General features: G+C 40.9%; 4 protein-coding genes across 7 annotated transcripts; 2 read left to right on the plus strand and 2 right to left on the minus strand.

The window, feature by feature from the left end:
• Window positions 1–18,538: 18,538 nt before the first annotated feature.
• Window positions 18,539–28,016, minus strand: UTP6 (UTP6 small subunit processome component). Of its 2 annotated transcripts, XM_080629276.1 has the most exons (19): window positions 27,885–28,016; window positions 27,701–27,785; window positions 27,079–27,120; window positions 26,901–26,993; window positions 26,228–26,275; window positions 25,330–25,393; window positions 24,664–24,782; window positions 23,989–24,066; window positions 23,532–23,613; window positions 22,966–23,047; window positions 22,165–22,346; window positions 21,469–21,548; window positions 20,708–20,785; window positions 20,360–20,539; window positions 20,194–20,274; window positions 19,860–19,969; window positions 19,707–19,773; window positions 19,348–19,420; window positions 18,539–18,804 (listed from the first exon to the last, which is right to left on the minus strand). In XM_080629276.1, the coding sequence occupies exons 1-19, from the start codon at window positions 27,974–27,976 to the stop codon at window positions 18,647–18,649; spliced, it is 1,794 nt and encodes a 597-aa protein (XP_080485402.1). In that variant the 5' UTR covers window positions 27,977–28,016; the 3' UTR covers window positions 18,539–18,646. The 2 variants fall into 2 exon arrangements, with proteins under 2 accessions (XP_080485402.1, XP_080485403.1); XM_080629277.1 differs by lacking the exon at window positions 27,079–27,120.
• An 11,352-nt stretch (window positions 28,017–39,368) lies between these two features.
• SUZ12 (SUZ12 polycomb repressive complex 2 subunit) lies at window positions 39,369–65,355 on the plus strand. The gene is made up of 16 exons (XM_080629516.1): window positions 39,369–39,860; window positions 42,733–42,779; window positions 42,870–42,934; window positions 47,344–47,412; window positions 49,305–49,354; window positions 51,852–51,937; window positions 53,360–53,591; window positions 54,373–54,475; window positions 55,342–55,447; window positions 56,927–57,104; window positions 59,452–59,543; window positions 59,997–60,140; window positions 60,770–60,927; window positions 61,390–61,588; window positions 62,008–62,087; window positions 62,400–65,355. Exons 1-16 carry the CDS (start codon window positions 39,527–39,529, stop codon window positions 62,743–62,745), a joined length of 2,289 nt encoding a protein of 762 aa, XP_080485642.1. The 5' UTR covers window positions 39,369–39,526; the 3' UTR covers window positions 62,746–65,355.
• A 1,236-nt stretch (window positions 65,356–66,591) lies between these two features.
• Window positions 66,592–80,951, minus strand: CRLF3 (cytokine receptor like factor 3). 3 transcript variants are annotated; one of them, XM_080629525.1, is made up of 9 exons: window positions 80,800–80,951; window positions 78,124–78,331; window positions 76,600–76,687; window positions 75,963–76,140; window positions 74,255–74,477; window positions 73,455–73,587; window positions 69,985–70,097; window positions 69,408–69,663; window positions 66,592–68,624 (listed from the first exon to the last, which is right to left on the minus strand). In XM_080629525.1, exons 1-8 carry the CDS (start codon window positions 80,926–80,928, stop codon window positions 69,410–69,412), a joined length of 1,326 nt encoding a protein of 441 aa, XP_080485651.1. In that variant the 5' UTR covers window positions 80,929–80,951; the 3' UTR covers window positions 66,592–68,624; window positions 69,408–69,409. The 3 variants fall into 3 exon arrangements, with proteins under 3 accessions (XP_080485651.1, XP_080485650.1, XP_080485652.1); XM_080629524.1 differs by having other exon boundaries at window positions 66,592–69,663; XM_080629526.1 differs by lacking the exon at window positions 80,800–80,951 and adding an exon at window positions 79,077–79,189 and having other exon boundaries at window positions 66,592–69,663.
• Window positions 80,952–81,538: 587 nt separating this feature from the next.
• On the plus strand, window positions 81,539–98,470 carry ATAD5 (ATPase family AAA domain containing 5). The gene is made up of 23 exons (XM_080629677.1): window positions 81,539–81,654; window positions 82,646–84,411; window positions 84,727–84,814; window positions 85,367–85,531; window positions 86,050–86,188; window positions 86,600–86,684; window positions 87,139–87,320; window positions 88,204–88,361; window positions 88,679–88,836; window positions 89,080–89,369; window positions 89,545–89,641; window positions 90,439–90,518; window positions 90,608–90,753; window positions 90,850–91,000; window positions 91,400–91,570; window positions 92,525–92,643; window positions 93,095–93,188; window positions 93,421–93,485; window positions 94,366–94,546; window positions 95,294–95,481; window positions 95,752–96,581; window positions 97,661–97,825; window positions 98,007–98,470. Exons 1-23 carry the CDS (start codon window positions 81,589–81,591, stop codon window positions 98,083–98,085), a joined length of 5,463 nt encoding a protein of 1,820 aa, XP_080485803.1. The 5' UTR covers window positions 81,539–81,588; the 3' UTR covers window positions 98,086–98,470.
• The last annotated feature ends 2,477 nt before the right edge of the window (window positions 98,471–100,947 follow it).

Genomic DNA, 100,947 nt, shown 5'->3' on the forward strand with positions numbered 1-100,947 from the left:
CACCAGCCTGTGAACACACATAGGATTTATATAAAACTCCGTACACAGACATTCACTCTATAAACAGCGGCAGAACACACCTCAATCCTCCTGCCTGCACAGAGATCCAACTCCTACACCACTGGGAATTTCTGGATACGTTCAAACTTGAAGTCGATGCTGGGCGTGCTTTGACCTCTGGATTTTTTGGGCCTAAGACAGATCTGAACTTGCACAAGGAAGGTTTCACAGGTATCTCCTCCATCTCCAAATCAGACCTTGTTTGGAAGAACCAATTTATCAATAATAGCCAGGAAAAGAATTGTGACACTTGATGTAAACATAATCAACAGCCTTTGGAACAGAATTGTTTGATAGTTGCTATTTTAATAAAGGAATTTAGTAATACCAAAAGCCAGGAGAGACCAAGCATACCTAATAAAATCAGTCTGAGACATCATAAAATTCATCAGGTCTTTGTCTCCACCTACTGCATGGAGGAATAATACTCATAACTCCTTGAAGGATACATAGAAAGGTACTGACTACCTTTCTCATTACCAAAACCCAATATCTGTACCATTTAAATCACAGTGCTTCAACCTTTACCAACTGTTCCAACAGCTGCTGTTAAAAAACTAACATTGAGAGACACTCGCAACAGCTTCTTTTACTTCAAACAGGTGAGACCACTAGCCCATGATCACTGCAAAGTGACAACTGTTACAGTTTCATCATATATTCTAGAAGAAGGGTTTGAAACCCAAGAAATTGCTGAAAACCACTTCTGTAAGAGGGGATCTAGAAACTTCCCAAAGAGGAATGAAAATTAAAAGCCTTCATAATATTTACTTCATTTTTTTAATGACCAACAATTGTATTTCAAAACAACCCCCTACAGGATTGCTGTCGAAACCTGCATAGGCCTGTGCACACTCGCAGGTGCAAAGGCAAAAGGAATTAAACAAAACACTCTCAATTAAAATTGTCACCATGTCAAAATCTGGAACAGATTACAGAGAAGTCTGAGCCACGGATGCTATACTTTGCACCTCCTAATTGGACAGAACAAAAGGCAGGTTACAGACTTTTTCTAAAGACAGCCCCTTCCTGCTATTTTAGCACTCACCTGTCCAGTTTGTTTCTTTCCGGTCACTACATTTCTGCACAATCAGAAGCTAAAAATAGAGCTTCTCATTGCTATGGACTTGGGAAGACTGGTGCCAGACTCTGCTTGAACAGAAACCGGGGAAGCCCCAGGAGCCCATTAAAAACTTGACTGAAATTGTCAGGCTGAAGGCCAGGAAAGAGCCAACCTGCACAGCACAGGCACAGCTGCTCCCCTGGCAATGCAGTGCATTTGTTCCAACCACACCATGCTGCCAAGCCTCAGAATGTGTGCAGGCAGCACATTCAAAAGCACCAGAAACTGAACTGTGAAACATGCTAGTATTGGTGAACAAGCTCACCTAGAAACATGCCCTGATGTACCCAAGTACATTCTTGTAAAGTATGATTGTAAAGGTGCACACGGAATCTTTTTGTTTTCACACAGAGCTATCCTGACTGCATGGGCAGGTCTGTGAGGGCTTTCAGCTGTTTCAGAACTGTTTGCAGGATCTAAATAACTAGTTCCCTGTTTTTTTAATATGAAAAATGGGATATGGATACTGTGGCAATTTTAATCCCTTTCTTCTGTGTACAAAATTACATGGATTTTTCTCACTCCAACTCAAGAGCATGCAAAGTGCATAAAGGCTCTTACAGAGCAGATGGACCTACAGGTATCAAAAGCTTACAAGAAAAGTCTTCCATTAACTCCTCATAAACCTCAGGAAGGTTGGTATAGTCACCACCTACGTATTTCATCTGAAATAAACAAGTAGTTTCATATGCAGTAGGAGATTTTATAAACATAGCCAAGCTGCAACACAAGTTTGCAGTCAATCTTACCCCAACACCTGCTTTTCATCTTCCCTCAGGCATTCCCAGAGTACATGCAAATTGATGAATCTGGCCATCAGAGGTACATCAGAGACCCTCCTCCCCATGGATGCAGCATGGCAGAACGCATCACTGCACATCCCTCTACCTGTATCAGCCTAACCTACATCAGCCAGTACAGCAAGGAAGAGAACAGAGAATCATGTCACCGGCAATCACGTATCTTGTCAGACTGTCTTCCAGAAGGACAAATCTCTGCAGCTCTAAAGCAAACAGACTTAATTCAGCAAATACTTTCCCTCCATTAGTTATTTATACAGTCACAAATGTGCATGTTAAAAACAGGTTTAAACCATAAGCAGAAGCTCTGCATTGGATAAAGAAGTTTTGATTGTATGCAGAAAATGTATGGTCAATTTGCACAATAACCCTAGAAGACACACTGGGAAATGCATACACATACACTCTTTTGTGCTTGATATAAAGGGAACAATTCCTAACAACAGTAAGCAGTGTCAGGAGCACTTGATCTTGGACCTTTGCTAGGCAGATGTGCTGTTAGCGCAGGCCAGATGCCAGGTTGACAGAGCAAAATCCCTTAGTTTATTTCCTCAGCTTCATTCTGTGTTGTTTTTATAACCTTGCTAACATCAGCACTGATTGAGCTCAGTGAGGAAACCTGCACAGGAATTGTCTAATAAGATCTCACCATGGGGCTTAGGTCCGTCCCTTCACGTTACAAGTAGCAGGTTATATTTTCCATCCTGCAACAATCAGCCCCTGATCAGCTGGTGGCAGCCCCTGCAGCTTTAGCTGAAACAATACTGACGTACCATGACCATAAGAGTCATTCCTTCTTAACCTTTCCATTTACTAGTCAAGGCTGTATTTCACAGCAGAAGTATTCAGAAGTGCAAGACCAGTTTCAAGAACAAGTGGGCACAAGCCACTCATGTAAACACAACTGTGTGACTACACATTGTCTTAGTAACACACTGTAGTATCTATTCGAGCTTTACCCACATTCGGTAGGTCACCGGGAGTTGTACTTGTCCTCTCAGCCAAGGGACGGCCACCTCCGCCCTACAGTACAGAGCTGAAGAATGTGATTTAATGAGATTTCATTCAAAGATGTTATGAAACAAAAGCATCTGGAACAGCCATATTTGCCAGCTCTAACGAATCCTCGTGGCAACAAGTTCCACCAACTAATGCATGCAAATTAAAAGCACTTTCGAAAGTTCTATTTGATTATACTGAAAGGATGGGGAAAAAATTGATTCTTCTTTGAAGCGAAACGTACTGCAGCCCTGGCACTAAGGAAGCTTTGGTAACCATAGGAACCTTGTAATGTTCATTATCAATTTTAATAGATTTTAATAGATATTTAATTTGGAAAAATCACAGACTGGCATTCAAGCCATTTTTTTCCAGCAGACCTGTATCTTCAATACATGAACCTAGTCATGCTTATTAGCAGTGGCCTCTGAAGCACCCACAACATAGCTACCTTCCAAATATAATTTTCAGATCTGCCTTGACAAAGAAAATTTGCTAAATGGGTTCTACTTCTGCTGTTACTGCCCTTGACAACTACTTTTTTCTTTTTTTAAACCAAGTGAAGTGTTTGCAAATGTTCAGTTTTCAGAAGACAGAAGAGGCAATGTTCTGGGGGGACTAACTCCTAAGTTAAGAGTAGCTGAAACTGTGTCTCCCAAATGCTGTTCAATAGCCAAGTTATTTTAAAAGTATGTAGCTGCATGGATAGGTTAATGACTAAAGCTGGCTCTGAGCCATTTAGATGAACATTAGATCAGAATGAAATTAGATCATTAGAACATTAGATCAGAATGAAATCCATTTGCAAAAGGCTTTCTGGAGTTCACTCTGAAGAGAAGATTGCTAAGCAAGAAAAGACATGCTACTAGTGAATTTGATGAGGCACTTCAGTAGCAGAATAAGTTTCCATGTCTAAGAATAACCTGCATTCCTCTCTTGTATACTGCAGACTGAAAGCAAGCTTGAAAACAAGCAACTATTTCAGAAATCCAGACCTTTCTCAAGATAATTAGGACAACTCTTACACAGAAGAGACTTTCCACTGAAAACACACATCTCTGGCAGACCTTAAGTGTGCTATGACTTAAAAAACCCACAGTCAAAAATATCAGCAGTGAAAATATGAGGTCAGAAGGAATTTGGGATATGTCACATTCTTCATTCTGGTCTATCAACCTATGCCAACACTGTCACAATCTGTAGGATTTTGCCCTGGAGTACTCGTTGTCTAGTAGAGCACTACTTCATGCTACCCTGCTTGTCGGTGGGACCATGGAGCTGAGAGGTCAAGTATGTCAGGTTCTCTCACTCAACATGGCATCACTAGACCACCTGAAGGACAAGTTAAATCACATGCATCTTACTCAACAGAAAAAGAAATAAAAGACACCATTTAACAGTGGTGCAGATGCCATATTTTGACAGCTATCATTCAGAGACCTCCTATTAAATTAGACAGTTGCTACAGTTTCAGTTCTGTGCCAGTAAATCAGCAACAAAAAGGATGAGAGAAAATACATAGGAAAAAGATCACAAAATAAGAATCTGTAAACAACAGCATTAATACACAGTCAATGGTAGTGTTAACGAAAACACAAATCAGCCTAATGAAATCATTCCTACAGCAGCTGACAGCAAAGCACATTGATGTACTTGTCATTTTACCAAAGCAACAAGAAGATAGTTAAAACCACTGGGCTGTTAAAAAAAAAAAAAAAAAAAAAATCAGCCCTAAATGTCATCCTAGGTGTAATAATAGACTCAAGGTAAAATAAATGCTAAATCCTCAATTAGACTGAATTTTTACAGCAAAGAATCTTATCTAGCCAGCCACAAGTGCCCATTCCTAGATTGCAGCCCCATGAAGAGATGCAATGAGATCCCTCTGTTGGGAATTTGGAATAGCCAGGAATAAAGAAACCTCCTTGTTATTATTAGAACATGGAGGATATTTGATAAGACATGGAGAAAACAGCTGTTCCTACATTATTAAAATAGCATTGTACGGTCAAACAGAACCTGTATGGATTAATCATGGGAAGAAGTGCTAAAAATAAATATCCCCCTCACATCAGTGTCATGTCTGTGGTAACATAGCAAGCACAGCAAAAAAGGATACAAGGCACTATAAACTAGAGAGAGGAAAGCTCTCAGCTCTATTAGGTGAGGCTCCAACTAAAGACAAAGTAATCAAGTCAACCTTGAAGCATGCTCCAATTGTAAAACTGAGCACAGCTCCTGCACGCTCTGTGTTCTCTCATATTGACCTATTTCAGCCTCTTCCTACATTCACTGTTGAAACAATCTTCAAGTCATTACACAAGGTGGAAGCTGCCATAAAAGAGAACAGATTTCTTCTTTAGCTAGCACCCATTGTTGGTGCTACAGGTGGAACTACTGCAACAGGTAGAAACAAAACCTAAAAATTTAATGCCAGGCAGAAGCAGCCACTAGGTTCAAAAAAAGGCAGAAAAGGAAAAGAATACTTTGAAAATGGGAAATTCAAGCAGAAAATTAAACACACACCATAGAGGTAAGCCCTGAAACCAGAAAAATCCTATTGTCAAGCCTTGAGGACTGAATTGTGGCAGAAGCAAGCATTAAAGCCTCAGCAAGATCCAACACCAAGGTAAGCTAAGAATAACTAAGCCAAATTTGAAAGGATATGTAACAAAAGAGGTTGCTTCCCAAGTACCTGGAGTCTCAATTATGGAGCAGCTAAGCCCATTAACAGCACAGCGAACTTAGCCCTTTTGTTTACAGGCAGTCAGGATCACAAAGGGTGGGTGTTACCTGTTTCCCCAGTCCTATCATACCAAACAGCCACACTGTTACACACTGGCAAGATGTCCACATCAATCTCCTTTTCAGAAGTAACTTCACTGGAAGTAGATGACAAAGACATGGCTGATTTAAGAAGTTGATACATCCTTTTAACCAGTTACAGGGTGCAGAGGGATGGAAGGTGCCTTGCACAGCCTGTGGATCTGAGAAGGGCTTCCCCTCACTGTCAGTGTTAGCTCTGGTTTTAGACAGTCACTCCTTTGCACAGCAGAAACCCTGCTGCACTTAATGGGACAGATGATAAAACTCCCTATTCTTTCATCTGCGAATTTACCTCAGTACATAATTAGAAGCACAATCATTAGTATTCAAAATTGCAGGCAGGAACCAGACACGCAAAGTATTCCTATAGGGCTACAATGCACTTTACAGACCACATAAGAAAGCCTGTCCTTAAACCAAATCCCACGTCTGTCTGAAGAAGTTTGCCTGCTTCTCTCCATAAGACCAAATTAAATCCAATACGCCTATTAACACAAGTGCAGACACAAGAACTAAACACAGTTCTTATCTAGTAGACAGGCAGTCTCTGCCCCAGAAACATTTATCCAAGTGGTTTTATCTATAACATCTGACAAATACCACTGAACAGACCAGACTTCTGGCAAAGTACAAGCAGCAGAGTTAGAGGCCAAATCAATCAAGTATGAACAATGCAGAAAAGCTAAAACTGAACAAAACAGAAGGTAAAAGCTGTTACAGACCGGGAAAATAATGGCCTGTTTGAAGAATACAGAACTGAAGGTACTGATAGGCAGTGACATGGGAACAAGAAGGGGTCTAAGTTTCTGGCAAATACAGTAGTGACAGCAGACAAAACAATGGTGGCTTCTGAACTAGCACTGTGGCTATTTACAGGCTCCACCTTTGTGCATTCATTTCAGATTACCACTTGCCCTGCTGCAGTTTGTGATATCATGAACTAACCACAGCTGAAACAAAATTTGCAGTCTTCCTTTACATGTTCTTCTCCTATCGTAAGGAGAAAGCAGCAACTGAGATTCCTGAACCAGACCTGTTCCCCCACACGGACAAGGGCTTGTTCCAGCAGATCAGCACTCCACATACAACTTTGTACATCACCTCATGTGCTTATACTTAATTATGAAACCTGTATTTTGAGCTCTATTTTTTTCTGTGAAGCAAGAGCTTACAAGATGTGTTAAACCAATATGGAAGAAGCATTTCTTCTGCCACAAGAATTCCTTGGCTGTATCCTGGAGGACAGAGAGTTAGGCTACATGACCAATGTGATCTATGACACATACCCATTAAAAGTTTAAAATAGCAGCTATATTAATTTCCCCTCTACACTCTTCCCCTTCTCCCCAGGGGAATTTTAAGAGGGGTTCTGAATTGCAATGCAATATCAGATGGTTTTTTATATGAAACCCAGTGTAAATGCAGTAATTACAGTAACTTACAGAAATCTTGCTGGCTTCAGCAGATGAATCTAATAGCTCCGCACAGCATAAAATCTAAACATTCCTAGTTTTTGTCCTCTACAGATACTTTACTTCCACTAAATATGCTATTATGGAGCAGATGCGGTTCCTCAGTTTTCCAACATTGCGCACTTGGAGGTATACCAAAACCAGATGTCCTGCGTTCAGCAGTAGCAGTCATTTTTTCTCCTTCTTAGTAGCTGGTGCAGTACTGTGTTTTTGACTTTTGGCCTGGGAACAGCACTGATAACACCAATGTTTTTAGTTACTGCTCAAATGTTCAGTCTGACCAAGGACTTTGTGAGTCTCATGCTCTGCCAGGGAGGAGGGGAAGCAAGGAGGAAGCAGAGACAGGACACCTGACCCAAACTAGCCAAAGAGGTATTCCATACCACAGCAAGTCATGCCCAGCATGTAAACTGGGAGTTACCTGGAAGGGCTGGTTCACTGCTCGGTGGGGGTGAGGTATTGGTCGGCGGGTCGTGAGGTGTTGTATTCTCTTCCCTTGTTATTTCCTTTATCATTATTATTATTGGTGGTAGCAGTAGTGATTTGTGTTATACCTTCGTTACTAAACTGTTCTTATCTCAGCCCGTGGGAGTTACATTCTTTCGATTCTCCTTCCCACCCCTCCGGGAGCAGGGGGAAGAAAAAGGGAGGGAGTGAGAGAGAGACTGCATGGCTGATTTATGGCTGACTGGGTTTAAACCACGACACCAGACCAAACACATAACCTGCTTCTCTCCTGACAAAAAGGGTGCTTTTGGAGCAACTTGGTTCAGTCCCCAATTCCCTACAGAGAATCCACATAAGACACCACCAGCTCCTGCCAAATACCTCAATACAAAATGGCTTCAAAGAGCATTGGCTTTCAGGCTACTCAGGCTAGAAGTTAATTCAGACCCAGTGCTGACCAAGGTTCCAGTCTGTCCCCACTCCTCCTAAATGTTACTAAGACAACCCCTAATATATTGATTTGTTGCCTATGCTTCTGTTGGCAGTATCAGCTGCTCCTCTGACTTTGCTGCTCCAATTCTACCATATTACTGTCACCACTGGGAAGACCTGCTCAGATGAACTACTTTTTCTCACCCTCTGGAATTCCAGTTACATAAAGGGAGGTTGTACTCTCTGCTGTTGAGTGTAGGTCCTGTTTAATCACACTGTCACACCTATTAACTTCCCCAGAAGCATTTGAGCATCTAACACTGGAGACGGAGTTACACAACTACCAGCCAGCTGTAGCCAGTCAGTACTATATTATAACACTGCACATTTACTCACAAACCCATGTTTGTGTCTGGACAAAAATTACAGATGAAATGATATGACTTTATCTGCAATGAAATAATTAAAACCCAACAAAATATTTTCTAGTATGTGTTAACTAACTGAAGGAACTTCTCAGTGAGAACATAAAAGTTCTGGAGTAGTTCCTGAGGTAGAGATAAAAATACTTGCTGTCAGAACCCGAGTCCGCAATACCTGCAAAGCAGCACTATGAGAATTGGGATTGCCTGGTACTCCACATCTCACAGACTGACACTCAATGTAAACTTTACCAGGAACCAAAAGCTCAAAAAGGACTGAGCAGAATTAACTGGCATTTCCCATTGACAGAAATAAAACAATATACTGAGACCTCAGGCTTATAACAAACACATACAACTTGTGTACGCAACTCAGTCTTAAATTACTGCAACATACAATGGAAAGATTTTCCAGGTCGAAGTGCAGAAGTTGCAGGCAGATCAGAAAAAGTTTGATTAAAGTAATTCAGGCCATAGAACTAAGAGCTGCTGAATTATAAGTAGTTATAAGAAGACTTGAAGATGACTTCAATTGTAAGAAGAGTTAATTACAAGATATTAACTTTCCTAGGCTGAATTCAGCTGTATGTCCTGACATTACCTATCACCAATGGGGGAGAAAGAGAAACAACCTGCAAAGAAATAGATATTGAGCCACATTCATGGTTTTGGCTCCGTGAAAGTCAGTAAAGTTACAACAAATGTAAAGAAGGCCCATTATATTAAGAACTAAAATCCACAGCAATAATGACATACTGAACAGGAACTTCAGTTCAGAGATGACACAGGCATTGCATAGGGGGATACACATGGACAGAGCTTCTGCTTGCATAGTGAGCTGCAAGAGTTCATACCAGCTGAGATACTATTCCAAATGCTTCAAGGAAGCTGTTTCCATTACTAAACCAGTTATTAGGGCTGTGTGCTCTGCAGCTTTTTTTAGTAGGTTTCTTATGCCAAGCCAGGAAGCTGCACTATGAGCAGCTGGTACTCCCAGGACTAGTAACTCTACCACAATTTTATCCTTTAATGCTCAAACTTCCAACATGTATGTTTACATCACACAACCACAGAGGGTAAGTATCACAAGTTCCTTTCCTGTGCCTACAGATTCTTAGCCACTAACTTCACAAAATGACCTTTGTTACAATAGGATTTATACTGGTGTCCTTGGAAGCAGCAGATGGTCAGGATGAGATGCTGCCATTCGCATTTTTCCCTTAGCCTGTGAAATTATCCACAGAGTCCCCTGAACAGCAGAGGCACTTTCTCAGCTTAAGAGCAAAAGCACACTAGTTACAAGATGGAAGAAAACAAGTCAAGCAGTAGTGTCTTTAAAAGGCTCTGAAATGGGCTGGATTTTATGGTTATGTAAGAGCAAGAAACACTGTCTCAATCTGACGTATGAATTAAATGCTGTACCTTATCAACAGGAAATATGAACACATTTCCTTCAATTATTTCCTCTTGCAAATCATTCCCTATAGGTCTAAAAGGAAACAACAGATGCACCCAAACATTTTTTTGATTATTTGCTGGCCTGTTCAAAGAAAATGCAAAAACTCTGTTGGGGTTTTGTTGGCTTTTAACACCTCACTATTCAGAAGAGATTTCCTGCTCAGAGTATTTGCAGTACTTTATGAACAGGCTGTATGATTACCTCTACCTGTAAAATGGGGAAGAGAGGAGACAAGTAAGGGCAGCTTCAGAGTTGTACCCACATTAAGTCATTGTATTATGCCACACTACTAAGCCTCCCCCAAAATATAAAACCAGCAAGCACATTAACATGCAGTAGAGCCTTCTGTCCTTTGAATGCTATATTGTACCGTAGATGCTATATTGTACAGAAAGGGAGAATCCTGTTAGAGATGTATATGCATTTAAACTGAGGAATCTCTGACACCTCTGACAAATCTCCCAACTGATTCATACATTGCCAATGTGTTCCTTGTACGTGTAAAATATCTACCATCTTGGTCCTGTAACAGGACTCTTTTCCTTCAATAATTTGAGCAGGCTGAAGGGCTGACACTCTTGGCTTGAATTGCTGGCTCATGTGTTACCTTCTGTTGGGTTTAATTGCAACGTGTTCTTGCCTAGAATGGCACGCTTGTGTCAAAACAGGATCAATGCAAGATTCACAATGAAATTTGAAACACTGTAGTGCAGAAACACTGAAATCTGTGAGCTTGGTTTCAAATCCTTCCAGGGAAATGCTGAGAAGTGTGCATCTGGTTTTCTAATCCCACTGAAGTTTGAGAGTATTCAGATCAAGCTTAACATTAAGCCACTTCCCTAACAAGCAAGGCCAGGACCAAGAAAGTTACATTTGCCAACACATCCCCACAGATTGCAATGCATCTCTGCTGTAAAATCCTCGTGGTTTTTTAACAAAGCTGGTAGGGGTGGTGTCAGTTTTAACCTTAAAGGGACACTATAAACAAATCTTTGAAGTTTACAACCACGTAAAATAAAAACAGCTCAGGGAGCAGCCATTCAAGACAATTTCTCCTCTAATAACACCACAGTGGAGATAGACAAGGCTGATTTCAATTGCTATTACAGGCTGAGAAAACAAACTTCATTTATAGAGTGCAACAAAATGGCATGAAGACTTCCGTAGTGATGAAATTTTGGAACCACACAGGAAGAAAATAATCCTGATTGATGTTATAAAGACTTTTTGGTTATCCTTTTAAAACAATTTCTAAAAAGGCAAGTTTGGTTCCACAGAATCCTTTTAGTTTCATCTTTATTAGTGGGCCATCTCCCACAAGCACAGTAAAAAAAACATATTAAGCCTGAAGACAAGTGATGTTCTTTCTCAGCCATGGGAGAAATTTTTCAGTCCAGTAAGTATAACTTCAGAGTGAAATAAAAAAAAAATGAGAAACTAATCAGGGCCATGAATCAGCATCACTGGGGAACAACAGGGCTATGCAGAACACGGATCTGAACTGCTATGAACATTAGAAATCCAATCCGGGGATCTCACACTTGCAGATGAAACTCAGCGCCAGATGAGAAGACGCTGAGCAGGGTAGACAATTTTCTGCTGCCCTCTGCAGGGTAGCGTTGGGCACTGACATCTGCAGCTGGAGCCCAGAAGGCTCAGAAAGCAACCTGTGCTTTTCCAGAGGAACTTCCAGAATTTACTGGTGTGTTGTTACTCCAACAGTAATCCATACTCCATCTATATTTATTAATATTGCATTTATAAATGCAAATCAATAATTTTACTCTAGTTGGCAAGTCTATTATAGTCATGCTCATAGTTTGTCTTCTCAGATAGAGAAAGAAGCCACTACATACCCAAACCTGGTAAGCTGGGCATAGCCAATTCTCACTTCTATTCCACGGTCAAGTGCATGTTTTAACTAATGCAAGACTCGAAAAGCTGCACCCTCTGAGAGCCAGTAGCCCACAGAACACATAAACATTTCCTGCAACTTCAATACCAGGCTTCCACTCTTTGTTAGGTACTAAAACATAACCAGAAACTGCAAGATACCAGAAGACAAGACTCTTCCAAGATCTTGCCCTCCTCTGCTCTCTAGGAAAAGATTAAACAAATATCACTGTCATTCACTTGCTCCTTCCAAACTGACGTGTAAATTATTTTGGACTCATACTCTGGTAAACATTAACTCCTGGCCTGAGACTACACAAACATGGGTGCTCTTCTCCAGCATCAGCCTGTGTCAAAGCCATCAAGAAGTTCTTGAGAGAGAAGTGAGTAATGAAACATGATCATTAGCTGAACATTACTGTTACTCAGGTGACCAGCCACTCAATCCGCTTTCACATTTCATTTGAGAATGTTTCTTTTAACACCAGAGCAAAGACAGAAAGGACACAGATCTAGTCCCAGCTACAGTCTTAGAGACTTTATGGACGCATCTTGTGTTCCCATCTCTTAATTTGCCACAAACAACAAAACAAATACATTGGGAGTATCAGGAACTTTAATGCACTACTGCTTGCAGGACAAAGATTGCATACTGCAAGACACTACATAAGTGTAGGTATTTTCTTTTTCATTACGTGTCTAATGTCACATGAGAATGTTATAAAGACAACAGTAAGATTAGATAATATGCCCATATAGAAGAAGGTCTGATGTGGAGAATCTTTGCTGAGAGGCAGTCTCAAGCACCCAGCATTCCTACTGGATGCAGCAGTCCCCACCATTTGTACACACATGTATCACATACATGTCATTCCTTTATATTGGAATACATAAAAATAAACCCAACTCATTCTGTATTTGTCATGGTTTGTTAACACCAGCAGTAGACAGGGAATCACAAACTGCAACACAGAAACACACAAGGAAACTGCAATGAGGAAGAGGTTTTAAAGCCATCAGCCATCCAAACCATTTGACAGCATCAAATGGAAACTACAAGTTACATAGACACACAGGGATCAGTATGTCAAAACTGACAAAGCCTGGCAGAGAAACTGAAGATTTTAAGTTAAATGCTTCCTCTCAAGAAATTAATTAGCAACAACAAAGATTATATATATATATTACATATATATAACAAACAAAAGTCCAGAAATGCACTGACTCCTTACAGCTAGCACCCACACTCTCATTTCCAGAGGTCAAGTGTGGTCAATTTATAAACAGCTCGGACGCAGTCTAAGCAAAACTTCAGAGATGGCAAGTTCATTTCTGGCCTTATGCAGAGCTCTGCAAGCAAGCCAAAGGACTTGACATGACTCAATCAGTGAAGAACAAAATCCAACTCAGAAGTCAAACTTAGTTCTGACCAAGGTCAACCTCATTCATCAGCATCATCAAACTGGCCAGTCTCAGTCATTCTAAATGGTGGCGTAAAAGCAAGAGAAGCTGCATGGTGACAGCCTGGGATGTAAAACGAATCCTCTTGCCATGAGTATGAGGCCAAAGGATTATTTTCCTGAAAGCTTCCACAGTGGAAATCGTCAGCATCTAAAGAAGATCAAAGAAAAGATTTAAAGCATGGGAGATACTGAAGAAAACTGGTGGTGTAGTGCAGCAGATTATTTTGCAGGTCTACAGCACCTTGTAGTGAACCATTTCAATTTGATCTGCCAGCACTCATGAATTAGACCTACAAACAAAGCAAACAGCTGAACTTGGCAACATCTTCATTTTAAGGAAAGCCCTTTCCACAGAGACAGTTTTCCCAAAAGCTCAGTGTTATACCTGGTTTCAGAACATCCAACACAGCTCTTACAGCGCATGCAGTTCTACATTTTCTCCAGGCATAAAAGGCTCACAAAAATAACTACTTTTACTTACCCTCCTCCATCCTGCTGTCTCCATCACCACATCCCAATTAGGAGCCCTCCAAACCCTTTAAGAACTGGGTCACTGGACAGCATGGAAGAGTGGGGTTCTGTAAAAGCTAGCTGTGAATAATATTTCCACTCAGCTAGAATCAAGCCAAATAACCAACTCAGCACAAAAATAGGGTAAAGTCCTTCAACAGAAGCAAAAGATTTCCAGCCAGCAGACACTGAAAAGGACTGAGCAAATGAAGAGCTCCGAGTGTGGGGCAGCAGAGGCCCCAGCACAGTATATCCATGTGCTCGCCTTCCAGCAGCACTGTCAAACAAGCCACCAAAGGAAACAGTTTTTAAAAGCTTGTAAAAACCCATAAAATGGCCAACCAAGGACAGTTTCATTTGTGGCAGTTAACAACTCAGCACTTGTACTCATTATCCTTCATGAGCACCTGAATCCTATCATCACAGCTGCCTTAGTTTGTAACAATTTGAGAGCACAAGCTACAGGCAGGGATGAGTTAGTTAAATAAAGGAAAATAAGAGAACTTGTGATAACTGCAGTAAAAAAAAAAAAAAAAAATCCATAAATTTGAGCAGATGAAAAATTACAAGGAAAGCCCACGATGGAAGAGAGGGAAATATCTGAAAAAGAAATAGTCTTTTTCTCAGATTATCCAGTGTGAAAAACTACTACTGTTTCCATTCTAAAATCAGAATGATTTTAAAGGAAGGCTGCAAAAACTCTCCCACTTCCTTGTTATCAAACAATGGAACTTGAACACAACAGCCATTTACGGACTTAAAATAAACTGAGAATTGATATTTCCTGAACAAAGAAAAGAGCGTTTGTATTAATCACAAAAGATACACATTAATGAGAAGAAAATGGAAATGGTTCTATTCTGCGCCAACAAACCCACAGCGGGTTATCAGCCACTGCTGGCTAAACTCCATTCACTTGCTCTATCCCAAAACACAGCCTGGCAAATGGAAGATTGAGACTCCCAGTTCAACACGAGTCACTGTAAAACAGTTTACAAATGGGAGGATTAATACAGCCCTAAAGATACAGATGAAACTGCTTCCATCCAATGCCACCTTTGTGCATGGGACCAGTCACAGGCGCAACCACTTAAGAGGATCAGGCTTCAAGAAACAGTAAAAGCAAACAAACAAACACCCTAAAAAACTCCTCAAGCCTACAGCAAAAGCAACAAGAAGCTAAACACAGAGACTAAGCACTTGTACTGCTCCCCCCCACAGAAAGCCATGCTGCAGAGATACATTACAGTGTAGAGTCTGGATGGAATTTCTTCAAGGAAGAATTCCTTTCACACAAAAAGAAATTTAGATTCCTCCATGAACCACTCCATGTACCCTTCTCTTTTACTTCAGAATAACAAAGATATCCTACTGAGACCTAGGTTCTCCAGAGAAACTCAATACGCACATACAACTAATTCTTCCCATTCCACTCCCTAAGAATTCAAATGCTCAAACAAGTTTCAAGCTAATTTCACAACACTGCCTTTAAATCCTGTATTTGACATCAAAATCTTGCATTACAAATCCATGAGGCCAACAAGAAGAAAGGTTGCTTGCCAAAATAGAGCATGTGGTGCTATTTAAACCATTCTCCTGCAAAGAGCCTTCCGCCGATTCACATACTATTGAAAACTCAAAATGAAGCACCAGTAAATTCGTACTTACCATAAGGATTATAATCCTCCAACTCTTTCTCCCAGTCTTCCACCTCGTGTACAGCAGCAGTTGGCAGCTCTGGGTAAGTTACAGCCACGGACATACTGGACACTTCTCCATCCAAGTCTTCCAGGTCAGAACGTGTATGAACAACATGAGCAGGAGAGCCGCCAGTATCACTGTCATTGTGAGAGGTATCAGGTAATTCACTTTCTTCAGACTCACTATCAAGAACACCTGGAATATTCTTCAGCAAACATTCTAAAACCAACAGAAAGAGGAATTAAACAGGAACAATTAAATGCTTAACGTGCAATAATTCAGACAGGTATATAAATGCACTTTTTGACTAATGTAACATATGCAGTTTCTTACACATGTAATATCATCACAGTGCTGTTTCAGATGCTTGGGAACACTGGAGGTATTGCATCAACAGTAGCCTAAGTCAGGATTTTCCACAGACTCTTGTTGAAATATAACTCTTCAAAATAGGGGAAAGGAACCAGCAGCCTTGTTTCACCACATTCACCTTCTGGTAGTTAAAACAAACACAGGTATGCTGAAATAACACAGCTCTGCTTTTGGTTTGGATTTTGTGGTTGTTTTGGTTGTGGGTTTATTTTTAATGTATATAAAGGTTTTTTGGCAGTATTAATCACTCTTACACCTAGGCATACACCGATTATTTACATGTAAATTATTTAGTACAGTAACTGAAGCAGCATTTCCCATGCATCACCAAAAAGCTTTACATATGCTCTTTTACGTGTATTTCCTCAAGCGCAGTATAAGTTTAATTACTCACCTGCTTTGTTTTGTCCTACTATTTTAGGCTTCCCTTTTCTGGGCTTCCAGGCCATAGTTTCTCTCTCATTTAGCAGCCGTTCCTCCTCAGAGCTTTCAGATTCAATGGCACCAGCCATCACCTACAAGACAGTTGAAAGGAATCCAGTAGCACCTTTGATTCCTTCCAGGCTCGTGGACTTACTGCATTTAAATGCTTCTGAGCCCTTGAGCCTTGCTGTTTGTTCCCTTGATGAATCAGAGGTTTTAAACCAGGTTTTAAAAGGCTTTCCAATGAGAAAGCAAACCCGCAGAAAAATGGCTCACACTGCTGCCATCAATCACCTCAGGCGCAGCCTCCTCCCTCACAGCCATGACCGCGCTGCCATTTTGGGAGCGGGTCCCAAATCTGACCCAAAATGCGCCCCTTTGCCAACAGCAGCTGGCTGTGTAAGTTACAAAGGTAATAAGACACAAGGAGTGGAATGGGTACAAGCAACAAAGACTATGAATCCCACCTTATGGGAGCCAACGTGCCAAGGAGACGGGAGAGAGACAGATCCTCCCGCAGCCTCCTGAGGGGCTAAAAATGGCGGCCGCGCAGCTGGAGAGCACAAGGTAAGGCCTCAAGGGGTCCCTGAGGGGGAGGCAGGGGAAGGTGCGTTATCCCCACCGCAGCAAAGATGGACTCGCTGGAGGCCAGCCCCTGCCGAGGGCGCAGGAAGCCGGGCTCCCAGAGCAGAGGCCGGACCCGCTGCCAGGAGGTACCTGACAGGAGTCCCCACCGCCAACAAGGGCAGAGCACCGCGTACGTCGGGAAACCCACACCGGCAAGTACCGCTGCCCGCCCGGGTCGTGCGAGAGAACCGAGCCCGCCCCGCCCCGCTCCCCGCCCCACAGCAGCGCACCACATCTGCGGAGCCGGCGGCGCAGCCAACCGCGCTATGCGGGGCAGCGCCGTGAGGTGCGCGTCGGTCCCATCAGCAGCAGCTGCGCCCCAGGCCACGACCGGGCGGGCGGCCTGCGAGGATGAGTGGCTGCGCCTCGGCACCGGCTGACCGAGGAGCTCGGCGCGACGCCGGCCGCGAAGGCGGCTGAAGTGAGGCGCCGCGGGACCCCCATCCCGCCAGGGTCGGTGTGCAGCACTGCGGCCTTCTGCGCCCAGCTCCAGTGCAGAGCCCGCGGCCTGTGCTGCTCGGACACACGGTGCAGAGCTCCATTGCTACTGGAGACGGTGTGCAGCGAGGAAAAGCCTGACCAGAGGGCAAAGCAACCAGAGAAAAAAGGCAGAGAAATACTCAGGAGCTGTAAGAAAGCACCTTTGCACTCACAAAGGTGTAGGTAAAACATCGATGCCTCTGCAGACTCTGTGCCTTTTTAATCTTGGCAAAAGATAACCCCTCCTTCAGGCCTCGTGCTGGAAGTGTGCGCAAAGAAAGCACCCGGAGGTACGGGCGTCAGGCAGACATGCTCTTAGGAAATAGACATGGCTCAACAAGGGTGCTGCAAGTAGTGGAGCAAACGGCAAAGCTCTGAAGGAACGAGCACACGTCAAGAGCCCGCTTGCAGAAGCGGTGGTTATCGGCTTTGTTGGATTTCAAACAAAAAAAAAAACAACCAACCAAAAAAAATTCCTGCAAACCAACATTTTGGACTTAAAATCGTTGTGCAACTGAAGAAGGAAGACAAGTGGTGCAAGGGAAGGAATAGCATAATAAAGGGCAGACAGGATATAAAAGCAGTGATTACTGGGGGAGGAGTTGGGGAAAGTAGGATGCCAGATGTGAGGCATCTGAGAAATAGTGGGGAGATAGAAGATGGCCTTTTGAAAAGAGGATTACAGATGACTTCAGAAACACCACTGTGATTTTAGAGATCACTTCTCCAGTGTTCCACTTTCCATTATTCAACTTAGGAAGATACAAAGATCTTCCACAGGCGCAGTTTCTGCGGGTTTGGGTTGGACTTTTTTGCATATTAAGCTTTGCAATGTAAAAGCTGATTCATTGTGACTGTTCCATGTGAAGGTTTAGGCAGGAGGAAGTTTGCTCTCAGAACTCTCAATGAGGAACACCCTCAGAGGGACCTTTGTTTTCTCCTCTAAGTATGCACCTGAACTTGCCCCTGGCAGAAGCACCACCAGAAACAATTGCAATGGGACAGACTGTTTTTTCACACATGTAAGAATGTAAAGTTACATTTTAATGAGATCCTGGAACATACTCAGTTTTGTACAAAGAAGTTAAAAAAAATGCACACAGTCATGTTGTAACTATTCATAATTTTCCATGATTTTCATAAATGTCCAGTTTGCAGTAAAGTGTATTTGGAAACAAAGTCTTCCACCAGGTCCCCCTGCAACATCTTCATAGCTCGCCAGTGAATGCTCCCGCAGTTTTCCGGTTTGCCTTGGGGATGATTTAACTCCTCTTTGATATAATCCAGCCAGAGATCTTTAAAAGAAAAAGAAGTTCTGGTTATGTTTTGATTGGTATGAACAGACATACCAAACCTGACCTAGAAACATTCTGTAAGTGTCCTTGATATTAATGCAATGAGGTTTACTTTGAGAAACTACAGCCCCCTGCCCTTGAGAACCAAAGCCCGGGTTCTATTTCCAGTGGAACACTGGTGTCTTAAAAATAACGCTGCAATAATTGAGCTATTTACTTTCTGAAAAGGAATACTGCAGAAATCTTGATTAGAAAAACATAGCCCCATAGTGTTTGCAAACCCAAATTCAAGGTGGTATCATCTCCCTGCCAGCCAGAGTCAAAACTGTTTGCTGGTAGTTCCGCTGAAGCCATCCCACTGTGAACAACGACCCTGGGCTCAAAGTGAAGGGTCACTGCAGTGTCATGCACTTAACAGCACAGAAGAAATTGGCTCCACTCTGCACAGCAGCAATCACAAGGGCAGAACAGCTAACTTTTGAAATGGATGGAAATAAAAGCAGCAGCATGGAATGAATGAATAAATAAATAAAACCCTCTTACCAGAACCTGTTGAACCAAACTCTCTCAAGGCACGTTCATAGTATTCTCTCAGATGGAGCATTTTGCAGGATTCCTAACAAAGGAAGGTATTAAAAGGCCATTTATTTTGTACAGAAGTGAATCTGCAGCTTGATTAGACTCGTACAAAGAAAAAGAGTCACGGTAATTACACGCGCACACGCACACTGCCAAAGATTAGTTACCATGGAACTCGGCTTTGTGTTCAATGCTATGAATCAACTTCAGAAGACAAATATGAACTGATCACAAACTAATGACACAACTCATAAGCACTCTATTTCCTATTTAAATCCAACATCAGAAGCGTATTTTACAAGTACAAGCTACTGATTACTTACTTGCTCCTTTTCTATTTGGATCATCTTCTTGAAGAAGTCAAGTGAAAGTGGCCGATTTTCACACAGACTGAAGTAAAAACACAAGTAACTTTAGGATTCAAGCCTTTTAACACCTGCACTAGAACATTCAGGTTTGAAGGTTTTATTTATCACCTCGTAAAGGCTTTTTTCACTTTCTTATAACCACCATTTCTGTAAGTCCAGTCAAGATACATTTCTTTCATAGTCGCAGATTCTGCCGGAGTTGTGGCCTGTAAGGATCTCTGCAAGTTTAAAAGGAAAAAAAAAAAAGCTACAATTAAAAGGCTTATAAGCCTACATCCAACTGATTTTGGTAACGTACGTAGCTTTTAGTTGAAATTCTCCAATATCAACACATTCATGAAGGTACTGCAGTATAAAGCATTTGTTACGTGTTCCATCCACACCCATTGTTCCCAATTATTTACGCACTGACATAAAAAGTAGACTTCTATTAGCTAAGTACCTGATAGAGGGCTTCTGTGTCCTCCTTGCTGTTTGTGCCTTCACTCCATTCCACCCAGAGGGTCCATAATGGCAAAGCACCCTGAAAGGTAAGCAGGAGGGGAATCAAATATCAGAGGTTTCCGGCCCAAGACTAATACATGCAAGTCAATAAAACCAGCACAGACCTGAGATTTCATGTGCTTAATAGCTTCTTCAAAACACTGGGTCACATCATCACTCTTCAGCTGGATCAGCACCTGCAGCCTCATCTGCCAAGTTTCCACTGACTGGCTGAAGCGCTTAGTTGCAGCCGCTGCCACCTCTGTGGCTTTCTCAAACTGGCCGGACTCGAGCAGTAGTTGAACCTAAAACCCAGCAGATACAGCTGATCACAAGACATTTTCAATACCTTGTTAAAGAAGCGAGGTCTTGAATGCAATACTGCCCACCCTTCTATCTACTCAACATGGTAAAGACAGGGATGTAAGCAATACAGGACAATCTCACAAGCTATTCTTTCTGTCTGCTCTTACCCACTGCTTATAGAGAGCTTCTGACAGCAAATCGGACTCATGGGCTTTGTTGAACACACTCAGTGTCCTCTCCAGCCTCTAGAACCAACAGAGAAGAAAAAGTAAACATAGATGATTCCTGCATACACCAGATCCCAGCATTACAAGAAGCCCAGCGGATTTCATGTATCAACACATCACTGAAATACAGTAAGTTATATATCTAATGCTTTAGGTATCTGCATACATTCCAAGACAAGGGGGATATCTGAGCATTTGAATTACATCTCTTCCTTAAGGAGTGAAAGAACAACAGCAACGTTATTTTACTGTATTAAAAGGGAACCAAACTGCCCAAGATCATTAGTTTATGCACTGAGTCACACCCAAGCACAGATGTGTACCTAAGGTGCTCACATGCCAGCACCTAACTTAGCTTGGACTTACTTGCAAGAGTCCTTTCCATTCATCCTCCTCTCTGAACAACACAGATTTGCAGGACTGTCAGTGACCATGGACACATTTGCACTCTTAACTTTCACCCAAAGAGGTCACTGTACTTTACTGACACTGCTGGTTTATATCAGGTTATTCATGTTCAGGCAGGCCACATGTGAGCCTGACAGTAGAAGTGATCCCCTCAGATGGGGACTAAATGATTTTTAATGATGGCCACAGGTATTTCTGATAAAATGTCAAAATACCTCTCCTTTGTCTGACAGATACAGAAGTCAGTCAAAATAGGGATGATCTGTTACTATGATGTCCAAATAAGCTATTACCTTTTGCTTTAATCCTTGACTGTTGGTTTTTCTGTTGTATCTCTCTAAGCAAAAAGTGATGTAGCATTTCCACATGTCCTCTGGAGAATCAAAGACATAACGTCACACTTCACAGAATCACAGAGTAAGCACAAATATTTGTCTAAAAGGAATACAGAGAATCCAAGCACTTAAGTCTTAATGCCAACTTTTATAATACAACATTTTAAAACAGAGACCCCACATCCAAAACATGAACATTTTTTAATGGCTTCCCAGTGTAAGCTCCAGACAGTAACTCTTTCTAAAGTGCTGAGGCTTCAGCACATGCTGTCACAACTGATGCTCAGTGCACTCTTTGCCTGTAGTTCTCAATGTGCCTCTGCAAGAGAGAGGGCATTCACAGGCAGCTGAGAAAAATCCTTCTTTGTCTGCCTGACTTTAGGGCCACAAATATTATCAGAGGAATGGAGCCCCTCTCCTGTGAGGAGAAGCTGAGGGTTGGGGCTGTTAGCCTGGAGAAGAGAAGGCTCTGGGGACACCCTGTTGCAGTCTTTCAGTACTTAAAGCTTATAAGAAAGATGGGGACAGACTTTTTAGCAGGGCCTGTTGCAACAGGACAAGTGGTAATGGTTTTAAGTGAATGGAGGGCAGATTCAGTATAGAGTATGCTCAAGTAACAGGAAAATATGTTAAAATGCAGTCAGAACTTCTCACCTGTTGGCACTGCTCCCACTGCCTCTTCAAAGACTGCAGAGCACCGCTCCTCTCTCTGGGTCATTTCACTTATTTTCATCTGCTTTGTGGTTTGTTCTGTGGACTGCTTGGACTCCATCTCCAGCTCACGACGGGCCATGTAGTCCCATGTAAGAGGATCATCAGCATACCTGGTCTGCAAACTAAACACACCTTGTCTGTAACAACCCTCAACCACCATTCTTCTTTTGCTTAGAAGGGCTGTTGTATTTGTATAGAAATGTATTTGATTTCTAAGTAACCAAGTGCCAGAGAAAAAAACATTTTACCTTCCCATAAGAGACAGACAAAATATAAGCCTATTTTGGGGTTTTATTTAATGTGGATATTCTCCAGTAATAGAATGAACTAGACAGGAAGCTTTTCAGAGTGATCTTTCAAAAGAGGAACAAGTGGAGATACTGAAGATGCAGGAGAACCACAAAGCACGCTAGGAAAATCCACAGTTCCTCCAGTCAATTCACAGAAAAGAAGTGCAGTATTTATTCAGTGACAACTATATTTTATCTAAGTTTTTCTTAGCAGCTTCTCAAAGCCCTTCTGAAGTAATACACAAGTATCCTTTTCTAACAAGCATGCTTGCCTCATGTTTTGTTTTTGTTAAAGCATTTCCCAGAGGCCTTAACATTCTACTTCTCTAAAGGAACAGCTTTTAGTTGTGAACCTGTCAGCCCACTATCAATTGGCGAAGTTATGAGAAGTGTTTGTTAAAAAACAAGCAAAATGAAATAAAAATACCCACAGTACAAAGCCAAACCTCACCCTTCCAGGATTTCTTTTTGCAAATCTTGGGTAAAATCAAAGAGCTTTGCAATGGAAAGCACAGCCAGATGGAACTCAGCACCTGCATTTCAAGAGGAACAACAAAAAAATAGTATCAAATTATTATTATTCCATAGAATGATGAAAGTTTACCAAGCCTGGTTAATTTAAAGGGATTTAACCCAGTTTATTTTCAGTCTGAATTCTTACTTCTTTGTCATAAGTGCTGATTAGTTGTGATCTAATGTGCAGTAAACAACAAAAGCAAAAGAGGTGTAATTCTGAACTGCCCTCTCCTTGGTGTTTTTAAACATACAAGTTTGGAGGCTGTAAGCCCAGCACCTATGTCACTTCAGCCCAAAAGCCTGCAGAAAAGCTGTGAAAATCAGAACTATCAGCACTATTAATTTATATTTTGGCATTATCTAGGTTCTGCTGAAGAAACAGTATATTTGAAAATGTATCTCAGTGTGTACGATGGAGCGGTCTATCTGTATTACCCACTAGAGAGCTGAGTTAAAGGTGACAATTTTCCTAATGAATAAGTAAAAGAAACATTAAATCACCTTTAATTTTCTGAGCAGCATCCCTGTAGATTATGCGAGCCATTTCCCCATTGAGAATCTCTTCAGGATAACTGAATTCCCCCTGTAATATCAAGCATAACGTCATTGAAAAAATTGGTTTCCTTTCAGTTACCATTTTTGCAAACATGGAAAAAACATCAGAAGAAGATATTAATGTTTTTCTTTATCCAATTTGCATAACTGTGAAGAAGTACAAGATAGTACACTTAACTAGTCTTTTTCAGAAATTATTAATAACTTTCCAACTGTGGAATGTAACAAAAGACTTTATAAATGTAAAGAAAAATCACTGTATGTAGTATTTGAGCTGAGCATTAGCAAATACTTAAAATGCTTAACACAGGCACAATACAGGAACAAAAGCTTTCCTTGAGCTGTTGTCAAACAAGCCATTAATATGGATTCCTTAGAACTGCACATTCATGTGTGAACCTACCAAGTTCATCTTTGCTTGTTCAAATACTTTCTTTTCCTTCCTCTGTTTTTCAGCATTCATCAGCTCCATTCTGAAATACTGCAAGAGAGAGAATAAAATCAAATGATTGTGGGGGTGGTGATAAATCATAAACCATCTGAGCCCAAAAATGTGGTAAAGCAAACTCTGAGGAGCTACAAATCAGACTTTGCCAACACCGCCCCGTATGTCCGAGAGCCTCAGTTTTTGAAGGTTTGTGCATCTGGGTATCTGCCCTATAGATTTACTCTGAAATTTCCCACATGCAGAAATTAACACTTTTTAGTCATTCTTTAAACCTTAACTTGCCCTCAAAAACCCCCACGTTCCCTAGCAAAGGCTGGGGATGGCAGATCTAATCTAAAGAACTCTCTCTTAGCAGACCTTACAGTACTTTAGAAGGGAATTTTGACACATTTATCTATAAGCAGTGTAACCCCCTCACTTTGCATACATAAACATAGGATTTGCTAAACTGAAAATTGGTACCAGTACAAAGTTTGGGGTTAGTTGCTTTAGTTTATCTTTTTTTTGACAACATTCCCAAGTGATGAGGGAACAAGCTTTTTCCAGTTTTCTCAGACTGATCTCAGATGTGCTGGACTCATTTGCTCTGAATGATCAAATAACTGGTCATAGAAGAAAACCAGAACTCACCTCTTGGTAAAGTTTTGGGCACTCTGGGTGGAAGCGCAGAGCACGAAGGAACAAGTGCCTTGCACTTTCTGATGAGAGTCGTGTCTCCATTTCCCATTTTGCTGCCATAATCCACAGCGCTGGAATAGGTAATACAAATTAATTCATTCTAAGGCAGAGCAAGTGGCTGGTCACGAGAACCTCTTTTGAAGCTGCTCTCCAGCTTGGTTTTATCTGATGCACCCACCCCAAGAAAATTCATAAGCTCAGCTACAGACTAAGACTGATCATCTCCCATGTAAAACCAAGTTAAAGGACAGATCTAAGCAGCGAGGCAGATACAGGAAGTTTACTCTTGAATAGCTACAGATTCAGTGATTTATAATGATGTCTTCAAAACCCAAAAAGCAGTCTTGAGTATTCAACATCTCCCACCTCCGAAATATTTAGCTAGACCTCAGTCTAGCTGGGAAATGGTCACTCAGACCATGAAGCCTCCTACTTCACATCCCCTTTTGATTGCTCAGTACAACACCCATCAGAGCCCTTTTCTCTGAAGCTGCAGCAAGGCAAAGAAAGCAGAGCAGGAACTTTTACCCTAGCAGCTTGAACTAAGCCCTGTAAGAATTTAAGCCAGCACAATACCATCTATACTGAGACATTTATGCAGCACTTGTTTCATTTTACCTGGTTTATTGGGATGAATGGCCAGCAGGGAAGAGAACACCTTACTAAGCTCATGTTTTGCATTCTGTAAAAGAAGTTTTGTTTTACTCACTCTAATACCATCCAACCACCAGCACCAAAGTTTCATTACAAAAGGTTACAAGTTGTAATGCAACTGTACTGGAAAAGACACTTCTCTGCCACTTTATCTTCAGTAGCAAGTTTCTCATTTTTGTTCAATACTGACCAGCTTTCAAACATTACCAGGCTTGATCAGCACAGTTAATTCAAACCTTTATCAACTACATAGCTAACACCAATGTACCCTAAGCCACAAACATACAGTCTCACTGACTACTTTTGAGGTAAAGACTGCACTTCTTACTTTGGCCGCTTGGCATTACTCTGACAGGGTCACCTTCTTCAGCACAGGACAGACAATGACAGAATGTTAATCATAACCTGAAGACTTGCACAGGTAAGTTTACAAAGTACTGACTTGCCAGAATTATACTTTTCAGCATAGAAGAAATATAAGAAATGTTTGGAACAAAATCACAATTCATGGACAGGTGATCCAGTCATTCCAGCAAAGGTATATCCAATATTAAAAGTATATCCAAATACAAATCCAATATTCGGCTTCTCCCAAACCAAACAGTACTCCAGATTCAATGCACTCAGCTTCACCCCTGTCACCTGCAAGCATCAGTTTCATACTAATTCATTCCAAGTCAAATTCTACACTTACACCAGTGAAAATCCCAGGCAGCTCCAATACTACTGTCAAAATTATTTCAGTATTACAGCATGTGGCAGTAAAGTCTGTACCCCTGTCATGTAATTCAAGTTCCAGACACCCGATTAAGCACCAGTCCAGCACTTTCACTCAGGTAAAATCAGCATTTTGAAAACTCACCCACTGTTTGCAAAATGCAACATGTGAAAGCCAAAGCTGGATATCTTCCTGTTGGAAATGCAAGGCAGAGAGAATCAACCTTACAATAAGGCAAGCACAAAATCAGTTGCACGTTGACAAGGAAACAATATGCCCTTGGTCTGATGACTTGGCGTACAGATAGAAGGAATTCTGAATGTTAAATCCCTTTTTTTCCCCACAGATCTTCAAATTCCTCTGGAACATCCCAAGCAAACAACATCCTCATCTCAAGACACTGCCTCTAAGCCTCTCCAATCAAATCTATGTTACACTGAACCCAATACAGAGCTCACTGTAACATCTCCTGAGGCACACATGTATCAAGACAAGCTTTTCCTGAAGCAGCTCAAAGTTTTTCCTCATTCTGTTTCTGGTCCTTGCAAGCAGACAGACCAAACTCACACTGCAGTATGTGCTCTAGGCAGTTGAGAACTAATGACTTGGGAAGGATAAAATATTGTTTATACATGAAAAATGTTTATCCCAAACGAATTATCTCCTTCTAGGGCACTGCGAACTGTAAGACCCCACATCCACTTAGTTTTTCTGCTACATTCTATATTACTGCAAATATTGGTGGCAATAACAAGGTGATAATTTTACACACCAAAAAGGCATTTTTCAATCTATCAATACAAATAAACAAACTTACTTTCCATTTTCCTGTAGCACGCTTGAAGAGGCAATGGACTCTGTGCAAAATAGAGTTCTCAATTTCATCCTTCTTAAATGAATACCCAATGCGCTAGGAGGCAAAAAGGAAGTATTAGTTTTACTGCAATAGCAAATTTGACAAAGTATTTTGCACAGTGAATAACTGACAAACTTACTGCTCTTCTCTTCTTGATCAGTTCCAGCAGATTAACTTCATACTAGAATGGGGAGGAAAAAAACCAAAACATCTAAAAGCAAATGAGGAAATGCATAATAAGCAAGTAACTACAGATCAAGATTTTATAGCTAGTCAGGTGAGCAATAAAATTCCATCCGGGAAAGCTAAAGTTATAATTTTTGGCCAGATCACTACATTGCTAAGGCTGGCTGAAACTGAGTACTTGTACTGCGCATGGCATTTCAGACTTGAGCTATTAGCACCTCATATTCCTCGAGTCACAATGCACAAGCCAAACTTGTAACACTGCAAGAAATTAATTACACTGAACTGCAATCTGCACATCACATCAGGGAACCGGGATTTCTGCATCCCTGCAGAGAAAAGAAACTATAGGGAAAAGCCACAATAAAAAGACTCCCTCATATCAAACTCAGGCACCAGCTCCTAGCTGTGCTGCATGCTCTAGCGTGTCCTGATTAACAGCCTGTGCTAATAAACCACTTGCAAGGGAACACGAGGGCCCCGTTTCCTACATGGGTAACTACAAAATCCCTTCGCTTCTAACTGAGCTGGATCTCCACCGCGGGTTCGCACGTCCTGCTATCAGCAAAGCCTACCTGAATGTAACTAATGAAGTCCTCTTTCCGCAGCGCTCGCCGCTGTATCTTGTACTCCAGAGCCGAGGCCTTCCTCAGGACGGCCCTGCGGGAAGGGGCCATCAGCGAGCGCACCCAGCCCGGCCGCGCCGCCAACGCTCGCTCCCAGTCTCCGTGCAGGCGGTGCCGCCGCCTCCCGGCTCACCTGACCTCCTTCCGCGTGAAGAGCCCGACCCGCTCCAGCTGCTCCAGCTCCGGGATGCGGTCCTCCAGCCGCTGCTCGACGCGCTCCGCCATGGCTCCGGCAACCACACGGGCCTCACGCGTGCGCCCGGACCGCCGCTGCTGCCGGCCTTCCGGGGCGGGCCCGCGCCGCTCTGCCGCCCCCTGCTGGCTGCGCCGCCCTTCCGCCGGGTCCAGGTCCGGGCGGTGAGCGGCGTGTGTGGTGTCGGCCACAGCTGAGGCGGGCACATGGCTTTGGGTGGGATTCCCACCGGGATAAACCGCTCCTCCACTCTCCCACGGGACTTTAATTCTGAGATTAACAGTAACATTGAGTCCAAAGGAGGCCACAAAGATGATCCGAGGGCTGCAGTACCTCTGGTATGGAGACAGGCTGAGAAGAGAAGGCTCTGGGAGACCTTAGAGCAGCTTCCAGTGCCTAAAGGGGCTGACAACAAAGCTGGAGAGGGCCTTTAGACAAGGACATCTAGGGACAGGACAAGGGGGAATGGCTTTAAAATGACAGAAGGAGAGTGAGATTAGACATTAGGATGAAGTTCCTCTGGTGAGGATCGCTCCCTCCCAGAGGAAGAGGCAGGTGCTGTTTCTTAGAAAGCAAGCACAAGGGCAAGAGGACTTCTGGCACAGCACTTCTCACATCTAAGAGCCAAAAAAGCTGTGGGTGATCCTTCCCTTTTCTGATAGTAAAATGGCTTCAAGCATGGTACTGAGGGCAGAGCAAGAACTTGAGCAACTGACTTCTGTTAAAAACACCCATCAGACAAAACATAAGAACAACCAAGAATAGTGGTCATTTTTTTTCACCTGCCATGACTTGGATTCATAATGGTTCTTGTCAACATTAGGCACCAATTAAAACACAAGTGAATTCTTAGTGGGAGAGGTTTAGCAGCTTTTCACTCTGACAGGAAACAGTTGACACTGCTTTCCAAGAAGTGATTGAACAGGAAATGGAAAGTCACCATCCAGCCACGAGACCAAGAGCTGCAGTCTGCTGCGTCCAGAGTGTGATGGCTGGAGCAGGTCTGAACCACAGCCGCCTGGAGCAGAGGGACCCCTTACCCACTGTGCAGGAACAGCAGCAGTTCCCAATGCCACTATCCACCCTGGAGGCTCCCACGTCCTATGCTGCACTGCCACAATCCATGGGTCTGCATATCACAATGCTAGCCAGTCTCCTTCATATACTATCCACTTACTACCACCTTTATATACTTAGAATATCCACACTAGAATTGGCAAAACTCAATTAGTGCCATCCCTGCAGCACAAGGAGGAACTCCCCACAGTGAGGACAGCCGGAGCAGGGATCAGGACAGCCATCCCAACATAAGCCAGCCCCATGTGTGAGCCAGAGCCTTCAACCTGCTGGGGCTTAAATGTCAGTGAGTTCACCTCCCTTAAGTTCAGCTTCCAGTAAAGCAGCACAACAGGTAATCCTTCCCAAAACGGTAGTATAGAATGTTATTCATCATCATCAGAAACACTTCTTAAATATATTTGGTTTCTTCTTTTGGAGATTGACCAGCTCAAACAGATTCTTGAGTAAGTTCACAGACTACTAAAATAGTACTTAAGGAGGACTACACTGGGCCTGAACAGCTACATTAGCATACTGAATCACTAAGCAAGAATGTGATTGGAATTACTACAGTTGATGGCTTAACTTCAGTTATGTGGGTATTTCTGCATCTGGCTGCATGATTTTCTACTATAAAAGCATTCTCTATTTAGAGCTTATTTGTCACAGTGCACTTAGATCACAACAGTTACACAAGCAGACCGCATGCAGTGTAGGAGTTCAAAGCTTAAAAGGTTGATATCAGTCATACCTGGAAACCTCCGGGAAATTCTATTTCTATCTTCTTGCTCTCCTTATTCTTTAAACACTGATGTCTCCTTCAGCTGAAAACCAGCAACTGTGAGATACAAACGTGAACTAGTCTTCTGAACTGTTCTGGTTGATCATTCTATCAGTATGAAAATACTGTTTTGTGATCAGCTCCCAGTGAGTTGGGAACTTTGAAACTCAAACTCCACCACCAAACAAACAAGCCATGGCTGTTTTAACACAGATGATTAAAGAAGTCTGTGTACCTCAAAGAGCAACAGCGACCTCCACCTTGAGTTGTGCTGCTGCAAGAATTCAGTCCTGTGCACATATCTACCAACAGGTCTTTGATATATGTGAGAGCTGTCCACAAACTGCCCCCCCCCCCCCCCCGGTAACAATGTGTGCCCAGCAATGCCTCTGAGGGCATTAAATCCCTTGTTAGCACTTGTCAAAGCACCACAATATCATCCCATAGAAGCATATAGGCACAGCACAAACCACTCCGCAGGACCCATCACTGCAGGACTCAAAGGAAGAAAGAATGGTGTGCACCAAAACAATAGACTCCCCAAGTTTCCAGTTTAGAGGCCCAGTATGTCCCACTCAAAACCACAGGCACAAAGTGAGTAACAGTAAGATTTAAAGTACTGAACTTGCTGATGACTTCACAGGATTATTTACAAATCAAATAGATCACAAACAGACTGAAAACATTGTGTGTTCCCTCAGAAATCTCTCCTTTCCTGTAAATGGAACAAGTACAAAAATACAAATGCCTTTCCTTTTCTTCCTCCCCAGCAAAACAATCCTTAGAACAATTAACATAACGGACTGTCAGAAGTGTTCAAACCAAAGTGACAAACGCAGTGAGTGGCAGGCAAGCCCAGCCCGACCCACCAGAACACTGCATGCAGGATTTGTCATGCAAATCAAAATGGAACCTGACATGCTCTTTGTTCATTTTCCTTTCAAAAAATCTACTTTAAATGCCTCCCATGTGCCTCGTTTTGGAAGCTGACATTCCAAATGCATCAGTGCAAATTAAGGGAGGGATCCATTACCAATAAAGACGTTGAGATACAGAGAGTTTCAACAAACGTTATTGAGAAGACTGGAGGGAGAGCTGCTGCAGTTTGCACCTGTAGGGTCACTCTGTTCGCTGCTGCTGCTTTTATGAAGCCTCTTTAGAGAAACTCCATCATTTGCGGGAGAAGTTCTGGCAGGCTGTCACAGCTTAATATTTCTAGATTATAGTCTGCAAGCAATGGATATACTGTGAATTAGGAATGATAACAACAGTGTTCTTGCTTTAAGTCTTATCTATATTAAAATGCATGATGGTTAATGTGCATAAGGCAAATATTTAAGTTATTGATATAGATGTATCTTGTTTATTTCAGCTGGTTTACTACCTGAATGCATAAACAATTACAGCTCTTTAGAAGATGCCACCAGACGTACAGTATTTCACAGTTAACTTGCACTATATGAAGATGCCTTTTAGACAAGAGTGCTGTTCTGAGCTCATGAAAATAACAGGGAAACTTCCTGTAAGCCAAGCCAGGGGTTCAGCCTTAGGGACACATTATTAATAAAGCCCTCAAAGCATTTTCTGAGCATGTGGGGCTTTGGTTTAAAAATATATGAACACAACTGTTAATAAAGCAGCTTGGAATTTACTCTACAAAATAGCCTAACCCAAACTTAGGGCTATATTAACTTCCCTAGTTTTGTTATTAAAACAATTTACATGAAGATTTCACCTCTACCAAAACCAGCAGTCAATCTGTTGATTTGAAAAAAAGTTGGGCTGCTCCATACTTACATTAACAGTGGTACATGCACCCATCCTACATCAATTTTATTTTCATCATTCTGGTAGACAGATGCTTGTCTTTGTCAATGCATTGCTTTACTCTTGCAGCATTAGACTGAATGATTCCTGGAATTTCATTCGCTTACCTTTTCCTCAACTATTACTGGTTAAAAAATCCAAAACCATTTCCATTCAATGCCTTAACAGAACTATTATCTGACAATCTATTCTTACATATAGTCTCCTAAAAAGACAAGACCTTTACATTCTTCTTTGCTTTGGCTCTGAACTTTGAATTTTTATGAATCAGATTTTGAGGCATTTATGAGTCATTTTGAGGCATTTATGAGTCATTTTGAGACATTCAGTTTCTTTTCAACTGCCCCAAAATCTCAACATCTATACACAGGGCATTTTCACTGAGGGGGAATTGTTTCCATGCCAATTCACATCTGGTACTCAGTACAGGATCCCTATGTTTATCCAGGGCCTCCAGAGGCTTGTACAGTAGTGGCTATAAGTATGCCTTTTAATTTGATTTTGTCATTTGGCTGGTTAGTAGGTAGTTGCCAATCTGTCTAAATGCAGCAGGGCAGTTATAACTGGTCAGTCATCATATTCTAGTTGTCAATTAATAATCCAGTGGAATATCAGTCACATTTCAACAATTTGAAACTATATCAGTCATTTCTTACATCCTCTTAAATTGTCAAATGCATTGCTTAAGTACCTTTAATTTAATATTTCTTGCATGTACATTTGTACTTAGGATTGTTGCCAAAGCTCTGGAGAGCAGAGTCCTGCTAATCTTTATTAACCTCACTAACCTGTCTAGGTTTGAAAAGCAGTGTAATTGTGGCATGGCCTTGGGTGACCTACCAATACCGTAAGTAACAAGGCAGCTAAAGATAGAACTTCCTCAGAGCAAAGCCTCATATCTTTTAAACACAGAGATGTCAGTTCCAGCATCAATTAAACTGACATGCCAAAGAGCATAAAATATGTCATATACAGGTTTATTTCTCCTTCCAGAAAGTAGGACTAGGATTGCTCACTATTTGCTTCCTGCTATGCTTCTTACCTCCTTCCGTGGAGATGTGTTTAGCATGATAAAAGTACACAGTCATGGCAACAACCAGTAAAACTACTTGGGGAGTAAGGATAATTTAGATTATCGTTTGCAGAATCATATATCCCAAGCAGCATTCTGAAAACAAGATAAACTCTTGTAAAAGCCTTCTGAAGCAATCTCTAGCATATAAACCCACAGATAATGTGTTAACTTGCATATGACACTTAGATAACCTCTCCTGTGTGTGACTTTTATATACCTAAATGGAAAACACTGGGAAAACAGTCTCTGCCCTGATCTTATCGTTTAAGTAATTGCTGGTGATAAAATTCAAGCTCCTTATCTTGTTAACCTGTACTTGGTTTAGCCACAAAAGAGAGAATCAGTCCCTGTCAAAACTTACCCCTTACTTAAAGTTGAAATTAATCTGCAAGCTAATTAATGTGAGGTTTCATTTTATTATCTATTGACATATTCTTTGATCCTCCTCATATTTTTCTTTCTGATTGAAGCTTTTATTCTTATACTGTCAACAGACTCTTTGGTGAGAAACGTCTATTTACATCTGCAACTGACTTAATTCTCACATCTTCCCAGCATCTTCCCACATCTTCTCTTTGACCTCTGCATTTCTGAGTTTAATCATTGAGTTTCCATCGAAAGTGTTTCAGTTGCTGTATCTGTGGCAGTTTCCAGAGCTCAGTTTAGGGAACACAATTCCTGGAAGTTCACTTAGAATTATTAGTTTTTCAGTAAGTACCACATATGCTGGGTCTCTGAAATTACAGCATGATCTAGTGTGATTCCTATTCTATTTCCATGTATTAAGCATTTAAATGTCAAGATTTGGCATGGCTTTTTGTGTGTTTTGTTTGGAGTCATACACTAAATACATTGTAGTGTGGGTGGGTTTTTTGTGAGTTTATTATATAGGAGGTCTACAGATCTTCTGCAAAAAAGTCCAACAACTCTGGATTAACATATTAAAAGCTAGAGTTTTCTGAAGCTCACATTTAAAAAAGGGGATCATGGCAAAGATCCAGTTTCTCTGAGGACAAAAGGGACAAGAACTTTTCTACAGCTCACCTCAAGTATCTTCATTTCTTCAAACAATTACAAATGTGATGAAGACATTCAAAATGAAGGGCACAGACCAGGCATTAAGATAAGGTCTCTTTCAAGTGCTGTGTGAGCTTCCTGAGCAACAACAGTCCTTCTTCTGCACAGAGACTCCACGAGTCCTTTTCCTACCTATGGAGCCATTGGTGCTTCATGGAATTTATTCAGGTTTCAACAAAGGGGAATAACACTGCCTTGCTTTCTTTCAGCAGACACTTCCTTTGACTTTCATCTAATCTTATATAAATAAAGATCTTGTTTTAAACTTTGCCTTTAAAACTAAGTGGATGTTATCCCGAACTTACTGGTTTTACCGTACAAACCTTATTTTTAGTTCCTTGTATAAGATGTCTTTTTCTGTAATAAATGCTTTTACTGTTAGTACATTTCTGGACTTACAGTTAAATCATTTTAAGAGATGTCCCACCTTTCTAGACCAAATCAATATATTGGGCCTAGGCTTTTCATAGTGCTTTTGAAACAATTCTGGTATTTTCAGTCCACTGCCTAAACACTGAAGACAAATACTAGTGCTAAAAAGCCACCAAGCAAAAATAAATCATTACTGAAAATCAGGAAATAAATTTCATTGTAGAAGAGTCATGAAAAATATATTAAAACATCACTAAAAGAACTCCAGGAAACAACTAATGAGCACGCATTTCTACTAAGCAATAATGACTAATAATTATTACTTGTTGTTCATCAAGTGAATGCAGAAGATAGGTGACTCTGGTGCAAACCATCCTGTGCACTCACTTTTCACTATCTACACTAACTCAAGACACATAAGCAACCTTCTGGCTGAAAGCTGAGCATTATGGGTGCATTAAGATTCCCTGAGGGCCAAGTTCCTTGAGTGCTGTGCTCCTGGAATACATTTGAACAGCTCTGTACAAAAGCAGTCCCTAGCCAAACACAAGAATGAGAATCACAAGTGGCTACTCTGTCAATCTCCCACACATACTGCATTCACAGCTATACATCAAAATGCTTGCATTGCTATGCAAGATCTTAGCTCTTCCCTTTGCCATGCTTCAGTAAAGTTTATTTTCTCTTTTCTTAGTTCCTTGCTTATAAAAACAGGGCAGCACTAGATATTAACATGCAGAAAACCAAACGGAAATGGAGAGCTACCACCCCAACAGCAATATGATCCTGCCATCCTAAATACACCCAGTACTCTTCCGACCTTCTCTCGTGCCTTTACCCAGGAAGCTGCAGCTACTCCCTTTCTCCAGCTGCAATATTATATAGCCTCTGTTTGTAAGAGACCGGGAAAACACAAAGTGGGAGTTGACTTCTGCTTTCCAAGTAGGGAGGGAAAAGTATCTTATCTAATAATTTCCATTGTGTGCTACTGCTGATCGACATCAAATCAGGCTGAAAGTAAAGAATATTAACTGAAAAAATGAATTAATATCTCTTGCAGATGAAATTAACGCAGCATCTAGTGAAGTTTATTTGTGTAAGCGAAGGAAATTGCATCTGCATTTGGAGTACAGTGATAGAGCTGTGGGATCCATACCGTCCCATCTATGCATGAAGTAGTTTTGTTTTTCTTGGTTCTACAGCATTTGTATATTCTCACTCCTCTCATGGAAAACCTGGGTTTGGTGGGCTGGACAGAGATTGCAAAGGAGAACCTGGAAGCATGAAAAAAGAAGTAAAGTTTGGATGTAATCACAGAAGTGCAGGTTTCTTCCATGCCAGATGCCCTTGAATCCCACTGAATGTGCTCACTAGCTCGAGGCCAAAATAAAGAACCACAGCTACCCAGAACACCGGCTGTGGGGTTGTTATTCTCAGCAACACCCTGAATAGCACACTTCAGCTCCTTCCCAACGTGATTCAATAGCACTCCCTGATAAACAGTGACACTGGCTGCCATGGTGGCCTCAATCTGTAAGCAACTTTTAAAAAAGACGACCAAAAGTTCATATTCAGCTAGTCAGCATTACTTTTTTTCTTCCAAAGTTATATTTAAGTTCTCGGAAGCTAAGCTAGATGTGTAGTGGTCTTTAGTTAGATACTAACAATCTCTATGGCCAGACCTGTGTTTAAAGGTGTGAGGAAAACAGTGTAATACTGATAGAACTTTCCTTTAGACTGTGCTGCAAGTATAGAGATACTTATTTCCCCTCTACAAAAAAGGATTTACTTTGTAAATACTCTTGTGCTGAGATACAGTAATTTGGAGGACTGGAAGCTGGAAAGTGGTTGTGGTTATAGAGGTACTACAGGCAACCAAGAAATTCATGTAACTGTGAAGAAACATTTCAGAAAGTGCTATTTATGCATGCATATTATGCACTTTTTCATACATATCTGAAGAGGTAAAACTTGCTGCAGTTTAGCCTGTCAAGATGACAGGAACGCTGGGTACATACCGGCTGCAAAAATCCCTTAGGAAAAAGAGATCCAGAAGTAGCATATGCTTTCAATCTGCAGGAAACAAATCTGATCTTTTGGATATCAAACACAAATCCCACCAACAGCACGTGAAAACAAGAACTCATTGGCCATCCTGAGACATAAATCTGACATATCATAAAGGCACCTTTGCCAGTTACTTCTGCTTTCCCTGCCAGGGGTTTGTTCCAGCAGCAGCCCTGGTTTGCAAATTGTTGTTTCTTCCATTTATCATATTAAACTGGTTTTTGCATTACGTGATTTTCTATATTTATAGCAAAAAAAAAAAAATACAGTACTTGTCATCATCTTTTACTTCATAAATTCTATGAGTTGATAGGAATTTCAGTCAGGTACACTGTATTTCACTGCTTGTCTTTTTTAGCTACTTTATTAGAAACACATTTTCATTGGCTTTGCATACACCCTGTCATTTGCTAACTATGGCAAACTTATCACTGTTACCTTGTGTATATATATACAAGATATTATTATTATTTTTTAATAAATGCATGTGTAAAATATGTAGGGTCTCTATTACAGGCAGGTCAAGGACACAACATTCTCATGCCTCAGCTCATTTCTTCTGAAGAAACCATAATGATTTCCATCTTTCTAGAAAGGAATATATATTTTGTTGCTTCTGTGCAAAATAAGTAGAAGTTACTTGCTGTGTTATGCCCTGTGCTCTTTTTTGCCGTACACACTATGAAGCCCCAAATGTGACATCTCGAAGTTGTTGAGGCTTTTTCAGCTGAACATATCTCATCAATACTCTACGCTCTTTAAATACACAGGAGCAGCCCAGGGCAGCAGATCTAAACAAACAGCTTAAAAAATTACACGTCTCTCTACCAGATAAGGAAAACAGGCTCAAACTGTCAAAACTACCCTATTTGACAGTCAGTCCCATGCTTCCAGTGGGCTCATATGCACACTGTGTGTGTTGCGCTGTCCTGTCCCATTCAAGGCTAGAATCTCAACCTGAAGTTCCTCTGTTCACACGCAGATCCCACTCCAATGCCAGAGATTAATTGCCTAATTATCTTGCTTACGCCTGCTTGGAAGGTTGCCCTCTGGCTCCTCCTCCTGGTTTTGAAATTTAGAAGGATGAGCCACCAGAAGCAGCAGCGGCTTGAGGAAACAGTTACAGATTTTAGGCAATGAACAACTTCCAGTGACAAAATTGCTGCTATAAAACATTTAGGAGCCTTTCTCACACATAATACGATATTTTTTACCTTCTGTCACTTGGCACAGGCTATCACTGACCTCAAGATCAACTCCCGATCACCTAAAGATGCTCTTTATTTGGTCTGCTGTTGCTATCTAGTCTCAGTTCAGAAGATTGTTACAATGCATCCTAGGAAGTCCCTGGGTATAACTGAAGAACCTACATGTAAGGTCCTTAGAACTGTACAGTGCGCCAACCACTAAAGAAATATTCAGCCACAATAAATGAGATGCTGTAGAGAAATTGAGTAGGAGATAGAAGATCAAGAAACCGGAATACTAAGCAGAGACATTATTATGATAAGTAGGATATGACAAGCAGGATTGTGATAAACAGAATTATGATAAACAGGATCAAATGTGTAACAGGATATGTTAGAAATAACACTTGTTGTTTGGAGGGAAGAACAAATAGAATGTAGGTGAACTGTGACAAAGATGAATTCCTAAAAATGTAAGAAAATTAAGGTTGAAACTAATTACAGAAAAGGCGGCATCTAAAACATCAGTGTCTGATAAAAATGGAAGGAAAGAGAGTAATTTAAAGAAAAAAACAGCTTAAGAAAAGAAAAGATCTTTTCAAAGCAAACATGAAAGGTAAATGGTGCAGCACTAAAAGGGGATGTAACTTGAAAATAACATTAACATTTCAGATATAAAATAATAAATATTAAGGATTTGTAAAAACCCAAACAAATTGGGGGGGAATAGTAGTCAATAAAGACTTACTTATCTTACTTATATATCTTACTTATGTAGGGTGTATATACATAGATTTTCTTAAAATATAAGAAGGTTAATAACAAATAATTGAGAAATCACATTAGAATCCCCCTCTGTTGATAACGTAAGGCACATTTACAGCATGGCTGACTTTGACATACGGTTTTCCTCTTCATATTTATCATTGAGTTAATTTTGGTTAACACTAGGAATTAGGAGGTGGTATAGTGCTAGCATCACAGTTATACCTGGTACCATAATTTGAGGCTGTTTCACATATAGACTATTTTTACCTTTCGTTGTACAATTACTCTTCAAGTTTAACAAAAGGAAGCAAATCAAACAGAATGGCTGTCAAAGCCTTTTATGGATTGAGCTTGTCACACTGCTAAGGACTTGATTAACTAAAGCCAGTGCTGAATTTCCCCATTGCACTTGAACTCTGTTTTACCACACACAGTGAGGCAGCCCAAGAGCACACCTCCAACGCCTGATCCTGAGCATGTGCCCTGCCATACGAGGGCAGCTGTCGGGATGCTGAAGGTGGCCACAGTGGCACAACTTTCACTTCCACGAGGGCTCTGAGGTTCTCATTAAGCTGAGAAAGGTGGGAATAAGAGTGGACAGAGACATTTTACCTCAGCCTTCAGGTCTCCCTGCACCTGAGGGGTGGTTTCTTGTGCTGTCCTGAGGAAACCTCATGCTTCATCAAGGTTAAAGCTATGGGACACCGACAGAACCTCCCGTCCGACCCAATATGACCATTTTTATACCACAAAACCAATTCATGCTTCTATTTCCAATATTTTGGCTCTTTCAACGATCAAACCCCAGCTTCGGCGGGGCTGCCCCGCCGCGCAGGAGGCGACTTCCCTCAGGCGACAGGAGACCAACAACCTGTGCGGCCGCGGAGGCTGCGGGACAGAGCCGAGGAGCTGCGGTTGAAGCGGCGGACGGGTGTGAGGGCAGCACCCGGCGCGGCGCGGCGGTGAGGGGCGGCCCGCTCTACCCAGCATGCCCTGCGCCAGAGGGCGAGCGGCCCTTTCCCGCGAATTCAGTTCAAAGGAGGGGGAGGGGAGAAGCGCCAAGCGGCGGAGCGCACCGACCAACCAAACTCTTCCAGAACCATCCGTGCGTCACGCGGGGGCGGGACCCCCGCTGGCCAATGGGGCCGTGCGGCGCCATCTTCGGAGCCAATGGGAGAGTAGGGGAGGCGGGCACGTCGTGGTCGTCGGGTTCGGCTGGTCGTAGCGCTGAGGAGAGCGGAGCGGAGGAGACTTGGAGGAGTTGGAGCTCGGCTCTTCCCCTCCCCCCGCCTCACCCCACCCGCCCCAGCCGCCCCCTCCCTCCCCGCTTCGTCTCCGTCCTGCCGGGGCCCTCTCGGGGGCCAGGCCCATGGCTCCTCAGAAGCACGGTGGAGGTGCGGGGCCCAGCTCGGGCTCCGCTGGCGGCGCCGCCGGAGGAGGAGGAGGTGGTGGCGGCGGCGGCGGAGGCGGCGGCGGCGGCGGCGGGGGGTTCGGGAGCTCCGCCGCGGCGGCGGCGGCGGCTCCCGGCGGCAAATCCGGTGGTGCCGCAGGCGGCGGCGGTGGCGGCGGAGGAAGCGGCTACTCGGGCGGTTCCTCGGCCTCCTCGGCGGCGGCGGCAGCGGCGGCGGCGCTGCCCCCCGTCAAGAAGCCGAAGATGGAGCAGATCCAGGCCGACCACGAGCTCTTTCTTCAGGCCTTCGAGAGTGAGTACCGGGCCGGGGGAGGAAGTAGGGGCCCGAGCCGGCGGGACCGGCTGGGGCCGCCGCAGAAAGGGCGGGAGGAGGAGGGGAGGGCTGTGGAGAGTAGGGGCTTCCGGGGGTAAACATGGTCGGGGGAGGGAGGGAGCTGGGACCGGGGAGGAGGGCGAAGGGGAGTGGGGCTGGGGGAGGAAGGGGCTCGGCCGGGGAGGCGGGGGCCCGCCGGGGCTCGGGCGGAAGCGCGAGGTTCTGGGGGCCGGTGTGGGGCAGGGCGGCGAGAGGCGCCCCGGGCCGGGGCCCGCCGAGCGGAGGGCGGGTTGTGTCTGCGCCCAGCCGATGAACTTGGTTGCTCAGTAGCAGCTCCCATCAGGCTTTCGGGGTGGCTGGTTCCCTTCCCTCCTCTAACAGCCCTTGGAGGCATGGGGGTGTTGAGAACGAGGAGACTCTTCTCCCCCTTTGGCGACTGCCATTGGAACCCCTTTCAGGGGCAGGATGTGATTAAGACTTCACTGTACTTGGTTTTTCTTTGTCTGGCCATAATTGTCTCTTAGTTGAGATTTCATATTGGAAATTGACCTTTGCGACCCACTCATCACCCTGTGGCAGTGCCAGATAAGAGGAGAATCCTCTTGGATGCACCAGAAAGTTGTTTATGGAAATCTGCTTTGAAAGCACAGTGTAGCAATCAACTTACGTTGTACTGAAAGATTTCTGTGTAATTGCTAGGATTTGAAGGACATTTTTAATGCCATATTAAATACATGATCCTGTTTTAGGATTGGTGCTGTCACTGCTTATGCTCGCTTGCTATAGACAGTGACAGTGTTTCAGAAAGCATTGGAGTTTTCGGTGGTGTCTCAAATCCTTACTAACGTGGAGTCCTTTGAATCTTAGCCCTGTTAACAAAGCTCTGTGTTCAGTAAATACTGTACTGCAAATAGGTCAAGTGGCAAATGAGTTCTAAGAGGTTTGTTCAGTGTCCGCGTCCAAGATGCAGGGGAAAAAATTCCCTTGCCCATGCCTCAGTCTGTCAGATCTGTGCAGGTAGCGATCAGGAGTAAGTTACCAGTGTAAATGTATCGTGGTGTGTTAACTCCACAGTGTGAATTATATGGGAAAACTGCAATAAGTACATAGTGGATTAAAAAATCCTAACAAATGTAGTATCGAATCACATTCTTCCTTCGTGTTTTTGTCCCTTTTCAAGGTCATATGCTAGAAAAAGATAAGGATTCGTTTTAAGTTTTTGCTGAATAATAAGCACTTGAGAAACATGTTTGCTTGCAGGATGAAATGTGTGTTTCAGAGCTTTTCTACTTGGGAAAGCTAAATTTGAAGCAGCGGTGTGCTGTCTTTAAGTTAAATTACATTCTTGTGAGTGTAATTTGATGTTTTCATACCTGTCTAAATTTTAATCGTGTCATGCTTTTTTGGAGACTAAAACCCCCCGAGATACTGCTTTAAAAGTTGTGACTACTTTACATTTTCACTTTCTAGCAAAGTGCACCTTGCTTAATTTTTCTTTTCCATCTTTCATCTTGATGCGAAAAACACAGATTTCATTACCATCATTTGCATTAAGCAGAATTTTACTGGTTTTCATCAGGCTTCTGAAAGGAAATACGGAGAATTCTAAGATTTCGTTCTCTAATAATATGTCTCTCTAGTAATAGATTATTCAGGGTCTTAACATTCGTAAGTGTTCATAAGGCTGAATAGTATATTTAAAAAGTGATAAAAGATATAAAATTCTGTGTTCCTTCACTTTTAATCTCCGAATTCCATAAACTAAAATAAGGTTTCCAGCTATTTGAAATAAATGTTTTGCAGTCATCTGAAAATAAAAGTGTTCTATTTCTTAAAAAATAGTTGTTTGGTTTTCTTTATATGGGAAATGGAGGCAGTGTTAACAGCCGTAGCACAGGAATCAAGGTGTTCTTCATTCTCTGTTTCTCATCATTTAATGTGTTTTATCAAGACATTTCCTAATTTCTTGCTGATATTACCTAATGAAATAGGCTTTATTTCAGTGTAAAAAGGGTGTATTTCAGTTTAGATTGGAATTCTCGTTAGATATAACCTGATCCAGACAAAAACCTTTTTTTGTCCTGATTTAACTGAATTGGTTGAAACTAAACTGAAGCTTCTCTTTTCTGTAGGCAAGTCTTTTGAACTTTGGTTATTTCACCTATTTCAAATGATGCTGCACTTTCGTGTCTGTACTGCACACAGCTGTATTGTCTTTCCTCTGTTTGCTCTTTGAAGCAGTGGTTGCTATACCAGAATCAACGTTTTTCTGTTCCTATGAATGTAAAAGGGTTTTGGAAATTAATTTCATCTTGTAGAATGATCTGTAATGTGTCATAGTCAACTGACAGTCTCTGTTCTTGTTTTGGTACCTTGTGCAAGTGACCTTGGTACTTTCCAGAAGGATAAAACAATCAGATACCAAATTGTCTGACTATGTAAATCCAGTGTACTACTTTGGTATTGTATCACACATGTTCCTTAACTTTGTGAAGAAAATTTACCTATTTGGCAATAGGTTGTAATAGATTGAGTTTTTTTCTGTGCTTTTATGATGTAAAGCCTGTAAGAAACATACTTTGTGGAAAGCAAGAGCAGTCATAGTTGAGTTGTGACTACTGATTTATGGTAGCTTAAACAAGAACTTGCTTTGTGTTGTACAGCAGGTAGAGTAACCTTTAGCTTGTTAACTTGGAGTTACTTGGACATTGTGGTCCTTCATTTAGAAGGTGACTTATATGATAATTATTTTAAAGAGCAAAAACATGCTAAAGAAGATATTTCTGTATCAATGTAAGGCTCTTTCTGGAGGTAGAAGGTATGTTGGATAACACGTATTTCTTTTTCTTAGAACCAACACAGATATACAGATTTCTACGTACACGGAATCTAATAGCAGTGAGTAATTGGTCTTTATCACTCCTTTACTTTGGACTTGTAGGAAATCTTAATTAAAGCATAACCTTTTTCTTTGTTTTCCCCCTACAGCCAATATTTTTGCACAGGACCCTCACTTACATGTCCCACAGAAACTCCCGAACAAATATCAAAAGGTAACATTGTTTCTGAAAAGTAATCCTGAAATGTCAATTCAGTAAAAAAGAGTCCAAAAATAGTGGAGGACGACATCCTCGTTTCATGTGGTGTATCAGACATGACCTTTTCTTTTTGAAGAACTTAAATATATATCTCACTTCACAATTGATTGTGAGACCTAAGAACTTTTCTGCAATGTGAAGGGTGTGTGTGACTTTATGCTTGTGACTCGTGTTGGTGCTGGGAGTACTCAAATGTGGAGAAATACCTACAGAATCCTTAGTAATTGTCCTGTTTGTTTTTTGTTTTCATTGAGAACTTCTTAAAAAACAAACCAACCCATGTAACATCTGAGCTTTTGTAATGAATGGTGCTTGATCACAATCACATGAAACATTTTGTTTTAAACTGTAACCTAAGTGTTTATTTAAAAAAAACAAACAGAACTATTGGTTTTGGTATTAAAATACATAAATACTGAAGAGTGAAAAGTGCAGTGTGTGCTATTTATTAGCAGAATTGCAAAGTCCTTTCAGTTACTTCCTCTTCACTGAAAATCGTTTGTTAGTTTGGACTTTTTTGTAGCCTGAGCACTTACTTAAAAATAATGTTTTAACACTAAAGTTCTTAATGCCTGGGAACAGTTGCTGTGGGACTGAAATACTTAATCATGAATGCTTAAGGAATAGTAATAAAATCTGATTACGCAGACAATTCTAATTTAAACTTTGTATCTAAGGAAGATAGTCTTGGAATGATATGTTGAGCGATAGAATTTGCATTTTTCTTATTTCAGTGTAGCTTTTATTTGGCATTCTTGGATGTTATTTAATGTTCTTGCCATTAGCTATTAGTGCCAATATCACTTTTCCTTCAAGCTGAATCCAGAATATACATCTTCGTGTACTTAGGACAGATAATGATAAGCTTTATCTTTTTTAAACTTGAGCTTGCTGCTTACTTTTTCTTTCAAGAGTTACCAAAGTGAGTGTTTTGCTTATTTTAAAATAACTCAGAGCTAAATTTTAAAGACTAATGTTCAGGTTGGTTTGGGTTTTGTTTTGGTTTTGCCTTAACTAGAGTTGTGCAACAGGAAGTTTTTGCTTATAGCTTATATTAACTTCTAGTTGATTGAAATGCGTATGTTCTACCTGAATCTGTTTCTTTGGATATCTGCTCTAGTTGCTGGGAAACAAGGAACAGTACTTTCGCATGTACATTGTGTTGTCCGCTGTTCCAAATTCCAGTTCAGGTTCAGCTGCACGAGTAGTTTCTCTTTGAAAAATACTGATTTTTCTCTAGTTCCTTTAACGCTTTGTTTTAGAACTGGGATTCTAGGTAGGTAGTGTTCTAATAACAGATGTTAATAGCCATTTCAGTCACTAGTTCTGACAATATTGAAATAATTCTGGTAATTAGGTCTAGGAAGATTTAAGTAAAACACTTCAGTATGTTTCCTTTATAAGAACAAATTAATGCATCAGAAATGAGGTAGCATAATTGGAGGGATTAAAAACCCCAGAAAATAATTGTGAAGTATATTGTTCCCCTCTCCCACATTTCCATACTCTCTCAGTACTGTGATCCTTCTCTTTCAGCCTAGTTAAAATCACAACAGTTGGAGTTTAAAGTTAGTTTAGACTATTTAGATGTAGTGGCAAAACAGTCTCAACTGAACTTGCAGAGGAGGTTAGCAGGGTAGTTGTTTGCTGATCTGTGCTGGTAAACACTTTCAGATATGTACAAGACCTTAACTGTCATTCTTTATTCAATAGAAATAATTAAGGTATGTGATGGTGTTACTCTGGTGGAAAAGGGGACTCTGAATACACAAACTAGAGTAGAAGGACCTTCTATAAGCTTTTACTAGGAAAAAAAAATACTTACCTGGCTTCAATATAGTAAAAGTGTATTAGTAGAGTTCTCGTTGCAAAGAAGTATCTTTTGGAACTGCATCGTTGTTAGCCTGCTTATGCGGGCCATGACTATACATGTACCTTTATTTATTCTCTCTGGAACTTGTTAATTTCGCCATTTTTAAGTGCTGATCATTGTTTTAATTGTCATTTCTGTAACCAGCATCATACGTATGTAAAGTATAAAAAATTTACCTCCAAGCTTTATAGAACTTACCTATCACAAGAGTAATTATAGCTCCACATCTTTTATCTCTTATCTCTACAGTAGTCTGAGAAAAATGTCAGACAAATTTTATCATGTGGGGGTAGGGAAGTGAAACTGCATTTTTACCAAGAAATTATCCATTGATGTTGGTCTGTATGTTTAATACTGAGAAAGTGTTTCTAAAGACCAGAATGCTTAGAGAAGCATTGGTAGGCAGTAAGTTAATATGCATGTGTCAACTTGGGCTAAAAAAGTATTGGAAGTTGCTGCTTATCATTGGAGATGTGATATGCTTTGGTCAAGTGATACTTGATGGAGAACTGAAATGGGCTTTCAGCCTATAGGTCTGTGTTCAGATGTTACTGTATTGTTAGGCCAAATGATGGGACTGGAAATAAGTTCCTAACTCTTAATAAAAAGTTATTTCCATGCAATGAATAATTTATTTATTTATTGGCAGGGTAATGGTACGCTGGGATGTGACTTTTAATACTTTGCTAATTATTACTGTGCTTGACTGGAATAAGAGTGGGTGGAGAAAGGAATGTGCAAGATGCACGTACTTGTAGCACAAGTAAAAGCTGAAAACCCTGGGTGTTAGGGATGGTTATTACAAAAACTTTGTTTTATCTGATATACCTGGGAACATAAAAATAATAGTTTAGTTTAGAGGAATTTCTGTAATTTTAAAGTTTTCTTAAAATTAACGTTAAAGGCAACAATTTGGATTTAGTGTGGTTTTTTGTTGCTATTTTTATTTTTTCTGAGAGATCTTGTTTTAGGAGGACTCTCTTCTTCTGTTGACTAACCTGAGTTTGAAATTAGGAAAGGTGGTGCCGTTCTTTTTGAATCAATAGTGCTTACAAATATTAAATGCAGGCTGTGTCAGATACTAGTATGTCTTATGAAAGATTGTTAAACTTTCCTCCATTCCTGAAACATGTTTGTCTCTTAGCTGGTTTCTGGCTCATATTCCAGTCATGACATAAGTTTGCTGTAGAGCTCTTTTAAGCAATTCTCTATAGTCTGAAGAAGGCTACTTACTGTTCTGCAGAACAGTGGCTGGTTTTGATGAGCTTGGACAAAGTGAATGCAGAGACTTTTACCTTAGAATCTGAAACTTTCCAGAAATTCCTGTTTTAACATCTCTTGCTTCAAAGCTGAGCCTTGCAATGTGCGTTTTAATAATCCCACGTGTTAGTGTAGGTGAGTCAGTTCTTGAATCTGTCATCTCTGTGAACCTTAGGCTGAGTAAACCTCTGAATCAGTGTTTACTACACAAATCATAATGATTTTTGTCCTTGTTATCTGGCTGTAGCCCTGTACTTGTGTTTCTTGTCCAGTGCTACTATTAGTCACCATGTGATTGGTAACTTAGTCATTCAGATGCATTTCATGCTGAATGTGGACAGTGTATGACATCAGTGTTTCTTCAGTCAGGATATTTCTGTAGATGATGCTTCCCATATCCCCAGAGTGTGTCATCGTTGTTCCCTTCACAAGAAATCCAGTATTTGGCAACAGTTTATGTTCTTTCTTCATTTTTCTAAAGCATAAATATAAAGGAAGGATGCCCTCACAGTCTGCCATTGTCACTCTAGTGCAATTTTTTTGCCATCTAGGTCGAAGTATTTATTTGCCTTTAAAGTAAAAAGGCTGTTGTGAAACCACTGAACAACTTCTGTTCATGAGTGAACTTTATTTAGCAATGAACAATAAATTGTATGTATGGTAGAACAGGCTGAACATATGAGCATGAACAGACTGGCGTCAGAATTACGGAGAGAAATAATTTGAAGTGATTTTTCTCTGTGACATTGTTTCCTGTGAGTGTGCTCTAGAAGTAGCTTCAGAATTTGTTGGTTTTTTGTATCATGTGTATTTAATATAACTTTGTGGAGAAAGGCTTTATCTTATAATTAGGTGGTTTGGTCAGATGAGGATTTAAGCGTTTTTCATTATTATCAAGTTTAAAATAGTAATTACTGAAGAGCTGACACGTAAATTCCTAGTAGGTGTGTCACTACAGCAGGAAGACTTTCTTTGACCAAAGGTGAAATGTGGTTAGACATGGTCATGGTTTTAATTCTTCGTATTCTTTTGATGCTGCTTGAGAAGCTGTATTGCAGTTGTGTCCCTACAAGATGGGTGTGCTACTGTGTATAAAAAGGGTACTTTCTGAACAGAAAGCTAACATTGTATAGACACTTTTAGATTAAAAGCCAAGTCAAATGAATTTTCCTGTTATATATGATGGGAGTAGTGGCTGGGTGAAACTATTCTTTCTGCTTTTTCTTCACAGGAAAACATTCAAAGTAGATGACATGTTATCAAAAGTAGAGAAAATGAAGGGAGAACAAGAATCTCACAGGTACTGTCCTGCATACGTATTTGTGTATGTACAAATGAGCATGTGCTAAATCAAAAGTCTTTGATAAAGTGATAAGAGTAATTATTGGAAGCAAGGTACTTACTGTTTGAAATGTTGCTTCCGAAATCTTAAAATGGGTGTTTGTGCACTGGTCACTTAAAAACTTCAAGAAAAACAACATCAAGAAAAGCTTTCAGTATTTGTCATGCTTAAAATGTGTATAGAAGCCTCAAATAGGTATTTGCCATGAGTAGCTTTTCCTAGTGCTGAAATAAAAGGGTATGAAAAGCATGTTCACTGAGAAGTGATGTACTATACAAAACGTTTGTGATGAGTGTGATAGATGATAACCATAACAGGTTTTTTTAAAGTGCATCTTTTCTGTATGAGTTAAAGCCCGAAGCTCGTTGTGACAGTGTATATGATGGAAATTAACCCATCAGTTCTCAGACTTTCAGGATAAGCTAGTCTGCTGTTCAGTCAGGGATCTATTTTGGTCCTGCAGGTTGGCTTTGTGTTCTGTTTTGGTACAAAAACTGTAGAAAATTTGCGAAAACGCTTTAATGTACTGAGTAGATGGTGAAATGTAAAGCATTCTGGATGTTTTAAAAACTAACCGAAGTTGCTGCAATGTGTGAAGACCTGTTGAAATGTTTTTTTTTTGTGGTGTTTGCTTGGGTTTTAAGCAGCTGTTCTTTTTGCATAGTGTTTGCAAATAGACTACTTCAGAGACAGCCATGCCTGACAGTTTAGTGTCAAGCAAACATAAATTTTGTGTTCTAAGAAGCTGTACATTTATTTTTCTTAATTATCTTTTGTTGTATATATCGTGGGTACTTGCTAGGTAAATATCTTTAAGGATAAGGATTGTGTTGAAATAAAACAGAGTATTGATTTGTGTGTTGTTTTTCTGCTTTTAAAACTATTAAAATTCTGCTTTAGTCTAGAATTGGTCTGGAAAAATAATCTGGATGAATGATGCAAGTTGCTGTAGACGCAATCTTTTGAGTCCTGAAGCTATTGGCGCTTTCACTAATCCTGTCCTTGCTCTTGGAAATGTTTGTGTTTAAAAATAGGTGTTGAATCTCAGGTTTTATCTTTCTGAGAAGTCAGTGAAGGTGATCAAAGTTGTATCTGGAGTTATAGCATAACAGACGATACCTTGTTTAATACTGTGTACTTCAGAAACACTTAAGTGGTTTTGAAACCCATTGTACTCTAGGTGTATGAATACTTGCTTTAAGCTGTGATGTATTCTGAATTTAACAATTTGAAATGAAATGCGTCTGCTGTCAGCAGAATACTCTTGAGAATACTCCAGGCTCTGAGCTGCAGTGCTGCAAAGCAAACCAGATACGGTTAATATTTTGATTGTGTATGTCATGGATGATGTGGACTTGATGTGACTGATAATCTTTCTTTCTAAGGCAATAGCTTCCCCGTTGTAAAGATTCTCCTCACCAAACTGAAAGTACTTGTTGAAAAAAGTTCATTATCAAGTGCATGGTTCAGGGTGAAGTTCTAGAAAGTTTACACCAAAATTATTCTCTGTTGCTGAAGAATGTCTGGGAAATGTGTTTTGTCTGCCTGTGAAGGCAAGAGCTCGTGTTGACAATGCGCTGCTACTGTGGTGTTTAAACCTCTGATTTTAGTTATGGATCAAGTCACAGAGTACACAGAGACAATCAGTGTCTTTAAGAGAAAACTGGTCTACAACTTTGCATCAATTGCAGTTGCTGTATCCAGTCAATTTGCAAGTTAGAAAGAAGGACCACATCATTATAATTCTGCCTCTTCTCTAGATCTGTCCTGAACATCAGTGAATGGAGCAGCTGCTGTGAGAAAAAAATAGTTATTTGTTCTAACGTTTCCTTTCTTGTTTTTCTGTTTAGCTTATCTGCTCATTTGCAACTTACGTTTACTGGGTTCTTCCATAAAAATGGTATGTTTGCTAATTCCTTCATTGTACTGTTAATTTGTATAGCACCTTTGAAATTAGTGTAGATCTGTGAGGGGAATAGTTGAATATTTTTAATATTGGCTGTTTGGACACAGATTTTAAGTTAGTTAAGCTCAGGCTGTCCCATTAGTTATAATACTTTCAGTAGCACCTGAAATATGCTGAAGAGTAATTATGATGTTAAGCAGATGAACTTTGGGGGTTTTAATTGAAACAGTGATGGAGAAATACTTGAAGTCATCATCCATTCAAACTGAAATAGGCCTTGAGGAATTCCTGAAGAAAGTGATTCCATGGGAGTGTGTCTTTGGGGTGTTTGGAATACCTTTAAAAAACCCCAAACCCCAGGCTTGAAGTAGTTAGAAAATTCAGTGGTTTTAATTTAAAATAGAAGTGCGAGAATAAATTTTATTAAGTAGAGACTAGAAATGAGGCAAAGGCCATGTCAGTGGTTATAAAAGCAATGGAAGTGGTGTGGTTGTTACTTGCAGTCATTTAGTTGTATCTTTTCTGTACATAAGGCTTTACCTCTCAAAACTGGAATGTTGGACTTCACAGAAGAGAATGATGGCTTCTGTTGCTTTAACAGAAGCAGCAGTAACATGTTTTGTGCTGTAAACTCGCATCCCTAAGAAAAAATAGATTATTCTTAAAATGAAGTAATGTTGCTAATTTTTCAGTTAAAAAATATTCTTAATGGCAAATTAGTCTTTGGATGTGCAAGCTAATACAATTCATGTAACAGGTTCTGTACGTTTTTCTGGATGCTGCTACCCTCAAAGTAGCAGATCTGCTTAACCAGATCTATTCAGTAAGGTATTTGAAACTTAGAGTTGCAAGTGTCTAGATTTCAGAATCATTTCTGTATTAAACTGTAATATTAGTCTGAGAAAGATGTTAAAATCTGTAGATTAGGAACCTTCTGCTTCTGGATCTTCAGGATATTGCTGGTCTGAATGGATAGTATTCATCTTGTCTCTGCTCTCAAGAGCTTCATGTTATATGTTGCCCTCAGTATTTAAGCTGGTAAACCAGAAAAGATTTTTGGGGCAGCTAATGCTAAGAATAGGGAAGTATAGAATAAAGGGGGAGGGAAGGGTAAGCTGTTGTGTTTTAAAATACCCAGTGGATAGCATGGTTGTTCCATCAATTTTGCCAACAGTCCTTTTTCTTTGAGCAACCTGCTCTAGTGGAAGGTGTCCCTGCCCATGGCAGGGGTTTGGAACTGAATGTGCTTTAAGGTCCCTTCCAGCCCAAACCAGTCTGGGATTCTTACTGCTTTTCTACTACGTTGTGATATGACACAGACATGGGCTGTAGTAGATTTTTCAAGGTGTTAATGTATTTAATGCTTTCTGTGTGTTTTTGAGTGTCCAAATTGCGTGACTCTGTACCTTTCACTTCAAGAGAATACTACAAATAGAGGCTGATGCTCATTTGTACCATAGCAAAGTATATCACTAACATAAGCAATGTATTCTGTAGTGAATATAAAATACAGAAAATATTTAAATTAAGCTAGTGCAATTAGTATGTTTATTTGTCTGGATAAAAATTATGCTAGAAACTCTTGAAACTGAAGTGTGGTTTTGGTTGCCCCTCCCTCCATGTGAGATGGACTAAGGTGATGCCATTGTGCTTTTTAAATTAAGCCCACACTGACAATTGTAAGATTCCAAAACAGCAAAAATAATTTCTTATTGACTCATTCAGTTTGGGCTAATCATTGTGTTTCAGAATTTCTTTTAGAAACTGTTCTTTAACCATATGTGTAATTGGATTTTATCTTTGTATTTCTTCCATATGAGGGCACATTTTCAGATAAACATAAATCCACATGATTAAATGTTCTCTTACAATACAATGAAATTTATTTTGTGAGACAATTCTTAATTGGTATTGCTGATCCTACTGCTGAGACTGTGAAGGCAAGTCTTATTTTCTAAGACCTTTTTTTTCAGGTTCGAGAGTCCTTTAACAGCTATTCTGCATATACTTAACCTTGCATAATATTTAAGGGGTATTATTATTTTGGGGTTTTTTTCCTGTCTGATAGCATCTGGATCTTAAGTTTTGATGCAAACCAAATTCTAGGTTTGCAAACCGTAAAGGAAAGAAAATACGGGAACTAATGTGACTCGTGTCACTAGTGTATTCTGACTTGCCTTAAATCTACCAGTACCCTTTTGCTCTGCTATAAAACAGTTTTGGCAATACCAAAGGTAGCAAGCTTATTCCTTAAACATTGGTGATCAACTATGCTTTTAAATCTGCTAGTATTATAATAGTTAGGGAGCATATGTTCTCAAGTGGGAATCTTCACTAAGACTGGGGAGAATTACAACTTAAAATTTGGCTAGAGGTCTTTGTGCCTGATGGTACCTATGGTTTAAAAGTAGATTTACACCATTTGCGGATGGATTTACACCGCTAAATAGATGTTCACCTTTTTCAAAACTGAAAATATTTTTCTGTTTAGATAAGCCATCACAAAATTCAGAGAATGAACAAAATTCTGTAACCCTGGAAGTACTGCTCGTGAAAGTGTGCCACAAGAAACGAAAGGTAAAGATGATTTGACAAACAACTAATATACATTAAAGCAAAACGATTACCTCATTCTGGAACATGTAGTGAACATTACCATGCAACAAGGTAATGGTGAAATGATGCTTCTCTTCAGATTTAGTCTAGAATAGATTAGTTCTTAAAGTTGTTTTCTATTGACTGGATAAGGATTCTTAAGAAGCAGATACATATATATGTATATGGATGTTGCTCTACTTTGTGAGGAAAACCTGGAAGTTTTAACAAAGGTTTCAGCTTTGTTCATTGAATGCAGTTTGCTTGGAAGTCAGACTCACTCATTGTGAATTTTAGCCGCCTCTATTTTTACTTCAATTTTTTGTATCAAACCATTAAACTGTTAATTCTGTTGCTATGTCCAGAGGCGAAAGTAAATCAGGCAATCACAAAATCATCAAAGAGTCTGTCTCTTGTCTTCTATGCCTTTTTCACTTTTGAATTAAAAGGAATAAGTTGGTTTGGATTCTTCAGTCATCTGCCAATTCCTGCCTCTTTCCTTGCTTTTTCTGTACCTATGTTTTTTACATTGATCATCTCATTTATTGCAGATTTTAGCTTCTGTGAATCATAAACAATTTTCAAGGCGTCTTTGAATTTGCTTGCTGTTTTAGCTGTGTTTGTTTCACACCAGTTGGCAAATTATCTTCACAGCTAGGGGAATATGGGAGGCTCAGTAACACATGCTGTAATTTTTAACCAAAAAGAGAAAGATTTGCAGTCAGAACTTTGTGTATTTCACCCAAGAATGTTAAGCTGTTTTAACATATTTTTAAGAGTTAATACTGCTTCTAGCCAATTTTGTTACTTGCTAGGGTATGGATATATATGGTAAAAGCAGGAGGTGCTGATGGTTATTTGAAATGCTTTGCTGCAAGTTGCATACTTAGGCCATCTTGCCTTGTTTTTCCAATACTACACAGTATGCAATGATCTATTTAAGAGATGCTGAATATAATAAATCCTAGGTAAGTGGTTCTTTATCTCCCAGATATTACAAAGTGCACTTTGTAATATTGGAAGGAGAAGCTAGGAAGCCCTTGAAATATATATATAACCAAAACATTTAATTTCTTTAGGCAAACAGAATTAAATTAGTATTAATGGCTGTTCTGCAATCTTTCTGAGTGCCTCATGTTAGTGTTAATTTAATCACTTAGAGAAAGATGGCTGCTGCCAGAAGTGGTTATAAAATGCCAGTTTTATTTACACATTCAAATCTGTGGTTTTACATTTAAAACCTGGGATTGTTACTCCAGATTTTTTAATTTACATCTGTTACAAGGCTTGTTTTCAAAAAGATGGCAGGATGAGTACAAACCAGAAATGGTGTAAATTTTAATACTTAATTTCTCTCCTTTGTATTCTAAAAACCTAAACCTTAGCTTGCTTTCTTTCCTGCAGGATGTCAGTTGTCCGATAAGACAGGTTCCTACAGGTAAAAAGCAGGTGCCTTTAAACCCAGACCTCAGCCAAATAAAACCAGGCAACTTCCCATCGCTTGCAGTTTCCAGCAATGAATTTGAACCAAGCAACAGCCATATGGTGAAGTCTTACTCATTGTTATTCAGAGTAACTCGCCCAGGAAGAAGAGAGTTTAATGGACTGATAAATGGCGAAACTAATGAAAACATTGGTAACTTGAGTCTTTAAATATGCTTTTACAAAGGTTTCTCTTGCAAGCATGTATTCAGTTGTCTTGATGTGCAACATAGGTCATACTCTGAGAAGGGCCAGTAATAAGATGAGGAATTGAGCTGGCTTTCACCTGTTTTCAGTCTTTTTCAAGAGGAGGATAAAATAGAGTTGGCAGCTAGAAACTGTGCTTCTATTTTTGTGTAAATTTAAGACCAATTTTTACTAATATTTCATGGTGAAGGTGTGAGGTGACACTGTTGGGAGGGTGGGTAATGTAAGAGAGCCCTGTGGTTGCTGAGACTATCATTAAACCTCCAGCAACACTGATGGCTACTGACTCAGCTGTAGGTGCTGGCATGGTGTCTCATCAAAACTAAACGACTAGCCAATAAAGAAAATAGCTTTTAGAAATTTGTTGTTGTTTTCTTAATCTTATCAAGACATGATGTGTTCTAGCCTTGGAGAGTGCATGTAGAATGGAAAACTTTCTCACTTGTTTATAGCTACAAGAGGAGAAGATCAAATACCAAATTATTTATGCTGACAGAGTAGTAAGAATAAACTCTAAACATAGATGAACATACCAAAAATATGATAACTGTTAAGCTAAGTGCTCCTTCTGTTGCCATTGAGGTGTTTATTAAATACTGTGTCCTTTTCTGTTGTATGGCACATCTGACATTATCAACAGTCAGTTGTATTCTACAGTTGCACAGAGCTGTTTGATCTTTTGATTTTGTGTTTCTATAATAATGGAATACCATATCTGTTGTGTACAGATGTCAATGAGGAGCTTCCAGCTAGAAGAAAAAGAAACTCTTCAAATCGTGAAGATGGGGAAAAGACATTTGTAGCACAAATGACTGTATTTGATAAAAACAGGTAATATTATCTAAAATAAATATTGTTTCTGTTAATAGTTAGGGATTTGTTTAGTCTTAAATCTGTGCTTTGTTTTCAGTGTTGGCTGTCCTTGGCTGCATTTTTAGCTGGTACTTACAATAAGAGCTTAGGATTGTTGTCTTAAATAAAAACTCTACAGGTTTCGTAGTGCACATTTTATGCTTAGACCTGTTTAGTGACACTTGTAAATAATTTCCTTTTATGAACTTACGCATCAGATTTTCTCCTCAGTTTTTTGACAGATGTAATTCCTGGTTCTGTTGCAGATCAGTCGCAGCATAATTAAAAAGTAAAATAAACAGTCTCTGAAATAAGCTACTGCTTACATTCTGTCTGGTGGCATCATTTTCTCTGTGCCCAGATTCCTGCTGGTGCAGTCACAGATATTATCCTGCTAGCATGTAAAGAAGAGATCAGTTGTCCATTACTATGGTGAAATCAAACAAGTAGTTAAAATCATGTCGGTTTGCTAGAACAGAACAGTTATTGCTAAAGCAGGAAAAAATATGAGATGATTTGGGGGGGGGTGTCTTTCTGTTTGGGATTTATTGTTTTCGCAGGAAGATTCCCATCACAGTATTAATTGTGTATTAACAATAGCTTTCCTACATCTCTTGGAATCACTTGGATGGAGGCTTTTTTGTCAAGTGTTTGACATTAGCCAGCTTTTTCATTATGGATGGTGTTCACCTGTAGGTTCGCACTGAAATGCCAAATGAATTTGCCTGAAAATCTGCCTTTTTAGGTTCATGGAAACTTAATACTATGAAATATATTCTACATTTTAATAAGCAAACAATAAAATTGAGCTGGCTTTACTCATAATATGTGCTTTGTCTTGACAGACGCTTGCAGCTTCTGGATGGGGAATATGAAGTGGCCATGCAGGAAATGGAAGAGTGTCCCATTAGCAAGAAAAGAGCAACATGGGAAACAATACTTGATGGGAAGGTATGGATTGTTTTAGTGACAGAAAGACCTGTCTCACTTAAAATGATCTGAATTAAGGTGGAACACCATTCAAAATGCAGTCAGTGGTTGCTCCTCTGAAAGAGGATCAAATTGAACAGGAAATTGTACTTCTTCAGGATGTATGGCTATAAGTTTTAATTTAGCTCTCAGTTTAGAAAGGCTTTGGCTATGCTAGATCATTAATAAAAGCAGTGTTAGCTTCTGTAGGTGTGGCAGCTGCCTCTTTCAATGACTTGTGAATTTGTCTTATAAAATCAGGCAAATTCAGTGTTTATTACTGTAATAAATTCAAGTTGGACAAATTAAAAGGAACAAATTACAGAAGCAGAATATTTTAAGGAAAGAAAGAGGAAACCAGAGCTTTCATAGATGTGATCTTGTACACACCTTACACACTGCATCAGCACTGTGATGTAGTGAATGCAGGTGATTTAATGCACTTACACAGTCACATGCTCCCATGTCCTGGGGGAGTATTGGTTGTAGTGACTGAGAAGAATATGAAAATTCTATGTGGTTGCAAAGTAGTTGTGTATCAATGTGATTGTATAATTACGAAAAACAAAAAAAGAGATGAGCCAAAGTGGATAGAAAACATACAGTTAAAAGCTCTGGTGTCCTGGTCAGCCTTTACCTGGAATACTGCTTCTGATTCTGTTAAACTGTGTGCAAGAAATTGAAACTGAAAAAAACAGAAGTGGCTTTTAGGAAGATCCTAGGAAGAGATCCTCCACATGTAATAATAAATGCATATATCTAAATTGCTTTAACTTTGCTCAGTTCAGACAGGGATATGATTGCTGTCAGTTGTTGGGAGAATAAGAGAGGCTTTTCATACTCCAAAGAGAAGAGACAATAGCCGTGGCCAATGTGTTTATCACCGAGATCTAATAAGCACATTGCCATTGGCTTTCTATCTTTGCAGTAGCATTTTTGTAAACTAATGAGACCTTAAATATAATAAAGAGCTTTTAAGATGTAATTCAGTAATCTCATTGATAAATTTAGGGTGTGGTATTTGATAATAGGAGTTTGGACTTCACTCAGGTTTCTTCTATTTCTTCATTACTATTAACTTGGTAACTGAGTGGAATATAAGAATGTAACCACAGGAGAATATAATAATGGCATTTCTACAGCAGACAGTGGTAGTGGTACAGTTTTTAAAGTTTGTGTATTACTATACAATACTGGACCCTGGAACTAGGAGTAGATGTGAGTAGAAAGAGAAGTCCGTGGGCAGCAGGCTGGTGGGTAATGGTGCAGGAAACTGCACAGTCGTCGTCTTCAGCTTTTCTTTCCTTGTTTTTTTTAGTATATCTAAGTCTGTATGCTTATGTTGAGAGCACAAGGACTTCAGGTGATTAAAATTAATTACATGTCCCCATTCTGTGTATTCTTGTGTTTGTACATGGGAAGACACTAATTCTGCTGTTTTACTTCTGATTTCCCCCTCAGAGATTGCCTCCATTTGAAACATTTTCTCAGGGACCTACACTTCAGTTTACTCTTCGTTGGACAGGAGACACAAATGATAAGTCTACAGCTCCTATAGCCAAGCCTCTTGCAACACGGAATTCTGAAAGCCTCCCTCAAGAAAACAAGCCCAATTCTGTTAAACCTACTCAGACTATAGGTAAGCAAACTTTGGGTTTACTGCTCAATAATGATTTGTTTAGCACTTCAGTGAGTCAGGAAGCCTGAAGCAGAGATGCAGCTACTTCAGGTAATCTTAAATATGAAAAAGCAAAAATGAATGGGCTTTGTATTCCATATTTTGAACGTTTTTAAGGTGAGTTTAAAAGCTAAAATGTGACATGTTTGAAGTCATGACAACATTGAGGTGATTATAGACAACACTCATAAATCCCGGTGTGAAATAAATCGGGGGTGGAATCTGTGAGTAGGACTTACAGGATTGCCTGCTTTGCTCTACTTACTTTAATTACTGTTCAGTTTAGTTCAGTTGCTTAATTTCAAATTTGTTACTGTGTTTCTTCCTTGTTATTCCACAGCTTAGCTTAAAAAAGCTGCTACTGAATACTTCTGATACTAGATAGAAAAGGCACCTTTGACCATTGTGTCCTTTTCTTTGACAGCAGTTTCCTGTCATATTTAATCTGAGTTAATGGTGGGAGGGCTGGCCTGGACACTGTCTTTCTTTTGTCTTGTTCCCAGTTGTTTGTAACTTCAGCTTGGAATGTTGTGTTGGCAGGTGAGGCCTGGGACAGCTGGAAAACTTGTATTGTACAGAGGACAACAGGCTGCTCCTGCTGTTCGATCACCTATGAACGTACCTAGGCCCAACTGGCACCCGATTCACTTCAGAGTAGTCAGTATTCCCAGGCTTGTCAATAGACTGGGACTGCGTGATTAAGGAAACTTCTAGGTCCCTATTACAGAAGTAATGATCTAAACTGCAGTGGTTGTGTCTCCAGGCTTAGTCCCTGGGGTGTTTTACCTAATCTCAGGGATTGCAGGTACTTAGGATGAATGGATGGCAACACACGAACATGGAAGTATTTCCAATAGAAGAAAGGCAACAGAAGCAGGGAAGTACTTGAACTTTCACTGTGAAAGTTACTGTGTTTTCTCTTTACTTCCTTGTTCCAGGCCTCCTTGTGTTTTAGTTTCTTGGAGACCTATATTGTAATTTGTTAGGCAGGTTTTGTGCTCAGACTTGCAAAAGAAATGGCAACATGTTGACTGACTCTACAAAGTGTTAGTTATCTACATAATAGATACGGAGGCTTTGAGGATGTGGCACGGCTGTACTGCTGAAACCTATTTTTTCTTGAATCAGAGAAGATAAGTATTTTAGTCAGATGGTAAAGTTACAGCAGGAACCACCTTGCAGCATACAGGAATGTATTGTGCAGTGTTGTGGAGTATTTGATGATTGTGCTTTCAGTCTCTGAATACCAAGAAAAAAGGTGAGTGAAAGTAGTAGGAAACTTCTATCAGAGGTTCTGATAGTAAATGAGGAAGATCCAGTGCATCTTTCCCAAGGGTGTATGAATTTGGTGTTGTCATTTTATTCCCAGGGCAGAGCAGTGGAATAAAAACATCAAAGACTTCCTAAATGTGGCAGCTTAAGCTTTACTGTAATTACAAAGTGCTCAAAGTAACTGAGCTGTGGAATTCTAATTGCTCTGATGTGGTGCAGGCTGAAGTGTGAGGCCTCCTCTCTTTTTCATACAGAGAAAGGATGAAATTTCTCTTGTTCTCCAAAATATTACATATGAAATAAGTGCATCTTCTAAAATGTCTTGTGTCAGTAGAGATAATAGTTGTTTTGCCAGCTTTTCACCACTCAGAAGCAAGTAGGTGTCATTATTTGGTTTCTCCTGAGGTTAGATTTCTAAACCTCCTTTGATGTGTGGAGTTTTTTGTTAATTGTATAGGATCAAACAATCTTACTGAGATTAAAATACATGGAAGAGGCTTAGAGGCAACTGAGCACTGCCGTTACAAACAGGAAGTGCTTGAGGGGTAAGAGTTAAGGGTTAAAGTTTCAGTTACATATTTTGTATGATACTTGCATTTCAGACTGTTATCTCTTGTGTTACTTGGCAAACTTCTGACGTTGAACTTGAGCTGTATTTGCAATGCAGCCATCGGAAAGCAGTGGGGTTTTTATTTCCCAGCCACTGCTTTTAGCTGTACCTAAAGAATTCTCTGTTTGCATAAATGGGGTAAGAAAAATGCTGCTTGTTACCTGAGTGTTTAAGTTACCTGAAGGGTTCTCCAAAACTGAGCCACATCTGGTGTTCAGATGTGGCAGGTTTGCCTCTAGGTTGGTGGAGGAAGCTGAGTGTCAAGACTTCCTTGTTGCTAATAGGAGCTACTTAGGTCAAAGTACACTGGAGTAACCCATTTCCTTCAGCAGCAGTGTGCCCTGCTCAGAACTTCCATACTTGGGTAGAATAACTTCTTTATTTTCCCTTTTCACCAAAGAAACATATGTGTCTGTGTGTTTTCAGCTGTGAAAGAGTCGCTGCCAACAGACCTTCAAACAAGAAAAGAGAGAGATGTTTTAAATGAACCTCGACAAAAGTTGAGAATATTTTACCAGGTATTGAAAATAAGCATTAGGGGGAAACTAGAATCTAAACACTTCATGCGATTAAAATGCTCATTTCTCTTCTGAGTTGGGTGGAAATTTCCATCTGCCTTTTCAGTGGATGCCTTCAGGGGTCTCAGATTCACATATTAAGAACCATTCCACATACTACTTCTTACAGGAAGTGTTTTTGAAAACTAATCTTCCTGGGGGCACATCTGCTGTTCCGAAATACAAAGGACATCTCTTGTTAGACATCTGGAGGGGGACAGGTGGTCTCCCTATGGGGGAGAAATTCTTGAGATACCAGAGTTTGAGTACACTGAGCTGGTGTAGTGTTCCCAAGAACTTACTGTTACTGTAGGGGTCTCCTGAAATTAAGTCCAGCTTTGGTTTGGGGGTTGGGAAGTGAATCAATGAAATGCATTTGATGCTAATAACTGCCTATTGCTTTGTTTGCATCAGTTCCTCTATAACAACAACACGAGGCAGCAGACTGAAGCCCGGGATGACTTGCACTGCCCATGGTGCACACTGAACTGTCGGAAGCTCTATAGTTTACTGAAGCATCTCAAGCTTTGCCACAGCAGATTTATCTTTAATTATGTTGTAAGTAACCTTGTACTTCAGCAGTGTGAAACACTGCGCAGTATGTCACAGATACGACATATGCAGTGATTCTGTTTCAAGCCTATTCAGTTGTAGGACTGTATCTACAGGTTAAATGCAGCATCCTGTGGATGTTTGCATGCTACAGGGGGGAGGGAAATTGTGGGTTTGATTATATTTATGTGTATATATATATATATAAAAATGCCAATCACTGGAGGATGAATTCTGACTATAGCTGCTGCTTGTGCATTGATGTACTTTTATGTGATGCAGAAGGCCATGTCATCTCCATTTGGTTGGAAGTGTCTTGAAGCGTTAGGAAATCCAGAAATGCTCTAATTTCTAGGGTTAGCAATTTTCTGCTGATATTTTCCTTAATATTATAATTAGTTCTGTTCTGAATTGGTTTATATAAAACAATAAAATGGTACAGAGCGAGGAAGCTTTAGTATAATTTGTTTCTAGAGGTTAAAGTTATTTGAGTGTTGCAAAAGGAAAATAGAGCCGTGTTGGGTTATTGATAGGGTGACATTTAAGGTATTCAGAATTGAAAAGGCTACTTGAATAAACTGCCTGATGTATTCTCATTCCTGTTCACTAAGTACCTTTGCAATTATCTGTTCCAGTATCACCCAAAAGGTGCTAGAATAGATGTTTCCATCAATGAGTGCTACGATGGCTCCTATGCAGGAAATCCCCAGGATATCCATCGCCAGCCTGGGTTTGCCTTCAGTCGCAATGGACCAGTCAAAAGAACTCCTATCACACACATACTGGTTTGCAGGTAGGGAGGTGGAAATCAAGGTCCATCTGTATTTGTGTAATACAGCATGTGGACTGGAGTTGCGAAACCCAGGGATTTCTGAACCTGTAGGTCCACATGGACTGTGTTAAATATCACTGTTCTTAAGTGCAGTGTTTTACAACTAAATAAACTGTAATTGAAGGATGATAACTTTGCTTGTGATTTTTCTACATCTTTTCAGTTGAGGTACCTATCCGGAATGGTACAGCTCTTTTTAACTGCCTTGTCCTAAAACTTCTCTTCCCCAAGAGATGGAGTGTGGATTGGAGCAGAGTGTTGGGGTTTTAATGGGGTTTCTTTCATTGCTGGCAATTTCCTCTCCCATGACAGTTTTGCAAGCTGAAGCTTAGAAAAAGAACTGGTATTAACCAATTACAGTTCTTAGTAATTTCATACTTTAGGTAATGGTTGAAAGCAGTCACTTGTTCTACCTTCTGCCAGGCCAAAGCGTACGAAAGCAAGTATGTCAGAGTTCCTTGAGTCTGAAGATGGAGAAGTAGAGCAGCAGCGAACGTACAGCAGCGGGCACAACCGGCTGTATTTCCACAGTGACACGTGTTTACCTTTGCGTCCACAAGAGATGGAAGTAGACAGTGAGGATGAAAAGGACCCCGAATGGCTGCGGGAGAAAACCATTACTGTAATTATTCCATTTATACCTAATTACTTTAAATGGATTGTGGTTTTTAAAAGCTGGTCTGCAGTTGTAGGGAACAAGCAGGGATGTATTATGAAAATGAGCTTTAAGAGTAAGAGAATTTTGTGATGCTGAGCCACTGATGATAGAAATTCTTGGTACTTTCAAGTATGTTTGTAGTTGCAAAGTCAGCTCAGTCACGTGTCCTAACAGGTTCTCATTGTTTTGGCTGGTTTTCTCCTTCAGAGGAGATGCTGGTGTCCCAGGAGCACGCAGTGGGGTGTGCATAGATTATGGAAGTAAGTAAGTGTACGTTCTGTGATGTATAGGTGGCAGAAGTTGAATTTTAGGTGTGCTTTGGCTCCTTGTCAGCAGACGTGCAGTTCTGATGGGTGTGTTTGTGTCTTTTGTCCTTTCTCCAGCAAATTGAAGAATTTTCTGATGTTAACGAAGGCGAGAAAGAAGTGATGAAACTATGGAATCTTCATGTTATGAAGCACGGGTATGTTACTGTGCTTAGTTTTGATACAGATGAATTATGTAGAATTGGTGGACCATTTTGCACTGCTGTTTACCAAGTACTTAAAGTTCAGTTCAGTTGGTTAGGAAAGGGCCAGTAAAGGATAATTTAGTGTTTGAAGTTCTTAATTGTTCTTGTACCCCATAGTCCTGTGCCTGCGGAGAGAAAAAACACTGCAGATGTTGAGACTGGAGTAGAGGGTCAGTGTAGTTATATTGATAAACCATGTCATAGGGCATCTTTTTGTGTCTGAAAGTGCTCTACTTGCGTAATGCTGGCTTTCTGGTCTGGCAGGTTTATTGCTGACAATCAAATGAATCATGCCTGTATGCTGTTTGTGGAAAACTACGGACAGAAAATAATTAAGAAGAACTTGTGTCGAAACTTTATGCTCCATCTAGTCAGCATGCATGACTTTAACCTCATCAGCATCATGTCCATAGACAAAGCTGTTGCCAGGCTTCGAGAGATGCAGCAGAAGTTGGAGAAAGGAGAATCAGCCTCCCCAGCGGATGAGGAATCTTCTGAGGAACAAAGTGGGACGACAAATGGATATAGTGAAAATAATCTGAGAGAGAGGATTTCGGAAATGGATGGCATCTCAGGTGTCACAAAACAGAGCAAGAAACAGAAGCTCTGAAGTCAGAAGTCAATTGCCATTCAACGGACAAGCATTGAAGTGACATTCTAGGGTGTACGAGCTTGATAAAGAACTACACACAGAAATACAGAGATTCCAAACAGGCACTGCTGGATGGAAGTAAATGATTTCAACAAGGATATTGTTTTAACAGGGTTTCTATTCAGTTAATTATGCAAGTACTACATGTATATCGGTTTTGGTGATGTAATGACAATATTCTAAGAGTTTGAGCATGAAGAGCAATATGAAAATCTTTTTGTAATTTTAGTAATTAGTGTCTTAAGAACTTTATGGAATTTACATAATTTAAATATATGTAAAACCGTTTTTATATTAAGATTTTTGCATCTGTATCTGGCTGTTTTTCCTACCATGAAGTTGTGGAACAGCGGGGAAGGGGGATTGGGATACAGGTTCTGCTTTACTTCTTTAGAAATTCTCCACTTAGCTTTTTGTGAAAACAAGGTCTCACTATTTAAAGTTTAACCTTGATCCTTGTATTTGAAATCATTTATCAATTGGTCATAAATTACAAAGTAATGTTTCCTTACACTAAAACTATCAAAGTTGGTGAACTTTAGCACTTCCTTTGTCTTGTGCCTGTTTGGAGAGATCTTGGCTTTTCCTGTTACAGACACAGTGAAGTCCCACCTTGGCTTTTTGAGGTTACCAGCAGTTTGGTTTTCGTGGATAATTCTGATGTATTGATCGCCCAGTGTACCATTTTAAACTTGAACATTAGCTCCTTTATATTTTTATTACACATTTACACAGCTACACAAACGATTTGATGTGTAAAACCCTTTTGACCGGGGTTCCACATCATAGCGTGCCATGCTAAAGCCCAGAGTCCATAGTCAGTATGTAGGCATTACGTGGATTAACTTCCTCTGAAGTTCATGCCTGCTGTTTGCCTGAGCACAGACTGCAAGTCCAGGCCATAAGGTTTAGCTTTGGCTTTCGAGATGCCACTCTTGAGGGAAAAATGCACTGTAAAATTGGACCAGAAAATGTGTTGCACTTCTTACGTAAGTATTCTGTGATGTATTGTATTCAATACAGATACTAAGATGCTGACTAAACTATATTTGAGCAGTTTTGCACTGCTGTTAACACATTTTATGCATACGTTTACAGATTTTTTCCAATGGAAAGTGGTTTCACTACTGGTACAGTATCAGCACCGAAGGGTTTATTCCAGCAAGCACTGTGGTTGAGTGACATCACCTCAATTTTTTATTATCCTTTAAAATATTGCATTTTTCATATTCTTTATTTATAAAGGAACAATGCTGCTGTAAATACAGGTATTTTTAATTTTTTATTTCATTCCATCACCATGAGATGCAGTTCCCTGGTTGTTGAAGGGGTAAATAAGCTTTCTAATGGTGTCTTCATAAATTTATAAAATGTAAATACTGATTTTGATGGTCCTTAAGATGTGTTTAACTGTGAGACTATTTAACTAATGGTGTGGATGTGATTTGTCATCCAGTATTAAGTTCGTAGTCACTGATTTTTGTGTACAAAATAAGAAAGAGGGAAACTGCAGCTTTCATTACAACCTTCTTGAATTTGCCAGCTCTCTGAGTTTTAGCAAACTCCAAGTACGCCTCTGGATCGTCCATCGAGCATTTCTCTCTGGCTTTAATTTGCTAAAGCTGTGCACATATGTAAAAAAAAAAAAATAGATTATTTTAGGGGAGATGTAGTTCTAGAATTATTGCTTATGTCATTTCTTAAGCAGTTATGCTCTTAATGCTTAAAAGAAGGCTAGCATTGTTTGCACAAAAAGTTGGTGATCCCCCCAAAAATAGTAATGAAATTACTTCTGTCCAGTAAACTTTGTATGTCATGTCAATTTATAATAAAAGCTGAAAAAGTCCCTTTGTTTTCTATTTATAAAGATGCCTTTTCTATATGTACCTTTGATAAGAGTTTGAAGATGCCATGTAAGCTGGTTGAAAAGAATTGGAATGGTACAAGAGATGTAAAAAGAAAACCCCAAACCAAGAAGCAAAACCAGTTCAGTTGTTGAAATGAAACATTGTTTTTACATTAAATGTTTTATTTGAAAGAGGCTTTTGTACATAAAGTTCAGTAATATAAAATCTGCCATGATGGTTGTCCAGTCATTGTGTGTGCATGCAGAGAGGCCACAAGCAGCACCTTGTATTAACCTTCTCTTCTGCATGCCTTCTAAAATGTGAAACAGGTTCTTCCTATGCCAGATGTTACAATCTTAATGTTCTGTCCAGTCTTTTTGTTATGTTTAAGGTGTCTCCATAAATTGCCAGGTTTTCAGTGAGATTATCAAACCTTTCATTCTCCTTCCTCGGGGGCAGAGCTGAATACCTGAGCTCTACCTGCGAGCTGTTGAGAGCTGTAATTGATGTAACTGACAATGAAACGTGTCACTTGTGATGTGTTAAGACTTGTGTGTTTTACATGCAAGTGGGTAATGTTTCAAACAATGTACAAGATCCTGGGTTAAGTTTAAATTGGTATCAGTTTAAAATGGTGCTTCTTTGGGATGGTGCAGGATGGACACAAACAGAACAAAATGAGTTGGGAATTGCACTGCATTGCCAAATGGTGACTGTTGAACAGCAACCACTGAAAACCTTTTTCCATGTAAGAAATAATTCAGATACTGGAATACAGGCTATGACAGTCTGTGAACTTGACTTCAGGCCACAGTTCTCAGGTATGCTTTTGTCTGTGAAATTGGCAAGGTTCTTCTAATCCATCCTTTACTATGGTCATGGCAGATTTTAATGATGTTTTGTGTTTGGTGATCATCTTCACACAACAGGTCTGTGAACCCCGGGTTGGAACCTAACATTTGACTTGAATATTTAATTCAGTGCATTAAATACAACATTCAAAACTGTTAGATGGATTTGTTAACCTTAAGTGTATGTTGCTTTGAATGTGTCCTCAGTGTAGTCCTTGAGTTAAGTGGAGGGTGGGGTAAAGATCCACTGCCTGGCAGCTGCCAATAGCTTGAACTGTTGTGAGTACTCCACCCCAACCTAGCAGTTTGATTCTACCTCTGAGCATGCAATGGCCTTCACAGTGAAGTATTTCTCAGTTCACAGAGCAGTTTGGTGCCATCGTTGACCAGTGCTTGAGTGAAGGTGTCTGGCTGGTTCTAAATCTGATGCTGTATGGTTGACAACTGAGGACACAAGAGCTCTGGATGAGGTTGGTAAGTGCTGCTCCCAGGTTGCTGAATTTGAGCTGAAGGTGCAGGAGAAAGCACCTTATGAAGAAAAGTTCTTCATATAAATAGTGTCTTTATGAGAGAAACCTTACTGGTTTCACAAGTTGGTTTTCTTTTAGGAGAGACCAAAGTGGCAGAGGCTGTGGGCAAAGCAGAACTGTGCCTTAGTTCAACACTGATTTTTATCTAAAGGGGATTGAATAACTGCTGCTTGCTCAGTAACAGTGGCCAAAACCTGCTATTTTCTGAGAGTTGCACCATTTAATGCAACAGTAAGGAGACAGGAACAGTAATAAAAGTGTATTTACATATAAAACAGTATATAAGTAATAGAACAGTAAAATAAGAGAAAAATCAGCTGTGATGGAATGTTGAGGAAAAGTTCATTTTAAAAAAGCCAAGTTAGTGCTGCAAAACCTGTCAGTCATGAGCTGAACTGCAGCTGGAAGTAAAGGGAAGTGCACAGTGAAAAACCTGGAACACAGTAAGTGGGATTCCAGAGAGACAGAAGCTCTTAACGCTGGCTGCAGTGCTACAGCATCCATGTGCTTATGCTGTTAGGATGCAGCAACGCTCAGGTTCATACCCCATAAATAATGACCCAGACTCCACACCACTGAGGGATAAACCTTTATTTAAAAAACCCAACTTTCACTTGACACAGAATCCTTGGTTGAGGTAAGTGAATGCACCAGCTTAAGAGAACACCTTTCAGGACTGCATTTCACACACAGCACTCTGCTCCTTGCAAGGCTCCAAGGGCTAGAGGTGGAAAACGAAAGGAAGGGGCAAGTTTTCTGCCCAGCTGAACTCTGCTGTGGAAGAACAGAATCTCACCCATTCTCATTCAAGCCTCTTCTGCTTCTTTAGGTACTTTGTACTTTCTCACTCAGCTCTCTTGCCCTGAGACTCTTCACCCCTCGCAGGTTTAAAAGGTGCAGCACTAAGGGGTAGCTGAGCAGTACCTGATCTGCAGTTTGGACAGTTAGGCTTGTGCTATGTTAAACAACAACAAATAACCCCAAGACAAACCCCAAACCAGCTCTTATTGGCAGCTGCCCTTGGTGAACACACAACAACTAAAGACTGAAGTCAGAGAAACTATCCTTGGCTCCCCAGGGGAGCAGCAGGGGCCTCCTCCAGCCCTTCACAGTCACCTCAGGCTGCTTCATAGGTATATTCTGAATGAACTGTCACAGTGTTACCACCTCTGGAAGTACCTGAATTCAAGGCTTAAGCTTTATTTTCTAATATGCACGTAAATATCCTGCAGAATCAAGTCTGATGCTCCTCCAAATGCAGATGAAAAGGTACCTGACCTGCTGGTACCTTACAAGTGTAGATATTCACTATTTTAGCTTCCATATGGTAAAAGTACTAAGTTACAACTAGTACCTGACACCTGAAGTAAGTAACATTACCAGCAGGAAGTGAAATTACCAGCATTAAGAAGTGGAGCAAGATTTAGGTAGGCTGCAAGCTGGAGTGCCAGCCTGACCCTCTCTGAACAGGACTGGTACTGTTTGATCCTGGCTACGGGAAAAGATCTGTATTTTAAAAGTAGTTGAAAATACTCCTCACAGGATAACTCTTCCCCCTGAAAGTACAAGCTCAGCTCATATCCTACTTCCCAATAGTGAAATAGTTAAGCTTGAAGAACTGCTAATACTGCAGGCTTTTTGTTGCTAACACTGGATGATCTTACCTGCAGGTGTCCAGTCTTCCTCACTTTGTGCCTTAAAGGAAATTCCAACCTCACTCTGTCCTGTGTGAGCTCTTTGCATCCGTCAGGATCTACTCACGATTTGTTTCCCTGTAACTGGTATAAATACCAACCCCTATTCTGGAGTTCTTGTACCCCTGGGGAAAAAATGCTGCAGGGTGATTGATCTTTTTGTACTGACAACAGGAGTATGGGGCACACTCATCCAATGCAAATTCAGGCTTTTTATGCTAGTGTAGGAAGCTAATGCGGTGTGGTGACACTGAAAGGCCAGACTGATTGTCTAGATTGTATAAAAATATCACTATTCTAGCCTACTAAAATATATTTGATTTTAACTGAACTTGAGGTAAGATGACCGCCAGTGAGTGTTACTTGCAAACAGGATCTAAATGCAGTAGTGCTGCAATCTTTTGACAAGGAATAGGCTCTCTTTGCTAAACTCATTCTAAATCTTAGTTGCTCCTTAGGGGAAATAGTGGTAACTTTATGTAACTTCTGAATTCAAAGTCAATCATAATTTCTTATTCCATCCTATTACATAGAGGAGAGAATAAATGATCATCATCTGTTCCATTCTGACTGCCACAAGTTAGATCTGTGACAGCAGGGTCTGGCTGAAGCCCATACCCACCACCTATCTCCATTATCTCTCAAGGTGGAGCTCCAGCAGGAACGGCAACTTGCAGGGGCAGCTCAGATCATCAACCTGCACTATTGCACACGAACGTGACTTATTCCCAGGCAACTGTCTGGGATTTCTAGGAATCCTGCACGTCAGAACAGCACTTCCACAGTGTCTGTTGTTGGACAACAGAAAGAAGGTTGGCTCCAAGTCTTAGAGGGGATCTGTGAGGAATCACAGCTGCCAATCTGCACGTCATGCCTCAGTACTGAATTGCTGACTTGCTCTGATGGTAGCTTTAACTAGGGAAGACATTGAGAGCAGATAAGGATAACGTTCCTGCTCTAGGTATTGGTCTAGTCTGAATCAAGCATCCACATCAAGTTGATGTTAGCATCACCATGAACTACTCTAGAAAAATATATTCCAAGTGAACAACAGTTCAAGAAATATCTGGGAATAAGGCACTTAAGTGAGACATTAACAGACTGGCTACATACCTAAACACACATTATGGCTCAGAAGTCCTTGCTCTGGAGGAATGAACAGTACCGTGCGTGGAAGAAAAGGCTGTTGCATGCAGAACCCACTGTCCCTTCATACAATTAAGGCAGCATTGTGCACAAGGAAGCATAGCAGGACATTGCTGCCCTAAATACTGTGCTTGTTTTGAGTGGTATAAATAAAACTTTGGTCCATTACCACCCCTTCACCCCCTAAATGTTTACAGGCTTATTTCCCAGAACAGCAGCAATAAGCAGAGTTAATTCTACACAACACACGTACCCTGAGAATAGAGTACAACGAAATACTGACAAAAATCAAGTCGGGAGGAGAAAAGGGAAAGGGCAGGTGGACTGCTTAAGTTAATCTGCCTACACAAATGCCTGTTTCTAACTTTTTCCAGAGTAACAAATCCAATGTTTCACAATTACTTGTTTAAATGAATCCAGTAGGAAGTACAATATAGCGGAGTTCAAGTAGTATAAGGACAGGGTTTTGTTAACAGCTTGTTGATGTCAAACAACTGGAAACCAGGCTTTAACATTACACATTACAGCAAGAACAAAAATCCCTTTACTCACTGCTAGAACACCAAAACTTTCCATCCTGGGTACGAAAATGAACATCCAAAGTACAAAGAGCCACAGCACTGATCAAGTACCCAGTCGAAGACCACTTCTCTGTTGTTGGAGCTAATGGTTACCCGGAGCTTGAAGTTTCCTCCCTCGTTGCTGGAAGTCCCCAAGTGCACCACTTCCATGTCAAACGTCACTGTTGACCCAGAAGTAACAGCAGGCAGTTGGTTTGTCATCTCTTTCCCATTTACAAACACTGCCCCTGAAACAGTCCAGATAGCAAACATTATTGCTCCCTTTGTGCACACGCTAACATGTAATACTGTGTCTCCCTGGTTTTTGCAGGCAAGAAGGAAAGGAAAATAGCCCTGCCCTGTTCCTTTTTGCCACATCAAACAGGTTTCAGTAACTGCAAGCAGGAAAAGTTGATCCAAGATCTCACCAAAGATTTTAACTGCACAAGCAATACGTACATAGGAGCTGGATGAAGTCGCTCATATGTGATCCAGGGATGTAAGTAACCAGGGGCCACAGGTTTTGGGAAATACAAAGTACCACATTCTTCATGACACAATTCACTCACCGTTTGTGCTAATGCACACGGCTTTATCCCGCTGCAGGGAATCGCAGCCGTTCTGCTGCTCCACACACACTCCCAGGCTGTCTCGTCTGTCTGGCTGTCCCACAGTTTCAATTCTACCAAGCAAAAAGTCAAGTCAAACCCTGAAACTTTAAATCAGAACATACAATGAAACGCAGACAATCAGACCCTGCCACACCAGACCTCTGTGCATGCTCCTGGGCTTTCAGCATTCACCCACCCTCTTGGGGAGATCCCTATTGAAGTCCTACCAATGGAACTGAAGTCCTACCAGCTTTCCCAGCAGCTCCACTGAGCAACACTGTTTGCTGTTACCCTGTACAAAACATCAATCTGCTTCCTGCAAACCTTCATTGCTATTTAATAAAATTCTCCGCTGTCGCAGCTTAGAATCATCTGGAACAACTTCCACTTGTCTTAAACAACCAGTAAGCACAAAACTGCAATCTGCCATCATCTACACCAGATTGCTGGTCAGCATCACGTATTAGGGTAAGTCAGCTGTTGTTCCAGCAAGTATTTAATAGTGTGACTGAAACAGGGGTGTTTCAGCCCCACTGCAAAGGGGTAGGGCGGAAGGTTGATGTGTTCTGGTGGTGGTGGGTTACTGAGTTTGGGAAGTTTTTGTTGTTGGTTGGGCTTAATAAATCAGCTTGGGGCAACTGTGTATTAAAGCCAGTGTTGAGAAGAACATTTACAAGCCTGGCTTCTGCTCAGCTGCACTTCGGATTTGGTCCTGGGAAAGAATTTCTGAATACAAGTTGTGCAAGTGACCTGGGATGCAGCTCCCTTTGGGCCTTAGCAGCGGAGCGGGGCTGCACTTTGTACACTGAAGGGCTCTTCTGTGTTTGAGTCATTTCTCTTGTACTGCTGTCTCTGAAAGGTGCTAAATCATAGCAGAGAGGTGAGTGACTCAGGAACTCAGATGGTCCTTTCTAGAAGGTAAAACTGGTTATTTCATTACAGCTTGAGAGAGAACAGCACCGATCGTGGTTACGGAAGGATAACTTCAGCAGAAGCTTTTCAGAGCTGGAAATTAAACTGGGCAGCAGGCTGGGACACAATGGGTTAACTCTTTCAAGGCAAACAGGGAAGATAAAATTGGAACCATGTTTTACTTTTGCACTTCATTAGGTTTTTCAGTCCCCTGGGATAGCAAAAGCCTTGTACTAAAAAGCAGTGGGGAAAAAGGAAAATCCAAGAAGCTTTCCCTTTGGAAGTGATCCACAGCATTTGCCCAAAACAACTTTAAAGGCGATTTCAAATCCATTTTGGTACTTTACTCTAGATTTTAAACTCTGCCTGAGTTATTGGGGAGGCTTCATAAGCAGCTACTGAGCAGTCAACTTTGTGCCTAACATGAACATTAATTCATTCCATCCCTAAAGGAGCCTTTCTTGAGTTTTGGGGTGGAAATAAGTGTTTGTACAGTCACAAGAATGACCAAAAAAAGCATAATTATAAACCCATTAAACAGTAGGAATTCCATCACGTCAATCTGTATCCACAAAATGTGAGGTAGAACAATGCTCAGGAGAACATTACACTGTTCAAATCCCTCCTCACCACTTCCCATGCTGCAGAGAAAAACCTTGCCTCTGCCATTGCAGCACACAGACACCGAACCAGTTCAACGACCACAGTTTCCATTTGTCTCAGGGCACAGAGAAGTAAATCTGCGGGTGATCACACACACACTTTCTTTGCATTAGCTCTCAGTAGAGCTGGGGTGGGTTACTGATAAAGTCAGTGTGATCTTCACAAGGGCTGCTGCTGGATGATCCCAATCACCAGCCTGGCCAGAATAAGCGTGACTCCCCGCTACAAGCAAGAGCTTCAGAGAGAGCTGCAGAGCAGGTCACTGTGGAGAATCATTCCCTTTCCTAAGGGCAGCTCCCTGAAGGCTGCAAAGAAACAGGATGAGCCTTGGCTTAAAGTAATGATGTTTTCCTACAACTTGTCCAAATGCCTCACCCTCAGAGGACAACTGAAGCAGTCTATCTTTAAGAAGCAGATACAAAGCATTGTGTTTACCACAGCTTCACTTTTCACTGATGAGCTGCCCACGTCCTGAACACACAAGAAGACAAAGCTGCTTTACAAACATCTGTAACATGAACCTTGCTTGCTTGGTTTGCTCTGAAAAGCCACTTACCCCCCTGTGAATACACTTTTGTTCAACAGATGGAGAAAGCCAAACACCAAGCACTACACCTCCCTGCAGTGCAAAACCTCACACTTGCAAACAAGAAGCTACTCTTGGACCTTGGACGAGGAACACAACCAATACTTGAGGTCATCTTCAATCTTAAGATTGTGTCATTATAGTTCTCGTGGACACGTGCTTGTCAGTGCCCTGCCATCCTGAAACAATCCCCTCTTGGAGAGGAGTCCACGTTACCAAAATGTACGGCAAAAGATTTACATGTGCTACCAATAAAAAAAGATAAAAGGCATTGGTCTGAAACAGAACCAAGGGAAACCTCAAAGCTCTGCCTTTAATTTCACAGGATTTCTGAGCCAAGAGATGTCAAATCCAGCAACAGATTTCAAATAAAAACTTTAGATCCTTTTATCCCATCTCAGACAGGCAACCGAATACACCCTCATACTACAACCATCCTAAGATAATTCATTACCAGGAAGGGAAAAATAAACCACGATGGAATAAGTTACAAAAATACCACTAACAGCCCCCTTAAATTGCCTTTGAGGGTTGCCTACTGTACAGCAAGTAGTTTTATTTAACCAGAGAAAGATGGGATAGAGCTTCAGAGGCTCTGAGGTCTGTAATTACAACTAACATATGTACAAGGACATTCCTCATACCCCGTTAAACAGGCAGCAAAGCTGCTGAGGTTTTTAAATCACGTTCTGTGTCAAATTGAACTTCACCAGATCCCTTCTCCACTCAGGATACTCTAACACCAGTTTCAAGCAGTAGTTTGCCCAGCACTATTTACCTCCGATGTTAAGGACATCAGTGCCAGACTATCATCCTTATCTGTCCCAACTGCACATAAAATGTTAAGTTCAAAGTCTTCAGAGCTTGTGGACAGTCTGGGAAGGAAAGTACTCACTGACACAAGGTTTAGAAGAACCAGTGGCAAACCTCCACTGACATCTGACCAGCCAGTAACAGCTGCTTCAAAACTCAAGGAAGTTCAACATTGCACAGATTTGCTCAGCATGGGCTATATTTTAGCATCCCTCTGGAGTTCACTTGTTGCTGTTTTAGATGGGTGAAGGTCCTACAAAAACATCAGGTGTTTTCCTAAAGAGACAGGAGGTATCAGAAAGAGAGGGAAGTTCAGACTTCACACAGACACACTACCTTGACTGGGGCTGAGCTGATACAAACTCACACACATCATGACTCGGGTTTACATACACTTCAGATGTAACAGCTCACAGGAGACGCACCAGACAACAGCTCCCCAGAAAGTACTTGCCTGAATGTTAATGTTTGCCCACAGAAATAAGTAGGAGCTTTGGAGTAGAGCACACCACATGACTGGGCATCATTTCGAAGTGCGATGTTTCTCCGACTGCTCAGGCTGTATCCCTCCAAACCAGTTGTCCATTCTTCAAAGGAGAAAACAAGGAAATAAAGGCATGAGAAGCATGAACCTCAACTCAACTCCCTACTGTCTGTGCAGAATCAAGTCAGTCACCATGCCCACTCAATTACTTCATACAAAGCTTAAGCTATGGTAAGCACAGGGGCTGATTTTGCTGCCTCTGAAGGAGAGATTTCTTTTTCAAATGATTTGCAATTACAAGAAGTATTTCCCAGCTCACAGAGTTCAGCAGAAGTTCACTCTTTGCTGCACTCCCTGAAGCCATATTGTAGGCAGAGGAAAACCTTCATTACTCACTGCCCAAATTTGCATGAAGACAAAATGCAGGTTTTTATCTCTCCGAGACAAAAGCTTGTTGTGAACTGCAGTCATCAAAACAGCTTAGGTAGGGGCGAAAGGTAGGGAGAAAGAAAAGAAAACGCTTTGCTTCTGGCTCACTGATGCTTTCCAAGGCTAAGCAATGAGCTACCTGCTGGAAAGGCTCACTAACTATATCCCTTACACTAGGAAGCAAAGGCTAAATGGTAGGATAAAAGGACAGTTCATCATACCTTACACACACACACCACCATACAAAAAGCAGCTCCTTAAATCACGCAGCTACAGAGCTTTAGGAGTGCTGCACTGATGACACAGGCTTAAGATGAAGATGGACAGCAAGGAAATAGTACCATGGGGCACCAGCGTGGTAGAGCCGATTTGAGGAACGCTCCATGGGCTCCACTCCTGCCGCCCATCTCTTCGGGCACAGACTCTGAACTGATAATCAACATTGGGGTCGATGTGCAGCACCACGAACTCTGTCTCCAAGCCAACATACACATCTTCGAAGTGACTGGCAGTACCCTTCCGATACTGCAGTCGGTAATCTTGCGGTATGAAGTCCTCATCCACCTACAGAAACATTTATTGCATTAATAAAGGACCCCCTCTTTTCTTTCCTTTTGCCCCTGAAGTGGCACATATTAGGCTAGTGCTGCAGGATGCCATCAAAGGCGACTCAGGTTCATAAGGTATTAAAGAGCAGAAAGCATGTCTTACAGAAAATAGGATCAGTCTGAACCAACTAATACAAAGAGAACTGTAAGAATTACTCAATTACAGTTTAAAAGTATGTAGAGAAGTAGCATTTAACAGAAGGCTTTTCAATCTAGCAGCGATACAACAAGATCCTTCAGCCAAAAGCTGAAGACAAATTTGCACAAGAAATTCAGTGCCAGTTTTTGACAGCAAGGGAAACCCACTATTATCCTTCATGAACTGTTCCAAGAAATCATTTCCAATTCTTTGATATCTTTTAGTCCAAAGAAATTATCATCCCCATACCCTACCCCCAAAAAACCAACCCTCCACAGCTCTACTCTCCGATGGACATGACCAACTTCAGGGAACTCCTCTATAGCACAGAAAATCAGACCACATGTGACAATAGTGCCTATGGCTTTACAGTCTCAGTCCACATCCTTCACAAGGTAAGGGTGGCTGACCAACCGCTGGCTGTTGCTAGAACAAGTTTGTACAATGCTGCCAAGGAGCATATTGCTGTCCAACAACAACTAAACCACATCAGAGCACAGCAGTGATCTACCCAAAAACAATTTTTGGGTGTTGAAAAGAAAAGCTACTTGACTGGCTAATGTCTGTATTCAAGTATTTTCTCTATCTACTGCACCATCCTAAAAACACAAACGTGTGTAGGGGTAAAAATATAACAGAACAGGCCCAGCCTCATCCTGGGTCTGCTAAAGAGTCTTCAAAGGGAACAAAAGCATCACGCCAGCAAAAGAAGTTCAGTCTCACCGAGAGTGTTTGGCTGCTATTGCCACACAGATAAAGCACTCTCTTCCGCAGCACAAATGGCTACTTGTGAATCACCTGTCAGACACACACACCCCAGGATTTCTTGGCCTTGTTTGTACATCATCATCACACCCTGGTGTTTGTTTAGTGGGAAGGGTATATGAAGGAGTTGTTTCCTGCTTGTTCAGCACCTGGCACTTGCTTAAGCATGGGGTAGCAGTGCCTTCAGCTGTCCTTCCCGACTTCCCACACTCAAGGAAGCAGACTGCAAGGGAGAGGTGCACTGGTGTGTCAGCCCTTTCTGCCCACAGATAGGAGCAGGTAGAGCCCAGCAAGAGTCTCACACACAAGTGTTCCTGCCAAGCAGGCACAAACCCCAGTGCCAACCACAACATCACTAGATTATCTCGCCTTTAAATGAGGCCACCACCATAAAAATCTCTTCTAAAGTTTCTAACTACACACTGGAGTTGATTATTCCTTCAAAGGCAGCAGAGAATCCAGACTCAAAGTGGCTTTTTCAGCATCTTTCAACAAAACTGACCTCCAAATGGTTTTCACTGAGGATATTTTACCCACCTTACACCATCGGACTAAAATACCTCCAGGCTTCTCAACGAATTCCTCCAGCTGTACAGGCGGGCGAGATGCCACAGTTCCATGTCTGAATATTTGATTTTTCAATATAGTAAGAAGGCAGTCATCCAATTGGGCAGATAAACAAGGCACATCAACCAAGGAGGGCACTTCTGGTAAGCTGAGAAAGGAAAGTTTGTTGTAATGGAAGGGGCCTGCCTCTATAAATTCATATTTCATCCATACACTTGAGTTTGTGCAGATTTGCAAGGAGAGAACAGCTGCAGAAATTGGCATGTGCATTTCAAACTGAAAGCACTCAGAAAACATTGTGTTTCAGCCCTAACCAGACTGTTTCTCAGTAAATACTCTGAAATACAGGCTGTTCCACAAGGAGCGGTTTCATCGTTCACAAGTAAACAGCCTATATTTCTACAGAACATATGGAGGTTGAATACTACTCCATTCTGTGATTGCCAGGCCCATCAAAGTCTATGAAACAAACAGGACAGTAACACCTCAAATGAGTCTTTCAAGGCAACAGAGCAGAAGGCTTTTGTTTCAAAGGAGGAAAGATCCCCTATGCAAGAAGGGCAGGTGTGCCACTGCCTCGGACCACCTCGGTGTGCCAGTATCTTACCTATCTAGCTGAATATGTAAAGCTTTTTTTGTAAAGATGCAAAGTTTCTCATTCTGCTGTCCCACATCTCCATGGACTGCACTCTCTCCTGGAATACAAATATTTCTGATGAGACAACGTCCAAGACAGGCATTTTTTGCTTCAAAGAGTAACCCGTTCTGACACGAACAACCAATTACACATGAAGCATTCTCAGCACTTCTGCTAGACTCTAAGCTAGCAAACACAATTATAGTTAACAATATAAAGCCTATCCAGCAACTTTTGAAGCTCTCGAAGCTTCCTGTAGACACACCCATAACAGATGTAACAATTTGCCTCAGGTCTCACACGGTAGCAGAACTGGGCTCAGATGCCAGAAATGAGGATTGTTAATCCCCTCCTCCACCTGCTTTAAGGGAAGAAAAAAGCAAAGCACCTTCACCCAACACAAAATACAACAGCAGGAGCTTAAAAGCAAAAAATCATTTCAAGCATTGTTCTGTTTGCTACAATTTAAATGTGTCTATTGTCAGAATGAAGGACATCATCCATGCATTAAAGTGTAGAGATAAATATAAATCTTTTCATAAGCTTTCCATATAAAGTAGCGTCCCACACTTCAGCTGACAGAGATTTAAGGTCCCTTCTCCTATCTGATGACTTTAGGGTAATTTACAACATAAGCAAGCTCAGTCCTTTTCCAAATGGAGGATTACAAATGTTACAGATCTCTAAAGAAAAGCACACATCATAATTGGCAGCAGGAGGCTTAATAACCACGGAGGCTTAACTCCTCTCTGACTCAGATGCAACGCCTGCTCAGTTTGATGACTTAGCAACACTAATGCTATAGAGAGAACAGTGACCCACGAGATGCAAGTGCACAGCTAGTCAGGCTCTCATGAGATCCGACAGAAACTCATACAAAACACAGACAAACACCCTGTGATTCAGTAACTTGACATTTAAAACAAGAACAAGGTGACTCTCAGCCGTCCCAGAGGTTGTGGTGCTAGGAAAACCACCAGATTAGCTCTTAAATACTGCCACTACTGCAGTGGACAGGAGCACAGAGCTCCCACAACCTGCTCTTCCAGCACAGAGCCCATGTCTGAGTGGAAGCTGGTACATTTCCTCCTCGTGGGAGACAGCTCAGTGCCCTTTAGTTCACAAAACTGAGATCATGTTGAAAGAAAGTTAAAGTCGAGACATGAGAACAATGCAAGGAAACTGCCAACATACTCATGGCTCAGACATGCTCCCAGTAGGTTCTCCAGTGTGGGGAAAACAGGCAAGAGTGACATTCTTTTCTGGCTGGGTATTTAGCATCAGTGAGGCACAAACTGGCCTTTACAGTAATATTCCACGTGCCCATTACTGTCTGCCTCATCCTCAGACTTTTTGGAGATTTTTTTTTTCCCCATACAATGGCCATTTCATTCTTCATGTTTCCCATCAACAGTGAATGTAATCACACTTAGCAGGGAACATAACTGCTTTACTTCAGCTTAGGTCCTGCCTTAGTCTCAGGTCCTGCCTTACCTTCCCGGAGCAGATCATCGGCCGTACTGATCCCATGCTCTATTAGTTTCTGGCATTCATCCAAGGGTTTGATGCTCTCTTGTTCTATAGCATCCACTTCCTGCAGCAGTGACATCAGGCGCTCATCCAACAGCTTCTTCAGGGTCCCTTTCAAGTCATTAAAATGTTGCTCAAGTACATCTCTGGTCAATGTTGCACTTTCTCTGATCTAAATTCAGGTTAACAGGAAAGAAGGATTCAGGATAGAGGCAAAGGCCATGCACATCTTTCATTTTTCTGAACAACCTCATCTGCATCTGCTGGAGAAAAGCTGTGTGTGAAGTCAGCTTTGAAAAAGGACCACTGGCAGTTAAACCGGTGTAGTCATTTTTAGTACACATACAGCAGGGAAGGAGGCAAAGAAACCAGCCTGGACAAGGGGAAGAGCATAAGGGGAAGCCAAACACAAACTGTGTACCTCAATCAAGGAATTCTTGTCAGAAAAGTCCCAAGTAGGTCTTCACCCTCCCACCCTCCAAAACTGCTGCAATCCTGTTCAAACCCCACTCTGCCATCATACGCAGGTAATCCTCGTTGGAAAGAAGAAGATACCAGGCTTTTAGAAGACCTAGAGGCACTTTTCCAGGTCCTGTCACTTTACTGGACAGGACCTTGCAATCTGCTTTCTTTACATTTTCTTTTCCAAATAGCCACCTTTGATTTGTCTGTGCTCCAGGGTCACAAGGCAGGGTGCACAGCAAGGCTGCTTTGATTCGGGAAGAGCCAGACCACAGAAGTTTCTACAAGTGCCTATTAAAATGGTTGCAAACTTGCTGAATCTGACTTTTAGGGAAGAAAATGCATCTGAACACCCCTGAGCTAAAGATGCAACAGCCAGAAGTAAACATCTCCCAGCGAACAACTCTTCTAAGTCACAGACACAAGGAAATGCTGCAACATGCGCATGGCCTTACACGTAATTTCTAGATCTTCAGAAGTACAGACAGCCGACACAGGAAGCTCTCTGGTTAGGTAAAACAAATTTCCTCTTCAAGTAATAGTCATGAAGCTCCGCAGCTGCCACACAGCTCGGTTTCCCTTCTCTTGTTATTTCAGTGCTTAGGAAAAAAAGGAAGTATTTCGCTTCATGAAGGGGTGCGGTGGAAGAAGACAGAACAGGCACTTCTCTGAGCCCATTACCTCCACTGCATGCACATACAAACTCAATAAGCCAGCCGCAGGCTTACAGACAGCACTGGCTACGCAGAAGAGGAAACGCAAGTCCCTGAGCACACAGAGCAGTGTGAAGTTTGCCGCCTTTCCTATTACATCAGCCTACCAGCCCCCAAATAATAAAGCATCCGCTATCGGAACCCCAGTCAAGGACATCCAACACTTCTGCACACCAGGAATTCTTGGATGTGTTGCCTGGCTGATTCTTCACAGACAAAACAGCACGTGGTCATGAGGATGGGAAGAGGGAAAACAGAAACATGCACACGAGCAAAGCAATTCCACCAAGGAAAGCAAGGTAAGCTAAATAAGCACTCCCAGCCACCGCAGGGAGGCAAACTGGCTCCCTCCCTCCCAGTGCATTTTGCTTATCAGGAAACACTCGGAGACGACAAGGTTTGGATTAAAGACAGTCATGACCAATTCATTTTCTTAAGTAGCTTGTGGTTTGCAAGATGACTAATTTGACGTGTAGCGATCGCACACATTCACTCGGCAGCAGGACACTACCCTGGCAGATTTATAGCAGATCTCTATGCTAATGGAATCTGCTTCAGAAAATCACCAGCTCACCACAAATACAACTTCTGAGTTTAGTTTGGGGGGTTTTATTTACCCCTTGCAGAATTGAAACCGGAGATAGTCAGGCAGTGGCTCTAGTCCACAGAAACTAAAACCCTTAGAGGATGTCTCAGCAGAGAAGCCAGCCCTCCACTGGTTCCCTACAATCTCCCTACCTACATTAGCCTATCTCACCACACATCTCCAGCATGGGGGGGGTGGGGGGTGGGTTACCAGGCCCAATGAAAACCCTCCTGTGGCTCCACTGCACAGCTGCAGAAAAACCAGCTAACCTGGAATGCTGGCAACACTCAGACACGACCCACAGAGTACGTGAGCCACGGGGCTTGGTGCATGGGCAAGGCAGAGTTCAGGATAGTGACCGATTAGAGCAACTTGCCTAGACGGGTGACCTTTAGATGTGAAGAAGACAGGCATGGTGCTCCCTTTACAATATAGGCGAGGATCCCAACTGCCTTAGAAAACATAGCTCATTTAAGCACCTTTATTCTTGCCTAGGACGCCTCCCTATGATCCCAGAAAGCCAGGCTCTGCTCAGCAACACACACACCGCTTCTTTCCGACACTTTCTGTATCTGCCCATCCCCGCGTCCTCCCTCCGCTACACCAGCACCCACTGAGGCGACAAGCGGGGGCCGAGACAGCACCACCCGCCCCAGCCCCCGCCCTCCTCCTTCCCTACACGCCCGAGCCGAGCTCGGGCACCCTGCAGACATGGATAAATACGCCGGGAGAGAAGCGGCCCCGCCGCTGCCCGGGGCAGGCGCACTGACCGCTGCCGCCCCTCGGGCCCGACACCCCGCGGGGCAGGCGGTGAGCACTGCCGGAGAGCCCCGGGGCCACCGCTCGCCCGGGCAGCCCCGTCCCGTCCCGCCTCTCCACCTGCTTCCGCGCCTGGTGCAGCCCCCGCAGCCGCTGCTCCAGCTCCCGCCGGTAGCTCCGCGCCGCCTCGATGCTCTCCCGAGCCTCTTGCAAGAGGAACCGCACCTCGGCCTCCGCGTCGGCCTCCATGGGCAGCCACGGCGGCGAGGCACCCCGCGGGGCGGGGCGGGACGGGACGGCGGGCGGGCCTCGCCGCCGGAAGGGCCACACATCCGGGCGCCGTGCCCCGCGGGGCGGAGCTGCAAAGGCAGCGGGGAGCCGCCGGGGCGGGCGGCGGCAGCAGCAGCACCGGCGCGCAGGGGGCCGAGGGTGCCATAGGCGTGCAGCGAGGCGCGCGCTACCACAAAGCGCCAGGCGGCCTCAGCGCGGCGCGACAAACACAGCGCCTCCTCGCGCCCCGTGCCCAGCCCGCCTTACGTCACTAACCCCGCCCCCCTCCGCGCCGCGGCGCGAAAACCGGACTGACAGCGAGGCGGGGGGGTGGGCGTGGCTCCGCAGGCACGTGACCTGGCCCGCCGGTGAAGGGGGGGAGAGGGGGAAAAGGGGCGGGTCGGCGGCCCGCTTGCCTCCGTCACGTGACGCGGGCTCGCGAGCGGCCGTTGGGCAGCGCGGGCGGGTCACGTGTTGCGCCGCGGAGGTCCGAATCCCGTCCCGCGCGCGCCTTTCTGCCCGCCCGGGCTCGCTCCTGACAGGCGGCGGCGGCCGCGGCCCGCGCGTGCGGGGCCGCCCCATGGCGATCGCGAGCGCCCCCCGCCGCGGCTGAGGGCCCCGGTCCCGCGCGCACGGGGCATGGTGGGCAGGGTCGCCGTGGCCGCGGCGGCCGCCCCCCTCCCCGGCAGAGACGACGACGCTCAGGTGCGGGGGGACGCGGAGGGGAAGGCGGGACGGGGATGAGGGGGGGTCGCGGTGTGAGGGCGAAACGGGGCGGCCCGGGCCGGGGGAGCCCCTTTGTGGTGCTCGGCTGTGACGGAGGGACGGCGCTGCCCTGCCCGGGGACCGTCAGCGGGGGCCGGACTGTCATGAACTGTCTTTGGGGGGCTCCTCAGGCGAGTACCGGCAGCTCTGTAAGCGGTGATACCGGATGAGGTGATGGGATCTCAGGAGAGATCGGGGTTTAATAAAGTAAGAGAGTTACAGAGGCCTTTGTGAGGCATCTTTCATGGATCACAGAGTGGTTTGGGTTGGAAGGGACCTTAGAGTTCCAACCCTTGTCACGGGCAGGGACACCTTCCACTAGACCAGGTTGCTCCAAGCCCCTGTGTCCAACCTGGCCTTGAACACTGCCGGGGATGGGGCAGGCACAGCTTCTCTGGGCACCCGGTGCCAGCACCTCACGTTCTCTTTTACACTTTAAATTATGGTAAGAGATATGAATTCTTCTGTATTCATTCCCTTTAAGTATTTCAGAAGGTAGAGTTTCTGCTTTAGGTACGCTAGAGGCTTACAGTGGGACCATATGTTGGAATCCTCTGTGAAGTGCTCTACAAGTGCTCTGATGAACATCTCCAAGTATCCACTAGGTCGATCATCTGAATTGCCAGTTTCTGAACTCTGGTATTGTGAGGTGTCTGGAGACCTTGTGGTCGCGTCCAGTTTTGGTGGCCTCAAAGTTTCAGAACAGGGTTTTTATTTATGCAAAGGCAGAATCTTTGTTTCAAGGTTAGGTGGCTGTTGAAAACTTTGGGATAAGTTGATGCACGCACAGTCTTAACGCACTGTCACAAGAGACTTATCCTATGGGAAAGTACTAGTGTCACCAATGCACACCATAGATCCCGTGCTGCTTTGTATCACCGTACTAAGTTATCTCTTTGAAAAGTAAGATTCATGGTGAACTTTTTCACAGCCATGCAAGAAACGGCGCGAGGACGATACTTCTGTGGAGACAATCACGAGGTACTTTTCACCCTTAGCAAAACCAGTGGATAAAGTATTGTCACCACCAAAACCCAACAACATATTGGATTACTTTAAAAAGACAGCGGTAGATGAGAAAGCCACATTGCCACTTGTAGCTGGAGAAAATAAAGCACCATTTGATGCTGATGATGAAGACTGTAAGTCGCCTTTTAAACCACCTTTAAAGAGGAAGAGGAAAGGGAAGAGAGTTAATTTAAATAATAAGCTAAAAGAGATGAAGGAATCTGAGGGTAAACATGAAATAGAAATTAGTAGTGATGGCAGCAGAGAAACAACAGGACTGAAACAAGACAGCAGTGATTTTACAGCTACTTGTACTTTAGTTGACCAAAAAAGTGCAAGAGAACTAGAAGATAATGTGCAAAGGGAGAACTTCTCAAATGCAGTTACCTACAGAAAAAATGCAAAGAAAGCTGGTTCTGAAATAAGTGGAAGAAAAAATAGGGTAAGAAAATCGAGCAAAAGGAATAACAAAGTAAATATGGATTTGTCTGAAAGTTTTCCATTTGAAAACCAGCTGAATGAAAAGTGTACAACGGGAACTGAAGATAAGAAAAAGCTGGTATCTCCTACAATAGCAGAGCGTGACGTTGTTACTAGTGATTCCAGTTCTGATGACAAGACATCACAGGTAAATAACAGTATAATAACAGTGTCATTTGAGGACTTCTTGAAGAGTCAGGGAGAAAATAACATGGATCATGTCAAAGAAGACTTAAAGCCAACCACAGACAATCGTGCTGCAGCAAATGAAGTGGACAGAAGTGATGCTGTTAGTGACCCAGAAAGATGCGAGGAATCTCAACAGCTGCCACTTAGAACAGTAACTGTCCTTGCACAAGTTCATTCCATTCCCCCCAGATTACCTCCATTACATAAGGAGCAGAAAGGCTCTAGAAAAATAGCTTCCATTTTCTTGAAGCAGAAAGGATGTGTAGGGGAAAAAGAAAGTAGCCCACCCCTCTTGGAAGGTGAGCAAACAGAGCAGGTTACTCAGAAAAGAAGATCTAATGTAGTTATTGAGGAAGAAGAACTGGAGTTAGCTGTACTAGAGACCGCAAGGTCAGATTCTTTAAAGCCAAAATGTAGTCTGGAAGAAAGGCATCAGTTTATGAAGGCGTTCAGACAACCGACATCAGATGTAGTAAAAAGTGGCGTTAAAAAGGCACCTGGAAAACAAAAGCAAGCCATTGGAAAGTCTGCAAAAGAAAAAGAAGGACCTGAAGATGACGTTGCTTCAAATAAAGGATTAGAAAGTGGAGTACTAGAAGATTCTAGTCCTAAAAACAATGGAACTAAACCCAAAAGACCCAGAAAGAATCAGAAAAAAGGAAACAGAAGAAGGAAGGCTTCAGAAACTAAGGAAACTAATGTCTCTGATACTAGCAGCTGTTACAAAGGTGAGGATTCAGGTGCTAATGTTCTCACTAAGGAAAACACCTTAGATGTAAGAATTTCATCGAGTCCAAAAGTGAATGAGTTAAGGAGGAGTTTAAGGCAGAAGCAAATCAAAACATCAAAAAATGTTACACCTAAAAAAACCCAGATTAAGGATACATTTTCTGAAGAGGAATCAAGTGGCTGTCTTTTACTAACCTCAACTCCAAAAGCAAGAAAGCAATCCTTGAAGAAAAGTAACGTGTATAAAGCCGAGGTGATTACCATGCCCTTTGATGGAAGCAGCCCAATCAGGTAAACATTTTACAGTATATTCTACCTTTGTACTTTGTTTTCCTGCAAGTATTTTAAGAGTAAAACATAAGTTGACTGGAAGGCATACCTGATGCATGAATACAGGTGGATAATACAGAAGAACCAAAGCTGACTGTATAAATGTGTTGCACTAAAGACATTAAAATACCACCAACCAAAGCCAAAAAACCCAAACAAAACCCCTAACCTTCTGTTTACAGCACTGCGTTTTTAAGGCTTTTGAAAATAAAATTTAAAGTAACACTTCCCTTTACTAAAACGTAATACTTTCGTAATACTTTTTTCCCTAATTAGAATGAAGTTCACACGTATCAATGCAACTACAAAATCAAATAAAGCTGAGGCACTGAAAAATGAAGAGTTTAACTCCAAAAATATGAAGGTAATTTATGTAACAGTTTGTGGTTTAGTATTTTATATCATTTATTATATGCATTGTTGTGATCATATTCAGTGTTGTGCTATAGTCTTATGTAATACAATATGACAGTTCTCAGGTGCCCTATGGAAAGAGAATGTTACTGTGATTTATGATAGGATTTGACATAACCATTCTTGTATAGTTAATGTACCTTAGATTTTTAAAATGGGTTTTATTAGTGTAAATCTACTTTTTGTAACAGAAAAATCCAATAAAGTAGCATTCTTCTGCCCTGCAGGTTCTCAGGATGAGTCACAGTGTTTGAGCACAGCAGAACAGCTTAGGCTTATGCCCGTACTTCATTTGTTCTGTGGGCAGAACATCTAGAGGTCTTGTTCCCTTTAGAAGAGTATTTGTATGATTCTGGTTTGCTCTTCCTCTCAATTCTTTCATTTTCTTTTTATACCAGTAAAATTTGAGTAAAATGATATGTTTTTATGAATGTGAAAAACTATATGAATATGTGAAATGCCAAATATATTGCTATGAATTGCAATTGTTCTTTGTTAACAGATGAGCTCTACTTTGAAAAACCTATCCAAAGCGAAACAACTGATTGAGAAGGCAAAGGCTATTCAGCATAATAGATCAAAGGTTAATGAAGACTTCCCAGCTCCTGTGAGGCGCTCATCTCGGCAGCGAGCTCTTGCTGAAAAGAAAGAATTACAAGAAAGTGAAGTAAGCCTGAATATTGTGTAGGGGAAACCCCATTCTTTTGATGTTTTGGTGATTCATTTAAGCAACAAAAAAGTTCCTTTTCTTGCAAATGCTTCTTTTAAAGACTCAAATAAGGTAGATATTGTGCAGTGGTATGGTGACTGTCAAGTAGTAAAGTAACTGCTAGGCATAGACTGGAATGCTCGTTCCACTGCAGATCTATAACGTGCAGCAGATGGTCAGGCTTTGGAAGTGACTGTTTCTCTTTCCTAATGAACAGCAACATATCTGTTTCAAATGTGTATGGTTTAGACTTTTAAATTTAAATGAGAGTAGTTCTGCCCTCTATTTATCGGAGATCCTATTTTATATACTACTCCTGTGTAGACAACAGTAGTGAAATTATAATCTTCAAATTGTATTTTCTAACTTCGAAGCTTTCTAACAATTTCTGCAGTTTTCTCACTACTGATCACTGAGTTGTATTATTAATAAAGGAGGAAAAGTTGTTTTTCTTATTTTATTTGCTTTCCTTCTAGGAATCAGTAATAATTTTAGATTCAAGCCTGAGTTGTGACACTGCTACAGTGCAGAGTGTGAAGCAAAAGAATCTTCGGAGCTTAAATGATGTTTTGGGGAAAAAGCCTAGAAACGTGAAGGTTGCAAAGAACTCAAATGGTGAATGTTTTTACTGCATGTGTTTAGTTTTGATTACAGTTACTATTATAACTGTATTTTCTAAAGCTGCCTTTGCAGTGCGTTCTTCTTTTCTTACGACTTTTTGTGTAATATTCCATTATATACCTTTCATTTGTATGCTATGAGGGAAAACTATGTTTGAAAACCTGCTAATATGATACCATGTTGTGTTGTCTTCTAATTTAAGGTGGTGGTTTTTGCTTTTTAATGTTACAAAAAATAACATCTACAGTGATGGAATAACTAGAAATTAAACTGTAATGAATTTTGTTAGAATATCTAGCTTTCCCTTAAGAACAGGAGAATCCCTAATGTTATGAAATGGAACAGAGAAGCAAGGTTAGAATCCTACATTAGCGCTAATATAATAATGATTTTTCCTTTTTAAAGGAAAACTGGGATACCCACCTTCTTTCCTAGGCAGAAATGCTCAGAACTCTGCAGGTGCCCCAGTTGTGATCTTTGATGAAAGCAGGTCAGTTGGCACGATTGCAGTTGCTTAAGAATCAAAAAGTACTTGAAGATTACTTTTAACATTCTCTTGTTTTACAAATTTAAATACACTCGTGGAAATGTGATATAAATGTTTATGGGTTTAGAGTGATCAATATGTTAAACTGCTTGCAAAATTTTGAGGGGTTCTGAGAGTTCCTCAACCATTATCAGCCGTTTTAGGTGGTTGAAAATCGAGATGATGACTGGTTAAAAAGAAATCCTAAACTGCCATAAAATACAAAACCAAAGTCATTTTTTATCAAAATCTGTAACAGAAAATTTAAAATTAAATGCGAACTTGCTACATTTAATTTGAGCAGTTCTCCCAGAGTGTTTCTAACTTGTGTAGAAGTGAATGTGATTAAATTCTGTTGTAAGCCTTATGTGGCTGGTAGTTCAAATGTTTGGGGGTTTAATTTCTATTTTCATTAAAGCCAAGATGCATCTGAAAACTCTCAAGATGACGATCAGTTCAGAGCAAAACGTGAATTCTTGATGAGTGGATTGCCAGAGTCCCTGAAAAGACAGATTGCAAAGAAAGCAGCAGCAATGGAAGCATACTCACTTGCAAGTTCATGTTTCAAGCCTGTTGTGCATGTACAGCAGAAGGATGACTGTAAGCTTTTGTTCAGCTTATATAATAATATGGTAACTTTTATAGTGTTTATAGTGCTTTATAATAACTTCTAGTGAATCTGTACAGAGAAGAACTTGAAAAGCAAAACTCACTAATGTGACTGCAGGAACTAGTAGTTTCTTCTTGGTTTGTGTCACAAAACTTACAAGCTTCCAGTGTGATGATTTTAAATACACAACTTGCAAGTTAAATTGATGCTAAAGTAATGTATGCATTTATGGGTGGGGATGCAAACTTCTTAGGATTTATTTGGAGAATAGAATCAGAGAATGGTTTGGGTTGGAGAGGACCTTAAGATCATCAAGTTCCAAACCCCTGTGACAAGCAGGGACACCTCTCACTAGGCCAGGATGCTCTAAGCCCTAATTGGGGCAGAAACCATTCTTTCTGACAAAGGCAAAATGCTTCTCAAAAGAGTAAAGACTTGCCAATTTATTGCCCTAAGGGAAGGAGTGTGCTACAGTATCCTTATGGGAGGGCATGGCAGAAGAGCAGAAGGTAGAATAGCACTTACCAGTTTGTATTTGCAAACCAACCAATTAGCAAAACAAACTCGTTGGTGAGCATCTGTCCTACAGAGTCCTGTGAGGGCATGGGTTGTTACTTAGAGCAAGCAGAGCCCACGAGCAGCTCACTGGGAAATGTATGTAAAAAAAGGGAAATTTGTTCTTCTTATGGGAGGTAGAGTTAATAAAGATAAAAAGTTGATGCAGTGTAAGTGAAATAAGCTTGGCTTTGACATGATAAAGCTGTGGTTAAAAGCATTTACTCTTACTATAGGATGGTTTTGTCTGTGACTTTATCTCTGTTTTGTTAATAAAAGTTTCCTCTTGTTTTGTTCTTGGTGGGGATTCTTTTGTAGGTTGTCCAATGTGGAAATTGCAATCACCATCGTGTCCTCTATTAACTACGCTAAGGAATCTGAACACTGAAGTCACCAATGTCACAAAAATCAATCTCTCACTTGGTGAATTCTCCACTGTGAATTCAAAACTAACTGGAAACTGTTCTGCACCTGTGGTTAGTACTTTAAATGAGGGCTTGTGTTAAAAGTGAATATAAAATTGAATTGTTCTGTTACTTGTTAGGACTTCTGTTGTTTTTAAAAACTCCTGTAGTCTGAGTCTGTTTCAGTTTTGGATATTTGTGTGTGTGTGTGCATGTGTGTGTGTGTGATTTACCCACTCTGCATTGTAATGTTAGATAATTCTCAAGGCTTTCTGTTAATCTCTGGCTTTATCAAGAGGTACCAATTTAACTTATGCAAAACTGTCCGTGTTATTCTGTGTAATGTTTTCCAGTAATAATTTATATAAGTATGTGTGTGTGTATTGCAGCTTTCTGGCCACCGACCTGTGTTTCCTGATACATTCAGGAAAGATTTACTGGATGAGATCATGTCTTCTAATTCCCAATTTCCTGTGAGGAAATACTTCTACAGGTTTCTGAAGAGGCAAACGGAGCGGCTGGGCTCTGAAAGCAGTGCACAAGGTTAGTGATCTACCTGGGGAAGAGCACACTCACTCTGACTCTCTCTGTCATAAAAAGGCATTTGGAATTTCCAGAGATGTGTCAGTGAAGGAATGCTGTTGGAAATAAGTTGGTCCTCACATTTTAGGCCATTTTGACCGAATTCCTCAAATATGGCTTAAAAACCCCTATTTGGTTGTAATGGACATAGCTTGAAATTGTAAAAGGATGCATTTTTTATTTAGGTATTTATTTTTCCCTTAGAAAGCAGAGCTGGCACTGCAAATTCTGAGGTAAATCAGAAACATTCTGACAATTGGAAGGAAACCAAGAGGAAAAGGAAAGAAACAGAAGAGCACAAATCAAAAAGAAGAAAACAAATTGAAGGTTCAGAGACTGAAATAAAATCAGGAGTTTCTGAGAAACTTTTTTCTCCCACATCTGGAAAAAAACAAGGAGAGACAGAACAAGCCATGCATTTGGGAAAAAGCAAGACCCAGAAACCAGATGTTATGATAGAAGACACTGAATATTTGTCAGAGCCAAATTCACTTTCAGGTAACTGCATTTTCTGTCTGATTTTCTTTCTCTTTGTCTTGAGGGAATGTATATAGGAGGTATCTCAGCTTTCCCCTGTAGTGCAAAAATCTTACCTGGTCTTAATATTCTACTGAACTTGATTAACTCTTTTGTATGAAGAATTGTTTAGAAATGGATGATACTTTTCCTGTAGGTGCTGAGAAGGAAGACGTGCTCTGGACAGAGAAATACCAGCCTCAAGATTCCAGTGAACTCGTAGGGAACAAGAAAGAAATTGAAAGGCTACACAGGTCAGAAGTGGGAGCATGGATCCATTCTTAAAATAACTCAGAACATATATTACTTAATGATGCTCAAATAAGTGAAGTCAAGTCTTTTATGCTATGCTTGAATAACACTTACAGGGTGTGTGGCCTTTGTTTTGGTTTACTTCCAGGAAGCTGCAGAAACAAATTGTCACTTGATGTGAATGATCTTCTTTGGTCATAGTTTCTCTCACATGAATACCTTGGTAGCTTGTGTGATATGGTACAAAACAAAACCACACATGAAATACTACATTAGGCTGTGGGATGGAATGCAATACTTAGTAAAAATTATTGTTTTGCCAAGTTATTCAAGCCTGCATGCTATGAATGAGAGCAACTTACCAGTACCTGTCTGTACTTCCCTACAGGCATGTCTGATCCTGATCTTGATGCACCGCCTTTGATTTCGACATTAATTTAGCGCTCAAGTCCGTCTGATACAATCCTTTTTCAGTTAAATTTTCTATATGTGTTTAAGTTATTAAAGATCCATCTGACAACACAAAACTACAAATGATAAAGCATTTTCCACTATTTAACTAGTTTGTCAAGTGACTTGGTTTTATACAAATCATTTAATAGGACATAGAATAAAGAGGGAATCCTCTTTTACAAAAGAATCAAACAAATCTTGAACTTTTTAAACCTGAAAGGAGTGATAGGTTTCTGAGAGGGATAACAAGTGGCTGATGTTTCTCAGTTTTATGTTCTGTTCCATCTGAATTTGGTTCACTTTATTCAGCAGTAATTATTTTCTGTTATGTTCCTTCCTTTTATAGTTGGTTAAAAGAATGGAAAAAAAGAGCTGATTGGGAAGAAAAAAGAAATCAGAAAGGGGAGAAGGACAAAGAGCATGAAGGTGCTGATAGAATTAAATATACATAGATTCTCTTTGTTAAAGTTGGCACAAACATTACATGAATCTTTTCTTTTGGTTTAAATCTGCAGATTCTTTGGACAGCCTTGACTTTAAAGATAGTAAATCTGACACTGAGGAAGAGATGAGCCTCTGCAATACAGTTCTGATAACTGGCCCACCAGGAGTGGGGAAAACCGCTGCAGTGTATGCTTGTGCTCAGGAGCTGGGTTTTAAGGTTCGTGGCTATTTTTCTTATAACTAGTGATATGAAAGCATTTGTAATACAAGGTGTCTGAGATGGTTTTAAAATGTAAATGAAATCCCATTGCAGATATTTGAAGTCAATGCCTCTTGCCAGCGTAGCGGGAGACAGATACTATCACAACTAAAAGAAGCTACTCAGTCTCATCAAGTGGACAAAAAAGGCATTAATGCACATAAGCCTTGCTTTTTTAACAGTTGTAGCAGTGCCAAGTCACCAAGTAGGTTTCTGGGGTTTTTGTTTGATTGGGGGTTGGTGGAGGAGTGTGTTTGCTGTTTGTTTTGGAATGGAAGGTTGGTTGGTTTGGGGGTTTGTTGGGTTTTGGCTCTGCTGATTAACACAACTACACACCAAATTAAATACTGGCTTCATCAAAATGACTGACTCTCAATTATCTTAAGTTATTTCTGTAGTGGTGTAGTAAATTCTATAGCACGTAAATAGAAAGCTGAACAGAAGCATTCCCCGTGACAGGAGAAGAGTAAAATAAGCAGAAACCAGCACAGTAAACCTGCACCAGAAAAAAAGAAAAAACTGGGATTTGCGTTAAATTTGCCTGAGGAACAGAAGTTTGAGGTTACATTTTCAGGTTACGTTTAATATAAAACATATCTTGCAGAAAAAATGTATTCTCCAAAGAAAGTTGTTTCACCAAGAAAACCTCCACTGTCCCCCAAAGGAGCAGGATTAAAACGGAACTTGCCCCCTAAAACACTTGCAAACTATTTCAAGATTTCTTCCAAACGTAAAAGTAGTGATGGAGCAGGGACATCTCTAGAAAAAACTCAAGGTAAATATTGCTATTTAATTCTAGTTAATTATTAGTTAATATTCAATGATAGATAATGATAATCTTCCTCTGGAAATGGAAATGCTGCACTGTACTACTGTGTACCTGGAGCTGTGGGGAGAAAATAGAGTACACTTATTCTAGTCTAACTGCCAGCAAGAGTTACTTAATGCATCTCACATACACTTAACTACATAGGAAGAGGTCATTGCTCTATTACAGGAGAGTTAACTAGGGTACAGACTATCTGAAGGTTGGTAGATTTGCCTTAGTTTGGTTGTTTGGTTTTAGGGGAGTTTTGTTGGTTTTGGGTTTTTCTTTTTTTTGTGCTAGGTGGTATGTATCTATTTGTGTATATAAATGTAGATACATATATATGTAAAAAAATTACTGCTACAGAATTAAGAGGTCCTGTAAAGCCAATAACAGTTTGATTACAGACTGAGTTTTGATACATAGAAGGGCACATTGAAATCTGTGAGTCTCTCAACATCACGAGGTGCATTTCCAAATGTTTCATGGGATCAGGAAGTCTTAAAGAGAAGGTTTTTGAAAGCAAATAATGTATTTGGACAACCAGTGTTTGTGCTGGATTGAAGTGGTGCAGTTGAGCCTAGTCCTTGTTTTTTCAGGCAATCGTACTGCATGGTCTTGAAGGACTCATATCTGCTCCATGTCCCTGAGATATCATAGGTCACAAACAGGTGAAGGGCAGGCTTGATTTTACAAATAGCCCTTCACCAAACATGGTTGAATTCACGGTAAGTTTGTTGCAATATGTTTTTAAACAAGACATCAGAAAGGGGTGTAGGACAGATTTCTGAGGTTTTATGTCAGCGTAGATTTTCTTAAGCAGCTTAACACTTAAGGGTGTTTTCAAAACCAGTGTCTAGAATGCATATTGGATGGTTTCAGTTCTGCTTGACTTCCTGCTCGATTCTTCAGCATCTGCAGGAAATACTCAGAATTCACTTGAAGAAAAGAAAGATGCTCAAATTAAATCAATAAACAAAGAAGTAGAAGGAGGAGAACACAACAGAAAAAGTGCAACATCTCTCATTCTCTTTGAAGAGGTAAAATTCACATGAAATGTACTGATGAGGAGTATGTTGTTTCATTATGTTTAAAGAATTTAACTTCGTTTTCCCTTCCTCCTTGAGTCTTCGAAGGAGATTAAAGTGTGAGAATTATCAGCTTCTTAAAAATGAATTCAATATTTAATTTCATCACCACAAGAACCCTCCTAAATGTGGATCATTATTTGACAAAGTTATTGTATAAGATAAAGAAACCGACACCTATCAACAGTTCTTCACTGTTGGAACAGTTTAGATCCTACAGATTTAATTCCTCTGATTATGTGAAAAGTGTTGGTTTATAATTTTACACCATGTGCATGCACTGAGACACTTTAAAAGTCACCGTTAACACCCCAGTAATTAGAGTATCTAAGCCCCCATTAAATTCACAGTGTGTAGCTATGTTCAAGCTATTGATGTTTTGCACTTCATTGGTTTTCTGTAGGTAGATATAATATTTGATGAAGATGCAGGATTTCTAAGTGCAATAAAGACATTCATGGCAACAGCAAAGAGACCTGTAATTCTTACTACCAATGGTGAGTATGTTTGTTACAGTAATTAGGCTTTGCAGACAAAAGAGCCCCTTTTAATGAAGTGGCTTAAATGGTGATGGTTAAATACAACTCCTAAATGTAGAATTAAGTGAGCGGAGACTATAAAGTGAGTACTTTAGTATTTTAATAAAGATATTGGCTGCTCTAATGGATAGAGAAAATAATTACTTTTGAACATAATGTCATGACAGTTCACCGCTGTCTTCCTGTATAGATCCCACATTCAGCTTAATGTTTGATGGCTGTTTTGAAGAGATCAGCTTTAGAACCCCCTCCTTGGTAAGTCTGTGTTTAAAACTGCAGATATGTAATTGTCAGCGAATTTGACATTTTAATGTTGGTGTAGGTTTATATTTACCTGATGTACTCTATCTGTTTCATCAGAAGATGTATGTATGTGTCTTTACATGTAGAAATTTTTTTACGAGCATGGAAGATTTATTTTCTTAACCGTTGAGTAATTCAGAGGATTACAAGAAGAACATCCCTTAATTTAGTTTGTAGGATGTCGTAAATCATTTCATAGATGGTCTATCTAATGGTTTTGATCTGAAGGCTGACTATGCCAGTATTGGTTCGTTCATTTAAAAGTATAGCACCTATTTTTGAAGTATTATTCCTTTAATGGTTATTCCTTTAATGTAGACACTGGTATGCTGTATAGCAAAGTTTTACTTGCAGCTGTGTATTACTTACAAAATCTAAATAAATAAGAATCAGAAGGAACTAACCCTTGAGAATGGGAATGTTTTTAATGTGAAATTGAAAAATCTTTTGGGCTAGCAGACAATTGCAGAGTTACAAGAAAAATAAAACTCTTTGGAGTGCATATAGTTTACTAGAACCTCTTCAGTGGTGATGAGAAACCAGGTTTGTGTGGTTTCAGGAACATAAGCAAAATATGTGCGTTTGGTTTGGTTTGAATGAGTCGAATTTCTAAATTGAACCTAATTCATTGACATGGACTCCTTAGATTTAGATTCGGAATATTCTGCTTTTCTATAGAGGTTTTAATGTAGCTATAATCGAATTTAATGAGCTAATCTTGTCTATTAAAGCAAAGGTATATTGCAAGCACCAGTAATTTGCTTCTGTGTGACTTATTGCAGTCTGATTGGTAGGAGTTGCTTTCAGTGGCCTTTGTCTAATTTTTGTCCAGATAAATGCTGCGAGCTACCTTCAAGCCCTGTGTCTGGCTGAGAATCTGCGAACAGATGTGAAAGACTTGGCTGCCCTGTTAGCCACAAATAACTGTGATATCAGACAAAGTGTTCTCTACTTACAGTTTTGGGTTAGAAGTGGAGGTGGATGCTTGAAAGACAAACCTTTGGCACATCATGGTAGGTTGATCTAAGCATTTTAAAAATCTCCATCTTAACGTGCGTTTAATTAAATCAAACCATTCTCAGACACGTGTAAATAGACAGTAACTTTCTAGAAGACCCCTAAACATTTTGTAGGGTTTTGGGGGCTTATTTAGCTACTTCAAACTGTAAGTTTGATTTTTCTATTGCACCTGTTTGTTACTCGCCATTATGTACTTTATTATCTCTATTTCCTTTTCTGAGTAGCAAAAATTGGGCAAAGCAGAGAGCTTTCTCTGAGTAAGAGTACTTTCCCTTTGACTCAGAGTTTGCAGTTCTGTAGCTGAGTTCTTTAGCTGAGTTTGTAAGTAATTCACCTAGAGGAAGCAGAACTGAAAAAAGATAAGAATTGGACAGCTAGCAAGCAGGCGCAGCAAGGGAAAGAGCTTGGTGGCAAAGGGTGGAGGAAAAGCATCCCCAGCAGGCGTTGTGTGAGACAGCGTGTGAGTTGAGCAACAGAGAGAGACTAGTGGGGCACAGAAGAAAGAACAGGTTATTTCAAGTGGTTACTTGCAAAGAAGAGACAGCAGATTTGTGACACTTAAAGTGTGGATGATGAATGGGGATGGGGATAACCAATTCCAGTTGCTATGTTCACTCAGAATTGCAGCAAGAGGCAGCAGTTAAAGTATCCTTTATAAAAGGAATTGAGACAAAGAGGGGAAGAATCAATTTCATGATGCACTTGTTTCTTTCCAAGTAAAGCATGTTATCTTTGTGCAGGAGGAGAGGAGACAAATAAAGCAGATCATGTAATTTGTTCTGAAAAGACTACTGATTCCAAGATGGACTTTTCTCAAGCTGATGCACATCCTCAGGAACTTCCAAAATGTGATACAGGCTGTGTAGAGACATTGCTTGGCCTTAAGAATATCCTGATGCCTTCAGAAGACTTGTTTACATTTCTAACGGTATTTTTGTAGTTGACTAGCTAATACTTTAAATAATTGAGTGTAATCATCACTATGAATAACATCTTAGAAGCAAATCTCTTTGAAAAGGCTTGTTGTAGAAATTAGAGGATTCTGTTGTTAAGCAAAAATCTGAACTGGGGAAGTGTCTTGCAAGCAAACCGATCCCTTGCCTCATAAACGGAAAGCTAGGAATATGAGATTTTTTGGTAATAACAGTTTAATTAAATATATGTATTCTAATGTATTAATAAATTTTCATTATTACAGCACAAAATCACAACCATGGACACATGGAACAAATGGATGCAGCTGCTCACAGAATTCCAGATGAAGAAAGTGGATTTTATGTATAGTAATCTTGAATTTATTCTTCCCTTACCCATGCAAGTTCTTTCAAACCAGTCTGAAGCCCCCAGCTCTGTACTTGAAAGGACTACCATAGTTTCATCAAAAAACAGGTCCACTAACAGATATTGCTCTGGAAAAAGCCCTGTAAGAAAGTCTGAAAAGACAAAGAGACAGAAAAGACTTGAAATATTGGATGATAGTGACTTATTTGATACTGAACTGAACTATTCAGCTGAATTCATAACTTTGCCATCAGATAGTCCTGCGTCATGCACTGAAGTGAATGAAGAGGAATCAAAATTGTTGATGAATAAAGAAGGAAAAGAAATGCAAACTAAAACCTCAGCAAATGGGAAAAGCTCTGCTCTTGTTTCTCAGTGTCTGAATTCACTGACTGAATTTGTGGAGACCATGTCTTTCTTGGATTGCTGTGTGAACACTAACACCAAGGAACCACTGGAGTTTTCTACAGATGAAGGATTTAATTGGACAAATGGCAAAATCAAAAATGGTCTTTGTGATGACTTCAGTATAGAAAATACTGATTGGTGGAGTTCCCAGAGCTGTAGTGAGATAATGGCAGCTATTGAAGCACTCAGTTTTAACAAATGTTCTGTTAGTATTTCACAAAACTTGGAATCCTCTTTGAGTACCAGTAAAACACCTGAAAATGATAAACTGGAGGGACTTACTTTGTGTATTTCAAACACAAGAAATTGTGTATCCTTCAGTCAGTCAGCTGATTCAGGGTAAGACTTTGCTAATATTTCTGGAATACAATTTGATTATTTGTCAAGAAACGCATTTCACAGGGTTTAAGAGTGTTTTGGGTACTATCTACACACATTCATACCAGTATGAAAGTTGTCAGTATGTCTTACAACACTGGAACACGCTCACTTTGCTTGTCTAAGCTTAAATTACACGGCAGTCTCTGCAAAAAGTGACTTTTTTTGTTTGAACAACCTATCAGGTTGTAGCCTTAATCTAGTCCATTTACTTTAAAAATGGGCCCCCAAAAGAATGGCTTTTTCAAGACAGATGAACTGAAATGGATCCTGCAAGTACAAGACATGCGAATTCTTCATCCCATGCCTGGTCCTACTGAGTCTGTTAAATGCATAGCAGTTGCTTGGTGCAGACCTAACAAAAGTCAGAGCAAAATTACTGCAATTTTTTGTAATAACTTATGCTAACAAAGAGTAACCTTTAATATATTGTAAAAGACCAAAGAACACATTGCTGCTAGCAAGTGTGGATAGGAAAGGTTTGTTTTAACATAAGTAGTCATGTGAAATTGCATAATAGCTAAATAAAACCTATTCCAGTGTCTGAACAGGAAAATAGGTTAGACTTGTACTTCTGTAAGTCAGTACCTAGGGGAACAGTATCAAAATAGATCTAACCATCTAACCTGTGGCCAGATTTGGCCAGTCTATCATGAGTTGTACATTGGACCTGATAGTGACATTCTGGCAAATACGAATCACACACCACTTCTTATTTGTGAAGACCACAGATGCTTTTGATTACATTGTCTGACGGATGTACCTACATCACGAGATTGTAAAGACCTCCCTAGATTAGACTCATAATTAAGCTAAGAGCATTGGCAAACAAACTACTGTCCCTCATGTTTCTGAATGCAGCTTTATGATGCTGTGTAAGCAGCACATGATCAGAAGTTGCAGGATGTGATCCATTGGGATGCAATTTTGGACATCTGTATGTTTAGCAGTTTTAAACCAGTGGATTTGATCCTAAAGGAACAAAATAGGGACTGTACATTCTTGAACAAGAAACAGTAAAGCTTCACTCTTCTTTTTAGCATTCACAGAAAAGCAGAGAAGAGGCTGGCAGTCATCAGAACAGTATTTTCCAGAAGTCCTTTAAACCTGGGTAATAAGCAAGCCAGCATACTGGAATACCTCCCCACTCTTCGCAGTATCTGTAGGTCTGAGAAGCTAAAAGAGCAAGGGAAGACTAAAAGAAGGTAAGTTTTGGGTTTCCTAAATCTTGCTACATTTCCATCTACAAGGTAGTGAAGAATTTTAATAACAGAATATCTTGTCAAATAATTCTAGACAGGAAGGGTGAACCTTTGTCTCTCTAAATAATGTTGCCTTGTAATTGGAAATAACTTTGTCCCCTTATAGTCACTTTTCTTTTTCTAGGTTCTTGCATTATCTTGAAGGAATTCATCTCGAAATACCCAGACAAATGATAAATGATCTGTCTTTGGACTTCCCTTAAAATTGCGAACACCAGGAATACTTTGTGCCTAATGGTGGTATTGTCACCATAGTTTGATTTTTAACTTCTTTTTTTTTTTACCACATTATTTTATTGTATATTCAGAGCCATTTGTATATTAAATTTCTATAAGTATTTAAAATAATGTATATATCTATTGTCATGATACTGGTCTCCACACGGAAATGTGGCCTTGTTTGGTGCTTGTCCAGTGCATTTATAATAGTAAATGCACACACTAGTCAATGGGGAACTCCGTCACACTATCTTTCTCTGTACTTTGTGTATCACATGGCAAGAAGTCCATTTGTAACAACTGACCACCACTACTTCCACAGCAAAGTTGCTTCTTTCAGAAGAGACCATTTTATTAAAATAAGCTTGTTTCTGTCTGAATTTCCAGCGAAATGTTAAATAACTTGGGGTGGGAGGGAGCAGGGAGAGGATGTGACAAGTCTGTCAGAAGTATAAATGACTAAAACCAACTCTTTGCAATAAGGACTGGGTATCAAAGTCTTTACAAAGCACTGTGCCTCAATGTACATATCTTTGTATACATTAATTTCATTATTTCCAGTTGTCAGATCTGCATGTTAATCTCCTAAAAGGGTAGAGAAATTATTACTGTAGCTCAAGACAGTCTCAGAGATTAGATTTTGTAAATAACAATTATTCCAGTGTTACTTTGGTTTCAGTAATATTTAACTACTTCTAGTCTTGTATATTGTGCTCTATTTTTATCCTTCATTTTGTACTTGACAAGACTTCAGCCTGGTTATTTGTGATTGAATCTGTTTTGTACAACAATAAATTCATGAGACTTTGCTACAATTCTGGATATTTCTGTTGTATGAAATGTAAGACTCCTGAAACTTAATGTTTCCAGTTCATAAAATGATGTTTAAGGGGTTTTTAACTGGAAATACTTCAACCATGTACTTTTCTGCCTTTATATTGCAGTTGGACTGTTCTTCCTCAACCTGAGTCAGGCTGGTGCCATGCAGTGGTACTCCCCTTACCTCAATGTCTCTGTAATAATAAGGTCTAGTACATTCTGTTCTCATTTTATATTTTTAATGTCTTAAAGATGATCAAGGATGAGAAATACTTATGAAAACATTATTTCAAGCTTTCACATTGTAGATAATCATCTGTATAGCTTACTCTTTCCATAGCCCAGTCTGAATTTTCAAATTTTGATAATATGAATTATCAAATAAGAGTGAAATAGTGGTGGCTGTTAAAATCTGCCTGGGCTGTATTGATGTGCCAGTGGTCTAAGCAGCTCCTGTCCATTTTTGTAAAAGTACATAAATAATTTTTTAGTTTCTTAAATAAAAGAAGTAAAATATATCTGTTAACTGCTTTATAAAGGCATTCTCCATCTAACTACATTACAGTGGGGACCTGCATAAATTGGAAACAAGCCTTAGAAAGTATTACTATTTTAGGAAATTCATGGGTAATTTAAAAGCCATAAAGGAGAAAGCCATGGGAGACCTCCTTTTGAAGTCAACTCTCTGGTTCTAATAACTGCCCTAGGTTTTTGTGGGTTTGATAGAACTTCCAGGCTGTGGTATCCAAAAGGTAAGGTGGAATTCAAGTCTTTCATTTCTTGATAAGATACTTGTTTGCAATTACCACACAAAGACAACTCAAGGTGGTTTGAATGAAGCATAATCCACTTCTGAGGATTTATTTGGACTCTCATACACTACCAACCTTGCATTTTTCTGCATGAGCACCTTTTGCATGCTAGAACAACACACGTTTCTGTGAAGGACAAGTTGCTCTTGAGGAAGAAAGATCTGGGGCTGGTTTTGATTAACTCAGCTGAAAAGGAAATGCTTCACAAAATCCATTCCAGTGCTGCAGAAGTCACCCACCTTTGATTCAAAACACTTTCCTGCAGTGCTTTGGGCCCTGCTTAGTGCTTTATGCTGCCCGTCTGGGTAAGACAACAATTGCTTCCATGGTCTGAAAGTGTAAGAAAAAACCTAAAAATCAGCATTGGGCATCTTGCAAATGACTGCAGATACCCGGGAAGGAAAAAGACACAACCCCATGTCTGCGAACTGAGTAACAGAATTCAGTGAAACCAGAAGTAAAAAACCCCTGGAGTTTCACACTGAGTCTGCACCCTATTTAAGCAGTCCTTATTACTAAGTGTACAATAATTTAAAAACAACAAACATGTTCTTGTTGCCATCTCAGTCAAGTTTCAAGCTTTCTTTTTACTATCATTCCACTATTGCTTTCTAGAACATAAATGAAGGTGACGTTATTCTACAATCCCATGAGTAATACAGAAAAAGAGCAGTTAAGCTTCGGCATGTTCTTGCAAGCATATTCTGTGTTAATACCATAAAGTAGGATGGAAGGATCCCTTTCCAAGCAAGACTATCACTTCTTGTCCTGTTTGAGGGCTTTTATGAGGACTGAATCTTGACGGCTGAGCCTGGGAAGGACGTGCAGGAAGACGCTGAAGCTCAGCTTGTGAGTGTGACACAGTGGGGCTACTGACCGGCGGCTGAGGGGTTTTTTGGTGTGTTTCTATGTTGTCTTGAATATAAATTAACCACTGTGCAAATGTCATAGAAATTTCTCTTTTTTATTTGGCAGGATTTGTAAGGGCACCACAACAGCTAGCAAAATACCTGTGGTGTATGGCTTGCACAACAATGATCTCTGGGGAAAATGAAACCCATTTCTACACTCGAGTATAAAACAGTTCTTAAAGGGTAAGTGCTGAAAAGAGATTTTACGTAGGTAGTTGAACAACTCAGGTACTCTGCTGCTGTTTATTTCATGGCTTCACACTATTTAAAAATGAATCAAAGGTTTGATGCTCTTCAGTGCCTA

Source organism: Psittacula echo (assembly GCF_963264785.1).
Source record: "Psittacula echo genome assembly, chromosome: 14".
Lineage (NCBI taxonomy): Eukaryota > Metazoa > Chordata > Aves > Psittaciformes > Psittacidae > Psittacula > Psittacula echo.

Coding starts and splice junctions, on each gene's coding strand:
- SUZ12 (XM_080629516.1), top strand. CDS start 39,527: ATGGCTCCTCAGAAGCACGGTGGAGGTGCGGGGCCCAGCTCGGGCTCC. Junction 42,780..42,869: donor GTACACGGAATCTAATAGCA/GTGAGTAATTGG, acceptor TTCCCCCTACAG/CCAATATTTTTGCACAGGAC. Junction 60,928..61,389: donor ACACACATACTGGTTTGCAG/GTAGGGAGGTGG, acceptor ACCTTCTGCCAG/GCCAAAGCGTACGAAAGCAA.
- ATAD5 (XM_080629677.1), top strand. CDS start 81,589: ATGGTGGGCAGGGTCGCCGTGGCCGCGGCGGCCGCCCCCCTCCCCGGC. Junction 88,837..89,079: donor GAAAGCAGTGCACAAGGTTA/GTGATCTACCTG, acceptor TCCCTTAGAAAG/CAGAGCTGGCACTGCAAATT. Junction 96,582..97,660: donor AGTCAGTCAGCTGATTCAGG/GTAAGACTTTGC, acceptor TCTTCTTTTTAG/CATTCACAGAAAAGCAGAGA.
- CRLF3 (XM_080629525.1), bottom strand. CDS start 80,928: ATGGAGGCCGACGCGGAGGCCGAGGTGCGGTTCCTCTTGCAAGAGGCT. Junction 78,332..80,799: donor TGCACCAGGCGCGGAAGCAG/GTGGAGAGGCGG, acceptor ACCTGAATTTAG/ATCAGAGAAAGTGCAACATT. Junction 74,478..75,962: donor TTTTAGTCCGATGGTGTAAG/GTGGGTAAAATA, acceptor ATGTTTCTGTAG/GTGGATGAGGACTTCATACC.
- UTP6 (XM_080629276.1), bottom strand. CDS start 27,976: ATGGCGGAGCGCGTCGAGCAGCGGCTGGAGGACCGCATCCCGGAGCTG. Junction 27,786..27,884: donor TTCACGCGGAAGGAGGTCAG/GTGAGCCGGGAG, acceptor CCCTTCCCGCAG/GGCCGTCCTGAGGAAGGCCT. Junction 23,048..23,531: donor TGCTGCTCAGAAAATTAAAG/GTGATTTAATGT, acceptor CTTGAAATGCAG/GTGCTGAGTTCCATCTGGCT.